The 138848-nt window shown below is 39.3% G+C and overlaps 13 protein-coding genes, 2 long non-coding RNA genes, 1 other non-coding gene and 1 pseudogene across 23 annotated transcripts; 8 read left to right on the top strand and 9 right to left on the bottom strand.

Annotated features, from left to right (window-relative positions):
• The first annotated feature begins 4719 nt into the window (after positions 1-4719).
• Positions 4720-6990, top strand: LOC148933687 (cinnamoyl-CoA reductase 1-like). Its single transcript, XM_089068518.1, has 6 exons — positions 4720-4879; positions 5358-5527; positions 5618-5803; positions 5881-6043; positions 6449-6638; positions 6719-6990. Exons 1-6 carry the CDS (start codon positions 4762-4764, stop codon positions 6852-6854), a joined length of 963 nt encoding a protein of 320 aa, XP_088924644.1. The 5' UTR covers positions 4720-4761; the 3' UTR covers positions 6855-6990.
• A 29795-nt stretch (positions 6991-36785) lies between these two features.
• On the bottom strand, positions 36786-36892 carry LOC148933686 (small nucleolar RNA R71). Its single transcript, XR_016134819.1, has one exon. It is a non-coding gene; the product is annotated as a small nucleolar RNA R71 (small nucleolar RNA).
• A 13934-nt stretch (positions 36893-50826) lies between these two features.
• On the top strand, positions 50827-54291 carry LOC125185208 (AT-hook motif nuclear-localized protein 10-like). Of its 2 annotated transcripts, none has more exons than XM_048081708.2 (6): positions 50827-50968; positions 51446-52014; positions 52679-52731; positions 52927-53058; positions 53580-53741; positions 53813-54291. In XM_048081708.2, the coding sequence occupies exons 2-6, from the start codon at positions 51471-51473 to the stop codon at positions 54038-54040; spliced, it is 1119 nt and encodes a 372-aa protein (XP_047937665.2). In that variant the 5' UTR covers positions 50827-50968; positions 51446-51470; the 3' UTR covers positions 54041-54291. The 2 variants fall into 2 exon arrangements, with proteins under 2 accessions (XP_047937665.2, XP_088919651.1); XM_089063525.1 differs by lacking the exon at positions 50827-50968 and adding an exon at positions 51175-51357.
• Positions 54292-54924: 633 nt separating this feature from the next.
• Positions 54925-56413, bottom strand: LOC125218737 (cysteine protease XCP1-like). Its single transcript, XM_048120474.2, has 4 exons — positions 55917-56413; positions 55588-55823; positions 55367-55507; positions 54925-55256 (listed from the first exon to the last, which is right to left on the bottom strand). The coding sequence occupies exons 1-4, from the start codon at positions 56383-56385 to the stop codon at positions 55041-55043; spliced, it is 1062 nt and encodes a 353-aa protein (XP_047976431.2). The 5' UTR covers positions 56386-56413; the 3' UTR covers positions 54925-55040.
• A 1696-nt stretch (positions 56414-58109) lies between these two features.
• On the top strand, positions 58110-60907 carry PMI1 (plastid movement impaired1). Its single transcript, XM_048127386.2, has one exon. It carries the CDS (start codon positions 58212-58214, stop codon positions 60759-60761), a length of 2550 nt encoding a protein of 849 aa, XP_047983343.2. The 5' UTR covers positions 58110-58211; the 3' UTR covers positions 60762-60907.
• A 2838-nt stretch (positions 60908-63745) lies between these two features.
• Positions 63746-67867, top strand: LOC125221834 (monosaccharide-sensing protein 2-like). Of its 7 annotated transcripts, none has more exons than XM_048124117.2 (7): positions 63746-64033; positions 64150-64193; positions 64466-64585; positions 64830-65390; positions 65943-66874; positions 66960-67147; positions 67227-67867. In XM_048124117.2, exons 3-7 carry the CDS (start codon positions 64507-64509, stop codon positions 67666-67668), a joined length of 2202 nt encoding a protein of 733 aa, XP_047980074.2. In that variant the 5' UTR covers positions 63746-64033; positions 64150-64193; positions 64466-64506; the 3' UTR covers positions 67669-67867. The 7 variants fall into 7 exon arrangements, with proteins under 7 accessions (XP_047980074.2, XP_047980076.2, XP_047980075.2 ...); XM_048124119.2 differs by having other exon boundaries at positions 64150-64220; XM_048124118.2 differs by having other exon boundaries at positions 64150-64223.
• A 5264-nt stretch (positions 67868-73131) lies between these two features.
• On the bottom strand, positions 73132-74078 carry LOC125219993 (RING-H2 finger protein ATL80-like). Its single transcript, XM_048122093.2, has one exon. The coding sequence runs from the start codon at positions 73942-73944 to the stop codon at positions 73417-73419; it is 528 nt and encodes a 175-aa protein (XP_047978050.1). The 5' UTR covers positions 73945-74078; the 3' UTR covers positions 73132-73416.
• A 15633-nt stretch (positions 74079-89711) lies between these two features.
• On the bottom strand, positions 89712-91617 carry LOC125223151 (outer envelope pore protein 21B, chloroplastic-like). The gene is made up of 5 exons (XM_048126156.2): positions 91296-91617; positions 90725-90799; positions 90280-90432; positions 90093-90191; positions 89712-89985 (listed from the first exon to the last, which is right to left on the bottom strand). Exons 1-5 carry the CDS (start codon positions 91386-91388, stop codon positions 89902-89904), a joined length of 504 nt encoding a protein of 167 aa, XP_047982113.1. The 5' UTR covers positions 91389-91617; the 3' UTR covers positions 89712-89901.
• Positions 91618-91751: 134 nt separating this feature from the next.
• Positions 91752-95685, bottom strand: LOC125223150 (dolichyl-diphosphooligosaccharide--protein glycosyltransferase subunit 1A-like). Its single transcript, XM_048126154.2, has 10 exons — positions 95514-95685; positions 94984-95028; positions 94256-94890; positions 93994-94141; positions 93746-93922; positions 93464-93532; positions 93287-93376; positions 92629-92787; positions 92310-92534; positions 91752-92143 (listed from the first exon to the last, which is right to left on the bottom strand). The coding sequence occupies exons 1-10, from the start codon at positions 95607-95609 to the stop codon at positions 91952-91954; spliced, it is 1836 nt and encodes a 611-aa protein (XP_047982111.1). The 5' UTR covers positions 95610-95685; the 3' UTR covers positions 91752-91951.
• A 1416-nt stretch (positions 95686-97101) lies between these two features.
• Positions 97102-105086, bottom strand: LOC148933685 (uncharacterized). Its single transcript, XR_016134570.1, has 2 exons — positions 104857-105086; positions 97102-97463 (listed from the first exon to the last, which is right to left on the bottom strand). It is a non-coding gene; the product is annotated as an uncharacterized LOC148933685 (long non-coding RNA).
• On the top strand, positions 97738-100010 carry LOC125220804 (uncharacterized; annotated as a pseudogene).
• Positions 100997-104417, top strand: LOC125220805 (putative inactive disease susceptibility protein LOV1). The gene has a single exon (XM_048122938.2). It carries the CDS (start codon positions 101093-101095, stop codon positions 104213-104215), a length of 3123 nt encoding a protein of 1040 aa, XP_047978895.1. The 5' UTR covers positions 100997-101092; the 3' UTR covers positions 104216-104417.
• Positions 105087-111319: 6233 nt separating the features above from the next.
• On the bottom strand, positions 111320-115738 carry LOC125221637 (spliceosome-associated protein 130 A-like). The gene is made up of 3 exons (XM_048123816.2): positions 112610-115738; positions 111890-112381; positions 111320-111641 (listed from the first exon to the last, which is right to left on the bottom strand). Exons 1-3 carry the CDS (start codon positions 115613-115615, stop codon positions 111504-111506), a joined length of 3636 nt encoding a protein of 1211 aa, XP_047979773.1. The 5' UTR covers positions 115616-115738; the 3' UTR covers positions 111320-111503.
• A 981-nt stretch (positions 115739-116719) lies between these two features.
• On the bottom strand, positions 116720-119901 carry MLO9 (Seven transmembrane MLO family protein). Its single transcript, XM_048127928.2, has 15 exons — positions 119779-119901; positions 119532-119589; positions 119222-119466; positions 119015-119131; positions 118889-118946; positions 118701-118792; positions 118546-118620; positions 118369-118457; positions 118230-118279; positions 118113-118153; positions 117858-118031; positions 117741-117776; positions 117607-117674; positions 117462-117522; positions 116720-117139 (listed from the first exon to the last, which is right to left on the bottom strand). Exons 1-15 carry the CDS (start codon positions 119899-119901, stop codon positions 116843-116845), a joined length of 1584 nt encoding a protein of 527 aa, XP_047983885.1. The 3' UTR covers positions 116720-116842.
• Positions 119902-120880: 979 nt separating this feature from the next.
• On the bottom strand, positions 120881-124753 carry LOC125220051 (protein S-acyltransferase 21-like). The gene is made up of 11 exons (XM_089056765.1): positions 124582-124753; positions 124442-124503; positions 123817-123930; positions 123610-123736; positions 123294-123502; positions 123096-123164; positions 122893-122964; positions 122683-122811; positions 122503-122583; positions 122178-122384; positions 120881-121782 (listed from the first exon to the last, which is right to left on the bottom strand). Exons 2-11 carry the CDS (start codon positions 124484-124486, stop codon positions 120997-120999), a joined length of 1839 nt encoding a protein of 612 aa, XP_088912891.1. The 5' UTR covers positions 124487-124503; positions 124582-124753; the 3' UTR covers positions 120881-120996.
• A 2010-nt stretch (positions 124754-126763) lies between these two features.
• On the top strand, positions 126764-127343 carry LOC148933684 (uncharacterized). The gene is made up of 2 exons (XR_016136323.1): positions 126764-126820; positions 127056-127343. It is a non-coding gene; the product is annotated as an uncharacterized LOC148933684 (long non-coding RNA).
• Positions 127344-129918: 2575 nt separating this feature from the next.
• On the top strand, positions 129919-132121 carry LOC125220807 (protein FAR1-RELATED SEQUENCE 5-like). Its single transcript, XM_048122941.2, has 3 exons — positions 129919-130550; positions 130667-131541; positions 131586-132121. Exons 1-3 carry the CDS (start codon positions 129919-129921, stop codon positions 132119-132121), a joined length of 2043 nt encoding a protein of 680 aa, XP_047978898.2.
• Positions 132122-138848: the final 6727 nt, after the last annotated feature.

The raw sequence follows: 138848 nt of genomic DNA, 5'->3' as shown, positions 1-138848 counted from the left end.
TTTTCTTTCTTAATATATTTATAAATTCAAAACACTTATAAACTTCAGCTTAGAATCCAAAGTTTATTTATTACTATTATTCAAAATTTGTATAATTGATTTTTTAACTCAGATGAATCTCAAACAGTATGTAGTAAATATTAAATATCAGAAAAAGAAAATCTCAACAAATAATTTCGATTGTCGCAATATGATATTTTGAATGAAGGTAGTCATAAAATTTTATAATTGATTTATGATATCTATATTAAACATAAAATATAATTATATAAAAAATAAAGGCATTATAGCAAAGACTTATGCCAAAAAAGATTCTCGATAATTAAATCGTAGTACTATATATCATCCAATCCAAAACTTCAAGTTCAGCTTCATCAACTTCAATTACTACATATATTATCAAAGCTTCAATTTCAATATATACATATTTATAGTATATAGCTAAAAAGCCTAAAATAAATACGCTCAATATAACATCATCATCGTCATGTTTAGGTACCTACTGGTGGTCCAATTTCAAAAAAATTACTACTATAGTTTTGAACAAATCATAAAACTATAGTAATATATACTCAATAATGTGGTCCAACTTTAATTAGTACATAAAACACACATATTTTACCTTATACGAGCATATATAATCCAAAGAGCGATGTTACCAATTTATATATTTTTTGCAATAATGTTGTACTAAATGTATCATTGACACCATAACATTGTACTATTATATGCATACTTCTATAGTTCTATCCATGATTTAGCAAATTAATTTTATTTAATTATAGATAAATGTTTTCTTCCAATACACAATTCTCTATAGTTTTATTTTTGTTTTGGATAATAATGCATATTTTTAGTACATACTGTCATGTTCTTTTTATTGTCCTTATGTAAATAGATTATGGTGGTAGGTAAGATGTCACAATCATATCCTTAAGTAAATAATTTTACTCATTACTACTCGTATTTACTACTCTTACTACTAATATACTACAACCCACGTATCCTATTTATAATGGACTCGTTTTAGATTTTATTTTGTCGAAAAACAATTATTAGATTCCAATTATATTTGAATATGTAATATTCCTAGTAAGCTATGTTCGACGAAGAATACAAGCAATATTCCATTGTAAATTTGGATTATATAAAATTATTAACCTTGTTATACCGACGATGAATTCAATACTAATTTTCTAATTATTTTATTTTTTTGACATATGAAATACATGCAATCACCTTTTAATTATAATGCAACAAAAGTATAGTGCAGCAAAAGTTTACCTCCAAAAGACTACCATCTTAAAGAAAATCGAGACCATATATCGAAATTAAATTTCTAGTAGACACACAAGGGAATTGGGAAATTACTATTAATTAAATAACAAAATGATAGTGTGTGTGACCAAAAATAAAGTTTGTTTGATAACTAATTTATAGACACAGATTTGCATATTAATTGGACAGTTGGAGGCTTCTCGAGTTTTCTTAGCACCATAGATAAAGTGCTTGCAAGACAGTTGGAATGTAATTAATAAAACAAAACATTATTTAATAATTTAATCATGGAAAGTTGATGCAATTATTACATAAGAGTATAATTATTTTCAATAGTTTAGGGCCACCTAAATTTTAATTAACTATTTATAGGTTTTCCTGTGTCGTTCCATCATTGATACTCGACAAATAAATTATCTTTATTGTTTGTCTAAAATTAGTAAATTATCTTTGTTTTTTTTGTTCCATATTCAAGGTATTTATGCCCAAAATTTATAAATTAATGATTACACACATTTATATGACTAGTTAATACCGTGTGAGTTTTTGTACTTGAGACGTATTTACATAAAATTGTCGAAAATTGTGGAAATCATAGATTATGATTAATAGAGGAAAAAAACATATTATCGGAAAGGCATAAAATTCCTAAAAAGTTTAGCGTTAAATGTAGCAATTATTGGGCTTCAAAACAGTCACTAATGGGCCCAATACATTTTAATCCATGTGGGCCAAATAGCCCAACCGTAGGAAAAAATATATTCCAAAAAATATTGCCAATATTCATAACTTAGTTTTTTTTTTCCCATTCACGATAACTAGTCCATTTATATCTTGATAAATGCTCCAACACAATTCTCCATTCTTACATTTTTTTTTCTATTTTTTGTTGTAAATAGCAAGAATATTCACAGGGGGTCAAATGAGTAATCCTGTGTTAATTTGTATGCACCTCAATGGAATAGGATAATTGGTCTACAGATTTAAAGTTGTTTCATACCCAAAGACAGAGATCGATAATAATAAAATAAAAACTCATTTCCTAAAAAAATGTTCCATTTCTTAACGACACAAAAATAATTTTGATAAACATATTAAAATGAAAAAAATTCTACTGTTCATATTTTTGGCAGACTAAATACATTAATTATAATAGAATAACTATGATAGAAACAAAATTAAAGATGGATAGAGATACGGTATTTTCAATTTTGTTAGCTGAAATCTCCTTTTCAATAATAAATATTCCCTCCGTAAGTAAATAGAAGTTCCATTTTTATATTTTAGTTCATCGACAAATAGAAGTCTCAATTTATTTTTAATATAAATAATAATATGATCATACTAAATATATTTCATTTAAAACTAATATACTATACAAATGAAATTTATATTTCATTAAATTCCTTTCCATTCCTTTTTAGTAACATTTCTAAAAACATGTGATGCTTAAGAGCATCCACAATGGCGGCTAGTGCACCGGCTAGCCGATTCGTGTCGCTAGCCGGTCGACTAGCCGAACCATTGTAATCGGCCAGTGGCTTTTCGGCGAAAAAATCGGCGAGCGCTATTTTTTATTTTTTGAATTTTTTTGAAACACTATATATACACGATTTTAGTTTCATTTTCATTTGCACCACTTATTTTAACAAGTTTTCTCTCTCTCTAACTTTATGTACAAGAGCAACATCGAGCGATGGACAACAACAACGAGTCCAGTCCGGCGACGAGCGGGTTTCAGACTCCCACAGTACCTGTGGGATTTGGATGGGGGCAGATGGGCGGTGGGCCGGTGGGCAGCGGGCAGATGGGCGGCGGCCAGATGGGTGGGGGGTACAACATGTACCCTTGTCAACAATTAATGGGATTGATGGCGGACGGGCAGGCGATGTTGGGTGGGGGGCAGGCCAGCGGCGGGCAGGCAATGCCGGGGTGGGGAGGTATGACGCAGATGATACCGCAGATGATACAACAGATGATGGGGATGATGTCGGTATGGTAGGGGGGATACATCCCGAGGTGCATGGGTCACTGGGGGGGGGGGGGGGGGAACACGATCTATCGTCCCACACTTGACTTTTTGACGGCTTCGTCTCACACATCGACCCCAGTGGAGACGCAGTTCACTGGGGATGACTGTTTCTCATTACATAAGCTGGGGATCGATATCGAGGAGGCGGACATTGCCGTTCCAGTGGGGGGAGGGGGGGGGGGGAGGGCCGCGCCGAAGAAGAAGAAGAGCAGGGGGAAGAGCAAGGTGGTCAGCGAGTCGTCGCAGCCGGCTGTTGACGACACCGCAACACGGAGTAAGTGGACGGAAGAGGAGTACGTCGCCCTCAAGGCGTGGTTGTCGGTTTGCGACGGTCCGCTGGTTGCGAACAACCAGCGGATCGTTAACATGTGGGCTAAGATTAGAGCAGCCTACAAGAGGAACTACTCGCACGGAAAGGACTACACCGGGGAGGAGTGTCGGAAGGGGGTGGGAACGCATCAGGGCCGCGGTCGGCCGATTTTCGGGGTTGTACGCCAACGCCCTCGCATGAGGAGTAGTGGGCAGACTGAGGAGGACTGCCGGAGGATAGCGGAGAGTCTGTTCCCCAAGCCGGGGGTTTATAAGGAGTTCACCTACTGGAACTGCTATTTGGTGCTGAAGGACTGCGAGAAGTTCTGGGCGGGAGTCGACGCTGGTTGGCCGAAGAAACAGAAGCTGAACTATTCCGGCGATTACAGCGGCAGCAACGGCGGTTCCCACGACCTCCCCCGGATGCTGAGGAGTTTCTGTCCCCTCCATCGTTTGCTCGCCGCACTCGCCCGGTTGGCTAAAACTGGGCGCAACGGGCAGCGAGGGGATCCTCCCCCTATCGCCCCAGGAGGTCCAGTCGGCACCCCCCACCCGCGTATACCTTATTCTCGCGTCAAAAAATGCGGGAATAGATGTACAAGGTCTTCCAAGATTGGAGGGCCGCAACTGACCCACGGAGAAGAGGTTTCTTCACTCGATGCTCGAGAGCATGCGGGTCGATTTGGATGCCGCGAGGGCACAGATAGGGGGCTCAGACGTGGGCTCAGATGCCACCGATGTGGAGGTCCCGGGTGGCAGCGGCAACGGCGGCGAGGACGGCGGCGACGGCGATGAGGAGTAGAGAGAGGCGGGGCTCGTGTGTGGAAGCCCGATTTTTTTTATTTTTTTATTATGTACTTTTTTTTATTTTTTTATTTTTATCTATGTACCTTTTTTTATTTAAATGAAATGAATGAATTTTCCCATATATATCTTGTAAATTTAATTTCGTAAATGTAGTTGTTTTTGAATTATTTTTATTGCGGTTACGCTATTTGCTTGAAATGATGATGTGGTAGGTGAAATTTTAGTGCTAATGACGCAGGCATAAGAAATGGGATTTAAATATTACAGTAATTATTCAGCGGCGGTGCTACTATATATAAATCCTGCATAAATATCACCGGCGACCGACAACAAAAATGGCAGAGAAAGATAAGACTGTTTGTGTCACCGGCGCCGGCGGCTTCGTAGGTTCATGGCTCGTTAATCTCCTTCTCTCCAAAGGCTACACTGTTCATGGCACCCTCCGAAATCCCGGTACTTCTCTCTCTATATGCATATATATGCATTTCTCTTTGTTGCTAACTTGATTCAATGATTTATTCTGTTAATCGATTATTATTATAATTATTATTCGGTTCAGTGAAGTTACAGATTGAATTCTGAAATTTAGGATATATTTAGCTGAGCGAATTTCAATTATTATGCACCGTAGTCCGCAGATATAGCCAAATGAAATAATTTGATGATTGAAACATAAAAAGGTTGAATCAGTCCTGATTTGCTAGTTGTGTATGAAATTTATCACTTTGATTAGATAAACCCCCAAAATTGACATGTTTGACTCAGAGGAATTTGTTTTATTTAGTGATTTATGTGATAGCTTTGATAAAACTAGGATATTTCAGTGTTTACTTTGATGTATTTGATAATCTTGAGTTGGTGTGATCTTTTGATCCTTCAAATGCTCAATCATTCTTGTATTAACAGTGGCTTTCTTCGTGTAACGTTGCAGGGGATGAGAAATACGCGTATTTGAGGAAACTCGACAATGCAACTGAAAAGCTGAAGCTCTTTAAGGCAGATTTGCTTGATTTCGACTCCATTCTTGCAGCGGTTAAAGGATGTGTCGGGGTTTTCCACGTTGCCTGCCCCGTCCCACCGAGCTCCGTTCCAAATCCAGAGGTCCCTCACTCGATAGGACAGATAGATAGAAATAATTCAGGCTAATGTATTATTTGTAGAAATGCATGATGTGTTGCATATTTTATGTAGGTGGAACTAGTTCAGCCTGCGCTCAGTGGCACTCTCAATGTCCTAAAAGCATGCACCGAAGCAAAAATCGGGCGTGTTGTGGTTGTATCTTCGGTTTCTGCAGTTTTAATGATCCCAGATTGGCCCCAGGATCGGGTGATGGACGAGAATTGCTGGTCGGATAAGGAGCACTGCATGAAGACTAATGTAATCCTAACGTCAGCCTTGTAGTATGATTTTGTTGAAATATCACTGACTGGATTTCTTGATGATCTCTGTGACAGAATTGGTATTGTTATTCGAAAACAGTGGCTGAAGCCGAGGCTTGGGAATACGCGAAGAAGAGCGGGCTTAGTGTTGTCACAGTGTGTCCAAGCCTCGTGCTGGGGCCGTTGCTGCAGGAGACTGCAAATGCCAGCAGTTTAGTTCTTATTAAGCTTCTGAAAGGTGCTGTTTCAATTCTGTCTACTTGTTTTTCCTAAAGCATCACCACTTTTGCACCTTATATATAATTATAGGCTTTGCTCTTCTAATAAATGGATTGATATTACTATATGCCATGACCTAGAAATTGGTACTCTTTTCGTCATTTTCTCGTTTCACAACACTCATAGCCACATTTTTCTTAGTCACACTTACATTAACTCTGTTAAATTTTTACTGCGTCTGTGCACATGAATATTTTCACTTGATTGTGATGGAACGGCCCAAATTGGAAATTCGGATGGAGGGAGTATGATATTGTATTTGATCTTGGTTCTATATTAGGAAAGCACACTTACACCACCGATATACCACGAGTTTAGGTCTCATTACCCGATCATAACATGAAGTGCCTTCTCCTTGTTTCAGAATGCTATAAAGAAATTGAAAACAACCTTCGGAAGATAGTAGATGTGCGGGATGTGGCCGAGTCCTTAATACTAGTCTACGAGAAGCCCGAAGCTGAGGGCAGATACATATGCTTGGGTCACTTGATCACGAATTTGGAATTAGTGGATATGCTCAAGACATATTATCCCAACTACGACTTTCCACGAGGGTAATTATCTTTCTTCGACTTCAATATCTTCGTGTAACAACAAGGTTCTTATTTTACCGTCTCCCGTATATACACTGCAGCTTTAAAGATGGGAAAGATCAGCTGAAAATCAGTTCAGAGAAGCTGCAAAAACTGGGTTGGAAACCTAGGCCATTGAAAGAAACTATTGTGGACTCTGTCGAGAGTTACAAAAAGTTTGGCATCCTTTGGGCATGAAGTGCACCTTATGCTTCAATCGTTGTACCTAAGAACCTTTGCATGTCTTGTTTTACCTGTCTTTAAAAGTTTAGAATTAAATAATGCACATCCAATGTTTGTTATTTTGATCAAGAATGTGACATTTTACCGCTAACCTTTCTTTTAACTTGTTTTTTGCAACACTTATAATATGGCATATGAAATGATGATGTATTACTAAATGAAATAGGAGCAATTATTTATTGAATTATGATTTAATTGAAAAATAATTAAATTGAGACTATAAAAAGAATTAAATTATGAGCCTTGTTTGGTTGCCCACCCGTATTGCCCCTCGGGGGCATCTTGCTCGTTCACCGGGTACGGCCGGTAGCCACCCGTAATTTGCGAATCTTGTGTAGGAGGAGGGGTTGAGAAATTCGTATCCGGCGAAGGGAATGACGATGCGCTGAACCATTCGTGGTTCTATCCGTGGGAGTCGGAGGGTGATCACCGGAGCCGGACATTTTTGCAAGAGAGAGTGAGAATTTAGTGAGAACTAGTGTTAACCCACGTGCATCGCACGACAGAATATATTTTTGTTAAATATTTTTAAATTGTTAATTGATTAATTAAATAATGAAAATATAACTATATAAAATTTAAAAATAGAAAAATATAGTATATAATAACAATTCAATAAATATATGCTCCTCGATTCATTTTACGCCTAAAGACATAAAGTTAAACATATTTGAAATGGAATCAAGGCAAACACAATTATTTGGACAACGATGAAGAGACTATATCAAGTATTAGACACATTTAAAAAATATGTTTAAATCAATCCTTCATATTTCTCAACTAAAAATAATGTAAATCACACTTTTAACAAAATAATAAATCGATAACTCATAATATTCAAAACGTCAAAATTATAACCATAAAAAAAATTCGAATGATAAACTACACAAAAAATATAATATTAATTGGTTGAATTAACATAATATATATTATTATATTAATGAATAATGATAGCCCTTTTAAAATGTTTATCTTTATTTATTGTACTTAGGGTTTAGAAAACGTGGCTTGTTGGAATATGAAACATTTATATAGAGTAGTTTTTATGCTACTTTACAATTCTCAATACTTTTTGTAAAACATATTTAATATAAATATATATTTTAATTGAAATTAAAACGAAAATTATAAAATGAATCGAACTATAAGTTTAGTCGAGAAAAACTCTCTTTCCGCAAGACAAAGTACATCACGGTTAGTACTCTCGAATTGACGTATTATCCCCAAAGATGAAACGACTTCCTCCTAACGTGTATAACTTCTCAAACCTGCTGGCACCGATGAACTTTATGGAGTTCCAAAAATTGAGCAATACAATGTTTCTAAAATATACAATAAAATGTTGAGAATGCTTTTGTTGGTGTGTAATCCATCTACAACTCTATGCTTTTTATAGGCACAAAATTAGGATATGATAGATCATGGAATTAAAACATCATAAATTATAAAATTAAGAGAATAGAGGTTACAAAATTTGTTAAATGCTCATTATCTTATTCAAAGATTAGTCAAAGTGCACATTAAAATATTTAAATAAATATTCATGAGAGTTACATATTTTATAATAATTCAAATTCACCCCATAACTTTTAAATATATCAAAATATGGTCAAAACTCGCCTTTTATATATGTATAGATTATATTGATGAGAGAATTGTTTGGTGTATTGTGGTGTTAATTTTTGTGTTGAAATGAATGTATTTATAGATAAAAATGTGAATTTTGGGGTAAAAATAATGAAAAATAAATTACAAGTGGAGAAAAAATGGATATATTTTATTGAGAAGTGGAAAAATATTATTTTTTTATCCAAATCTAATTTTTTAATATATTTAACTTTTTTTTTGAAAAAGAAAAAGAAAATAGCCAACGACATTGTCGTTGGCGAATCACAGTGCGACACATAAGCCTGCTCTTTCGGGCGCGCACCATGCGGATGCTCTTAGTATGTAATTATCTTTTTAAAATTAGTATATATGATTGAAAGGGGGTGCGTTATATTGCTAACTCTGTTAACTCATCAATATAGTATATTAAAAATGTCAACACGACGATGACATTAAAATGTCAACACATAATTTTGTTGAAGTTCAACAAAATTATGTGTTGACATTTTAATGTCATCGTGTTGACATTTTTAATACACTGCATTGATGAGTTAGCAAGTTAGCAATTTAAAAAAGTTAGTAATTGATCACACCCTTGATTGAAAGAATACATATTTAAAATAAAAATAGTGTAATTTAAATAAAATAATTATTAGCATTTTATATCCACAAATTAAAAATCAAAGTTTTTATTAATATTTGAAAAGTTTAAACCTAATTTTGAAATAATAGTTTTTAAAGTTTTAACTGTAAAGAGAAAATTAGTAGTGCTATACAGTAACTTGGATTCGAATATTATGTGTTGGCCGTTAGGTCGGTTGAAAATGAAAATACTTGTTTTTATGAGGATTGCAAAATGATGGACGTAGTTTTAACCCTAGCGATAAGTAACACTTGCTTGATCCTTGGTTTTTTTTGGGCTAGAAAATAGAGAAGGGTGGGAGTTTGTATTATGCGAGATGCTAATTGATCTTCAGGTGACAATTCACTCATAGGAGTCACTTGAACAATAGCATAAAAACGGTTTTCGTCGATGCGATGTCTTGCTCTTACGGGATCTGATAAAAAATGTGGGGGCACCCTTCCCATTTAGTGGTAAGAGTTGGAGTCTTTGGTGAACCAACGAGGTTTCCATCAAACAGTTCGTAGTTAGAAATTAAGTCAGTGTTCACAAGCTGAGCTGCAATGCTTGGAAATTCAAGCACGGAATTTTTTACCTGTTTTGGGATATACTCGATCGGGTCTCAGTCTTGAATCTATTGGAGGCAACTTTTCCTACAAACACCGGACATTGCACCGGACAGATTCAAGCATAATATTTGGGGCTCCAACAAAATAGTTTCAGTTAAATTCACTTCCATGTTCAAGTCCACACAAAAAAACTTAAAAAGTTACCTTCAGTCCTAGGATTAGCTCATTAGAGCGAGGGATCTTATGATGAATCTGTTGGGGTTTGTATACTAAAAGATGCTTCGAGCGTACATGCCTTTGTACAGTCAGCTTGTGCATGTATACAAGAAACGCCACGTCCACTTGTTTACCTAATAATGAGAATAAATAATATAATATAATGGTTTATTATTGAAATATGATAAACAAGTCTAAGGCTTTTTACTAAGAAGGTCAAGTAGGGAAATTCGATGAATCTCCTCATGAGTTTTCCAGTAGGGGACTTGGCCAGATCTAGTAAGAAGAAAAACGTATTCACAACCTAGATAGGCTTTGGCTACCTATTGGTACGGTTGCGGTGTTTGTGATAATTCTCTCTTACCTAATAAGAGATTAGTAACACCGGTGTGGTAAAGCACTGAAAGGATATAATCCGAAATGTATTCTTTATTGCTATCTACTGAAAGAATATATTTCAGAAAGTTTAGTATTTTCTAGTCTATGATATTAATATCAATATTGTTTATTCAATCAAACGCCACTTTGACTTATCAATATGTGAGAGTTTGTACGTAACTCAAGTTCATGATATCTTGGGTGGTAGTAATTGAATAACATGAAGGTATTGGAATATTATTTCATAGAATTCGCGTGCCCAGTGTGGTATGATTAAATCCCTAAAAGGGTGATCCCCAATGAGGTGTTTGAAAGAGAAATTTATTATTCAGAAAACTGCGCAGTTGGAATTTATTCCACGAATAATAAATAAAGTTTCAAACTAGAAAAACTCTTTGGAGAATTAATTTAATTCTAGTCACATAGCAGACAAAAGAATTAAATTGATGGATCAAGATAATCTTAAACGCGGGAAATATTATAAAACAAAAATGGACACAAGTTATTTGTAATTTGGTGATTTAAGTGGGAGTGCAATATTATTCTTTAGTGGAATAAAATAATATTCCATTGATAATATATTAAATCATGGGTCATTTGATTTAATTAGTAATTTATCTAATGGGTGAGCCCAACACTTAAGTCATTCCATGGATCCCCTTACTAGCCCAATAAGGTCCACTATAAATAATGAATGAAAGGGAAACCCTAGAACACAATCTAAGACAACACAAAACCCTAACCCTAGCCTTGAAATCGGCGCCTCCTTCCTTCTCTCTCTTGGTCTCGATTTTCGAGCCATAGTTGTGGGAGAATTAGGGTTTTGATTATTGTTCTTGATCTATCCTAATTCATAGGATTAGATCTAGACAATTTGGTGTTTGTATTGGGTTTCCCTAGATCCATTCAAAGTTATTTAATTGGTTTTCTAAGATCCGCCCACACGGATGGAGAATCAAGGACGAGGGAATAGTACGGAAGATTCGTGGTCGATAAACCAAGGATCTCCGGGTGGTGCAGCTAGCAACGTCAATCCAATGATGGATTATGAGGTAACAATCGAATCTACATCAAATTGCATGATTATGTGTTTATTTGATGTTATATCTATAGATCTATGTTTATTGCATGAAATTGGAGTCGAATGCATAATCATCTAAATAGATCCGTTCTAGGACCTGTTTGGTTTCCGTGTCTTCCGCTGCGGTAGTCCCAACAACTGGTATCAGAGCCAATTTTTAGGCTCTGATTATGTATTTGATTAATTGAATTTTTCGAAAATTGTAGTGTAAAAACTTGGGATTTTCGAAAATAATGCAATATGTGTTGGATCTATGTTTTTCTTGATTTTAATTTTGGATCTATGATATGATGTTCTAGATCGATGAAAGAATATTATGAAGCTTGAATTTTATTCAAGTTTTTCACAAAAATATTCTAGATCTATGATGAACATCATTAGATCTATATATTCTAAGTAATATGTACTAGATTATATGTTTGTTGATTACATATATGTATGTGTTTAAGTGAATATATGTTTTTGAATCAAGAAATAAAGTGGTCCATGATTGAATACTTGGATCGATGAAAGAATATTATGAATCTTGGATTTTATTCAAGTTTTTCACAAGAATATTCTAGATCTAAGCAAGTATTTATAGATCTATAGTTTTATGTTCTTAATATGCAAGAATAATTTAAATTGCTAAATGCTAGGTATTTAAATATGCATATTTGATATGAACATAAAAGAATGTTACAAATTAAGAAACGATTAATTAAGATTTAAGATCGCGGTCAAGCGAAGCGACCGCGATAAATCAAGTTAATTAAAATTGAAAACGAACAAAGGAATACAAGGGGTAAACCCTAGGTGTGTTCGATCACCGGGCTGCGGATCTTGCTCATTCGGGGATCGTCGATCCAGATCCGGCTGAGCGAGGCAGCGGCGCTGGCCAAGAGGCAGCGGCGATTTCGTCGTCTTCGGGCAGCCCTTGCGGTTGCAGATCCGATCAGTCGCTGCGTCGACTGGCGACGGCGGAGGGGCTGTCCTCATCAGACAGCAGCGCTGCATTCAAAGCAGCCACTTCTCCGGACAGCAGCGAGCAGCTCCGTTGGACAGTGGCAGCCTTGACTTCGGTTGGGGCAGCAGCCGCGGTGTTCCAGGCGACGGAGGGCGACGGCGGAGAAGCTTTCCTCTTCGGACAGCGGCTGAACGAAGGCTCCCTCGCAAGTGAAGGCAGCAGTTGCTGCTGGAGGAGACAGCAGCCGTGGATCTATGTTGATCCAGCTATGGCAGCAAGGTCTTCGAGGAAACAGCGGTGGAGAACAGCTCCGATTGAGTGGGAGCGACTGCCGGCGGATGTGGAAGTAAGGGCTGCACTGGCGGCGCTGGAGTGAGGGCAGCAGCGGTGGCGCTGCAGTGGGAGCAGCGCCAGCAGCCTCGTGAGGCGGCGGAGATCGGGCGCGGCAGCAGCGGCTGCCGCGAGGCCCGTTGTAACAGCCCGCCCTCCTAGGGTACAATAAATGCGGCGAACTGCTACCCAACCGACTCCAAAGAAGTAAATATAGACCAGGGTTACATTTAGAGAGAAATATCAGAGTAATTAATAGTAAAGACTTGACCTAGAAATTTCAAAGAAAGAAATATGTCTTAAATGGTTCAAAGGTCTTAAAGGTACGACATGGTATCCCAGACAAAATCATAAGAAAAAGGGCTAAGGCCACAAACAAAAGTAAGACGTAAATATCCCAAAAGAAATTCCAAAGAGTATCAAAAATTCAGCGGAAAACGACCAAGAGAGGAGCATAGCTATGTATGGTGACACAACTACACTTAGAGTTCAACACATCCATGGTTATTAATTAAGCTGCTCAACACCCGCCACCGCTCGTCATCATTCAACCTGCACATAAGGAAAAACACATGCAGGGCTGAGTATTTTGAAATACTCAGTGAGCTCATTGCCAAAACATTTTATTTAATAAGTTATGCCACCCTTACCAAGTGAACTCGAGTTTTAAGCAGTTAAGAGAAATATCACGAGTATCACAAATTATTTTCCATAGACTGGCCAGTCAAAATAACTCCCCGTTTTCTCATCAAATTCCACAATCACATATCACAATTTTTCCATGGTGCGACGAAAGCGTGGCCACGCTTTTCGCCCACGAGACCGGCCGACTAGCTAGGACGGCTCACGATCCCCTCGTGTACACAGCCTGGTAGGGTTTGCGGCCCATACTCAGACCCGAATTCGTATATCATATCCATAGCCCTATAGCCCAATGGAGCGAACTCACAAACTAGGCATCAGGCACACAATCTCACAATAAAACAAACATAGGCATGGCATAACAGTTAAACCACCCTTATAGCTCCGATAATTATCTTTGACAAAATAAAAGAGAGTTTTTGAGAGTAAAGCCCACCTTGACTGCTTAGATTTCAAGTAGTTTCGCTTTTTCCGATATCTGGCTTCGCAACCGAGGTTTCACCTTTAAATTCACATAGGCACGTATTCACAAATTAGGTTCAATTATAAATTCTTAACTTATGCATGTCTCGTTACTTCTCTCTTTCCCAACGATTCACCTAACTCTTCATAACCTATAGATTTCAAGTCACACTCACCAAGAATTACTAACTTCAAGTCATGCTTAACATGCATATATTTCTTAGCGTCTCAACCCTAGATCTATCATCATACGTCATGCAAAAGTATTTAGCCATCAAGCACATACTACACAACACACACCACACGCATAACACACACACACACGGCACACACACACCTCACCCTCTCGGCACACACACACACACACATGTTCCATATCCCTTCTTATCCCGTTTTCTCTCAATAATATGCATGAAGGTTCAAGAACACCGATTAAATCGGTTGGAAGAAAAAGAAAAGGAGAGGTATAAGAAGAACAACACAACTCTTAAACGAAAATACCTTTTTAGAGAAAATCAATCGGTAGAAACAAAGTATAGGCTTGGTTCTTCAATATCCACGGATTAAACTTCGATTTCTTCTCAAAAGATGAAGGAATTATGGAGTAAAGTGGAAGAAAATTGAGAGAGCATATGGGGGTGAAGTTTTCGAAACTATGGGGGCTAGGGTTGGGGCTTTGGTTCTTATTTATAGAGTCCAATGAGATCTTTAGGTAATAAGAATAGAATATTTGGTAAGATCTTTTGCCTTATAATTAAATAGAATAAAATAATAGGATGAAGTAGAGAAGGAAAATTAACAAAAATAGGAGATGGCAATATCTCCCTATTTTCGAAAATTAGGCTAGTTTAATTAGCCATGGTTTTGTTTTGGTATTTTTCCATATAGAATAAGATATTATGGAGCAAAATAAAAATAAGGAAAATCCTCCATGAAACAAGGTAGTAGGCGATTTCTAGCCTATTTAAATAAGGTATGGATTTTGACTATTAATTAGAATAAGGTATGGTAAGGTTCTCTTGAAATATGGAAAGATTTGGTAGAATAATTAAATTCTAGGTATGGAAGGAAATTAAGTAAGGGATCAAATAAAATCAATTAAATACATTCCTTCCCAACTATAGTGATTTTTTCGAAAATCACTAGGAAATAAGGGGGCTCGATTTTTGTGTTTCTAAACAAGGAAATAATTGGCTCTTAGAACTTAATTTAAATAAATATCCCAAGGATTAAATTAAATCCGGAAAAAAAATAGAAATCCTCCACAAAAGGGGCTAGGGTTCGAAAATTTACAAGAATTAGGGTGACAAGTATTTATGGAAATTTTCTCCAACATTCTCACTCACCCTTAAACAATTAAATTGCCACATAAACAATAAATAAAACGCATGCCACATCATCAAATCAACAAGGTTGACTTTTCAAACTTTCAACATAGATTCATCTCACGAAATTAAAGCATTCTCGATTCCACGTCATCAACAATTAATTCTAGGGCTCTAAGATTAGGGTTTTAAATTCCGGGGCGTTACACCCGTGGTGGCCCAAACCCTAATTAGGGTTTTGGCTTGTCTTTTGTCGTCTCGTCGTTTTGTTTTCATTTCGTTTCTTAACACGCAAGCTATTTATAATTATGGTTTAAAATCCTAAACCTAGAATAATTAAAATATCTTGTGGGAATTAGAATGATTTTGTAATTAAATCAAGATTCTAATTTAAAAGAGAATGATTTCCTTCTTTAAAATTTTGCCAATTGGAATAATTAGGTCAAATAAATTGATTTAATTTGTTAATTAGTTGATTTTGATGGATTCTTTCCATCTAGATAATATCATGATAATTAACATAAGGAAATTCAATATTTGTTTGATCTAATTTTTGGCTTTTCCATAATAGAATGGAATTTTAAAGAATATTCTCCTAATATGCTTTCATGTTTTAATTTTAAGGTTTAATTGAAAATTGTCTATATTTTAATTGGTGTGTTATGGAATTATTTCCTAGATATATACCTAAGGAAAAGACATAAGTTTTTCAATTGTTTAAAGCCTTAAAATTTTCGAAAATTACATATATATAATAATTGGATGGATTTTATTTGGAATCCTATTCCTAGTTTGAATTTTGTCTTTAATATGATGTAGGTGAATTTTATTTCATCTAGATAACATCGGTTTAATTAAAGAAGTGAAAAATTCATTTGGCATTAACATGCTACTTAAATTCTAAATTATTAAAGTGTTAAATGATTAATTGGATTTTAATTGGAATTCAATTCCTAGTTTAATTTGAATTTTATCTTTAATTTTGATGAAGGTGAATTTGTTTCATCTAGATAACATCAAATGTGATTTAAAGGTATGGAAATTCATAGAGCATTAATTTTGCTATTAAAATCCTTAATTATTTATTAAGTTGAATTTTGTCTTTAATTTTGATGAAGGTGAATTTTATTTCATCTAGAAAACATCACTTTGAATTAAAGGTGTAATAAGATTCTTCTTGTCATGTGATTTTATGAAAGCTAAGAGAAATTTTAATTCTCGAATTTAATTGGTGTGTTTTAAATGGATTTAGTCTTAATTGGATAAATGCGGATTTATATATCCAAGTGGGCATTTTAAATTGAGATTTAGCTAATCTTTTATGATATACACCTAGACATTAATTTTAGGATAATGATGGATTAATTCTATCTAAGTAAATCCTAATAGTATTAAAAGGTGATTCTAATAATCAAGATACGTTATTTTAACTAATAATGTATGATTGTTTAAGATTGGACTTAATGTCTATGTGAAGATGGAATTTTAATTCTATCTATTTATTTTAGATGCTTAATTAAATGATCAAGTTTCATCATTATGTTTATGTGAACCTTATGTAAATGTGTTTACATGTTTTATTGATGAATGATGGATATTTAATTTGAGTTATGATTTTATTTGTTAAAATCTAGTTTAACTCGTGCATCGCCTATGTACTTATTGCCTTACATGCATAGCTAGTACATGTTTAATTATTCTTTGAATGTGGATATCTGCCTTATCTGCTTAAGTGATAATTAAACTATTAAAACCACCAACAAGAAAATATGAAGCGATAATTACAACACGTTTGTATATGGCCTCCATAAAATTGGTCTTAGTGCGAAGTAGTGACCGGCCTATCTTTACGGGAGGAACATTACCAGTTCGTAAGTTTTGACTTCTCTAGATAAAGGTTATTAAAATCGTAAAATTAGTTTTTCAGTAATATCGCGACTGGTCTTTACTGGAGCAATATTGCTGCGAAATTATAAGGATTGTATTTTAATAATGCTTAGAGGGAGCTATAGGAGGAGGTGCTTGTCCGGTTCGACCTTTATTTAGAGGAGTTCACGCACAAGTAAAGAATCCTTAGTGCTTAATTTTATGGTTATACGCTTTAGCAGTGTTAGTCAGCCATGCCATTCTTATGGTCTCTGGACTATCTGTCGACATTGTGGCCAGTAAAAATAATGAATTTCTTGCATGAATAAGACTCGGCTTCCTCGTAGAAGAACGTTTGTGCTTGATTTTTGTGGATGTAAAATTGATGAATTGTTTTGTGGTTATTTGCAATTCCTTAAAATTTTACATGTTTATATTATTGGTATTTATTCTCAGCTTGAACGAAACATGATTGATACTTGGGATATTTATTATGCCATACTTAGTTCGAGGAAGCATGACTCTGAATTGTTTAAGGAATGGAAAAGTAAACTTGATGTTGATCGTTTGATCAATGACTTGAGATTGATCCTCAGCAAGGATCGTCCACCCACATACCATCTACAAGGAGAGGACAAGGAGTTTCGTGATCAGTGGCATACCGTGGAATGTCATCTCAAGGGCTTCATTTTGGCCAGTGTTGGCAATGCCCTTGAGAGGTTTGACAAACCCAATAGGCCGTTGGTCAACAAGCCCACGTGGTTTGAAGAAAAGTCCTCTAAGGTAAGAGCTGGTATCGCTGTGAAGCATTTAAGGCATGATGTATTTGAAGAGGGCCAAGACGTGGGGGTATATGCCCTAGTCATGCTTGGCTACTTCAATAAACTTCACTTGTCGGGGGGGAAAGTTGACCCAGAAACCCAACAGATAATGATCCTTGATGGGCTTCCAGATAGCTTTAATGAAGTCAGAAATGAAATTTTGTTTAGCGACAAAAAGTTTTCGTTTTTGGAGCTTTATAACAAGCTTGTGATTGCTCAAACAAAGATGAAAAGAAGGGGTGGACTTTTGAGATGATCATGTTCAAGTCAGAAGAGTTTATTTTTGCTTTATTTACATTGTTGAATTTTAAGAGTTTTTGATATTGTTTGGTTTTGATATCATATGGATTATTGATATGGAGTTTTATTCCTAGTTTATCAATTGCGTTTTTGGATTATCGATGTCATTTTATAATGCTTGCATTATTAGATAAATGAAGTTTTGATTATCCAATTATTTATGACATCAAATGTAGCATGGTTAATATCAAAATGTTTACTTGTGATTAAACTTGTTGATTCAATTATTATGAAGTTTTCTTCTAGAAATATTGATTATTAAGTTTCTTTAATCCTTAAGTCTTTTGAACCATTATTTTGTTGATGAGTCAATAGAACATTAATGTTCGACATGGATTCAATACAAAATAAAATGATCTTATGATCGCGTTTGTTCAAATAAAGGTGTAAGAAAAATAATCACAATAATTGATTACAAGACAAGTAAATTAAATTCAACTAGAAACAAGATAAGTATTTATTATAAATACTAGAAATTCTTGTATAGTAAATATAGTGTGCACATTAAATTTATTTTAATGTTCCAAGCCTAGAGTTGACTATTTGATTAGTTATTGTTTTATTTATTTTGTTGTGAAAGTGATAATTAAAATAGTGGGAGCTTTTCTTAATGAATGATTAAATTCTAAGTGTTTAATAAGAGCTTCATAGCTCGTTTTATTAAACTAGGATGAATTTAACTCCAAGCACTATTTAAATTGTTTTAATGGCCTTAAAGAATATTGAGACTAGTATTTTTCTACTTTTAAAAGTGGGAGCTAAATTTTATCTCATAGAATATTCATAAATGGAATTAAGGTAATGTTTGATAGAGTTAAAAATGGTTCACACCCTAGAATGAAAGAAGTGATGAATTGCACACTTTCTAAGACTCTAATAACATTAAAAGATATTTCCAAGTTAGCTATTAAAAATTAGAATTACTTTTGGATTTCCAAAGAAAGTATTTCTAAAGATCACAACAAATGGTTAAATAAATGAACTCTTGGAATTTATGACTATAAAACAAAGAATGCAATCATTCGGTTTTATTTTGTCATAAGGACTAATTTCCAATTAGTCATTGTGATGAGGTAATTATGTTCATGCATAAATTTACATCACAAATTATATAGCAAGGTTAATACCAAGTTAAGTTGGTATTATATAATTAAAGTTTTGGGAATCATATTCGACATGATTAAAACTTTATATTTGCTATAAGTATTCTACTTTAATTAGTAGAAATTCAGAAGGATCAAAATAGTGGATTTTGATAGAGGAATATGTGTAAGTGCGCTTGAGAAAGGCACATAAAATTATTCCACTGGATCAAAGGGCCTAGAAATATTTTGATCAAATAATCGTGCTCCTTAGCAAGAATTAAGGTTATAAATTACAAGTATATTTTCGTTTTATGTACGCTAGCAAACTATGTTGGTAGATTCTTTTTAAAGAATTATAGTTTTGAGTACATAGTGGCCAAAGCCTGCTTTGAGTATAAGTGGGAGAAAATGTGTTGTGAATGTGTAGCACAAGGCCAATAAAGCGGTTGGTATACTCGAAAGCATTCTTTGAGTATAAGTGGGAGATTGTTGGGGTTTGTATACTAAAAGATGCTTCGAGCGTACATGCCTTTGTACAGTCAGCTTGTGCATGTATACAAGAAACGCCACGTCCACTTGTTTACCTAATAATGAGAATAAATAATATAATATAACGGTTTATTATTGAAATATGATAAACAAGTCTAAGGCTTTTTACTAAGAAGGTCAAGTAGGGAAATTCGATGAATCTCCTCATGAGTTTTCCAGTAGGGGACTTGGCCAGATCTAGTAAGAAGAAAAACGTATTCACAACCTAGATAGGCTTTGGCTACCTATTGGTACGGTTGCGGTGTTTGTGATAATTCTCTCTTACCTAAGAAGAGATTAGTAACACCGGTGTGGTAAAGCACTGAAAGGATCTAATCCGAAATGTATTCTTTATTGCTATCTACTGAAAGAATATATTTCAGAAAGTTTAGTATTTTCTAGTCTATGATATTAATATCAATATTGTTTATTCAATCAAACGCCACTTTGACTTATCAATATGTGAGAGTTTGTACGTAACTCAAGTTCATGATATCTTGGGTGGTAGTAATTGAATAACATGAAGGTATTGGAATATTATTTCATAGAATTCGCGTGCCCAGTGTGGTATGATTAAATCCCTAAAAGGGTGATCCCCAATGAGGTGTTTGAAAGAGAAATTTATTATTCAGAAAACTGCGCAGTTGGAATTTATTCCACGAATAATAAATAAAGTTTCAAACTAGAAAAACTCTTTGGAGAATTAATTTAATTCTAGTCACATAGCAGACAAAAGAATTAAATTGATGGATCAAGATAATCTTAAACGCGGGAAATATTATAAAATAAAATGGACCCAAGTTATTTGTAATTTGGTGATTTAAGTGGGAGTGCAATATTATTCTTTAGTGGAATAAAATAATATTCCATTGATAATATATTAAATCATGGGTCATTTGATTTAATTAGTAATTTATCTAATGGGTGAGCCCAACACTTAAGTCATTCCATGGATCCCCTTACTAGCCCAATAAGGTCCACTATAAATAATGAATGAAAGGGAAACCCTAGAACACAATCTAAGACAACACAAAACCCTAACCCTAGCCTTGAAATCGGCGCCTCCTTCCTTCTCTCTCTTGGTCTCGATTTTCGAGCCATAGTTGTGGGAGAATTAGGGTTTTGATTATTGTTCTTGATCTATCCTAATTCATAGGATTAGATCTAGACAATTTGGTGTTTGTATTGGGTTTCCCTAGATCCATTCAAAGTTATTTAATTGGTTTTCTAAGATCTGCCCACACGGATGGAGAATCAAGGACGAGGGAATAGTACGGAAGATTCGTGGTCGATAAACCAAGGATCTCCGGGTGGTGCAGCTAGCAACGTCAATCCAATGATGGATTATGAGGTAACAATCGAATCTACATCAAATTGCATGATTATGTGTTTATTTGATGTTATATCTATAGATCTATGTTTATTGCATGAAATTGGAGTCGAATGCATAATCATCTAAATAGATCCGTTCTAGGACCTGTTTGGTTTCCGTGTCTTCCACTGCGGTAGTCCCAACAGAATCATCGCCTTTCCCTTTGTTATCAACAACGACATAATGCATGCTCATGTCCCACCTCTCATTCAAAGTTGTTGCAGTCTTTCCTTTCTTATCTTTTGGTTAACCCTTTAGTTGCTATCCTAGTATTGTTTACTAACCACATGTTTCAAACTAGTAAAACAATAATAGGCAAACTCTTCAAGTTAGTTACATAATTTACCTTTGGGGTTTTGTACCGAATAAACACTTCTCCTTAAAATTTAAGGTGCATGAGTAACCACGGTTTCCTTGTATCTGCATAATATCTCTTACCTCTTTACCCCAGTCATTTGCTCGATCCAATAGATATGAATACTCCAGGTCTTCAAAACACCTTTGCAGATATGAGATATGCTCATTGAAGTGGATTGAGAGACACATTTGTGTAAGATCCTTCCCAATGTTGTCTTTAATCAAATACCACAAGCTTACTCTCTTCTCTACCTTAACAACGTCTGGAAATATCTTCCGACGTCCTTGGCCAATCTAGGATCATTTCCTAAAATTTCGATGAGCTAGTGCAAAGTCACTACCTACCATTGTTGAGGTGCTATTGGTTCAATATCCTAAATTTAGGGTGAAGATGAAGTGTATGAAGGAGTAGGGCTAGGTAAATATACCGAAAAAATAATATATCGATTGTATCGTATTGAAAAATATCAAATTTTCGGTATACCAAAATCTCGGTATGATACAATACCGTATCGTAAGTTTTCGATACGATAACCATAGATTTTCATTATTGATATTTTTGATACGATAACGATACAAAATTTTTGGTACAATATACCGTATCGACCCAGCCCTATGAAGGTGGTTATGACATAAATGTTATCCAATATTGCTTTTTGTCAAGATGCATTGTCACATCATATCATCTATATTAGAGTTGGATGTTTATCAATTGTGTTGGGTTTGAGACAACGTTCGAATGTCAAATTGCTATTAGTGGCTACTTGATGTGAATCAAATAATGCTTTTTCTACTCCATGATTTCTCCTATTTTGTACCTTAAAATCATCTATCAATTAATCATTAAAGCTTGATTATTATATATTAGTTGATAGATGTACATGTGGAGTGGGGTCTGATTGTAACTGTTCGTTGCCTATCAAGATAGTGTGCAAATTCTTTTATCTTACCACCATTATCTTCGTCTTTGAAATATCTTCGCTTGGGTATATTGTACGCCTCAATCGGAGCTCGGATGAAGAAGTTATGACCATTTGACGAAGGTTGCGCGAAGCAGTCAAAACCGGCAAAAAGCCCGGGTCGGGCGTTTTCGGCATAAAAAACGCCCGGGTCCAGTGGAAACGCCCGGGTTGGCATACAAAATGCCCGGGTTGTCATCATTTCGCCTGGGCCGTGCATTTTTCTCGATAACTGCCGAATTTCATAGTTCAAATTGGTTTATGGGCGGTTTTTGGAGGAGGCGAGACTTCCTTGGACGAAAAGTGAGAGGGGAAAAGAGAGAAAGAGAGGAGGAAGAAGAAAAGGAAAAGATTTCGGCTAATATTCCGACGATCCGTCTCTATATCCCAATTCCACTCAACGAGAGCATGTTTCCTATGGTTTTTGTTGCAAATCCCACCATGTGTTTAGGCTAAACTCTCTACGTTGCTCCAAATTGTAATCTAGGCTTTGTATGAATGTTTCTACACCTTTGAACTCATGTGTTTGTTACCAACAATGTGCTCAATGTTTATACACTATGTTTTTGGCTAATAATGTAGTGTTGTTCTTTCTTTTGTTATTGTCTCTTTAACGTAGTTTAGGAGTGAATTGATTGTTGGTATGCTATCGAATTAGAATTGTTCAGAGGATAATTTGATAGTGGATTAAGTAGGTGATCATAGTAGATGTTTATTTCTCCAGCGCTTCCGCAGGAGTTTATAAACATTGAAAATTGGTTCATAGGTTATGTGTTCAGCTAATTGTGAACTACTCATTGTGTACATGTTCAGTGTATGTGATTAGGTTGATGTGTTAATCCCTTCATATGTTTCGTTGTATAGGTGTAGAACAATACAAGCCTAGTGAGCAACTTGGAGTGGCATATTTTCTCATTTGAATAGTCTTTCTTTAGTTAACTTGTTGTTTTATTTTGTCATTAACTTTCAGAAATCAAGAATCAAATCTTTGTATGCTTTTATATGCTCTTAAGTGTAAACAATCTTTACCTCTCTGTGGATCGACACGTGAAATACTACTACGACACTGTAATCTAGCAGTATTGTAGTATTATTAGAGTTAATTAATTAAACTTGATAATTTCTGTGAACTAGTTTAGATACTCTAAAATACGCATCAAGTTTTGGCGCCGTTGCCGGGGAGGCAATAGGTTGTTTAATACTTAGTAGTTTTATTTTTGTTTTATTTTATTTGATCTTTTGTTTTGTTTTGTTTAGGTACACACTTCGTGTTCTTGGGGGTGATAGCCATCTACCACGTCGGGACTTGAAGACGAAGGAGAGTTTATATTAGGTGATATCTTTCTAATTCTTAGTTTAGTGATTAGGATTTTTTTTTAGTTTGCACTAAAGCACACACGTTTTATAAGACTAACCCCGAAGTTGTCGAGATGTCTCGCTTTCGGTAGGATTAGTATATTTGTGTTGTGTTTGGTTTCTTTTCTGTTGTGTAGGTGTTCTAGAAAATCGAAAACAGAAAAACAAAAATCAGTGGATGCAAACTAGATCTAAGGGTACACCGCAATCTGGGTTATTGATATATCATAGAAGAGGACATAATTTAGCTGTGATTGGTACACATCAGGACTATCAGAGTCCAGTGAGAGAAAATCCTCTATTCGAGACAAATTTTGAGGGTAGTAGCAGTGATTCAGGAGCTGAGTCTATGGCTGAAGACGACAATAATGCTCCACCACCTATGGGAAGGTTTGGCGACATCCTTAGATCGGGAGTTGATCACCCGGGGGAGTTTGCCTATGCACATGACAATGTCAACATCCAACCTCACTATATTAGTTTGGTGAATGGTGGAAATCTTTTCCATGGACGAGATGACGAAGATCCGATGAGTCATTTGAATGCCTTTTATGAATTGACGAACTCTCATAGACCTCCAAATGTAGAGCATCATCGGATTAAGAGGGCCTTATTTCCTTTCTCATTGAGAGAGAAAGCAAGAGAATGGTACGACTTACTACCGGGCTACAACATAGCAACATTTGAGGAGTTGAAGTTGAAATTTCTTTTGGAATATAACTCTCCTGTAACACCCCGACTTTTTACCCTAAGGCTTAGAACATGGATCTATATATATATATATATATATATATATATAAGTTTCGCGTCTAAATTTTCTTATTATTACTTCTTGTTATGATTAATCGTTGTGAAGTATATTTTGAGTAGTGAACAAAAATAGTAATATTCAATATAAATGTTTGCTCTAATAAAAGTCCGTACACGAGTTCAACGTTTAAGTAAAGATTAATTAAAAATAAAATACTCTCCATGCCCTTCAGATCTTGCTCAATAGTCACGCCTTGAATCCCGATACCTACACGAATGGATAAGAAGCGTGTTAAATCAAGACGAGACGATCGACGAAATCAAATCACATCAAACACGCAAATCAAACGGCGGCTCACGTTTTCCAATTGACGGCTCACGTCTTTTTAAGTGACGAGACATAATATTCTTGCCATTTTAGGAAAAAGAGATGTTTGACAAGACAACTTGCCTCATTTGGCAAAAAGTCTCTACCCTTTGGACAATACATTTCCTCCTTGAATCAAGTTTATGACCAAGCATTTGCATGCACCCATTTTCTCTATAAATACCACTCCATCTCCCCTCTTGATCCTTTTGTTCAACCATAAACATTCTCTAAACAAAATTCTATCAAAATGAGGATGCACATAAGTGTTTGAAGAAGAGGAGTCCATTTTCCTACTCACTATCATTCTTCTCTTCCTTTTCTCAAGGTAATTCTACTAATAACTATTTTTGCTACATAGCCATTTTCATAATCATCCAAAGCATGAACACCATATTATTATTTTTCCTCTATGCCTTTTCCCTTAATAGTTTTCATATCAATTATGCATATGACTTTTTTAAAATAGCTTTTGCCTTAACTAAAGAAAACTTAGACAAGGAAATCAAATAAGCAATGCCTAAGCCCTTAGAAAACTTCATCGCACATTAATAACGATCTTGGAAAGCTTACCTCGTGACTGAGGGAGCTGCCGGACCCCGGAGATGCTGCCCGGCAGTGGCCCACCGGCGGCGACGGCAGTCCGGCAACTTTCCGGCGGCTGCCCGATTTTCCACAACGAAATTAATCTCTTTTGACCTCGTTTTCACGATCTATCCAAATCTTCACATTTCAAGACTTAATTGTTAGTCCTAAGCCTTCAATTTAAGAAAATAAAGAAGAAGAGAAAGAAGGAGAAATGGGGGAAATCCTTACCTCTCGGTCAACGGCGGTGAGACCGCCGTGTACCCAGCGGCGACGGCGGCAGCGGCCCACCAGCGACAGCAGCGGCGGCCCGGCGGCGACGGTGGAGGTGGTGGTTCGTGGCCGGCAGAGAGAAGACCGAGGGAGAGAGGAGGGACGAGACCGGCGGCCGGCGTCTCTCACCGGCGACGCCAAGACCGCCGGCAGAGAGAAGACCGAGAGAGAGAGGTTGGGAGAAGGAGGCGCCCCTTTTCTTTTTTCTTTTCCTCTGGATTGGTGGAGTGTATAGGGTTTTTTCTAATTTATTTGGGTATTGGGCCTCTCCTTTGGGCCAAGTAATTAATTTAGTAAGATGGTCTCTTATTTATTCTATTATGGGCCGAGAATTTAGAGGGAATGAGAATTTTGGGCTTTGAAGCTTAAGTAATAAAATGAACCTTATCTCTTAATTTTGGATTAATATTTCTTGAAATGTTTGAAGCTTTTAAATAATTAATCTTATGATTAATTAATATCTTACCCTCCTTACTTAAATAAATTCCTTGAAGTTAAGAATGTAGGAGCTAAATAAACCATCTCCCAAGTAATAAATTTTAAGGTCTCTTATGAAATAGAGATCCACTTTTTAAGTGGAATGAAGTTATCTTGATCGAACCCCGAACGTAGGACGCATACTACATGTAGGATCATTTCATGCCATGCACCTTATGTATGTTCATAAAAAAAACTAATTTAAATCATTATACTCTTTCAAGAAGGGCGTGCTCGCGGAGTTTGATTACCCAAGGTCGAGCTTTTGTAGAGCTTTACTTGGAAGCTTTGAGGTGGGCTTTATATCCAACACATTAAGTGTGGATAAAATTGTCAAATATATGAAATGATTTTTGTTTGATAAAATTTGCACTTACTTTTTTTTAAAATGTTATCGTGCCATAAATTATTTGTTTTATGATGCCTATCTGCTTGGCGATGCCAAATGAATGAATGAATGGAACGAATTCGGCTCCAATAGGACCAAGATCCTATTCGAGTTAGTGTACACAAAGGAATGGACCGTGAGTCATCGTAAGGGTTGGCCGGTCAATGTGATCGTGGAAGGTGGCCACCTTCCCGACACACAAGGAACTATCAGATATGGCGGATTACTGGAATGAACTTAGTCTGATCAGACGAACTTTATGAAAATGAACTTAGTAAGCTCGGGCCTTTAAGAAAACCCCGTGTGTTACTGTGATGGCATGATAATAACTTTTTCTTATATGTGTATCTTTCGGCAATGTGTTCACTGAGTACCCCGTACTCAGCCCTGCATGTATTTCTAAATGTGCAGGTTGAGCAAGTGATGAAATGGTGGCTGAGTGGAGTTGGAGGTCGTCTCATCTCTTTTGTAGGATTTTCGTGGCATGTGTCTTCATACACATGACCATGTGGTTACAACTCCTTCCGCTGTGCTTTTATCGTAGTATTTTGTAGTAGATGGGTCATAGGAAAAACGATCAGTAACGAGTGATCTGTGATAAACACTCTTTCAAATTCCCATGATCTTTGTTGTCTCGTGAACATCTCTCATCTTATGAAGAAATATTTGTGTCTTATCATAAATTCTTTCATCCCCTTTCTATCCCCTCTTCTTAATTCCCTCCCCTGGTCATGATTAACTGAGCAATGCTATCCTTAGCAAGGCGCGGTCGTGACAGAGTGGTATCAGAGCCTAGGTTTTCTGCTCTGTAACCGTGAGTCCTTCTTTGAAAAGAAAAGTCTAGACTTGATTCGCTAGACTAAGTTAGCGAGATCGACCACAACTCAGCACCAATTTCATCGTCCTCAACCTGAATGAAGGTAATTTATCCTTCTTATAAGATGCCTTTTAAGAATTTTAATCAAGCTGATAAAATGAGCACCCCTGAAATGAGAACTTAGAAGAAATAAGTATATGTGTGATTCTCGCTTTCCCGAGCGATGTAATCTTTGTGCCAATGTTATGGGATTCATGTTGGAAGTACAAAGAGATACGTAAAATTTCCTATGCCTCGATGAACGAATTTGAAGTACCTCCATTCTAACAAAGCATTTCCCGATGCTTACCTTATGACAAATTGATCTTACGCTTTCAAACCCGGCACACAAAGTCCTTTAATAATGAACGCCTATCCCGATGCGTGCGGCTGTGGCCAAGTACACCCTTTACGTTTCACCAAAAGAAGTATCGCACGAATGCTTACCCCATTATCTCTCTCTTGCTAATGGTTACAATGAAAATCCTTTTGTAGATGAACGGTAAAACCACCTCACACGATCAGAACACCCCGCAGATGGTGGCGGACAACGCCATCCTTGCTTATCGGTCTTATCGGCCACGCCCAACGGACAGGGTGATACGGATCCTCTACGAGTTCTTTGAGTTGTGGGAGGCAGCTCACGAGCATGGCATTTCAGGACTGGATGGCATACATCACCTGATTTCCCTACTACCTATGGATTGGGTGCCATGGGCCATATGGTTGTCGAGCAGCTACATTTACCGTGTGTTCAATAATCCAGAGTTGGAGGGAGACTTTCGAGGTTTCATTACTTTCATATTCCTTCAGTATGTGCACTATCGGTACACACCGACATTCTGTCTGGGCGACCTGCCGCCCCCTCCGCTCCAATGGTGTGGATCGATTATCCCCGATGACGCGCCTCAGGGCCAGTACGATCATGAGGCTAGACCCTCACACGGACATGAGAGGGACCTACTCCCGGGCTATGACATACCCCAGGGGATGCACCAGTTTCCCCACCCAGAGCATGACCCGACATGGTGGGGCGAGGCCCCCATGATTGCTGCCCCTGACAACGATGAGTACCCGATCGAGTATCAGGCAGATGATGAGGCAGCTCCGCTGATGAGGAGTCCGTTTGAGCACAGACAGTTCTTGGGGTTGCCTGGTGGACTACCCCCACCCGATGAGTTGGACACTGAATGGGATCGATGGGCAGCTGACATGAGACGATGGTTGGCATACTTTGAGGACGGCCTCACTATCGTTAGGGATGGGATACACCGTGAGGTTTGGGCAGTTCCGGATGCTGCGATACCTCATCCCGTGCCGGAGGTGTTACCAGGAGGCGCCGCAGATGACCCGATTGAGATCAGTAGCGACGATGGCTTTGAGGGGAGCTCGGGGCTGAGCTCTCTAGACTCGGATGGCGACTGGTAGAGTAGTGTTAGTTATGTACCATCAGCAACGGACCCTTTATGAGGCCGTCCTGATGCTAGTTGTTTTATCTTATTTCTAGTCCCCTTGTGACGTGAAAACTATTTCTTCCTACGGTTTCACGATCTTTTGCTGTTGGTCGCTTAGATTTGGGACTTTCGTATGTTTTGTAGAAGGATCAGTTATGTACAAAAAAGTCCTCTCTAGAGGCAATTTTGGCTTGATATATATATGTATGCAGATGTTCTATGCTTACGATCGTATCTTGTTTTTATGCGATGTTAATGTTCCTCTTATTATTTACCTTCAATTAAGAGTATGTACAAAAGACCAGCACGTGTTTGCGAAATTTTTATTTTTAGTTGTCTCAATAATAATTTATTTTATAGAATGCCACCTAGGAGGGTAGGACGTCCTAGAGGATGGGGAAGGGGACGCGGTGGAAGAATGCCCCGAATTGACGAAGGAAATCATGAAGATTGGCGCGAATTTACGCCACCACCTCCATCACCACCTCCGCCTCCACCTTCACCTCCCCCGCCACCACTTATGCAGATTCCGAGGATTGAACGCAGGATTGAAGAAGTCTTTCTCCGACAGAATCCACCAACCTTTAACGGACTAGGCGACCCAGTCGAGGCTGAGACTTGGGTGCGTGCAATGGAACGGATATTCAACTTCTTGCAATGCACAGATGGAGAACGTATGACGTGTGTGACCTTCCAATTGACTGGATCGGCCGATTTCTGGTGGGAGGCACGTAAGAAGACCATGACCCCAGGCCAGATTGCAAGCTTAACTTGGGAACAGTTCAAGGCAGAGATGTATGATAAGTACATCCCTAAGAGTTACCGAAAGAAAAAGGAAGTGGAATTCTATCACCTTCAGCAGGGAAGGATGTCAGTGACAGAGTATGATAGGGTTTTCTGCGAGATGTCCCGATATGCTCCAGAACAAGTCGACACTGATGAAAGAATGGCGGAGAAATTTTGTGCCGGTCTGAGGTACGAGATTAGGATGGCACTAGCTAGCCACGGGGGATTGACCTATTTGGAGTCCCTGAGCCGAGCTTTGGATATAGAGGCGGCAATGCCCACTGAACGGAGCACTCAGACTGTAGCTCCAGTACCTCCTCAGAACCACCCCCAAGGATCCAAAGAAAAACGCAAATGGGAAGGTACCCGAGGTCCTCAACAACAGAAACGGCCATGGCAACCACAACCTCACCACCATGACGTTGGAAGACAAAATGCCCCAAATCCAACTGGGGGCTATCAATCAAATCTGAGACCGTGCCCCAAATGCAACAAGGTGCACACGGTAATCTGCAGAGCAGGGACAGACATTTGCTTCGTGTGTGGAAAGAATGGCCACTTTGCTAGGAACTGTCCGAACAAGACTTCTGGAGTAGGGGCAAGGTCGAACCAGCCAGTACATCGCACACAGTTGCAAGCAGTCCAGATGCAACCTTGGCAACCACCACAATTACCTCCTCCACCAAAGCAGCAACATCCTCGGAGGCCGAGTCTTCCATCACAGGCACGTGCCTATGCTCTCAGACAGAAGAAGCCAGAAGGGGACCAAGGAAATCTAGCAGGTATGGCTATGCTCCTCGGTGTACCTGTCATTCTCTTATTTGATACTGGTGCATCGCACTCCTTCATATCAGCATCTTGCGTAGATACCTTAGACATCCCAACGAATCAAGTTGAACATAGACTTAGGATGTCTTCGCCTGTCGGAGGAATAATTGAAATTAAGTGCTTCTGCTCAAACCTAGAGGTTTCTTTTGGAGGACATCAGTTATTAGTCAACAACTTGAGTGTTATGCCCATGTCCGACGTCGACATAATCCTTGGGATGGATTGGCTAGCTGAAAACTATGCCACCATCCTGTGCAACCAACGACAAATCTCTTTTCACCCTCCCGGAAGGGACGCCACTAACTTTCATGGGGTTACCTTGGGTAAGCGGAAATCCATAATCTCCGCGCTACAAGCTGCAACGCTTGTACGAAAAGGCCACCCGGCCTATCTTGTCTACCTGAACGAAGAGAGAAAAGAAGAGAGGAAAATTGAAGATGTAGAAATAGTGCGAGAGTTCCCAGATGTGTTTCCCGGCAATCTACCTGGCTTACCCCCGGATAGGCAATTGGAATTCACCATCGATCTCGAACCCGGGTCTGCGCCAGTATCGAAAGCCCCATATCGGATGGCCCCGAAGGAATTGGAGGAATTGAAGATGCAACTTCAAGAACTGATGGACTTGGGTTTCATCAGACCCAGTGTCTCACCATGGGGAGCACCAGTACTTTTTGTGAAGAAGAAAGATGGGACGCTAAGAATGTGCATTGACTACCGAAAGTTGAACAAACTAACTTTGAAGAACAAATATCCGCTGCCAAGAATTGATGATTTGTTCGACCAGCTCCGAGGAGCTAGTGTCTTCTCAAAGATGGATTTAAAGTCAGGCTACCACCAACTGAAGATTCGACAAGATGACATTCCAAAGACGGCTTTTCGAATGCGGTATGGCCACTACGAGTTTGTGGTGATGCCCTTCGGCTTGACAAATGCACCTGCGGTATTCATGGATCTCATGAACCGAGTCTTCCACCCCTATCTTGACAAGTTCGTATTGGTATTCATAGACGATGTGCTCATCTACTCAAAGGACAAGAAAGAACACGAAGAACACCTACGGATCACTCTGGAAACACTAAGGGCCGAGAAGCTATACGCCAAATTCAGCAAGTGTGAATTTTGGCTCAACGAGGTGAATTTCCTCGGTCATGTGGTGACTGCCGAAGGAATTCAAGTAGATCCAGCAAAGGTGGAGGCCGTGCAAAATTGGAAACCTCCTGGAACACCCAACGAGATACGAAGCTTCTTAGGATTGGCAGGTTATTATAGGAGATTCATCGAGGGCTTCTCAAAGATTGCAAGACCGATGACGCAACAACTCAAGAAGGGCACCAAAGTTTCGTGGACCCCAGAATGTGCTGAAAGTTTTGAATTATTAAAGAAGAAATTGACCACCGCGCCAGTTCTGGCCGTTCCAGATCCAACGGTAGACTATGTGGTTTACACTGACGCATCAAAAAGTGGATTGGGCTGCGTCCTCATGCAAAATGGCAGGGTGATAGCATATGCATCACGACAGCTCAGGCCGCACGAGCTTAATTACCCTACCCATGATTTGGAGTTAGCCGCGGTAGTGCACGCACTAAAGATTTGGAGGCACCACCTCTACGGAGTTCGGTGTGAGATTTTCACGGACCATAAAAGCCTCAAGTATTTCTTCGAACAGAAGGACTTGAACATGAGACAGAGGAGATGGTTGGAGCTAGTGAAAGATTATGATTGCGGCATCAACTACCATCCCGGCAAGGCCAATGTGGTGGCCGATGCCCTAAGCCGAAAGACTCAGCACTTGACAGCCATGTTCACCCACGAGGAGAAACTACTACGAGAATTTGGCAAGCTCAACATGGAAATGATAAGTGCCCCAGAAACGGTAGAAGCAAGGGTAGCTACTCTAGTGGTGGGGCCAGATTTGAGGGAGCGTATCATCGCTGCACAGAGACAGGACGATGGTCTGGAAAAGATACGAACAAAGGTGAGGACTGACGGACATGAGACCTATCACGAGGAGGCGGACAACGCCCTCACTTTCGGAGGGAGGCTGTGTGTGCCCCATGATGAGAAACTGAGAGATGAGATCTTGAGCGAAGCTCATGACACACCTTACACCGCACACCCTGGAAGTACCAAGATGTATCAAGACTTAAAGCGGAAATTTTGGTGGGATGGCATGAAAAGAAGTATAGTATCATTCGTGGAAAAATGTTTGGCGTGTCAACAAGTCAAGGCTCTACATCAGCGACCGTACGGGAAATTGCAACCCTTAGAAATTCCTGAATGAAAATGGGAACACATAACCATGGATTTTGTGACGGGCTTGCCAAAGACCAAGCGAGGAAACACTGCCATCTGGGTGATCGTGGATCGCCTCACTAAAAGTGCCCACTTCCTGCCAATTCCAATCACTTATGGATCTGAAAAGCCGTCTCAACTTTATGTGCGAGAAATCGTACGCTTACATGGTATCCCAGCCTCAATCACGTCAGATCGAGATGCAAAATTCACTTCAAATTTCTGGAAGAGCCTGCAAGCAGAACTTGGTACGAAATTAAATTTCAGTACCGCGTTCCACCCACAGTCTGATGGGCAATCGGAAAGAACGATCCAAACGCTGGAGGATATGCTCCGAGCCGTCATACTTGACAGAGGAGGAAGTTGGGAGACAATTCTACCCTTGATAGAATTCGCCTACAACAACAGCTACCAGGCGACCATTGATATGGCACCCTACGAAGCGCTATATGGGAGGAAGTGCAGATCACCACTATACTGGGACGAGGTTGGCGAAAGGAAGATGCTGGGCCCCGAAGTAGTCAACGAAATGGTTGAAATCGTGCGGCAGATCAAAGGAAGAATCAAGGAAGCACAAGACAGACAAAAGTCCTATGCAGATGCTCGACGGACCGACCTGCAGTTCAAGGTAGGAGACAAAGTCTTCTTGAAGGTGTCTCCTTCTAAAGGGATACTACGTTTTGGAGTGAAGGGGAAGCTTAGACCTCGTTTCATTGGCCCCTACGAAATCCTGGAGGAAATTGGACCCGTCGCATATCGTTTGGCGCTGCCACCAAGTTTCGGAAGCGTGCACAACGTCTTCCATGTTTCGCAGTTGCGGAAATATGTGTACGACCCGAAACATGTGATCCACCATGAAGAGATGATGTTAAACCCGGACTTGAGTTACGAGGAGAAGCCAGAAGCAATCTTAGACCGGAAGGTGCAACAACTAAGGACAAAATCCATCACTTCGGTGAAGGTCTTGTGGAAGCATCATGGATACGAAGAAGCTACATGGGAGCTGGAAGACGAGATGAAAGAAAAATACCCGGAACTGTTTGAATAGACCCTTACAAATTTCGGGACGAAATTTTTGTAAGGGGGAAAGAATGTAACACCCCGACTTTTTACCCTAAGGCTTAGAACATCGATCTATATATATATATATATATATATATATATATATATAAGTTTCGCGTCTAAATTTTCTTATTATTACTTCTTGTTATGATTAATCGTTGTGAAGTATATTTTGAGTAGTGAACAAAAATAGTAATATTCAATATAAATGTTTGCTCTAATAAAAGTCCGTACACGAGTTCAACGTTTAAGTAAAGATTAATTAAAAATAAAATACTCTCCATGCCCTTCGGATCTTGCTCAATAGTCACGCCTTGAATCCCGATACCTACACGAATGGATAAGAAGCGTGTTAAATCAAGACGAGACGATCGACGAAATCAAATCACATCAAACACGCAAATCAAACGGCGGCTCACGTTTTCCAATTGACGGCTCATGTCTTTTTAAGTGACGAGACATAATATTCTTGCCATTTTAGGAAAAAGAGATGTTTGACAAGACAACTTGCCTCATTTGGCAAAAAGTCTCTACCCTTTGGACAATACATTTCCTCCTTGAATCAAGTTTATGACCAAGCATTTGCATGCACCCATTTTCTCTATAAATACCACTCCATCTCCCCTCTTGATCCTTTTGTTCAACCATAAACATTCTCTAAACAAAATTCTATCAAAATGAGGATGTACATAAGTGTTTGAAGAAGAGGAGTCCATTTTCCTACTCACTATCATTCTTCTCTTCCTTTTCTCAAGGTAATTCTACTAATAACTATTTTTGCTACATAGCCATTTTCATAATCATCCAAAGCATGAACACCATATTATTATTTTTCCTCTATGCCTTTTCCCTTAATAGTTTTCATATCAATTATGCATATGACTTTTTTAAAATAGCTTTTGCCTTAACTAAAGAAAACTTAGACAAGGAAATCAAATAAGCAATGCCTAAGCCCTTAGACAACTTCATCGCATATTAATAACGATCTTGGAAAGCTTACCTCATGACTGAGGGAGCTGCCGGACCCCGGAGATGCTGCCCGGCAGTGGCCCACCGGCGGCGACGGCAGTCCGGCAACTTTCCGGCGGCTGCCCGATTTTCCACAACGAAATTAATCTCTTTTGACCTCGTTTTCACGATCTATCCAAATCTTCACATTTCAAGACTTAATTGTTAGTCCTAAGCCTTCAATTTAAGAAAATAAAGAAGAAGAGAAAGAAGGAGAAATGGGGGAAATCCTTACCTCTCGGTCAACGGCGGTGAGACCGCCGTGTACCCAGCGGCGACGGCGGCAGCGGCCCACCAGCGACGGCAGCGGCGGCCCGGCGGCGACGGCGGAGGTGGTGGTTCGTGGCCGGCAGAGAGAAGACCGAGGGAGAGAGGAGGGACGAGACCGGCGGCCGGCGTCTCTCACCGGCGACGCCAAGACCGCCGGCAGAGAGAAGACCGAGAGAGAGAGGTTGGGAGAAGGAGGCGCCCCTTTTCTTTTTTCTTTTCCTCTGGATTGGTGGAGTGTATAGGGTTTTTTCTAATTTATTTGGGTATTGGGCCTCTCCTTTGGGCCAAGTAATTAATTTAGTAAGATGGTCTCTTATTTATTCTATTATGGGCCGAGAATTTAGAGGGAATGCGAATTTTGGGCTTTGAAGCTTAAGTAATAAAATGAACCTTATCTCTTAATTTTGGATTAATATTTCTTGAAATGTTTGAAGCTTTTAAATAATTAATCTTATGATTAATTAATATCTTACCCTCCTTACTTAAATAAATTCCTTGAAGTTAAGAATGTAGGAGCTAAATAAACCATCTCCCAAGTAATAAATTTTAAGGTCTCTTATGAAATAGAGATCCACTTTTTAAGTGGAATGAAGTTATCTTGATCGAACCCCGAACGTAGGACGCATACTACATGTAGGATCATTTCATGCCATGCACCTTATGTATGTTCATAAAAAAAACTAATTTAAATCATTATACTCTTTCAAGAAGGGCGTGCTCGCGGAGTTTGATTACCCAAGGTCGAGCTTTTGTAGAGCTTTATTTGGAAGCTTTGAGGTGGGCTTTATATCCAACACATTAAGTGTGGATAAAATTGTCAAATATATGAAATGATTTTTGTTTGATAAAATTTGCACTTACTTTTTTTTAAAATGTTATCGTGCCATAAATTATTTGTTTTATGATGCCTATCTGCTTGGCGATGCCAAATGAATGAATGAATGGAACGAATTCGGCTCCAATAGGACCAAGATCCTATGCGAGTTAGTGTACACAAAGGAATGGACCGTGAGTCATCGTAAGGGTTGGCCGGTCAATGTGATCGTGGAAGGTGGCCACCTTCCCGACACACAAGGAACTATCAGATATGGCGGATTACTGGAATGAACTTAGTCTGATCAGACGAACTTTATGAAAATGAACTTAGTAAGCTCGGGCCTTTAAGAAAACCCCGTGTGTTACTGTGATGGCATGATAATAACTTTTTCTTATATGTGTATCTTTCGGCAATGTGTTCACTGAGTACCCCGTACTCAGCCCTGCATGTATTTCTAAATGTGCAGGTTGAGCAAGTGATGAAATGGTGGCTGAGTGGAGTTGGAGGTCGTCTCATCTCTTTTGTAGGATTTTCGTGGCATGTGTCTTCATACACATGACCATGTGGTTACAACTCCTTCCGCTGTGCTTTTATCGTAGTATTTTGTAGTAGATGGGTCATAGGAAAAACGATCAGTAACGAGTGATCTGTGATAAACACTCTTTCAAATTCCCATGATCTTTGTTGTCTCGTGAACATCTCTCATCTTATGAAGAAATATTTGTGTCTTATCATAAATTCTTTCATCCCCTTTCTATCCCTTCTTCTTAATTCCCTCCCCTGGTCATGATTAACTGAGCAATGCTATCCTTAGCAAGGCGCGGTCGTGACATCTCCAATGAAGATCGAGAAGTTGAGAGAGGAGATCACTTCATTCTGACAAAAGTATGATGAGTCATTTGCCGAAGCTTGGAAGAGATTTACATACTTGCTAAGGAAATGCCCAAGTCGTGGTCTAGCTCCAAGGCATGATCTCTTAAAATTCTACAAAGGGCTCAACAATGAAAGTACATGATTGGTTACCGCAGGTTCGAGTGGAAATTTAGATGATTTGACTCATGATGAGGTGAGAGCGTTGTTTCAAAGACTAGCGAACAATCAAAGGGACTGGCATAATCCAAGGAAGGCCGCGGGAGACACATTTGGTGCTACTAAGGAGTCGGAAAGAGTATTAGCTATAGAGGCTCAAATGGCTGACTTTAGTACCCAAATTTCTTCAATGACGAAAGTTGTCAAATCCTTCCAATTGACTCCCCAACCCCAAGCTGTGCATGTGATGAAGTGTGGAGTATGCCACAAAGGACATTATACAGATCAATGTCCAAGTTTGCAAGGAGCACCAGTGGAGGATGTGAACTACATTGGCAACAATCGTCAAGGTTTCAACCAAGGAGCTCAATATACCAATCAACAAAACTGGAGGCCACTGGAGGCCTCAACAAGAAAACTGGAATCAAGCTGGTCCTAGTAACGCTTCTGGCAACCAATGGAGAAACAACACTCAACCTCCGAGTTTTGAGACGAAGCCATCTAGTGATGATCAAGTTGCGCAGATCTACTCCTTCATGATCAAGAATCAAAAGGAGAATGATCAATTCAAGGAAAAAGAGAATGAGAAGTTTGGCCACATTGATGCCACGATGAAGAATTTGGAGATGATGATAGGTCAACTTGCAACGACGGCTCAAACCAGACCCCAAGGAACTATTCCAAGCACCACGATAACGAACCCAAAGGTTAATGAGCAATGCAAAACAGTCACATTGAGAAGTGGGAAAGAGCTAGAGAGACTTGGAGAGCAAGTGGTACATAGTGGCCCAAACATCTTGCACGCAGGGGCGGACAAGTTGTTAGGCTCACAAACCTCGCACGCAGGGGCGGACGAGGGGAGTGAGTGGGCCACTACAGATGCTAGAGATGGTCTACAAGATAAAGAAGATGCAAGTCGGCGTGATACAAAGAAGAAGCCGTTGAGTCTGGTAATGGATCCGAAGAGTCCATTTAATTTTCCAGATTTTATATCGCCGCCTCCTTTTCCAATCGAGAAGAAGAGAAAGAAAATAATTCAAGAGAAGGGACTCGATTGGATGATGAATATTATTAGGAAAGTTAATGTAGATGTGTCCTTGGTGGATTTGTTCCTACATTTTCCAAAATTCTCCAAGTTATTCAAGGACCTTATTGCGAAAAAAGAGAAGATACAAGATGATGGTGTGGTGATATTGAGCGCATTTTGCTCACAGTTTGTGAAGGGAAAGATGCCGGCTAAGAGAAGAGATCCCGGAAGTTGTGTGATCCCGTGTGAGATGGGAGATAAGAAGTTCCCAAAGTGCCTACTTGATGAATCATCGGGAATATCATTGATGGCTTTGAAAACTGCGAGGTCAATCGGTCTTGAAGCAAGGATTGAACCAATCGACATTGACCTTCAGTTGGCAGATCATTCAATTGTTAAGCCTAAAGGAATCATCGAGGATGTCTTGGTGAAGGTGAACAAATTTATACTCCCGGTTGACTTCATTGTCATAGAGATGGAAGAGGACAAGGACATGTCTATTCTCTTTGGTAGACCATTTTTAGCAATCGGTGATGTTGTGATTGAGACCAAGAAAAAACGGTCATGTTTCGAGTTGATGGGGAGAATGTTGTGATTGAGAAGGAGAAGGCGAAGAGGCACCTATTGGAGTTTGGATAGGAAAGCTGCAAAGAAGAAGGTCGAGCCAATGACTATAAACAAAGGCGCTGATTGGGAGGCAACCCAAGTTTTTTATATTTTTTTAATTTTTTTTCTTTTATTTTTATTTTTATATGTTGGAGGTTTTGTTTGCTCAATTCTTTCCTCTAGCATTTATTTTGAATTGAGTGTTTCTTTATGTTTTGTTTTTTGCTATTTTGTTATGTTTTGTAGGAGCACGTTGTATGAGCACATTGGGAACCAATCCAACTGATCCGGAAGGAATCAAGAGGGACAAAGAAACTGGAATCAAGAGGGACAGGGAAACTGGAATCAAGGAGGTCAAGGAAATCAACCCAGATGGAACAATAGGAATCAAAATAACCAGGGAAGCTCATATGTACCCCCACACCAGAGGAACAACAACTATCAGGGACCAGGGAATCAGTACAACCATAACCAAGGAGGTCAAGGAAACTTTCGCCCGCATCCAGGGGGTGGACCAAATCATGGTCAAGGGCCAAGTGGCAGTCAACCAAACTCCAGGACCCAGAGGAATCTGGATGATATGGTCCATGACCTAGTGAGTTCTCAGCAGCACATGCAGAACAACTTACTGGCAAATAATGACGTGGTCCACAAGCTCCAGGATGCTCAGCAGGAACACAAAGCCGTGATGGATCTGATGTCAAAGCAATTATGTCAGATCGCGACGTCCCTAAGCGACATGCGAGGAAATGAAGGGAGGATTCCAGCCTCAGTAAAGCCACCAGAAAGGGAAAATATCAGCCAGGTTACCCTGAGATCCGGGAAAGCATATGAAGGGCCCAAACTGAAGGTAAATGGTGAAATGCCAGTTCCGATGAGAGAGGATGTTATCCACCCGGACCAGCAAAAAGAAGATGTTAGGCCAGAGGATGATATCCAAGCCGGTGATTTGAGAGGACCGTTACCTCGGATGGCTGAACCATTTTTCTTAGACCCGGAGCCTGAGGTAGAAACTGAAAAAGAGAAAGGAGAGGCGGAAGAGCCTTCTAAGGAAGATCCGACCAACGCAACAAAGAGGATTAAACCTTTTCCCTATCGAGGGGATGCCAAGAAGAAAAAGGACAACCCCGTGGATTTCATGGAGATCTTTGGAAAGCTGGAGATCAATCTCCCATTCCTGGAGGCTATGAAGCTGCCCCCGTTCAGCAAATTCATTAAGGAGTTCATTGCGGGCAAGGCAAAATTCGATGGAAAGATCGTGATCGGGGAGAATGTATCTGCAGTGATTCAGAAGAGGATAATGCCGTCGAAGCAGACTGACCCAGGTATGTTTACCTTACCTATCACTATAGGAGGTGTTAGAGTCGAGCATGCTATGTGTGATCTTGGTGCGTCTATTAACGTGTTACCGCTTTCCATATATAAAAAACTGGTAGGAGCAAGAAGGACTGATACGAAAGTGGTAATCCAGTTAGCTGATAGATCATGCATTAGCCTTGAAGGAGTATTAGAAAATGTGATAATGAAAGTTCATGATTTTCTATACCCTGCCAATTTCCATGTGATAAAAATGAGTGACAACGAAACTGCTGAGTATAGTGGCGTTCTTTTAGGAAGACCATTTTTGAGGACCGCTAAGACTATAATTGATGTTTTTGATGGCACCATTTGTTTAGATTACAATGGGGAAAAATTCACTTTTAGCATTGATGAAGCTATGAGGAAACTACTTGACGTGGAAAACCTCCATTTTGTTGATGTCATTAACCCCCTGGTCCAGGAGTTTCTTGAGACCGAACTATTGCAGGAACAGGCTGATACCTCGGGATGATAGAATCTATGAGGAAAGAAGTTGCAGGATGGTGTGAAGCAGTTATTAAACAAGAGCTATCTGATGAAGAAATCACAAAGGCAATAATGGACTTCTGTGGCGAGGCAGGATCCCCTGGGTCCAAGGGATCAGTCCAACTGGCCAGTGTGGAAAAGTTGTCAGAGTTGGACGAGTTGGTCAATAAAGGTATGGAGAAGAATCCGTTGCCACCTGAAGTACCCCCTCCAAAGAAAGAGTTGAAGAACCTTCCTCCGGGTCTGAAGTATGCCTACCTAGGCGAAGGCGAATCCCTGCCTGTCATAATCAACAACCTTCTGACCCAGGAGCAGGAAGTCAAGCTATTGGAAGTGCTGGGGAGGAACCAGAAAGCAATAGGGTGGACTCTATCTGACCTAGTGGGGGTCAGCCCCGATCTATGTATGCACCACATCCGTTTGGAAGAAGGAGCCAAGGCACACCGGGATCTCCAGAGGAAACTCAACCCCAACATGAGAGAGGAAGTCTTAAAGGAAGTATTGAAGCTACTGGCCTTGGGAATCATATACTCCATTCCCGATAGTGAGTGGGTGAGTCCTGTCCACATGGTGCCGAAGAAATCAGGAATACAAGTAGTCAAGAATGACCGCAACGAGCTTGTGCCCACAAGGTTAGTCACGGGGTGGAGAATGTGCATAGACTACCGAAAACTCAATGCGGCCACACGTAAGGATCATTTCCCGCTACCCTTCATCGACCAAATGCTGGAAAGGTTGGCGGGAAAGCAATACTTCTGCTTTCTAGATGGCTACAATGGATACTTCCAAATCTATGTCAATCCGGAGGATCAGGAGAAGACCACATTTACCTGCCCCTTTGGGACATACGCCTACCGGAGAATGCCTTTTGGTTTGTGCAACGCACCTGGGACATTTCAGCGATGCATGATGAGCATTTTCTCGGATCTACTGGAGGACTGCATAGAAATTTTTATGAATGATTTCACCGTTTATGGAGATTCTTTCGAAACTTTCCTGGGGCACCTGGATGTCGTTTTGGAGAGATGAAGGAAGAAGAACCTAGTGCTAAACTATGAGAAATGCCACTTTATGGTCAAGGAGGGGATAGTACTGGGACATGTTGTATCTGAGAGGGGCATCGAGGTAGATCAAGCAAAGGTGGAGGTAATCTCTAAGCTTCCACACCCAACGAATCAGAAGGAAATTCGAGGATTCTTGGGGCATGCAGGGTTCTACCGAAGGTTCATTAAAGACTTCGCAAAAATCGCCCAGCCCCTGACAAGACTTTTCCAGAATGATGTGGAGTTTGAGTTTGATGATAAGTGTAAAAAATCCTTCCAGCTACTCAAGGATCGTCTGGTCACAGCTCCGATAATCCGCTCGCCCAACTGGAATTACCCCTTCGAGGTAATGTGCGACGCAAGTGACTTTGCAATAGGAGCGGTGTTGGGCCAGAGGATCGAAGGAAAAATTTATGTCATATTTTATGCCTCGAAGACGCTCAACCAGGCCCAGAAGAACTATGACACCACCGAGAAGGAGATGCTGGCTGTGGTGTACTCATTTGAAAAATACCGACCATATCTACTGGGGTCGAGGGCAAGTTCACTGACCATGCAACCATTAAATATCTCCTAGCCAAGAAGGAAGCCAAGCCAAGGCTAATCAGATGGGTGTTTCTATTGCAAGAGTTCGACTGGGAAGTCAGAAATAAGAGAGGGACCGAGAATAGAGTGGCTGACCATTTAAGCAGGATTACCCAAGGAGAAGATGAAGAAGCCGTACCCGATGCTTTTCCAGAAGAGCACTTGTATTACTTAGGGGAATCCACTAGACCAATCAGATGGGTAGCAGTGTTAGCATTAACTGGGCCTGAGGAGTCAGAGAAACAGAAAGGCAAGCCGAATGACGAGCCTTGGTTCGCGGACCTGGCGAATTATTTAGTTACTGGAGAACAACCGGCCGCACAAGAAATCACTACGGCCCAGAGGATGAAAATTAAAAGTGAATCCAAGTACTACTTTTGGGATGACCCATACCTCTGGAAGATGGGTTCAGATCAAGTGATAAGAAGGTGTATTCCAGAGTGGTAGCAAAGAGACGTGCTAAACCATTGCCATGCACTAGCGTGTGGTGGCCACTTCGGCCCAAGGAAAACGACAAGGAAAGTTCTGGATAGCGGTTTCTACTGGCCCTCGCTGAATAGGGATGCTTATGAGTTCTGCCAGAATTGTAATAGGTGCCAACTGACCGGAGGGATTCCTATGAGAGATGAGATGCCACAGACTCCGATAATAGTCTGCGAGATCTTTGATGTTTGGGACATGGACTTCATGGGCGGCCCATTTCCATCTTCATATGGAAATACGTATATATTGGTTGCTGTGGATTACATGTCTAAATGGATAGAGGCCAAGGCTACAAGTTCAAGTGACGCAAAGGAAGTTTCAAAGTTCCTAAAGGCCAATATATTCAACCGATATGGCGTGCCCCGAGCGATCATCTCAGACCAAGGGACTCACTTCTGTAATAGGACAATTGAAGCACTGATGAGAAAATATGGAGTCCACCATCGGTTATCTACTCCGTATCATCCCCAGTCAAATAGGCAGGCTGAAATCTCAAATCGAGAGATCAAGGGCATCCTAGAGAAGACGGTGAATACCTCAAGGAAGGACTGGAGCAAGCGTCTGGGTGATGCTCTCTGGGCCTACAGAACCGCTTACAAGACACCAATAGGAATGTCACCCTACAGATTGGTATTTGGAAAAATGTGCCACCTGCCCATGGAGATAGAGCACAAGGCTTATTGGCAGTCAAGGAAATGAATATGAAGGCTCATGCCTGTGAGAAAGAGAGAAAGATGCAACTGCAGGAGCTAGAGGAATTGAGGCTGGAGTCGTATGATTCGGCCATGTGGTATAAGGAGAGGACCAAATTCTGGCACGACAAAAACCTTCGGGTCAAGGAGCTGCAGGTCGGGCAGAAAGTACTCCTTTTTCAGTCAAAGCTCAAGCTCATGCCTGGGAAGCTGAAGTCCAAGTGGATAGGGCCTTACACAATCGTTGGCATTCGAGCGCATGGAGCAGTGGAAATTCAGGGAGTCAATGCTAACTATGTTCCTTTCCTTGTTAATGGTCATAGAGTGAAAGTGTTTAGGGATAGTTTGGAGTTGTGTGAAGTGGAAGAAATTCCACTTCACACACCTTCCACTATTGCCTAGTAAGCCATGTTTAAATATTCTTCGGGAATTACTGGGTCAGGTAGATAGGGTAAAATTTTCGATCAGCTGACTGGACCAGTTAATTCCCAAGAATATTTAAACATTTAGGTGTAAATAACATGAATAAGTTTTTTTTATGAAAATACAAAAAAAATATATATATATACTTCTAAAACCCAAAAAGATTTTTGAAATTCTGATCGTCTGTGGAAATGCACAAAATTGAAAAGCTTATCTCTTTGATCCAGACGTTCAGCAAATTTCATTTTTTTTACTAAGTGTTTAAGATTACCCGGTCAGAGGGAAGTGAGAAAAATCAGGGGGAAGTTTGAATTTTGAAATTCAAAATGCTGGCGAGGCGTACGGTTGCTTGCGTCAGAGACGCGACCGTTCGCCTGCAGCCAATCATGATATTCCTTTTTTTATTTTTTATTTTTATTTCTTTTCCTTTTAGTTCTTTTATTTTCCTTTTATTTTCTTTTTTCTAAAATAACTTCCCTAAAAACTAATTAACTTCTCTCACCTAAAATTATTTTCTCACAACTCCTAATTCACAAACTTGTTTTCTCTCTCTGCAGATCCGTAAACCACAGCCGTACACAAAGATGCAGAGAAATCCGGTGTCACGCTCAGCCCGCGGGAAGAACCCGCCGAAAGAAAAGACCAAAAAGAAGGTAACGGAGGCGACGAGTTCAACTCCCGCGGCCGAGAAAACCCCCACGCCGCCACCAGAAGAAAACCCCCCACTCCGCCAGAAGTTCCACCGCAGCCCATACCGACCGAAGTGCAACCACAGCCGGACATCGGCCAAGAAATCACAGCTGAGGCGAAATCCGACGAAGCAGAACCGGACCCCGAGGAAATCATACAAGAATTCATGAGGAAGTACGGAAAGGGGCCGAAGGCGAGTAAATTTTTTGCCCAGATGTCGGAGGCATGCCGGAAATAAGAAGAGGTAATTCCTGCCCTAACCCCACTTACAATTCCACCACGGCCCAAAACCTTAATCGAAACACCCACCGCACAAGCCTTACCCATACACCCAGAAAACCCCCAAATTTTACCCGAAACTCTAACCCAAGAGACGAACCCCCCACACACTATTCCTCAAACAGAAACTGAGCCCCATGCCGAACCCTCTGTAAATATAGAAGAAACTGATGCTGAGGAGGGTGATAGGATGGATACGGAGGAATCAGAGAGAGAGAGGAGGGAGGGGGTAGTCTAGGTGAGCAAGAAGAAACACCGGATGTAGAGGCCGCTGGGTCAGGGGACGAAAGGGAAAATGAGGAGGGCATAGATGGTGGGGAGAATGATGGAGCAGAGGAAGTGAATCAAGAAGAAACTGGGGATGTGGAAGAGACTTAGGAACAGAGTGTAGAGGAAACTGTGGATGGCGAGAAGGGTAGCGAGGGTAGAGAGGGTGAAGAAGGTGAGGCTAGTGTTGATAAAGAGGCTGAAAAAGATGGTGGGGAAGTCGATGAGGAAGTTGCTGAGAAGGATACAGAGGAAGGAGAGGAAGTTTATGAGGAGAATGTTGAGAAGGAAGAGGAAAGAAACGGCAGTGGACAAGATGCCGAGAAAGAATGTGAAGAGATAGAGACTGACATCGTCGTGGTAGACGATATAACTACTGATGACCAAGGGACCCCAACTGATGAGAGGCTGACGAGGAGGCACTCCCGTCGTAATAGGAAGCAAGTGGATGAGGCAGAGGCAGGCAGGCCCAAGTGCCTGAGGCTGGAGGACACAGAGGAGACACGGGATGATATCCCCCTGGTCCAGGAAACTGTGGCAGCCGAGAAGGAAATCTCTCCGGAGGCTATGTAGACGAGATATGAAGCAGAAAGGAAAAGGAAGGGGAAGCATAATGCTAAGCCCCAACATAAGAAATCTCGCCCCGCGAACACCACTTTGGTGATTAGCGAGCCGGAGGGGATCCGTGTGCCATTTTCCCATCCAACTAAAGAAGAGGAGGCTGAGATACCAGCCGTGGAGGAGAGCCCTTTCGAAAAAATGGAGGTCCTTGTGACCAAGAGGTTGTTGGAAGCGATGGTCCAGTTTGAGGACCCAAAGTTGCAGAAGGCATGTGATGGTCGCGCCACGAATGGGAAGTCGGCGAAATCCGGAAAGAAGTTGTGCCTCTCGGACTTGAGGGATCTGGGAGTGGAGAAGAAGTTCATCTCCTACTTCACAAGCATCGGGTTCGAGTGGCTTCTCAACCACAGCAAAGGAGGTACCGGTGGCTCTGGCGAAGGAGTTCTTCACGTCCTTCAAATTCAAGCAGTCTACAGATCTCGACGCAGACACAATCTCTTTCAGGCTGTTCAATGAGGAGATGGAGATGAGTATAAGGGAGTGGTCGTTGAGAATGGGGCTACTCACACCCGAGGAGGAGGAAGAAGGAACGTGGAATGAGAGAGAGATCGGCGCACCCAAGTATACAGCACGCTTCGATGCTGAGGAGGCCTGGAGGATGGTTGCCCACAAGAAGGTGGCCAATTCAAGACAAGCACATCGAAGGGGGTACACATCACTGACCCTGTACTCCGATTGGCACAAGTATATATCGAGTACAATCTCTTGGGTCAAGTGGGTACAACTCTCACTACTCCAGAGCTGTATTTCATGTGGTGTATGCTGAACAACGTGAAGGTCCACCTCGGGTACTGGACTGCCTATGCATGCCAGAGAGTCAGAACTCACTCCGACCGCCATCTCTACACGTGCAACTTGCTGGGAGCATACCTCCAGAGGAATGTGTCAATGAAGATAGTTGACTCGGTTTGGATGTTTTAAGAACGATAGAATATGCCTCGACTGATCTAGTTGTGAAGCCCTCCATAAAAGTGAGTTATAAGCCTTAAATACTTCATACTAACACAAAATGAGAGGGCTGTCACTTGATGCTTAGGGAGAGAACTTAGAAGGAGAAAAGTTTTTGGTGATAGAAATAACCTCTCGGGCCTAGGGAAAGGGTACTGGAGGTATAAGCTGGACGAAGTCCAGGGTCTAAAAAGGAGGAATAAACTGGACAAAGTCCAGAGAGTCTGAAAAACAAAAAAAAAAAAAAAAAAAAAAAAAAAAAAAAAAAAACTGGAGGTATAAGCTGGACGAAGTCCAGGGAGGAATAAGCTGGACGAAGTCCAGAGAGGAAAGGAGAAAAAAATTATGCTCCCTCCGTCCCGGCTAAGATGACACATTCCTTAGCCGACACGGGGTTTTAGGAGTAATTGGTTAATGTGTTTAATTGGAGAGAGAAAAGGTGGGTGGAAGTATTAAAATAGAGAGAGAAAAAAAGGTGAATATTTTAATAGGGGTGAGAAAAAGTGGTTGAGTGTATTAATTGGAGAGAGAAAGTTTTCAAAAAAGGAAATGTGTCATCTTGGTTGGGACAAACTAAAAAGGAAAACGTGTCATCTTAAGCAGGACGGAGGGAGTAATAAGAGCAAAGACATGGGAACTCTCTGACCCGAGGCATTAGTGGTATAGCAATATAAGAGCGAACGATCCTAACATCCCTGGTGAGGAATGAGTGATCGAGCGAATCCAACAGTTAGAGGCTATCTTGACAAACTGACAAGCCGATTAGATAGAAGAAGGGAAGGGGAAGATTCGGAGACTGTAGGTTCTTGGATTGACCTTAATCTTGTGGGGATGGCTGCTAGAAAATAAACCAGTTTATGCATTTATGTGTCAATATGTTTTATTATGTGTCTTTATCTGTTTTCTTTGTCTAAGTCCTTTAGCGTCTAGGTCTAGTAGTTTGAGTCTTTTTCTTTTTAGTAGAGTCGGTTAAGGGGAAACCATGCATTGAAACTTGCCTTATTCCTTTTTCTTGTCTTTATACTTGAGGACAAGTATGGTTTAAGTGTGAGCAGTTTGATAAGGTTCGTTTCATGCATTGGTTTAGGGTTAAAATTATGTGCATTTGGGACGCTAATGTGCGTTTGTGAGTTCAGGTGTGTAGTAAATCTGCTGGACCTAGGAAGTTGCTGTTACCTGATCTGGCAGATGCAAAAGAGATGAAATTGAAGCAAAAATCAGAAGTCGTCGTTCGGACCTGGGAGAATCAAAAGTTGGCGACAGGAGCAGAATGGAGCGAGAGCAGATTATTTTAAAGAGTCTTACTCAAGGGCAAGAGCGTCAAATCACCAGAGGGATACCCTAGGGATCAGAGCCTCACATATATAAGGAGCTCAACCTTGAAGAACAAGACAACCACTTCTACACTTTCCTAGCTCAAGCTTTCGTTCCATGCCTTAGTTCCACACTTAAAAACTTCTCATTTCGTTTCACTGCGCACTTGGAGATGGAGGATTCTGGCCACCGTGGTTCTCATCATCGTCGTTATTTTGCTGTGTAACACCGCCTTGTGAAGGTGAAGAAACAATCTTTACTTGCTTTCGTTAGAACTTGTTGGTTTTAAGTTTCATAACTCTAGTTCTTGCTTTGATCTACTGGATTCAGACCTATTTCTAGTTATTATGGAAGTTTATGTTTGCTTTTGTTGGATCTTGCTGAGTTGATCTTTATTTCTTGTTTTTACTTTCGCTCTTGTTTATTGTTGGATGTTTGTAGCTGAGATCTGTTGGTTTGTTGATGGAGGTTGGGGATTTGCGTATGGAGATGTTTGGATTTATTGAATCGTGGTGTTTTTGAGTTGGAGTTTCGCGTATTTGGTGTTTGTTGTTTACGTTGTGCATGATCATGGCTGTTTACTTTCTGTTTCTGCATCCTTTAGGTCCAGTAGCGTAGATCTGTTAGTTTAGGCTTTAATTTCTCGTTTTAAGTCTAGATCTAAAGTTTGCTCTGTTTTCATGGTGTTTAATACTCTGTTTTATCTGCTATTCTCGTTTGATTTCCGAAGAAGATGAAGTTGTTGGTAGTTAGAACCAGATCTGCTTTATGTCAGTACTTTTCAGCATGTACTTTGCTTTTTCTGCATGTCCTCCAGACCCTGTCAGTACGATCTGCTTTGTCTTTTTACTTTTCTGCATGCTTTTCCAGACCCTGGTAGTTTAAGGAAACTTGTCTTTACTTTTCGCTTTATGCTTGTCTATCCAAATTAGGAAAGTCCGTCTAGTTAAGTTTACTCCAGTTGTCTTAGAACTTTAAAATATCTCAGTTTCTCTAAGTCATGTATGTTCCGTACGTTTTCAGTTTTCAGACCCAGTAGGTAGAGTAAAGTTTTTCTTATCGCTCAGAGCCAATAGTTTTAAGTTCTCGACCCACAAAATTGCGTGGCAGCAGCCAACCCCTTTTCCCAAAACATCCTCAAATGCAGTTTCGTAACACCTTCGTCCTCGTGGGATCGATCCTTTACTTCCCTGTGCTAAATTGTAGTATAGTGGGTTGAGGTTTTTGAAGGAATAGAGTGCACCCAACGATCCCTTTCTGATAGTTTCATGATCTTCTAGCCTCTGAAGACTAGTCGAATCCTCTGGACCTGTTAGATCGAGTGACACATATATAACATACACCGCACTGCACGTCTTCTCTAATCCAGTCAATATACCTTTCCATGTTCTTCTCGTGGATATTACCAGTTTCTTGTTTTATTTATCTTTAAATGTTTAGAATTATATGATTGGATTTTGATAAAGAATGTGATATTTTATGGCTAACATTTCTTTAACTTATTTTTAGCAACACTTGGAAATTTTATAATACGGCATTTGAAATGAAGTTGTATTACTAAATGAAAGAATTATTTATTGAATTGTGATTTAATTGAAAAAGAATTAAATTGAGAACTAGAAAATGACCATGAAAAGTGAGATGAAATCTTTCTTTTGGTCGAAAGTGAGAAGAGAAGAATGTTGTTTCTAGGGGTGTCGGAACGGGTTCCCACAGGTATTCAAATCCGATTTTGCGGGTACCCGTACCCGAAAACTTCAATATTACCCAATCTCGACCCGTATAGTTAAAAAGGTAACCCCATACCCGCATCGGGTATCCCAAACCCTCAGTTGCGGGTACCCAAACCTGCACACATAATTTGCATTGTGTATTATATTATTCAACGGTATTATGCTTTTAGTTTTCGCTTATCATCAATGCTAGTCATCTAATACAATAATTTTTTGTACATGTTTGAAATTACAGAATGAATTTTGGGATTGTTGTTAGTTGCTACACTACGATTTTAGATTTATATTTTTTTTACTTTGTTGTATTTACATAATTTCCAACTATTAACTATGCACAAGTATGCACAAGTATGATGATTTCTCATCTCTTAAATATAATATGACTATGTATTAAATATAATACAAATCCAAATTTCAAATAAGCAAATATGATAGAAACATCAAGCACGTCTAAAATTAAATCACCATTCAAAAGTCTAATATAATATAAAAAATAATTCACTTTCATCAAAAGTCTAAATATATATAACTTCAACTAAAAGTCTATATATTTTAAATCTTTAATATAAAGACACTAAACTAATAAAAGTTTCACTTTCACCAATCTTGCAATCCTTCATTTGGTAGCGGATAAATAATTAGAAATAAAGTGTATCATCGGGGAGTATATATTGATTTGAAACTAATTAACTAAAATAAAATATTTGAAATTCCTATAAATAACGGGTATTATCGGTTTAACGGGTATACCCATACCCGCAAAAATTTTAAACAAACTACCCGATCCCGCCCTGTTTCACATTGTCGTCGGGTAGCGGATCGGGTTGAGGGTTTCCCAATACCCGCTACCCGTTTCGACACCCCTAGTTGTTTCACTGCTATGCCTACTCAAAATGATTAAAATAATTATCCAAATAATATTTAAATACTTTAAATTAAATTGTATAAGTGCCTAAATTTACTGGAAAATTTATACATACAATATAGTAAGTCCCCTTAAAAAAATATAATGTAAGCTTGTTATGTAATTGGGCTGGATTATTCGGTTTAAACTTTCTTTAATAGTTTAATCCAACTCAAATTCCACAAAATTAGCCCATTAAAAAAGGAAATAATATACTTAACCACACGCGCGAGAGAGTAGGAATCCGGACTTACTTGCTAGGCCCAGTTGCCAGCTGTCAAGTTGGCGCACTGCTCCTGGCGCGTTAGATTCAAACAAAATGTTAGGTGTAGGGTAAAAGGTTAAAACGACACCGTAATGATGATTTTCCTTTCCTTTATTTTTTTCGAAGAAAATATTATTTAAGCGCATTTATTTACGAAAAGCTTTTCTCTGCAAAAACCCTAATTTATTTCTCTACTTACAATTTCTGGGAAATTCGTTGCAGCCTTGTTTCAGCTCTTGTTATTTTTCCGTTGCCGCTGAAAAATTTCAAAATTTCCTGGTAAGATATTGGTGATTTTTCTCTAATTTTCTTGATTTTTTCTGAATTTTGTCTCATTTTCTAGGTGCTATTTTATTCGTCGAAAATTTCGAAATTTGAGGAAGTGTTTCTGTTTGCCGAGGTGTAATTTTGATAGTTTTTTGGTATTTTTGCTCGATCCGTTTGTGAGTTTGGTGAATTCTGCTGAATTTCGGAGGTTTTATATCTAAAAAGCTGTTTCCGTTTTTTCTCAACTTGTTTCACTGTGTTTCTTTTTTCAAATTTCAGTTTCGCGTTTCTAAATTTGACCTTTTTTTCTTGTTTTTCCCAACAAATTGCTTTATTGATTTGAAAATTTACTGCTCCTGTGCTTTAATTTCAATTGAATGTAATTGCTGGAAATGGCAATGGTTAGGGTTTCGAGCTTTAATTTAAAGCAGTTTCCTTCAACATCTACTTCAGCATCTAATAATGATGATTTGCAATTGTATTCCTCAGTTAATTTTGGGAATTAGGGCTAAAAATGTCTGCATCATTTGAACCGACGCCGCCGGCGATGGCAAATCGGGAGCCGTTCAGCATGAGCTCGCCGCCGTCGATGGCCAATCGGGAGCAATTCAGCATGAGCTCGCCGCCGTCGCTGGTGATGAACCCGGCGACTTCGCAGCCGCAGCTGGACCAGCAAATGCACATGTCGTTTATGAACTCCGACGGCGGCGCATTCAGGCAAGTGGTGGGCTCTTCGCCACCGCCGTTTCAGTCTAATCCCGCTGGCGCCGCATTGATAAGTCAATCCTCCACCGAACAGAAGAGGAAGAGGGGCCGGCCAAGGAAGTACGGTCCTGATGGCAGCATGAACGCTCCATTGGGTTCGCCTAATGCGGTTATTCCGCAGCACGAGCAGCAGCAGCAGCAGCAGCAGAATTTTTCGTCTCCAGTGGTTGCTCCTCAATCTACAGAGATCGTGCCGCTGGGGATTGACGGGTCGGGCTCGCCCACGGCCAAGAAGTCCAGAGGCAGGCCCCGTGGTTCGAGGAATAAAGTAAAGCAGCACGGCCAAGCTTTAGGTAATTTGGACCTAGTTTCTGTTATTTATAAATGTTGTTAGTGAAAAAGTTATCATCTTTTCAATAAAATATTTATTTTGTATAGAAAAATTCTTGGGTATGACTGTCACCATGTGGGAGCATGTTTTCTATATGTGTGTATATATTATTTATATTTACCAATTATATTATATGATAGATTCTGATTACATGCTTGGACCACATCCTAACTTATTTGTGGCTCTGATATTTATTGTGTTTTTCTTCTTTCAGTTTATATTTGGTAGAATACATAGATTATAGTAGTAATCACTCTCGATTTGCTGAATCTAAAACTGCAACCAAAATCCAGGATCTAAGATTTTAAGTTTAGGGAATTTTACCAGCATGCCCCTGTGTTCCAGCTAGAATCTTTCTTTCAATCTTATAATTATTCTGTTGTGTCTGTATTGAATTATTCTAGCTTTCTGTATTGTTGCCGAATCGTTCTGCATTTTTACTTATCAGACATGCTTAGTGAAGATCTTATTGTAACTGGGAACAGGCAATGTAGTTCTGTTGTCTTATTGGGGGTGATGTTTCCATTTGTTTTCTATTGGAGCATTATTTATTATTTTCCTATTTGCGTTGTAGTTCTTATTCATATTGTCACTTTGTTAACTGCTGACTGAAGTTCTGCTTACAGGATCAACCGGTATCAGTTTCGTACCACATGTTCTCAATGTGACTGCTGGAGAGGTTAAATATTTTCTTTCTGATTTATTGATTTGTTTTCTTGAGAATCCTTTCCCTCTTTATAGCTTCATTGTTTCCAATCAAAGTTGGTCAATTAAACTAAACTGTTATATCCCTTTGTGGTTCTGGAAGTCGAGCAGAATGGATTGAAATAGATCATTTCAAAATAGTACTGAACTTGAGCATTACTTGTTACAGGACATTGCTTCGAAGATAATGGCCATTTGCCAGAATGGACCAAGGGGAGTTTGTGTTCTCTCTGCCAACGGGACCGTATCTATGGTAACACTTGTTCAGCAAACATCATCTGGTGGAACTGCCACCTTCGAGGTATTACTTTTCTTTCTTTTCCATATTTATGTGATCTGCATTCCATATTCTTCTGGATGTTTCATTTTAAGGATTTCGGTCCTTGAATTTCTATTTCAAATTCAAAATATATCCACTGCTTCCTAAAGGTATCTTTAATCATGTGAAATGAATGACTTAAATTTCTTCGCATGGATTTACTTTTTAGCATCTATAATTGGTTTATAAAACACCAACATTATCTGAATGAGTCTCTGATGCTTCATCCGGTTGTGCAAATCTAGATTAGACTCTCACTACTTTTTAGACGTTTTTTTAAATAAATGTTCTTATTGAGGTATATTATCTAATTTCCTGGTTTATAATCAAATCAGGGGGAAAAGTTGTCCAAATTAGTTCACACTTCATTTAGACGCCATCATAACCGTTCTGCTTGAACTTTTTCCATGGCTGTTACATTTACATCATTATGTAACTCCTCATCTTGAATAAGCATTTGCTGTTCTGTTCTTGGTTTAATTTTTCTTACTCAATCTTCGTAGGGTCGGTTTGAGATTTTATCCCTCTCTGGATCATTCATACTGACTGAAGTTGCCGGTCAGAAAAGTAGAACTGGTGGGTTGAGTGTTACTTTAGCTCATCCTGACGGAAGCATTATGGGTGGCTGTGTCGCTGGTTTACTGGTTGCAGCATCCCCTGCTCAGGTCAGTCTGCTTACCCGGAAAAAGTGCTTCCATTACTATACTTTATAAATTTAAAGAAACTTGGTCTCCAGATTATAGTGGGAAGCTTCATGCCCGACACTCAGAGGCAAGCCCCGACAAACTACGTGGAGCCTTCATCAGCTCCAAGACTGAACCAAGGCCAAGTCGGTGCTGGTGGTAGCAGCTCGCCATCACGAGGGACTCCCAGCGAATCCTCAGGTGGAGCGGCAAGTCCGCTGAATTTGAGCTCGGGCGCGTACAACATCACACAGGGCATGTCAGGTATTCCATGGAAATAAGTAGTTGCAAAATGCTTCTTCCATAAAGAGTCTGGAGATTATGTGACATTAGATTTGGTGTAATATTATTTCCTGATAGAGACTGAAACATGGGATTCCTTATTTAGTTTTTCGCAATGCATTGCAGTAGAGCAGCTAGGTTCTTACTTCTTAGTTCTTACCCAACTGATGATTCTTGATTTTCATTTGTTGTTGTAAAAACGCTTCTTAGTCGGCTCCTAGTTTAATCTTCTTCTTAATTTGGTCACAAATACGTGCTCGTCTTTCGTTGAAATACACAAACTTTCATCGATTTTTCACGTAGTTGAAGTTTAGTTCTGTAAATATTTAAGACATCCATCTAAACATTAATTTTGAAGGTAATTGCTTTTTGTGAGAAAGGAAGTTGGTATATTTAGAAGTAAATTTCCAATTCAAGTGCAGAGCCAAAATTAATTGGTGATTCATTGTCGACTCTCCTTGAAATTGTCACACTTAATTGTTATCTGGATTTAACTATAAAATAACAATCCATAGTAAATATACATACTGGTGTAATATTATGATTATATATGAAAGGGCAATTCGCCAAAAATTTTATTAAAAATTGTGAAAATTTTAGTACAAAAACGTGTAATATTGTTTAACTCACTAGTGATGAAATTCATTATGATTTTCCTGCTATCGTATAACATATAATTTCAACAAAAAAATTTCATCATGAGATAATTAAGAAAAAATTCGATCATGAATATTGTGAGATAAACTAGAATTTAATTGAATTTTTTTTTTAATAAATTTATCCTATATAAAAGGCGATATTGCTAAAAGCAATCATTTCATCATCGTAGCTAATTACGCAGTTTTCTCTTGTAATATGTCACGTAAAACTAAAAAACAAACACTTTTCCAATCAACTAGTTTTATTCATTGAACATCACAACAACAATAACATCAATGATAATGAGAAAAGGAAGAAAACAACAACAACAATACTCGGAAAAAAATTTCAATCGATATATCACTTGCTTTTGGTTGGGAATGAGGCCATTTTATTGATTCCACACATCCCTTCTGGCTTCCCATTGTTTCTCTTCATCCTTATAAATCCTTTCTCACCCCATTTCTCCCCCCAAGAATTCTTCACTATCACATAGTCCAATCCTTTGCTCGTGCCATATCCAACGGCCGCGACTCCGTGATCGAGATCTGTCCCACAATGCCCGTCAAACACGCCCTGCAAAAAATCGAGGCACCCCGTTTACTTTGATCAACTGATTACTAAGCATATCAATCTTTTTTTTTTTTTTTTCTTAATAACGACTTATACAATTGAAAAATACTTACCCCGTGGTAGAACTGGAAATCTCTCCCAGAAGCATCGATGGCCACGCTTAGGGGTTGGTTTGCAAGAGCTTTCAAGAAGCTAGTTTCGTCATTTCTTGGCACGTCATGGTAGCCATCGATCGTCACAACTTCCGCCTCATCCTAAATTGAAATGTAACTAGGTAGCTTAGGAATGGGTCCAAAATAACATTCTAACTGTTGATAAATAGGTCAAAACTTACTCTGCTTTCTTGGCAAGTGCCTTCCTCCATGAGGTAAGGGTAGTCGTCTTCCTTATGTAGGCCGTTGTTGGAGACAATGAAAGCAAACGCATAGTCCATTAGGCCTCCGTTGCAACCATTGTTGTAAGCCGTGTCACAGTCGATGAGCTCTTGCTCAGACAACTCGGTTAAGTTTCCCGTCACAATTTGGTTGATCCCTTCTACTGCAGCCACAGTCGAAAACGCCCAACAACTTCCTGCATTGCATTATGATTGAGTATTTGAATTATTACGAAATAAATCAAATTTAAATTATCACACAAAGTAATTAATAAATGTTATGAACTTACCACATTGACCCTGGTTCTTGACCCGTGTGACGGCTCCTTTCTTCCTCCAATCCACGGATTTAGGCAAATCCACGAAATCCCTATACTTAAAATTCTCAAGAGACGTGTCCCTCTTGGGAATTTGGTCGGATTTGAGACCTAAAAACATTTTCTTGAACTCATCATGGCTCAAATCCGAAAACTCGTTCAACCCTAGCCAATAGTTGCTAACAACCTTATTCCTCTCATCAATGTGGTGCAAATTATCCTTAAATATCTCGAACCTATGCAACTTCTCTTCAATGCTTTTGTAAATCTTGCCATGCTTATCGAGCCAAGATTCGAAAAGATTGATGAGTTTGTCGATGCACGTGAGATCTTCAGGCTCATAGCCCACGATCGAGAGCTCACGTGCACAGGCTGTGGTGCCGGCATAGAATAGCACGAAAGCGGCTAGAATAAATAGCTTGGAACTTAGAGAAATAGCCATGTTTTGTATGCTAGAATTGGAATGAGAAGATGATGAGAAACAATGGAGATTCTTGAGATATTTATACATGTAAAATAAGTATATTTTATTACATATTGCTTTTGATTGAAGTAAGAAAGTATAAAAAAAATGTTGGCTGACTATACCGAGACTTTAAGGTTAATTCTATATGAACAGGCTTTCAATCAAAGCATGTGTGAAATTCTATGCTTTGATCAATAATCATCTGATGAAACACCTGATGCTATGATTTGGTAAGCAAAGTTAATTTTAATTAGTAATTTTAGGTATTTTGAGATTTCGTAGAGGTTGGACGGAATCTTCTTCCCGGAGAGACAATGTGACGAGAGGGAAGAAAAGTGATAAAGCTGCAATTTAGGTACTGCGCTACGTAATTGTGTCATTTTAATAGTAAAATCAATAAAGCTGCAATTTAGGTACTGCGCTACGTAATTGTGTCATTTTAATAGTAAAATCAATACATGTAAACCATTTTATTTTATTCTCTATCCGATTTTACTTTCGCTCTAATTTTTTTTTCTCTTTCTTTACTTTTTTTCTTCCAATGATCTTTTTTGTTTTGTCTCTTATTTTATTCTCCGTGTATTTATTTTTGTCTCCGCTTAATTCACTAAACACTCATCCATTAATCCTCTTACTAAAAATAACTTAATTATGATGGAACAGAGAAAGTATATCATTACTACTCTGAAAAATATTACTCTATATATCAGTATTATAATAAAACATCAAGCATCAATAATATATACAAAAAAATCATACATAAATATAAATTAAGCATACATCAATAAGTTTTTTTTTTTATCAATCACTTCATTTTCCTTTCAATAGCATCAGCTTCTATTTGTGAAATATGGCTTCCGCCACCATCGCCGGTGGAGGCGGCGCCATCTTCTTGGTGGGAGAGTTGGCCTTGGGCCACCGCGGCGGCAGTGGTGTAACCTAACATCATTTTGTAGTTCTCCAAATCTGTACACTTTAGGTGAGGGCTGCTTTCTAATGGCAAATCCTTCATTTCGATCACTCTTTCATGCTCGTGATCATGTTCATGTTCATGTTCGTGATTTTCTCTCCTCAGCTGAACTTGTCCTTCCATTTTCTTGACTTTGAAATTTAATTTGAGGTCTTATATTTTTTTTTTGGTAAAATTAATGAAGTCTGGAGATTATATATTTACAAGTTGGCCGCATTTATAGATCCTATAAATCCGTGTGTTTCTACCTTTAGAATTGGAAAGTGTTCCATATAATTATAAATAGGGTTTCATTCATTTGGAGATAAAAGTATATGAATTATGAGCAAAATATCACAAATTTTCTTTTGTAATAATGCCAATCTAATTTCCAATAATCTCACAAGGATAAATTTAGAGGTCTGGATATATTGTCACGCGCCAATTACAATTAAAGAAATATTCTTCCTATGTCTAATGCTCCTCTTTTCCTACTAAAATTCACAATCCTAGTATCATTATTGGTTTTGCCAGAAGTAGATAGCAAAATAAAACTAACTAAAGAAAGAAATGAAATACAATAAATTCTGTCTATTCTTTCCACTTCCAAATTCTGTCATCTAGTAAATTCCAAAGCATGTGAGAAACACAACATGTCAACGTTGAACCCTTATCCTTCACACAAACAACCAAAGCCAATTTCTGGCTCACAAACAACCATCAACTTATCATCACACCTCCACACATCTTTTCCAACCCAAAAAACAAAACACAAAGCCATAAATTCTCACAAACAAACCAACCATTTTTCCTTTTAGAAAAAGCAGAAGAACAAGAAATCTCAGATCGAATCATGGCAGCAAACTATCCAACTTCGAGAAAGTCCAACACTCAGATCCTCCAGGAACTGGAGGACCTGAGCGACTCCCTATACCAATCCCACATGTCATCCACAACAACACGGAGAACCGCCTCCCTAGTCCTCCCCAGGGAGTCCGTCGTCCCTCCAATCTCGTCTGGCGAGACTGGACCGGACAAAGAAGACCTCAACCCCAAACCCCGGTCGAGGCGGATGTCCCTGTCCCCGTGGCGGTCTCGGTCAAAGATGGACACGGAGGACATCCGCCCCAAAGACCCCATCAAGTCCCAAAAGAGCCTATTTAGCGACGAAACTCCCACTGCAACTGCTGCCACTACTACTCCCGAGAAAAAAGGCATTTGGAAGTGGAAGCCTATAAGAGCACTAACTCACATAGGCATGCAGAAGCTGAGCTGCCTATTCTCCGTCGAGGTCGTGGCGGCCCAGGGCCTCCCGGCCTCGATGAACGGGCTCCGCCTCTGCGTCTGCGTCCGCAAAAAGGACAGCAGAGAGGGTGGGGTCCAGACCATGCCCTCCAGAGTGTCCCAGGGCGCCGCGGATTTCGAGGAGACCCTCTTCATCCGCAGCCACGTCTACTACAGCCCGGCGGGAAGCGGGGCTCACATGAAGTTCGAGCCGCGGCCGTTCTTGATCTACATGGCCGCGGTCGACGCCGGCGAGCTGGACTTCGGCAGGAAAACAGTTGACCTGAGTGGCTTGATTCAAGAATCCATTGAAAAAAGCTTCCAAGGGACAAGAATCCGGCAATGGGACACCAACTTCAGCCTTTCAGGAAAGGCTAAAGGTGGTGAGCTAGTTTTGAAGCTAGGCTTCCAAATCATGGAAAAAGATGGAGGCGTTGGTATTTACTCCCAGGCAGAAGGCCAGAAGTCCGGGAAAGCCCGGACCCACTCGCCTTCTTTTGCCCGGAAGCAGTCCAAGTCATCCTTCAGCGTGCCTAGCCCAAGGATGACTAGTCGAGGACTCTCCCAATTAGGAGCCGGCTCGGAAGACCTCCCTATGGACGACCTGAATCTTGACGAGCCGGCTCCTCAAGCCACACCCCTGCTGGAGGCAGCTACTAAAACAGACAACAATGACAACAACAACGATATCGAAATCATTGATTTTGAGGTGGAGGATAAGGGAGTTGAGATCCAAGATGAGGAAGAGCAGAGTGAGAGTTCAGACAAAAGATCAGTTTCAAGTGAGGTTGTTAAGGAAGTTGTTGTCCAGGATCAATCCCATCTCACAAGATTGAATGAGCTTGACTCCATAGCTCAGCAGATCAAGGCGCTTGAATCATTGATGGGAGATGAGAAAGCACTCAAATTGGATGAGGAGACAGGATCACAATCCCTGGATGCAGATGAGGATAAAGTGACAAGAGAGTTTCTCTCAATGCTTGAAGGTGGTGGTGGTGATGACAATGACGACGACGACAACGAGTCCAAATACGAGGATGCTCGGATGCAGGCTCTGCAGCTGGAAGACGCGTACGAGGACGAGGAGGGAAAAGAGGCAGAGGTTTTCTTGCCGGATTTAGGCAAGGGGCTCGGCTGCGTTGTGCAGACGCGAAACGGGGGGTATCTCGCGTCTGCGAATCCGTTCAACGTGGTTGTCGGGAGGAAGGAGACGCCGAAGCTAGCAATGCAGGTGTCTAAGCCAGTGGTGATTCAGTCAGAGAAGGGAGGATTTGAGGTGTTTCAGAAGATGGCTGCATTAGGCCTTGAGGGGCTGTGTAGTAGGCTGCTGTCGTCGATGGCGCTGGACGAGCTGTGTGGGAAGACGGCCGAGCAGGTGGCGTTTGAGGGGATCGCGAGCGCGATCATACAGGGGAGGAGCAAGGAGGGCGCCTCGTCCAGCGCTGCGCGGACCATCGCGGCCGTGAAGTCCATGGCCGCGATGGCGAGCAGCGGGAGGAGGGAGAGGGTGTCGAGCGGCATTTGGAATGTGAGCGAGGAAGGGGTGACGGTCGATTATCTTCTCGGGTTTTGTTTGCAGAAGATCGAGGATATGGCCGTGGAGGCGCTTAAAATCCAAGCGGAGGTCGTTAAGGACGAGGCGCCTTTTGAGGTTTCGCCGCTTAGTGATGGTGGTGTTTTTGATTCGGCCGTCGCGGTGGAGGAGTGGATTGGGGGGGGTATGGAGTCCGAGGCGATCACGGTGGCGGTTTTGGTGCAGCTCCGCGACCCCATCAGGCAGTTTGAGGGGGTCGGGGGGCCTATGGTGGTGTTGGTGCACGCTGAGGCGTGCACCAACGACACCAACGAGGATGGGGAGAGGAAGTATAAGGTGTCGAGTTTGCAAGTTGGGGGGATGAAGGTGAGGAGCGGAGGGGCGAGGGTGGGGTGGGATACGGAGAAGCAGAGGCTCACGGCGCTGCAGTGGCTCGTGGCGTATGGGATGGGGAAGGCCGGGAAGAAGGGGAGACGAGGGGGTGCAAAGGGGCCGGACGCGCTGTGGAGCGTGTCGTCGCGGATCATGGCTGATATGTGGCTCAAGGCTATTAGGAATCCTGATGTGAAGTTCAACACAAAGTGAGGGATGTGAGTTTGTTGTATTTTGTTTGTGTTAGGTTGGATTTCAATTTATATAGTGTTTGGTCTTATAGTAACTTTTACTACTATTTTTTTGGAAATTTGGAATAATTTGCTTCTGTATACAAGAAGGATTGCTGGTTCTGTTTTTATAGTATAGTTTTGTTATAAGTTGCATTTCTATAGGAAGATAATTTTGCTACTACTATGTTTTTTTGTTTTAGGTTTTTGAAAGTGGATAAGATTGCTAATGTTATGTTTTTGCTCAATAACTTATTCACAATTTGCATGCAAACTGTGAATTCTGCTGCACATTTTGCTGAGGGATTGTGGATGAATGATTTCTAATTTATTATAGCATTTTATAGAGAATATTATATTGGAAAGGCATTAAAAGTATGATAATGCAACAAGATATTAGTTTGATGTTGTGCATTATATTGACTATTGCATTGTTATCATGTTTCGATCTCGTATTTTTATTTCAATTGATCCATTTCTCCTATCATTAATTAATTTTAGAGGATTGAACCTTTTTAAACGAAGAGAATATCACTAGGGTTTTATCGATCCCTTGTTCTCGTTTCAGTTACTCAATAAAACATTTTAAAATTGTTCTAATGAATACATATCTCCCTTAGACTTAAAAATTACAATCTAACGCAATTTATTTATTAAATTTAATGAATGTTAATTCTATTATAGGCAAGACAAATCGAATCTACTCCATTCAAACAATATTGTCGTTGTAGGGTTTTTATCAGGCCCAATTGTTATATTTTTATGAGATTAGGCCCATGGGCTTGTACAGTGACAACAGTCCATTGATCACATCTCTCTTTGATACACTCAACGAAAAAAATTAACAAAGTCGTGTTTGACGAGGCAGCGATTGAGACGATGAATTTTTTGCTGAATGATCAGATGGGGATTACCCACGGTCGTATATGCCCAATATAAGAACTGTGTTTGAACTTTAGGGCGACGCCCGGTTCTTGTTATTAAAAAAAAAAATATTAACATAGTAGTATTTGTCTTATACTAATAGAAATTTAAAAAATATACAGTACATTTTAATACAGCAATATGGCATTTTAATAATGAAATAAATAAAAATATGTATTTAGACTATCAAAGTTGTCAAATCAGTTGTGGACTAAAATGCAAGCTTGAAGACTTATCTAAAAAAAACAAAGTTTACCATGTGACAATGACAGGTTTTTTAATGCAAACGATATCCTTTTTATATTTTATTAAGTATTTTATCTATACATTACTTTAAATTATACTCCAATGTATTCTCCTATAATATAGTACATGTCACTACCAACTTAAATAATTTTTATATTCGACTTTAGAAAAAGACACAATTGTTTATGTATACACTCGATTTGAAGTGGCAATGAAGCATATTCTTTCTTTACTGGATAGTATTTTTTAAAACAGTATATAATAGTAATAATTAGATATTGAAATTTGAAATTTGAAATGTCATAATTTATAGTGGACCGTAACAGATCGGACAAAGAAGTCAAAGCGGCAAAAAATTAAAAAAGAATAAAACTTAGTACAATTTACAATAATATATTGATATTTAATAGTATATCCACAAATATCGTCGAGTGCATTAATATTTTCTTTGTGCTCATCAACAAAATATTGAAAACATTCGAAGATTGGTGTGAAAAAGTGACCAATTTCATATATAAATGATGTTAAACTCTATTAATTTCATTTAATTAAACCCTCTATTTCGTACAAGCAGAATTATTCAAGCTACTTATGATGAGTGGTGTTGATTAAATCACACCATCGTAGTTTAATAATTATATATCAAGATCATTATGATTTATGACTGAACTAATACTTTTATATCGGTATTGCATAATGATGTCTTCTAACAGAAATCCACTATTTTCCACTTTGTATACAATAATACTTTGTCCATTCCATATATTTGATTGATGGATATACAAAATAATTACTATTTGCCTGTTATAATTTTACAATGATGGAGTATTTTTTTATTATGTGCCAGACTGCCACTGATTAATTTTTCTCCATGAGTTTATATTATTTCATACTCAATCTACATTTCTACATATAGTAACTTGTTTTTTCCTATATTCAGTAATGGCATACTAAGCAAAATACTTATAAAATATTTTTAAGTCGAACTTATCAATAAATGATGGAAGTCAAAGTAAAGTTCTGTCATTATTTGTTAATCAAAACAATATGTTTATGCATATTCCACAATCATCAAAAATATAATCTTAATTATTTTCTTGAACCGCGTAGAGTATAGAAAAGAATATGAAGAAAAAGAAACATTGTCCCTATCCCCAAATTAAATCAAATATCACTACAATAGAAAAAAAATCAATCATAAGATAAGGCACAAGATCTCACAAAACAATCAGGAACCACTAAATTATTAAACAAAACCACTAAATTTGGTCAATTTTTTTTACCAATCTTAGAACTTTTAAAATGAATGATTATATCAAACTTGCTACTTTTAAAAATACTTGATCTTATAATAATTTTTTTTTCAATTTTCGCACAATCTTATATTATAGGCAAATCAATATAATGTGGTAGACGACAAATATAATACGAACAAAATGTTTAACTAATAGAACGACTTCATGTAAAACACATATCCAATCGCGCATTTAATTATTTACATGTACGCATCACATCAATAAATTCAGACATAACACACTGTAATTTCGACATGTTACGATTAAAAAATATATCAAAATTATTATACCACTTAGATCATTTTTGAAATTGATCAAATTTGGTATTTTTCCCAAACAATTTACCCAAAATTGAAGTGGAAATGAAAGAGACTAGTTTCTACATTTATCCAGAAACGACTAAGAAAATCAATCAAAACAGTAATACTAAAAAAAACAACAGAGTTAATAAAAAACATTAAACAAAAAGGAATAATCATCAGTCACAATACAACTCGTGATTGCTTGATATTGAAAATTGATGGATCCAAGAATTCACAGTATCTAATATTTTCTGTCATATTCTTCATCAAACTCAATTCCCTCTATCTAGCTTCTGCTGTCTAAAAAAGATCCAATTTTTCCTTCCCAAAGATTCGATCTTTTTCCAAGATTCCGAATTTGAGCTCATGGGCTTTCTTGAATTCGCGTGTTAAGTTTTGGGCTCTGTAGTTTTGAGGAATCCTTTCATAAAGGAGCAGTCTTTACTCTTTAATCGAATGATTGTCTTTCCACATGGATGCTGATGAAGCTAACCTCGTTTTGCTTTCAGTTTAGTCTCACTTTTACATTAAAAGATGCTCTTTTGAGACATTAGTTTGTCAAATTCCGCCCACAAATTTCATCCCATGTTTGCTGATATTTCAGATTCTTACATAGCTGTCCTCGAACGGTTGTCTCTCACTATCTAGGTTCTCTCTCTATTTAAAGCTAGTGAGGTAGTAGTAAATATCTATTTCACACTTTGCTAGTAGGCGTAGTGAGTTGAGCAGCTTATTTCAATTTTTCCCCTTTTAGCTTTTCTCAATAGGTAATAATACCATCTCTCTCTCTGCCCTTTTCTTGATGTTGATGGCTAATTTTGAATCTGATTTTTGAGCCTAGGTTTATGAGGATCTGTGTTTTGCATTCTTCTTTCTTGAATTGATACTGTTTTATTGATCTTTGTGTTTGGTTTGGACAGAGATTTGAGGGTTGAAGTTTGCTGATTTCGATTTTGAGAAGATGAACGGAGCTGCATTGGTGGCTATTGCTGCCACAATTGGCAACTTCTTGCAGGGATGGGATAATGCAACCATTGCTGGTTATTTCTCAACTTTGATTATGTTTTAGTAGTTTTTTTTATGATAGATTGATTGATTTACATATGTTTGAAGTGTTGTAGAGAGTTATATTGTGGATAATCAAGCTCTGTGTTGTTGATTCATATTGTTTTGTGTCTAATCTTGAAAAAAATCATGCTTGTATTGCTGATTCTTGGCATCAATTAGTAGCATTTGGTTAAAGTTTTCGTTTTTATGCTTATCTGGTTAATCCTTGTGTGATAGGTGCTGTTGTTTACATTAAAAAAGAGCTTGAGTTGTCGGCCGCCATTGAAGGGCTTATCGTGGCAATGTCCCTCATTGGTGCCACGCTCATCACTACTTGCTCGGGGACGATTTCAGACTGGGTTGGTCGACGTCCTATGCTAATTTGTTCGTCCATGTTCTATTTCCTAAGTGGGATTATAATGCTGTGGTCGCCTAACGTCTATGTCCTGCTCCTAGCAAGGCTGTTGAATGGGTTTGGTATTGGACTTGCTGTTACTCTCGTCCCCCTTTATATATCCGAGACTGCACCCTCTGAGATACGAGGCCTGCTGAATACACTCCCTCAGTTCACGGGCTCAGGTGGGATGTTTCTGGCGTATTGTATGATTTTTGGGATGTCGTTGCTGGCCTCGCCTAGCTGGCGGTTGATGCTGGGAGTTCTTTCTGTCCCGGCTCTTCTGTATTTTGCTTTGACTGTCTTCTATTTGCCTGAATCTCCTCGATGGCTCGTGAGTAAAGGGAAGATGCTCGAGGCCAAACGAGTGCTGCAGAGACTACGTGGCAGGGAGGACGTTTCTGGTATGTTTGCTCAATTTAGAAACTTTTAAATGTCACTTTGTGTATTGAATGGCATGACTTAACGTTGCTTATCACGCCGTTTTAACTTGTGGTGTAGCTGATCTTGCTTGATAGCAACTGTTTAATTACTAGTCTTATCGACGTGATGCCTGATTTTTGCAATTTGGACACGACAACCTTCTTACCATCTTATACATTTAATTTTGTTTGTACTGAGTTGTCTATGGTTGTTGAAAATATTTCCTTTTGCCCTCTCTTGAAATTCATGTCGAAAATCACGTGCTCGATGTTTCTAATTGGTATGTTAGTCTAGCAAGTGTTACAACGAGCTAAAAATCTATAGAACTTCGGTTACCATTGTCGAAATAGCATTTTCTTTCGTACTTTCTGCAATGTCTGGTTCGGCATCGATTGAAAATTTTAGAAGGTCGTAATATCGAATGCTAGAATGTTCTTACGATGGGCGTAGTTGTACGGATATGAATAACAGCGTTGTTGAAATACTTTTGAACGAGGTGTAAATTAGACTAATCGGGCTTCTTTCATCCCCAGGTGAAATGGCTTTATTGGTCGAAGGCCTCGCTGTCGGTGGCGATGCATCGATAGAAGAGTACATCATCGGTCCAGCAGATGAGTTAGACGAAGACCAGGAGCCGACCGCAGACAGAGGCGCAATCAAACTCTACGGACCTGAGGAGGGGCTCTCGTGGATTGCGAAGCCCGTCACTGGGCAGAGCCGTCTCAGCATCGTCTCTCGCCAAGGAAGCTTGGTAACTCCGAGCGTGCCTCTTATGGACCCTCTAGTGACGCTCTTCGGCAGCGTCCACGAGAAGCTTCCGGAGACGGGGAGCATGCGAAGCATGCTGTTCCCAAACTTCGGCAGCATGTTCAGCACCGCCGAGCCTAATATGAAGAACGACGAAGAGTGGGACGAAGAGAGCTTGCAGAGAGAAGAAGGCGAGGGTTACAGATCGGATGATGTAGAGTCCGACGATAACTTGCATAGTCCGCTGATTTCACGCCAAACAACGAGTCTAGAGAAGGACGGAATGGGGCCTCAATCCCACGGCAGCGTCCTGGCTATGCAGGGGAATGCCGGAGATGCGAGTAGCATGGGCATCGGCGGTGGCTGGCAGTTGGCGTGGAAATGGTCCGAACGAGAAGGGGAAGACGGGACGAAAGAGGGAGGTTTTAAGAGGATATATTTGCACCAGGAGGGTGGTCTCCCTGGCTCGAGACGAGGCTCTCTCGTTTCAATCCCCGGAGATCACGCTGCTAATGTCGACGGAGACTATATCCAGGCGGCGGCTTTAGTGAGCCAACCGGCCCTTTTCTCGAAAGATCTTATGAATCAGCGCCCAGCCGGACCTGCAATGGCGCACCCTTCGCAATCTGCTGGAGAAGTCTCGATTTTGGCGGCCCTTCTCGAGCCAGGGGTGAAAAGGGCTTTGATTGTCGGGATCGGGATCCAAATACTGCAGCAGGTACGAATACTTATTAAAACTAACCTCGTGTTTTAAACGGACGCCTCTCGTGTTTACTAGCTGATGAATCCTTTCTTCGGTGCAGTTTTCCGGTATCAACGGCGTTCTCTACTACACGCCTCAAATCCTTCAGCAGGCGGGGGTGGACGTTCTTCTCTCGAACCTTGGCCTCGGCTCCAACTCTGCGTCTTTCCTCATCAGCGCCGTCACAAATCTCTTGATGCTTCCGAGCATCGCCATTGCTATGAGGTTCATGGATGTGGCCGGTCGAAGGTATGACTTTCGTATCCAAATTTCATATATTCATCAAATGCGTAGTCGAAGCTAAGCCGGCTTCGGTTGCTATTTTCAGGTCACTGCTGCTGACAACAATACCAGTTCTAGTGATATCCCTCGTCGCTCTCGTTATCGGGAATGTCTTCGATTTCGGAGAGGTCGTCCACGCCGTCGTCTCGACCGTCTGCGTCGTTATCTACTTCTGCACGTTTGTGATGGGGTACGGGCCGATCCCGAACATCTTATGCTCGGAGATCTTCCCAACCAGGGTGCGCGGAATCTGCATTGCCATATGCGCGTTGGTCTTCTGGATATGCGACGTGATCGTCACATACACGCTCCCGGTGATGCTGACCTCGATCGGTTTAGCCGGCGTGTTCGGGATCTACGCTGTAGTCTGCGTCGTCTCGTGGATATTCATCTTCTTGAGGGTGCCGGAGACGAAGGGGATGCCGTTGGAGGTCATCACGGAGTTCTTCGCCGTCGGGGCCAAGCAAGGGGCCGCCAAGACCGAATAGACCGCGGGACGGAGCTCGAACCGTCGGCCGTGCTGACGTGGATGGTGGTGCCATCCCAAGCAGTTTGGTGCAGTGTGCAGTAGCATTGCTCTTTGAATTTTACAGTTGCTTAAGCATTTTGTTACAATGAGAGGTCCCAGATTTGAATTTTTGGGTGCATTTTAATTTTATTTTAATGGTATTTTTTCATTAAATGTTATTACATGTTACATGAGATATATGCCATACATGTAAAAAAAATTAATTTAAATAACAGATAGAATTTGTATAAAAATAGGATTCTCATAATAGGGGTACAATTTTGGGCTAGATTTCTGAAATTGAGCCCTTTAAAATGGTTCATTTTTGAAAGCCTATCGCTTCATCAGCCATTCAGATCTCAGTATTATTTTTTTGAAAAAAACTACAACTACGATTTAAATTTATATATCATGAGGTTTTATCAAATGAAAATTAATAAATTCTAGAATTGGAATCAAATTTATGTGGACTTAAAAAAAAATATTTGTAAACTAGTAACAATATTTCAAGTAACTCAGAGCTCCAAGTATACCAAACTAATTCTGTATTTTAAATTGAAGATTCAATACTTCTCATTTCCACAATAATTGGCTTAGTTTCTTCTTTTATATATTTAAAACAATAAACGGTTTAATTTGTTTAGTTTTATAATCCTAATATACATATTCTTTAAAGGAGAGCCAGTCGTTAATTTTTAATTATGTTTTGCAAATTTCAGTTAATGCATTGAACACCATCTAGAATACAAGGAAAAAACATGTTTCCTCAAAACTACCAAAAATAGACAAAGAAACCTAAGTAATGCCTTGTTCCAATGAAAACTACTAAGTTAAAAGCTCACACTCTTTTCCAATGTAACGTTTAACTTAAAACAAATAAATATAAGAAGCCAAAATCACATATTATGCCTGATTTATCAAAAAATATGAGGTTGGAGCATGTTCTTTGCATGAGGTTGAAGATAGAGGATATTAGGGGTGGCAAATCGTGCGTGTCGGGTTGTTATCGTGTCGACACGATAACGACACGAACACAATAACAACAAACACGAACACGACCCGTTAAGAAAACCTCACACACGAACACGAACACGACCCGCTACCCTCAGACACGAACACGACACCAACCCATTAACGACACGAACCGTTTCGGGTCAACACGACACGAACACGGCACGAACCCATTAATGACACGAAAATAAGTATTGAAAAATGAAAATAATAAGAATAATAATATTAAAATATTATGTGTTAATAAGAATAATAATATTAAAAATTATATGTTAATAAGAATAATACTCCCTCCGTCCCATTTTAGGAGTCCCGGTTGAGTTCGGCACGGGTATTAAGAAATATAAAGAAAAGTTGGTGAAAAGAGATACTGGAATGTGGGTCCTACTTTTATATATTAGTTTTATAATAAAATGTGAGTGAAAAAAGGTGAGTGGAATGTGGGGCCTATTACCAATTATGGAATATTCCAACCGGGACTCCTAAAGTGGGACACCTAAAAGTAGTAAACCGGGACTCCTAAAGTGGGACGGAGGGAGTAATATTAAAATATTATGTGTTAACGGATAACACGAACACGACACGAACACGGATAACACGAACCCGACACGAACACGACACGGAATTTTCGTGTCCTTAATGGGTCGACCCGATAAGGACACGAACACGATAAGCTCTGACCCAAACCCATTAATTTCGTATCGGTTCGTGTCGTGTTATCGTGTCGTGTTAAAAATTGCCAGCCCTAGAGGATATACTCTACTAACCATAGTGAACATGATAACACGTGTCTTGCTCCAGCTGACATTATTAGAACGTTTATTTATTTATCTGACTACTTGTACATTCAATGACTCACACATCGGGCGGGTGAGGAGGGCCCCACTAAGCCATTTTTAGAAACTTTTTTTAGAATCTGATTTTTTTTAATTATATAACCATCACCTACCAGTGAACTGAATCGCTCGAGAATGTACTCTCAGAGAAATTTAAAAAATATGACCAATACAAACCATTTTTTTGGCGTTTGTGAACGTTGCGTGTGCGATTAGGTCTAAAATGATTAACTTGTGACTTAAGATTTTAGTCATAATAGTAGTATTCATATACTACGGAGTACTAAATAAAAACTTCAACTATTTTTTCAATTTCGTGCAAATTGCTATACAACAATCACCTACTAGTGAACCGAATCACTTGAAAAAGCATTCTCAAGAGAAGATAAAAATATAACAATTGGGACAAAATAATTTTCCGGCATTCATGCCTGTAGACGTTGCGTTTATGATTAGGTCTGACGGAATTTGCGCATATAAACGTTGCGTTTGTGATGAGTCTAACAGAGTAAACTCGTAACTCTAGATTTTGGTCATACTAGTAGAATTCACTATTCATGAACGAAGAAGACTCGGTCTACGTCAACTTATACAAAAAGTCTATTTCTTTCACAACAATATTCGATATTTTATGTTTATTCCAACTATATAATTATGGCGCTCATCCTGAAAATGATATTAAATTACTAATCAATTATTTAGATAGTAACACTAGCATTAAGTGGCATGAATTTTTGGGTGTAATAACTATCTACAATCTTATCTTTTTCCTTTATCTTCGCCTAACTTTTACACTTTGAAATAATTACATCCACTAAGTAATTAAGCTATTTATTAGCTAAGTCCACTGTAAATAGTACTCCAGTAATTTATTTTGGCATGCTTCCACTCCCTCTATATATACAAAAATATGATATTATAGTTGCAATATTTTTAAAATGATAGGAGTACAAAAATAATACTAAATTTTGTATGTTTTTTTTTCCGAAAATTAATCCATTTATTAATTAATATAAGTTCACTATTATTACAACCTAATGTTGAGTAAGGTTTGGATGATTAATGTAATGAAAAATGGATAGTAGTTGGAGTGGAAGTTTATTGGTATGATCAAAATTTCAACACGTATTCAATGATCCCTTCAATAATTCTACATTTTGCTTATTAGTTTGTTTACCAAACTCTTCGGGCATCACAACTTATAGTATAATAAAACGAAAAAGATAAATGATTTTTTATTGATTATTTAAATTAATTTTTTTTTTAAAATTTTCAATATAGCTACTCTTATTTAAGATGGGAAATTGGGTTATTCAAACCTTCGATCTATTGATGGGATGAAACGTTTTTACCAACTAGGATACAATTTATCTTCCGATTTGTTCAGTGTTTAAGTATGCACATTTCACTTTTTTCTCTCCTCGATCTACTTAGGAGCCTACAGAAGATAAGAAATGAGAAAAAGCACATTAAATTAATACTAAAATTCATTCTCATGCTATTTTGAAAATTCTATGAAAAATTATGTTCTCTTTGTCCGAATTTAATTCAGACATTTAATTTTGGGACAATTTTTATTTAAATAAATGGTGTTTGGATCATTGAAACGTTTAGGAAAAGAATATAAATTAATTAAATTAAAACGAATCGAATGGATATTACTTAATTTCTTTCATATGTTTGAAACATCATCCAACACATGTAAAATTCGACAAGAAATAGGACATAAAGTATATTGTAAAACAAAGCATGTGATTTCATCAACATTGTCATATTGATGTCTTTAATTAGGTTGTACTACTATTTGGCTACCGACTTAAAAACTTAAGTGTCACTAATTGATTTGACTAATATCTAATGAATAAACAATCGATCAAGTCTATAAATAAATAATTAAAACAATCATGGGAGTAAAATTAGTAACTTGTGTGATTAAAATATTAAACTTTTTTATTCACAATAAATACATACCTCTCGTTTCCTTACATTTATCAAATATAGATACCATTAAAACCTCCATCAAACCTGATACGACAAGTGTATATATATGTGTAAGAAAATTCGACCACTATCTAACCAACTCATCACTATTTTATTGGTTGTGTTTAAGAAGACAATTTTTTTAATAAATAGCTCCGGTCACTCTTTTTCTTGTTATAGTTATTTTTTATTATAAATATACTTACCTATTTAGAGCCAAAATTGGCTAGCAGTGGAATAGTAGTGCAGAAAAGACATGAAAAAATTGGGAATGATTTTTAGTTAAAAAAAAAAAACAAAAAACAAAGTAATACTCCCTACGTTTCAGTTTTGGAGTCACATTTTGCCATAAAAGTCCATCCCAATTTTAGAGTCACATTTAGAATTTTTCATATTTGATCATACAATTTTACCCATTGTTCATCAAAATTACATCAAAATGTCATTATCTACATTAAAATAAACTAAAATAAAAATAAAACACCAAAAAGTCAAAAAGGGACTCATCTTCAACCAACTCACTTCAATTATTACACACTTTACCATTTCACTTCATTTATTATACCATCCACTAATTCCTTAAAATCTATGCCGTAACTAAATGTGACTCCAAATATGGAACGGAGCGAGTAGTAATTAGAAGCTACTCTATTTCACCTGCATGATTAAGTGATATTTCACCGGGTTTGGATCCCCTGCTGTGGCTGTTAGCACAGCAGGAGGTGCTGTTCCATACAAATATTTTTTAATTGTTAAAGTATAAATATTAAAATATTAGTTTTATTTATTATAAAACAATTGAATGTGTGTGTATTTGCCACAGCAGGGGCTGTGCACACAGCAGGGGATCTTGGCCCTATTTCACCTCCATTTTAAGTTTAATTGATTGGACATAAAGCCTGCCTGATTAATTGATGATAAAAAAGTTTGTATCTTTACTTATGGAATCTCATTCTCAAGTTCTCAATGATGACAAAATTATCATGTTTTTTTAATTGATTTATTGATTTATCCTAGTCATTTGTTGAACTTATTCATGAAAGATTATTCATTTTTTTTTTCTGTAATTACTACTCGTCCTACTATTTAGTAAAAATATTAGAAATAAGTATGTAGTGAATTTTCAAAAGTGTATAATAAAAGATTTTATTTTAATATTTGTATTGTATATTACCATTTCGGTCCGTCCCTGAAAATTTGATACATATTACCATTTCGGTCCGTCCCTGAAAATTTGATACACTTCACTTTTTACCATTTTTGGTAGTGGATCCTATATTCCACTAACTTATTCCTACTCACATTTTATTATAAAATTAATACTTTAAAAGTAGGACCCACATCCTACCAACTTTTTCAACTCACTTTCCATTACATTTCTTAAAACCCGTGTCAGGTCAAAGTGTAGCAAATTTTGAGGGACGGAGGTAGTAATTTATATTTACAACATAAATATTTAAATTACATAGGCCCCAGTGTATACATTCATACTAGAATTCAGATAGATCAAATAAAAGGGAAGTTTAAGAGCACATTCTATTTTCACTTTTTTCAATCACTAACAATTAATTCTGGATTATGACAAAATTATTGAAAATAAATTGTAGAAAACGGTATAAATAAGTATTTAAAAATATAATATAATTTTTCACCGCTAATAAATTACAAAAACATTGAATAAATAACTTCATACTATCCATAAAAATAAAATCTTCCTAAAAACCTAACTTACCAAATTTTGTGATTGCGAGCTTCCAAACAATGCCACTCAAACCACAAATTTCAATCTATACAAAATAAAAAAAAAAAAATCGATTGCTTTCGTAATCCTTCCATTTCGCAATCCCTATTCCCTAATTTCAAGCAGCTGAGACTGAGAGAGATTTCAAAAAAAAATTCAATCAAGGCAAAAACCTATTCACGCGATTCTCCTCGTCGCCGCCGCCCTCCGCCGCGGGCAAATTGCCGCATTTCCGGCAGCGCGCCGCCACCAGTATCTGGCGGCAGGACGGGCACGACGAGTGCGATCCGAGCCACGTGTCGATGCATCCGACGTGGAATCCGTGGCCGCACTGCGGCAGCACGCGGATCTCCTCGCCGGCGGCGAACTCCGCCAGGCAAATGGCGCAGTCCGACAGCTTCGCCGCCTGCTCCGCGTCCTCGCCGTACGTCGCCCTCGGCAGCGACTTCAGCACCTTCTTCTTCACGCCTCTGTTCGCCGCCGACCGCCGCGGCTGCGACGGCGGCGCCGATCTCCCGGCGAGGCGCCGGATCCAGGCGCAGCGCGCGACGGCGACGAGGCCGAGCACGCAGATTAGGGCGCAGAGGAGCGCCGCGAGGATGACGACGAAATCGGAGTCGAGCGCGTCGGCCGGCGGGGAGGGGGTTTCGGAAGGCGAGCCGCCGAGCTGCCGTGAACGGGCGGTCATGTAGAGAGAGAAAGTTCGGTAGAGAGAGAGAGTGTGTGTGGTTGATTTGAGCAGAAAGCTTAAGCTGAAGTTTATTTTCGATTTGATTTTAAACTAACATTTTGATTTGGGAAATACCGTTAATGCAGGGGCGTTTACGCAATTTAGAAGAAAATCTACTATCCCTGCTACTTTGGGAACATTTTTAGTTCATTTATTTGTGCAAAATATTTAAGAAATTCTATGATTTCAATCAACTAGAGTTGGACCTAATTGATCAGATAATTAATTGAGTTTTATTTTGGTACGTGAAATGTGATTGGACTACATACAATTATAAATACATGTGGCTGAAAATAAGCTAAGTTGCGATTAAATCAAAACTAGTATATGTGTGAAGCATGTTAATCTGTTGTTAGTTGTTACCAAACTAGGCTTTTATCGGTCTAAATCATTGAATTAATAATCATGTTACCAAGGAAGCATTTCTATCTCCAAACCGACAAAGTAAATCTATTTTGGGACTCATTTTTTCTTATTTGTAATGTTTTATTTATTATTTACCTTATTCTAATCAGAAGTAAAAAGATCAAAATTTCCACTTTCTTGATAGTTACTATTTTTTTTCATATATTTGTTTGACTATAAAAGTACTCCACTTTATTACGTTGGTATATGATATATTCAGTAACTATAATTGTAAAAATTATTATTCTTTTCTTTTTTAATTATAGTTGATTTACCTCTGACAATTATGTATGGACTACTAAATTTTTACTTGTTAGCTAAGATCATGTTAGTAGCGTCCGTGTGAGTAAGAGTATATTTTACTGAATAAAATAATGCTATTATATTGTGAATAGCTCTTCCACCCCCTATTTTAAGGCCACGCGAAAAAGATACCTAAGTTCTTATAGCATTATTTAATTTTCTTCCAAGACTTTTGCTGAGTGAATAGGAATAATAGTATATTAAAAATTCAAGAAATTATTGAATAAAATTCCATTACTTGTGGACTAGCCTTAATTAGTACTACTACTTTAAGTTTTGAGGCGTAGTTGGGCATAAAATCACATGATTAGTGGTCAAGAAAAATATGCTTCCTACAAGATTATTGTTTTTTAAAGCAAAAGGAGTTAGCTTTGATATGCACTTTTGTTAAACTCAAGTATGTGAAAGAATTTGAGACCACACATCATTTAGCAATTATATTTGCTAGTTATATCCTCATTCAAATAAAAGAGATATGAACCATATTATATACCTAAATCAGTCACAAAAATCAAATCTCATTGGAGTTTAGTTTGTCTCCTCTCATATATGAACCATATATGCTTCAATGAATAAGCAATCGAACGTGATGAGACATGAGTACAGATATTAACTAATTAATGACTCACATATAATGACGCATCGCAATATCCATATATAAGTTATCTTACATAAAAAGTGTGACGTAAAAAAATTACTAAGACACTACTCCTACCACACTGATTGGTTTGGAAACGAAATCACAGTAGAATTGGTTAATATCCCTTTACGTGTAAGATTTGCTTCAGTGAACGAGATCATACTTAGTACCCATAAAATCTAAAAGAAACTTATATCAAACCAATTGCAAAATTGTGATCAATCCAAATGACAACTTTGCGATTTCAAATCATTAAATCATTACTTGGCCCATGATATTCATAGTCCAAACCATTTGACTTGAGTGGAAATGGATCCGATCCACACGTAATCTCGAAGCACTTTGTGTGTCTACAAATGAAAGCCTCAATTAAAACCATTTTTTGGGTGCAATAATAATGCACTTTTCAACTCAAATTTGTCGCATTAATATATAAATATATTAGTGGAAAGAGAGTGGACCGACCCACCCAAAATTAATTTGAATCCAGAGGTTGACAGTAAAGCAATCCGACCCGATCCTAACCCACTTTCTTGGGTCGAATTTTTGACCCTACCCAGATTTAGGAACTGATATTAGTAGTAACCTAATCTATTAAGAAACATATGCTATGCAATTAATTAAACCCAATTTCTAAAGCGTGACATGAACTTTCGATTTTTTAATTAAAATTTAGAGCATTGCATAAAGTTACAATTTTGGCTTGTGACCTAGAATCCGACATCGGAAAGTTGAATTAAATTGTTGAACTCTGATAAGGCTAATTTCATGCATTGGTTATATAGTGAAAAGCATCACATTTCTGCTGGGTCTAACATGTTTGATTAAGCCAGGTGTGTGATAAAGCGCTAGATCCAGGAGATACTGGAGGAAACAGTCTAGCGAGGAACAGAGCAGAAATTGATCAAAACTGAAGGAAAAGAAGGCTAGAGGAAGGGAGTTAATAGCTGAGGGCAACAAGGTCTATCTATACCTCGCTGGGCCCCACCTCAACGCCTATAAATGGAGGAGTATGCAGCACGAAATAGGGACTTTTTCTCGCTCTTAGCTCACACACACACACTTGGAAATGGAAATTCTGGTTGGTTAAGGGGGTCGTTTTTGAGTTCAGTAGTTCCGACGTAACACCGTCCGCGTGAGGGCGAAGATACAATCATTTTAATTTCAGTTTGTTGTTTCTTGTTTTTTCGAACTTCACTTTCGGGAGTCGAATCTGCTGTTGATGTTGCTTAATTTCCTATGCATTTCTGTTTGGTTCATTTACCTTTGTTGGAGTTGATTTATGTTGAGCTATTTTCTCTGTCGACATGGTGTTTGATCTGGGAGTTCGATTGTTGATCTGTAATTGTTGTTGTTGATCTGTGGAGAATCCAAATCTGTTGTTATGGAGCTGTTTTTGGTTGGAGTTTTGTGTCGGATGCTTGGATCCGGAGTGGATTTAGCATCCGAGTTTTGGATCTGAGTAGGGGAGATAGATTTGTGCATGAATTTCAAGTGTTATGCTCTGTTTCTGTTTGGTTTCGTCTAGTAGCGTAGATTTTTCTGTTATCTTTTCGTATGTCACCTACCTGTTTTGAATCTGATTGTTTGTTTCCGACTCGCGTCCGATTAAATTTACCGAGTTTTCTTGCGAGTCCATCGGAGAAGATGAAGTCATTTTTCAGTTGATGCTTTAGTTAGTTATTCTGCAGCTTTTCTTTTCGTCCGTGTCTACCTTTTCAGCTTTTGGGTCCCACTTGCATTTTAAATTCCCTGGTCTAGGTAAATTAGTTACGAGTCTTTAGATCTAGTGATTGCCTGGACTTAGTTTTCATGCAATATCCATTTCTGCCTAGATCTAGCTGTTAGCATAGCAGAGTTCATTTCCAAACCTAGTTTAATTTCCTCAACCCAAAAAATGCGTGGCAGCAGCCAAACCAAAAAAATAGTTTCCAGATCTCTATGCATAATCATTACGCATCCATCTCTGTGGGATCGATCCCTACTTCCCTGTGCTAAATTTTAGTATTCGTGGTTGAGGGTTTTGAAGGAGTGTTCTGTGTATCCAACGACCGAGATTCTCCAGTTCCGCGAGTTCCTAGACCCTGCGATCTAGACGATTCGCTGGATCTAGGAGGCTTGATAATTTTACAAGCACTAGGAAGAGACAGAGCAATCACTACACACTGCACGCTCTTCAAATGGCGCCGTTGCCGGGGATGGATGGCGTAGTTTTTTTTTATATATGTTTAGAGATTTGGTGTATATAGTTTTAATTTTTGTGTTTCTTTTTGTTGACAGTTTATGAGCAAAAGCTCACGGTCAGGAGTCTGGAGCAACCCGTCTTGGTCAAGGAACGTCCAATTGAGGTGGCAAGTCAAGGAATCAACATCCGCCGTTACTACCAGATCAGGGTTGTCAACAGTAGATCCGTTTCCGTTTGAATCAGGAAGCGAAGAAGAGTGGAATTCATCGGGGAAGGAGGATCCACAGTCGTCATCAGAAACTGAACATTCGGAAGAGGAATCTGTAATGGCAAACGTAGTGGACACAGACCCAGAAATTGGTTCACTCACTGCACATCTGGATGGAGAGCCAGCCCATGCCATAGTGTCGAATCAGCGCCAGCGATCTATTGAGATTAAAACAAATGTGCTTGGCGTTTTACCTACATTCTCAGGGCGGAGAAACGAGTGTCCTTACGAATTTTTGAACGAGTTCAGCAAGCTATGCAGCATCCAGAAGAGGCCCAACGAAACTACTGAGGAGGACTACCGCTTGCGTGTGATTCCATTTGCCTTAAAGGGAGAGGCCAACACATGGTTGCTGAGGCTTCCGCCTGACTCAATCACCACGTGGAGGGATTTCAAACTGGAATTCCTGGACTATTTTTTCCCGTCCAACAAAACAAATGCTCTCAAAAAGGAGATTCAAGAATGCAAGCAGGACTACGATGAGTCTTTAAGCCAATATTGGTCTCGGTTTAAGGGACTGCTTGATGCTTGTCCTAATCATAGAATGATGGAGGCTGAAACATTTTATTTGTTCTATGAAGGAGCAAATCCTGAGTCCAAGGACTTAATGAATTCCTCGAGCGGGGGGGATTTTACCAAGAACAGGGCAAGTGAAGCGCGCGAAATTCTGGGAAGATTAATTGACGCGAAGAAAGCGTATGACAATCCGCGTGCCATCATGAGGAGAAGTTCAGCGAATGCAGTTAAGGAATAAGAAGGAGAAGGGGTTAGAGATAGGATTGATCGATTGGAGAAGGCACTGCTAAATGCCATTGAAAGGAAGAATACCCCTAGTCAGGAGGAACATCAAATCCAATGCTATAGCAGCCCATCACCCGATGGAGAGTTTCAAGCTCAAGCAAATGCGATGGGGAATTGGAACCAAAACAATCAAAATATAAGCTGGAACCAGTGGAAGATTAAGGATGCACCATGGAGGGATAACCCTTGTTTTAGGTGGGCTGAAGGAAACCAACAACTGCAATTGCAATACCCAGGTCCAGCGGAGAACCAGCAGAATTGGCCCAACCGGAATCAGGAAGGACCGCAGCATAATTCTAACGGGTCAGGGAAGAATCAAGAAGGGCCGAACAACTGGAGCTACCGTAATCAAGGGGATCAGCATAACTGGAGCAGGAACCAGAATAACCAAGAGAATTCCTATGTGCCACCACATCAAAGGAATACTTCGGGGAACAATCAAAATTTCCAACAAAATCACCAAGGTCCAGCAAATCAGTTCAACAACAATCAGGGAGGTCAGGGAAATTATCGCCAGAACCAGATTGTTGGAACAAGTCAGAATCAAGGTTCCAGTTCAAATCAAACAAATTACCGGCCTCAGAGGAATCTAGATGATATGGTGCATGACCTGGTCAGCTCTCAGCAACACATGCAGAATAACATGCAGGCTAACAATGACGTGGTGCACAAAATTCAGGATGCTCAAAAGGAGCAGAAGTCTGCCATGGACATGCTGGCAAAGCAAATGTCACAGTTAGCCACATCGTTGAATGAAATGCGGGGAAATGAAGGAAGACTGCCTGCCACGGTCAAGCCACCAGACCGAGCAAACATTAGTCAAATCACTTTGAGATCCGGACGAGGCTATGAAGGACCGACGCTGGAGAGTGATGAAAAGATACCTTCACAGGTGATCAAAGGAAAAGAAAGCCGAGAGTCTCAAGGGGATAACCCTAGACCCAGAGAAGTCCTTGTTCAGGATGATCTCCAGGAGGGAGATTTAGGGGGATCTCTACCTCGACCAAGTGACCCATTTTTCCTTGATCCAGAACCTGAATTAAAGAGTAAAGAAGGCAGCGGGGAGGTTAGTGAGACCCCCGCAGGGAGTTCCACAAATGCAGTGAAGCGACCAAAGCCATTTCCATACCGAGGGGAAGCCAAGAAAAAGAAGGATGATCCAGAGGATTTTGTGGAAATATTTAGCAAGCTGGAGATTAACCTGCCTTTTTTACAAGCTCTGAAGATACCCACTTTCAGCAAGTTCATCAAAGAGTTCATAGCTGGGAAAACCAAACCTGATGGGAAGATTGTCATAGGAGAAAGTGTGTCCGCAGTGATACAGAAAAGAAGGATGCCATCAAAATGCACAGACCCAGGTATGTTCACTCTCCCTATTTCTCTAGGTGATATTAAAATTGAGCATGCCATGTGTGATCTAGGTGCATCGATAAATGTTTTACCTCTTTCAATATATAAAAAATTGGTGGGAGTTAGCATGGTAAATACGAAAGTGGTAATTCAGTTAGCCGATAGAACATGCATCTCTCCTGAGGGAGTGTTGGAAAATGTCATAGTTAGAGTGCATGATTTCCTGTACCCGGCTGATTTTCATGTGATAAAAATGAGTGATAATGAATCTGCTGAGTCTAGCGGGGTGCTGTTGGGAAGACCTTTCCTTTGCACCGCAAAGACTATTATTGATGTGTTTGATGGAACAATATGCCTAGACTATCATGGGGAGAAGTACACCTTCAGCATTGATGAAGCGATGAAAAAACCACTCGATGTTGAGAATTTGCATGCTGTGGATGTGATTAACCCCCTGGTCCAAGAATATCTTGAGACTGAGTTAATGCAGGAACAGATTAACAATTCTGAGCTAAGCCAAGCTGTAGAGAAGGAGGTGACAGGATGGTGTGAAACCCTTTTTACTCGGAACATGACGGACGACCAAATCAATGAAGCGATCATGGCATTCTGCCAACAACCACTGTCATTCCAATCAGCAGGGTCAGTTCAAGGGAAGAGCCCAGACGAAGGAACAAGTCTAGAGGGAATAGCGACAAGAAGTATGGAGAAAAACCCCCTGCCTCAGGAAGCCGTCACACCGAAGAAAGAGTTGAAAACCTTACCTGAGAATCTCAAGTATGCGTACCTAGAGGAAGGGAAAATTTGTCCAGTGATAATCAGCAGCCGCTTGACTGAGGAACAAGAGAGTATGTTGCTGGACGTAATTAGGAGGAACAAGAAGGTCATAGGGTGGACACTTTCGGACCTAGTTGGCATCAGCCCCGATCTTTGCATGCACCACATCAGATTAGAGGAAGGGGCAAAGGCTCGACGAGATCCACAAAGGAAGCTGAATCCGAATATGAGGGAGGAGGTACTCAAGGAAGTTTTGAAACTATTGTCCCTGGGAATCATATACTCCATCCCTGATAGCGAGTGGGTCAGTCCGGTTCACATGGTACCTAAGAAATCAGGAATACAAGTGGTAGAAAATGACAAAAACGAGTTGGTGCCTACTCGACTGGTTACTGGATGGAGGATGTGTATTGACTACAGGAAACTGAATGAGGCCACCAAAAAGGATCATTTTCCTTTACCATTTATTGACCAGATGCTAGAGAGGTTGGCTGGCAAACAGTATTTCTGTTTCCTTGACGGTTACAGCGGTTATTTCCAGATTTACGTCAACCCAGAGGATCAGGAAAAGACCACATTCACATGCCCTTTTGGCACTTATGCCTACCGAAGGATGCCATTTGGTCTATGCAATGCACCGGGAACGTTCCAGCGTTGTATGATGAGTATTTTTTCGGATCTGCTGGAGGTATGTATCGATATATTCATGGATGACTTCACCGTATACGGAGACTCGTTTGATACTTGTTTGGCCAGCCTTGACCTAGTGCTGCAAAGATGCCAAGAGAAGCACCTGGTTTTGAATTTCGAAAAGTGTCACTTCATGGTGACTGAGGGCATTGTCCTAGGTCATGTAGTTTCTGATAGAGGAATTCAAGTAGACAAGGCAAAGGTGGAAGTGATTTCAAAGCTACCTTACCCCACAAGTCAAAAAGAAATTAGAGGATTCCTGGGTCACGCAGGTTTCTATAGGAGGTTTATCAAGGACTTCGCAAAAATTGCGCAACCACTCACTCATTTGTTGCACAACGATGTGGAGTTCGTGTTTGATGAAGAATGCAAAAAGACATTTCAGTTGCTCAAGGATAGACTCGTGACTGCACCAATTATCAGGGCGCCAGACTGGAATTACCCTTTTGAGATAATGAGCGACGCGAGCGATTTCGCTGTGGGAGCCGTCCTAGGGCAGAAGATAGACGGGAAAAGTTATGTGATCTTCTACGCGTCCAAAACACTGAATCAAGATCAAAAAAATTACGATACCACGGAGAAGGAAATGTTGGCTGTCGTGTACTCATTTGAAAAATTCCGACCCTATCTACTTGGGTCAAGGGTTATTGTTTTCACGGATCATGCAGCAATAAAGTACTTACTGGCTAAGAAGGAGTCGAAACCAAGGTTGATCCGATGGGTATTGCTTCTGCAGGAGTTTGATTGGGAAGTAAGGGACAAAAGAGGAACGGAGAACAAGGTGGCCGATCACTTGAGTAGAATTCATCAAGGGGAAACAGAAGAGGCCATCCCTGATGCTTTCCCCGAAGAGCATTTGTACTGTCTGGATGAACTCCCTAGACCGATAAGCTGGGAAGCTGTGTTGGCATTAACCGGTCTTGGAGAATCTGATAAAGGAAAGCGCACACTTAACGCAGAATCATGGTTCGCCGATCTAGCAAATTACTTGGTCACGGGAGAAGTGCCAAGCTCAGAAGAAGCTTCCCGAGCCCAGAGGATGAAGCTTAAAAGCGAAGCTAAATACTATTTTTGGGATGATCCGTACCTGTGGAAAATGTGTTCAGACCAAGTGATTAGGCGCTGCATTCCCGAATGGGAACAAAAGGACGTGCTAATTCATTGCCATACTTTGGCATGTGGAGGTCATTTCGGACCAAGGAAGACATCAAGGAAGGTCCTGGATAGTGGTTTTTACTGGCTAACATTGAATAAAGATGCATTTGAATTTTGCCAGTGCTGCGAGAGATGCCAACGAACGGGGGGAATTTCTAGGAGGGATGAGATGCCTCAGGTCCCGGTGGTTGTTTGTGAAGTTTTTGATGTATGGGGAATGGACTTCATGGGACCATTTCCGTCATCTTGTGGGAATACTTACATATTGGTTGCAGTAGATTATGTGTCTAAGTGGATAGAAGCCAAGGCCACAACGACATGTGAATCAAAAGAAGTGACAAAATTTCTGCAGACCAATATTTTCAACAGATATGGAGTTCCTAGAGCAATCGTTTCGGATCAAGGGACGCATTTCTGTAATCGCACCATCGAGGCTCTGATGAAGAAATACGGTGTTCACCATAGAATATCCACCCCGTACCACCCTCAGTCTAACGGTCAAGCGGAGATATCTAATCGCGAGATCAAGGCGATATTGGAGAAAACGGTTAACCTGTCAAGGAAGGACTGGAGTAAGAGGCTCGGTGACGCACTATGGGCTTACAGGACTGCCTTTAAGACACCTATTGGAATGTCGCCTTATAGGCTTGTGTTTGGCAAGATGTGCCATTTGCCCGTGGGTATTGAGCACAAGGCGTACTGGGCAGTAAAAGAGTTGAACATGAAGCCTATGGCTTGCGAAGAAGAAAGGAAATTGCAGTTACAAGAACTGGAGGAAATGAGGCTGGAGTCGTATGAGTCTGCCATGTGGTACAAAGAAAAGACGAAGCTATGGCATGATAGGAATCTCCGGGTCAAGGAACTCCATGTTGGACAGAAGGTGCTCCTTTTCCAATCCCGGCTCAAGCTGATGCCAGGGAAGTTGAAGTCTAAGTGGATTGGCCCATATACCATCGTTAGCCTCCGCGCAAACGGAGCAGTAGAAATCCAGGGAAGTGCCTCTAACTCTGTTCCTTTTCTTGTTAATGGTCATAGATTAAAAGTCTATAGGGATAATTCTGAGTTGTGCGTAGTGGAGGAAATGCCACTACGTGCACTCTCGGTTGTCGCCTAGTCAGGCAAGGAAGTATTCTCGATAAACTCCTGGGTCAAGGAAAATGTTTATGTTTTTACATACTGAACCAGGGGATTTCGAGAATACTCAAGGATAATTTGTAAATAGTTTAATTACTTTCGGAAACCTTAAGAAAATCCAAACAAAGTAAAAAATTTAATCTCCCAAAAACATTTTCGAAGCACCAGACTCCAAGGGGAATCTATATCTTGTACTCTAATCTTGACCAAGGAGTTTGGCGTCTTCATTCTTTTCTTAGTGTAGGGTTACGGTCAGGGAAATCAATGAGGGAAGGAAAGCATGAAGGAAAAGATCAAGGAGGGAAAATAATAATTTGAAATTCGAATCACCGATATTTATGGAAGATGTACGGCTGCTGACGTCACGCCTGCAACCGCACCACCTTTTCGTGTAAAGGAGGCGAATTGTCGTTTCTCTCTCCACATACTCAACCTGAATTTGCTCTCCCTTCTCTCTACTGTCATCCTCTCTCTCTCTAAAAAATACAAACCCTAACCCAAAATCGACCAAATTCTTGTCTAATTTCAGATCTACAGCGATGGAATCAGCCAAGCCCACCGGAAGTTCGCAGCAAGCGGAGTACGACCCAACTTTGTTAGCCTAATTGACGCAAAAATTGGGGAGCGTCGAGAAAGCAAAAGAAGTATATGCCCTCTTTTCTGCTAATTTGATGACATCCGCGGCGGCCACTCCACCAACGTCGATTCCAGAGGATTTGGCGGCCGAACCCTCAGTTTTTCAAGAAGAATTGCCTCAAGAAGAAGCGAGAGAGCCGAACTCTGAACCACAAAATGCAGAGACCGCTTCGCAGGAGGCGGGCGACGAAGAGGGTGGACCGACGAACGGCGGGAAGGTGGATGAAACAGAGTTGCATGGTGACGGAAACCCTAAATCTGAGGGTGATGACGATGTGGAGGGGGGAAACCTTGCTGTGGCTAGTCCGGCTGAATTCAGAGTCTCAACCTCTGAAGCCATGGAAGAGGGGGCAACCCCGAGTGATGTCAGGGGGAAGAACCCCGTTTATATTGAGGGGACAACCCCGATTGTGGATGGTGAGGGGGAAATCCCTGAAAAACTTTTTGCAGATGCAGATCTGCAGATGACTGAAGTACCAGAGGACGTGGATGCAGGAATGAAGTTGATTGTGGACCTGGTGGACGACCAGGATGCAGACGAACCCCGAGAGGACAGAAGGGCAGAAAGGAGACGGGCCAGGAGAAGTCTACTTGATGAAGTAGACGACTTAGTCGATACGGGAAAAAATGAGTCCCCTGGGCAAGGGACGGAAGCGGAAGAGCGTCGCCTGGCGAAAGAAAGGGCAAGAAAAGGGAAGGGCACGGCGACTATGTCTACACGGTCTAGGAAAGCTCCCTCTGTCAAGGAGGTTGAGGATACCCTTTCCTCAGAGGCTGACGTTCCCTCAACCGAGGAACAAGACGAGCCTGCCCCTGAATCCGACTATGAATCAGAAGAAGCTGAAGGAGTACCTATTCCTGGACGTCCGGAAGTCTGGCTGACGAAGAAACTACTGGAAGCGATGAGACAGTTCGACGATCAAAAAAGGACTGCGGTGTACAAGGAGAGGTGTGGTACCGGGAAGATGACCAAATCCGGGAAGCAGTATAGCTCGAGGGAGCTTAAGATGATCGCATGTAACAAGGAGTTTCGCGCCTGCATCTCCTCGATAGGATTCGAGTGGCTATTGCGACACAGCCAAGAAAGGGTGCCGGTGGATCTGGCAAGGGAGTTTTTCTCCACTTTTCGATTGAAAAATACTACTGATCTGGACGCTGACTCCATAACGTTCCGGCTTTTCAACGAAGAGTATGAGATGAGCATCCGGGAGTGGTCACTGCGGATTGGATTGTTCACCCAGGCAGAGGACGATGAAGGGGAATGGAATGAGAGGATGATCGGCGCACCCAAAAACACGCCGGGCTTTAAGGTGCAAACGGCATGGGACCTGATCACCCACCCCAAGGCTGGAGCGTTCAAATCCAGCTATTCCAAGGCATCCCACATCGAAAACCGCATCCTCCGTTTTGCTCAGACCTTCATAAGCTACAATTTGATGGGAACAGCAAATGCCGCTCTTACAACCACCGATCTATACTTCACATGGTGCATGGCAAAGGGCATAAAGGTGCATCTTGGATATTGGCTGGCTCAGGCTTGCCACCAAATGACAAGCAACCCTGCGCGCCATATGTACACATGCCACCTTCTCGGCGCCTACCTCCAGCGGAATATTGATATGAAAATCGCCAAATCCGCTCCTCTGATAGTTATGTGCGACCCCCCGGAGGTTTTCAGTGTTGATTATTTTTTCAACAAGGGGTTGTTACAAACTCGAGGTGCCGAGACCCTTTTCTACTCATTAGGAGATAAGGGGACTGCAGAGCCTGAGGAAGCTGAGGAGACCATGCCCAGTGAAGAGATCGAGGAGCTACGGAAGGAAGTCCAGGAAGTGAGAAAGGAGATGCAGTTGCTGAGGAAGGAGATGGTAAAGGAACTCGGCGGGATCAGGAAGGAATTGAACGGGAATCGGGAGGAAGTGAAGGTCCTGAGGGACAATGTGGAGGATTTGGCCGTGAAATGCGCCAAACAAAGTGAACGAGTGGCGGAGGCAGTGGAGCTCTCCATGAGGATGTTGAAGTGGATGCAGCAAACACTCCCCTTGACCCAGACGAAGGCAACTCCTGGGTCAAGCAGTGAGGTCAAGAAGCCCATCCAGAGCAGTCCCTCCGTCAAGTCACTCCAGCAGATGACCACCCCGACCGTTCCAAAGCAAGTTCCAGTCCCACCCAAATCAAAGCCCCAAGTGATAAAGTCGGTACCCACCCAGACAGGACAAGCAGAGGAAGAGCTGGATCAGCCAGCAAAGAAGAAGGTGAAAATGACCCGTCCCGGAATCCCACCACATTCTGGCTCCCGAGGGAGCCAGCCCCTGAAGTGAACACCACCCCATGACCAAGTAACATTTACTTTTTTCCTTTTACATTTTGTTTGTCTGTTTTCTGTTCTGTTTTCTTTTCTCCCACTTAGCCCGATGCTCGGTCTAAGTGTGAAGAGTTGTTTTGTTTTTTCTGTGTTGTTTTATCTTCTCCCACTTAGCCCGATGCTCGGTCTAAGTGTGAGAAGTTCTGTCTGCTTGTTTTGCATTGATCTCTCTATTTCCCCTTCACGACGACGGCTTGAGGCCAAACTTGAGTGAAGTGGGAGGGGGAGAGGAGTCAATGCAATTTTGATATAAGAGTCGTTAGGTCTAGTTGTTTGAGTCGCATGAACCGGTGAATATAATATGGCAGGATTCCCTTAGTGAGAGTAATTGAAAATAGGAGGTATTCCAAATTAGAAGCCTTTTTCTTTAATAAGCCGAGCCAATCTGAGTGAAGCGAGAACGATAGAGAACGCCTTTACTTACTCAGTTGTGAAGCCCTACCTTAAAAGCGAGTTATAAGCCTTCAATAACTTCGAGCTAACACATGTAAATGGGCTGCCACTGAATGCTGAAGGAGAAGAATTTAGGGAGGAGATAATGAAATAAATGATAATCTGGAGGGATAAGCTGGACGAAGTCCAGAGGAGGGAAATCAAAAAGTATAATTAAGGAGGTATAAGCTGGACGAAGTCCAGGAAATTAAGGAGGTATAAGCTGGACGAAGTCCAAGAAATTAAGGAGGTATAAGCTGGACGAAGTCCAGGAAAAAAAAAAAAAAAAAAAAAGGGAAGGTTAGAAGGAGAAAATTCTCATAACCTGACGCTTCAGTGGTATGGCGATGACTTAAGAGAGAGTTGGTCCTAACATCCCTGGTGAGGAATGAGTGATCGAGTGAATCCAACAATTGGGGAAGTAAAAGGCCATCTTGACGAACTGACAGATTGGCTAGGTAGAGGAAGGGAAAGGGCCTATTTGGAGGAGTGCAGCCTGTTGGATTGACCTTAATCTTGTGGGGACGGTTGCCTAAAAGTTGAAGCCAGTTCATGCATATGTGTTTATGTGTTTTCATTTTAGTGTCTAAAAATTGTGCCAGTTGTGTCTAGGTCTAGGAGTCTGTTTAGAGTCTGTAGAGTCGGTCAAGGGATAACCATGCTTTGAAATTCGCCTTATTCTTTTCTCTTGTCTTTATACTTGAGGACAAGTATGGTTTAAGTGTGAGCAGTTTGATAAGGCTAATTTCATGCATTGGTTATATAGTGAAAAGCATCACATTTCTGCTGGGTCTAACATGTTTGATTAAGCCAGGTGTGTGATAAAGCGCTAGATCCAGGAGATACTGGAGGAAACAGTCTAGCGAGGAACAGAGCAGAAATTGATCAAAACTGAAGGAAAAGAAGGCTAGAGGAAGGGAGTTAATAGCTGAGGGCAACAAGGTCTATCTATACCTCGCTGGGCCCCACCTCAACGCCTATAAATGGAGGAGTATGCAGCACGAAATAGGGACTTTTTCTCGCTCTTAGCTCACACACACACACTTGGAAATGGAAATTCTGGTTGGTTAAGGGGGTCGTTTTTGAGTTCAGTAGTTCCGACGTAACACCGTCCGCGTGAGGGCGAAGATACAATCATTTTAATTTCAGTTTGTTGTTTCTTGTTTTTTCGAACTTCACTTTCGGGAGTCGAATCTGCTGTTGATGTTGCTTAATTTCCTATGCATTTCTGTTTGGTTCATTTACCTTTGTTGGAGTTGATTTATGTTGAGCTATTTTCTCTGTCGACATGGTGTTTGATCTGGGAGTTCGATTGTTGATCTGTAATTGTTGTTGTTGATCTGTGGAGAATCCAAATCTGTTGTTATGGAGCTGTTTTTGGTTGGAGTTTTGTGTCGGATGCTTGGATCCGGAGTGGATTTAGCATCCGAGTTTTGGATCTGAGTAGGGGAGATAGATTTGTGCATGAATTTCAAGTGTTATGCTCTGTTTCTGTTTGGCTTCGTCTAGTAGCGTAGATTTTTCTGTTATCTTTTCGTATGTCACCTACCTGTTTTGAATCTGATTGTTTGTTTCCGACTCGCGTCCGATTAAATTTACCGAGTTTTCTTGCGAGTCCATCGGAGAAGATGAAGTCATTTTTCAGTTGATGCTTTAGTTAGTTATTCTGCAGCTTTTCTTTTCGTCCGTGTCTACCTTTTCAGCTTTTGGGTCCCACTTGCATTTTAAATTCCCTGGTCTAGGTAAATTAGTTACGAGTCTTTAGATCTAGTGATTGCCTGGACTTAGTTTTCATGCAATATCCATTTCTGCCTAGATCTAGCTGTTAGCATAGCAGAGTTCATTTCCAAACCTAGTTTAATTTCCTCAACCCAAAAAATGCGTGGCAGCAGCCAAACCAAAAAAATAGTTTCCAGATCTCTATGCATAATCATTACGCATCCATCTCTGTGGGATCGATCCCTACTTCCCTGTGCTAAATTTTAGTATTCGTGGTTGAGGGTTTTGAAGGAGTGTTCTGTGTATCCAACGACCGAGATTCTCCAGTTCCGCGAGTTCCTAGACCCTCGATCTAGACGATTCGCTGGATCTAGGAGGCTTGATAATTTTACAAGCACTAGGAAGAGACAGAGCAATCACTACACACTGCACGCTCTTCAAACTCCGATTTAGAAAGTGGAACCATAATTCGATGTGAGGTATCATACATTTACTACCTTCGTCCCCGTTAATAGTATTGATAGTAGACAACACACATTTTAATGCAAAATTAGTAAGTAGATGAGAGATAGAAAAAAATAATTAAAATATTATTAGTGAAAATTAATACAAATAGAATGTAAGTAATTTTATGGATAACCCAAAACAGAAAATAGTAAATTAGTAACATCGTTTAGTAAATATCACTCCCAGTTTTATAGCTAAAACATCCATAAAGGGAGATTAAATCTGTTGATTTTTGTCATAAAAGAGAAACTACTTAACGGGACGACCAAAAAATGAATACAGCTCAACTACGCGAACAAAGAGTATGGAAATATTGAAAAATTCAAATAAAATAACGACTGTAACTGCACAACCTTCATAGAAAGAAAAAGCATTATAACGCCTGTGACAACACATTCAAAATGCATTTGCATAAATTTTTCAATAGGTATACAAAAATGAATTCTGGTTTCAACATCGACAACTCCTAAGGATTTACAGTTAAAAGCATCATGATTACAGTCAATCCGAATGATAGATCATCACAGGCACAGGATCGGGCCATGTGTTTAGAGGTCGTACCTCACATTCCATCTCCGGTTCTGATCAAGATTGAATGTCCAATTGTTCTCCCGAACCTGCAAATATGAAGTCTGCAGACATGACCATATAAGGCGAGTGTTAGGATGATCGAGATTTCATTTCATTTGGGACAAACAGTGAGGTAGAGTAAAGAACTCCCCTAGGAGAGCAAATGTACCTTATCGATAACATCGTATCCCAACTTGATGCGTACATCCTGGCTCTTTTTAACATCAAAGATGTTCCAAACAAACTCAGTAGCAGCAGAGTAATCAAACTGCGTCCAACATAGCGTTAAGGTTGATGGTTGGCCCGGAAAAAAAATCAAGAAAATAGCATGCTAGGGCAATGAGAATAAGAGTAACCTGCTTCAAGTCCTCATCGATATTACAACGACCCTTAACATGGAAGTTAAACAATTTATCTGCAGTCACTGGAAATGCCTTCTTCCCACGTACGTGGTAGTGCAATTTATCCCGCTTATTGTATCGAAGTCCCACACCAAGGCTAGCCGATGACTAAAAAAGGCCGGGAAACATGTCAAACTCTGGATACTACATTTTATATCTATGGAAAGCAAATCAAATACTACGATGGATGAAAAAGAAAAATGTGCAATCACTCATCTCATAATAAAAGAAACAATCCCATGATTTTCGTACTTATATTTCCAAATTTTAGTATACATGATAAGGAGCTACCTTCTTTTGTCTAAATGATGACACATCAAAAGCTGTTGGGATAAATTGAGCTGAAGATGTGATAAATTGAAATCAATTTAACCAATTGAAAAACACGAAAAAAATACACCTCGGGATGGAAGTATCTAATCAAGCCGTGCACGAAAGTAGGAGCTCCAAGCTTCGTGTCGAGCTCTCCTTGAATCTTCCAATCAAAAGACACAAACAAGTTAACAATTAAGCACGAATAAAAAAAAGCACGAGAATCTAATAAAAAAAGTGACATCGAACAACCTCTTGAACGTCGTTCTAAACAACTTGCGAGAAAACAAGAAACCAAGGATTCTCAGCATATCTAACGTTGTATGATTAGGAGATGAGCTAAAGAGCTACTAATCGAAAACCAGAATAATCCAATTAAACAGGTAAAGGAGCTACCTTGAGAAAACTCATCAATCAACACAAAAAAATAGCAATCGCTTCCAAATCATAACTAGAAACAACATTTCTTAACAACATAGTTCAGTTTCACACCGTATCTCTAACTAGAAACAACACATCATTTTACACTCAAATTTGAGCTACTAAATACAAGTAAAAGCAAGTACCAAATACAGTCTGGAGTCTGGTAACTGCGTAAGCAAACACGATTGTAGAAGAGATTAATCAGCAAAAAAAAGAAAAAGAGAAGAATTTTCAACCTGGCAGATGGAATTGGGGGAAATGGGGATTTTTTCCTTGGCGTGAATTCGCAGAGTTTTGGAATCTCCACCATACCTAAGCGAAGTTTCCATTTGTGAATCAAACAAAGAAATGTTGAATCTTTCTAGGGTTTGGTTGTAGACTTGTAGCTACCAAAGCTCAAAAATGGTACAGTACTAACTACTAATGGATATGGCGGAAATCGCAATTTGAAGGTTTTGGATTTAAGCGTCACTAAATAGCTATACCGCCAAAACTCGTGTCTCCAAATATAGTTAAATTTAACGTTTTCAATTAATTAACAGTTATACTAGAAAAACAACTCAAGTCATAAATTAAAATGGGATACATGGTCAATTTTGCTCAAAAACTATTTACATAATAATCAATCAGGGTCTTATTTTGGAAAATACATGTTTTATTTTATGTTTTATTGAAATTGAGAATGATAGGAATAATCTAAATAGTGCAACATTCTATAAAATTTGCAATGCCGCACAAATTCCTGTGTTATACTCCTAGACCCTAGTCCTATATAAGTTTAACTTCAAATAAATGCAGATAGTTTCTAAGTCGCAACAAAATTGGAGCAGAAATTGAGAATGAAATGTCTACCACCTATTTTGTTAAAATCTCATCTCATTTCCAACCTACATTATATCTCGTCGATTACTTCAAGAAGATCATCAACTTCCTGTCTCAAGAGTGTGATTTTCTGCTGAACCGCTGCGACGCGCTTGTCGATGTCCCGACCACCGGACTTCTTCTCGTAAGAATCCACGACCGTGGAGTGTTTCAGCATCACCTTCTCTTGCAGTTCCTTCTCCTTCACCACCAATTCGTCCACCTGTGTATGTACATATCAGAGAAAGTCAAGCCCATCGGGATCTGTTGCACGTTCATTTGCTTATAATTCCGGAAAGTTAAGAGATGGACCACATGAATACGCAATGAGCAGGTATATAATATATATAAGCTCTAAAATATAAAATAACAGAATGGCAGAATGTTACCTTGGGCACTATATGAAGCGCCTGCGGAGAAGATTGCAAGAACGACAACAAAGGTTTCAATTCCTTCGTTAGTTCCTTAAGAATAGAGTCTGCAGTTTTGCGTGCTGCTTTGCAAGCCTGCACGTCGCCTGTCCTTGAAAGGTCACGCAGAGAGGCATCTAGCTTGTCGTGAATGACCAATACACAGCTCATGATGTTCTGGAACTGCTGGGTTGCAGTTTGGACCTGTAAAATTTAATCAATCAATAATCTGAGTATGAGAATTGGCAATATCGATTTATTTACCAACCGAAGATAGAGGAGGAGAATATCAACATACCTCGTCCCATTGAAGTTTTGCTATATAAGAAGATGAAGACTTGGAGATTGTGAAGTCTGCATGCACATATGCTATGCATGCGACAAAAAAGAGGAAAAATCCAAAAACCAGCATCAATGGCTCTCGGAGGAGAGATAAACTGCTGAACCTGTAGTAAACCTTTCCCCACAAAAAAAAAAAAAAAGATCCAGATAATGAGAAACTGAGGGAGAGAATTATTCTCATTTGGTAGACACTGAATTAGCAAAAGAGAGCAAACTAAGTGTGATACGGTAGTTATTGTCCACATCGAGATAGTATTCTCCACAAACAAGTATTTTCCTATATGTCTAATGAGATGTGAAATATTACATCTAACAAACACACTCGAACATATCCCCTATGCCGTCTACAGTTGCTCCAAAGAGTGTTTAAGGTGTTCTCAGAATCATGGAAAAGTATTAACAACTTTAGATAACATGTATGTATTGCCAACCACCTTTTCCTTAATTCAATTTCCCAAACGATGCCAAGCTTCTGGAAAAGAACATGTGTAGATTATGATGATCATTACTGACTTCTCCAATGGAAGTTGGTCTTTTATGCCATTTGAAGAGAAATTTAGTTTCTCAATTACTGGTATATTTTTCTCATATGGTAAAATATTTCAGCAAATTACCTGGAAATTTTGATTATGTTCCGGGACAACATTCTTTTTTTCCAATACAACGACTGGTCTTCCAGCAATGTCGAGGTGTGAAAGTTTTATCTGCATCAGATCAAGAAACAGTAAAAGAACAGATGTACAGTTAATTGCTTGGAAAGAAGTATGGATTCAAATGCAATTTAGTCGCACCTCTCGAGTCTCTTTGCTAGGAAATGGAGCCACAACAGAAATATCCTTTGACCCCTCTGGCAAAACGACCTGAAATTGCAGAATAGCTATATCAACAACTAATCATAACCAAAAGAAGGAAATAAAGAAAGAAATCAAGCACATGGGTGTTAATACACCAGGAATATAGAAGCAAGCAAATCTCTAGTTATGCCAGCACCGTACCATTAACTTCATATTCATACTTCTTAGTTCAATTAAGATCCAGAATAGTTATGTTGCATCCTAAGAATCAAAGAATACCTTCACGTAGATATTTTCAATGACCATATCATTCATTGGACAACCAAACGTGATATCTAGGAAACGTTTTCCCTCTGACTTGAACAAGAAATCTTGAAGTGGCAACCCATATCCAATTGTGAAAGTTGTTCTCCAACCACCAAACATTGGGTACCGCGGCTCAATTTCAAGAAGCGTCTGCACATCACTAGAATGGTTATACAACAAGGAAATCAAATCAGAGCATTTCAGAGGGGATCAAGACCCACCTTTACTGAATCACTATATACATTGGAAGTAGAAATGTTCCCAATCTCATCCCTGTAGTAAATAGAATGGGCTCTTGCTGGTAGTCTAGCGACAAGACTTCTTAGTGCTGATGCCCCTCTAACATGGGGTCGTTCCTCATAGTCCAGTCTGAAATCACCGACAGGAAAGATAAATACACTTAATATCCCAAAATGAAGGCTATCTTAAACATGTTGGGTCAATCATGAAAAGAGATTCTCCTGATAGAGGGTATTACTGTACCTTGAGAACTCTCCCTTAAGCTCAGCACCAGCATGAATGAGATTATAGTTTTCTGTGACTTGCACATTTCCCCAATGGGAAACCTCTATCTCACGCACCAACTCTTGAGCAACCGAAAATGGTTTATTGTTTGCAAAGTGCACCATAATTGTTGGAAGTGAGAAAGGAGGGATATTCTCATAAGGACCGTATTTTATTTCTGAACCAGAAAACTTGGTATTCTCCAATTTTGTATACGACTCAACTTTTGGCTCGGGTAATTTTACAGTGAGTGACTGGACCTTCACTGCATAAGGAGAGAGATAATGTGCACTATCTTGGAAGGCAACTAGCTGAGCATCAGCCTGAGTTATCTTCTCAGGGAACGGCGTCAGTAGATGAGTGAATACAGCTTTAACCTCCAAAGTCAAGCTTCCTCCTTTACTCAGTTCCTTAGGCAAAGAGACAGCATACCAAGTCAATGATGGGGGCATTCCTTCAGGATGTATAACATCAACAGGCAACCTGTCAGAAGAAGTCTTTGTTTTTCCTTTCCCTTCAGTAATTGTCACCAAAAGGAAAGCCAAGTTCTCTGCTTGATTTTCAGGGTAGGGCAACAAAACCTTTGATACTGCTTTGGCGCCATTATTTTCTAGCTGGACCAGGATAACACCAATAGTAAGTACCACAACAATGCAAAGCAAACAACTCTAACACAGAACCACAAGCAACACCAGCGTAAAAAGTACCTTGAGCGATGTAGTGAATCGAACTATCTGTGATGATAAATCGATCTGCACCAAAATCATCAAAAATTAGCAAGCCGACATCAATAAGTTTCAGATATTCAAGCTAACAAAGATCACAGTGAGCTCCACAAAAAATAAAGCAAGCATACCTAAACTTCATTTCACAGTCAAAATTCAACATGATTCTTTCTACATCCAGCTCACATTGCAAGTCATCAATTCATATTTATATCCTAGCAACAACACTGCATTCTCCATTTTATATCCTCCTTCAATTCTCATTAATCACGCCAATCTCAAGAGGGAAAAACTAGCAATAGCTAAAACCCTAGCCACGAAAGCATTATTAATCCTAGCTCATTAATTTACACAATAACAAATCTTTCCATCCAGCTTCTTAAACCCTAACCATCCCACACACAAAAAAACTATCAAAATCACTGAATTTCCAAAATGAGAATCCAAAACAGAAATATGAAAAAAAAAACACAGCTAATCTGCAAACTGAAAAGAAGAGCAACGGTTATTACCTGGCGATCCAATTTGGAAATCACGAGATCGGAGCAGACATTGGAGAAAAGCGAGAAAAATCCGAAAATGAAGAGTAGAGAGAGATCGCGATTCATTTCTGTAAAAAGCGTCGCCGGAATTAGCACTGCGGTTGGAGTTGAAGTGTGAACAAGAAAATGAAAGTGGAAACTGATAACAGACTCTTAATCGCGTTTTGCGGTACACGCTTTCAATATATCGGCTGATTTCACAAACGTTTTCCCTTTTGCAATTATTTTGTAACTGAATTTAAATCGTGTAGTACTAATATTTTACATTTTGATGTATGCTTGGCGTGATTCGTTTTTATTTATATATTTAGTTGATTTCTAATACATAAAAAAAATGTTATTTGATATTTTTAATTTTACAAAATTTAAAACTGAATTTGTTCGTTTTCTCTATAATTTCAAATAAATTAATAAAGTAACAAATCATGCTTTATTTTTTTATGAATTTTGTGAAATTGAAAATTTCAATAACATTTTTTTACGTATTAGAATCAAACTAAATATATAAATTGAAACGAACAATGTTAAACGTGCTTCAAACAAGAGTGGTGCTCACATAAGAAGTTCACATAAGGTATATAGCATATCATTCCTTTTCGTTTGAAACCTTTTATTTTAAATTGAACTTTGCATAGATGCAAATTGATATTAGGCCAATGTACCTTTTTCTAGGTAATTTTACAAAGTTTTAACTTGAAATTTAAAATTATAGTTCTCTATTATTTAGTATAGCTAGTACGTAGTATTAATAGCTAGCTGCTAGCATGCAACTTAATTGCCAAAATATACAAATTGATTTCATAAAAGTGATCAATATTATACAAACTAACTCAATTCAATACAAACTTAGTGAAAAACATAATACGCCATATAAGAACTTTATAGAGTTTAATTTTTGAAGTTTCATTGATAGAGTTGAGAAGATGGGGCAGGATCCTTTTTCACCTATCAATGTCAGTTTCTGCTTTCTCTTTCAGTTCATCTTCTCCAATGTTTCTTCATCAATTTGTTGCTCCATTTTCAACACAGAATGTGCAGGCAAACTATTCGACAAAAGTCATCAACCACTGAATTGCTTTCTTGGCCGAAAAGGGAAGTCTTTCAGCTGCAAATTTCCACAAATCAAGAAATTTTTTTATTGTTGAGTAATTTCCATATATGATAATACTCACTTTTTCTTTTCTATTTCATTCTCTCTACTTTTTTTCTTTCTCTTACTCTATATAGATGGTTACTTTTTGCTAAAAATAAAAATAATCAATTAACTTTAAACTTCCTGAAATAGAAAAATGACTCGATTAACGTGAAACGAAGGGAGCACTTTTTTACCTATCAGCTTATTATTAAATAGTACTCCCTCCGTCCCAAGGAAGATGACCCCTTTCTTGGGCGGCACAGGATTTTATGCAAATTTATTTTGTGTGTTGAGAGAAGAGAGTAAAGTAAGAGAGAGGAAATAAAGTAGAGATAAATGTGTTTCCATTTTAAGTAATGAGTCATCTTAGTTGGAACAAACTAAAAAGAAAAGTGGATCATCTTAATGGGACGGAGGGAGTAGTTATTTGAACTATGGAATTTAATGTAACTGTCCTTGTAGTAAGATAAACATAGCAGTACTAGTTCTACTCTTGGGTCCAATAATTTTGAAGGTACGAAAAAACAAAAAAAGACTGCTTTTTGTTCATTTTGAATTGGAAAAGAGACTATTTTCAGCTTTTAAAGATCCTGTTTTTATCTCAACTCTAGCAGATGGGTAAAATAGTAGAGAAATTTTTTGCAGTTTCTGTATAGTTTTGTAGAAAGATCATCAATGGTGATGCAAATTCCAAGTTGCTTTTTGGCCGAAACAGTTTGATTATGCTCTCATCAGGTACATCTCCCTTGTTTCTTCTTTACTTCCTTTGTTGAGCTTGATTTCATCTGTGTGTGTGTTATTGACAAGAAACAAGAGAAATATTAGAATGTTGATGAGTAGGTATTACAAAGGAATGTGAGACAAATCCCCAAAAGGGGTTAAATAGGGCTAATGTAAGATGTTTGGTCTTGTCTAGTAAAATGCTACTTTTGATGAAATACATGAGTTAACATTGTTTGATTTGAGTTGTAGTACTATTTTTTTCATTTTACTTGCTTGTGTTGTGAAGCTATGAACTAACTTGATGCTGTCTATGTAGTAGTTTTTGTGATAAACCGACTAGTGTTTGGTGCTTGATTCTTATGGAGAAGATGAGAAGCTTTATGGAAGTGCTTCCACTAAGTTTGATGACATTCTTCGACGAATGGGAAGTCAGGGTGTCCATCATCCTCAGCCTCGTCTTGCAGATTTTGCTGATCACTCTGGGTGGTCGCAGGAAATATATATGCAGACTTTGGATCCGATTCATTCTCTGGTCTGCTTACTTATTGGCAGATTGGGTGGCTGTCGTCTCGCTTGGCATTATCTCGAAGAACACCCTTGATAAGTGCCACAACAAGATTAATGATGAACCCGGGATTGAACTGAGGTGGTTCTGGGCTCAGTTCTTTCTGCTGCATTTAGGCGGCCCCGACACCATCACAGCGTACTCTCTTGAAGACAATGAGCTGTGGCTGAGACATTTGGTGGGGATGGTGATTCAAACTGGCCTTGCTTTCTATGTACTACTTGTTGCTTCCCCCGGCTCGGATTTGCTTCCCTCTTTGAGTGCCCTCATCTTTATAGCGGGTGGAATTAAGTACGGAGAGCGTTTGTCCACGCTCTGTGCAGCCAATAGTGAGAATTTCCGTGACTCTATGCTCCCAGAGCCTGATCCGGGGCCCAACTACGCGAAATTCATGGGGGAATACGCGTTGAAGGAGGCTGAAGGGTTCAGTGTTAGTGTGGATGAGGTTGAAGAAAGACATGTTCCTGCTCAGCACAATTTCCCCAATGAACCAGGTGTACGAGAAGCTTATGACCTATTCTTGACGTTTAAGCGCCTCTTTGCTGACACAATCTTGAGCTTTCAAGATCGTGACAGAAGCACATCCTACTTCATGACGCTGTCGGGGGAGAAAGCTTTTGAGGTTGTTGAGATTGAGCTTGGATTCATGTTTGATGAGCTCTACACGAAAGCATCCACAGTCTACAATCTCACGGGATGTTTCCTTAAGATGATTACTTTCTCGCTCATGCTCATTGCATGGATGGTGTTCATCTTCGTGTGCGATAAAGCCAAGTACAAGGTGTTGGACTTGGTGATCACTCACTTGTTGCTTGGGGTGGCTGTCTTCTTAGAGATATACGCTGTTAGTGCTCTCGTGAACTCAGATTGGACGCGTAGGCTCAGGGTAAGTGACAGAAGTCGCAGAACAACTAGTTTTGCTCGCGCAATTCTATGGTTTCAGAAGCCAGTCAAGAAGAGATGGTCGGAGAAAGCTGCTCAACACAATCTACTTGATCTTTGTGTCGGAAACAAATTTGCAGTGTGCCTAGAAGTATCCGAAAGGTTACTAGAATCTATCACTACTTCGAAAAGCAGTGGCACAAGTCGTTTGTCGACGTCTCCATAGATCTGAAAAAGCTAATATTCGAGGAGTTGAAGAGCTACACAAATTGCTCTGCTGCTGCTATGTGGAATAGAAGGGGAAGTTTCACTCTTAAAAAGTATCCCTCCCTCCGTCTTGGTGAGATGAAAGAGATAGAATTTGACCAGAGGATCCTCCTCTGGCACATCGCTACGGACCTCTGCTATTCGCTGGAACCACCCGACAACGAAAGCAGGGAGGCTGAACTTGCAGGCCACAGCAAGCACATATCTGAATACATGCTGTATCTCCTCATTGTCTACCCTTTCATGCTGCCAATGGGGATCGGGATGATAAGGTTCCGGGACACGTGTGCTGAGGCAAGAGTGTTTTTTAGAGAGAGGGGCGCGATGATATCCAAGAAAGACAAGGCGTGCAAGAAGCTGCTGGAGGTGACCACCCAAGTGCCACCGGCTAAAGTGAAGGGCGACCGGAGCAAAACCGTGCTGTTCGATGCTTGTGAACTGGCTAAGTCTCTCTTAGATGTGAAGATACAGTCGCAGAGGTGGGAGATTATAAGCAAAGTGTGGGTGGAGATGCTGGCTCATGCCGCCACAAATTGCAGCGCCAACCACCACGCCCACCAGCTGCGGAAGGGGGGAGAACTGCTAAGCCATGTATGGCTTCTCATGGCACATTTAGGCATCACTGAGCAGTTCCAGATATCTCAAGGTCATGCTAGAGCTAAAATGAGGGCACGTTAGACCTAAAATCGTACTCCTTCAGTCCCATTCAAATTGGCTACTGATTTCTAAATAACCATGTCGAAAATAAACGTACCAAGTCAAGAGAGACGGATGTAGGGGGAGTATTACTATATAGATTCTAGCAACCTTATTGAGAAATACATTTTTTTCTCAATCAATATTCTAGTGGTTTTTATATGATGTAGTTTTAATGTAATGGTAATTTAACTTTCAAGAGTTTAGGGTGGTTGTAATTTTGCTGATTTTTTTCCATCTAAAACTTGTACTACCTGCTTAGAATTTGTGCATGTTTTAACACTCCATAAGATATGAGTTTGAATTTGACTATTAAATAATGTCCATCGGTAACTCTGTTCACACGATGCCTCCTAATTAATTTTTGCTTTCTTTAACCAAACAATAGGCAAATACAAAAATCAGGAAGTCTTAATTTTTAATTTTATTTTCTTGAATGGGACAAAATAAAAAAAGTCTTGGTAGATGAAAGGACTCTCTCTCGTTAATTCAATCCCATAGGTAATGTTTGGTAGGGGTGATAACTCATCTAGGGATGTAATTTTATGAATTCATAAAATTACATCCCTAGATCATAAAATTACATCCCTAGATGAGTTATCACCCCCACCAAACATGCCATAATTGTACATGGAATAATGAATGCCCTACCCTCCTTTTATCTTTAAGTACTAACTTTTTTCACTTCTCTCACACACAAAGCATTTATCACAAAGCATTTATCAAGTACTCCCTTGGTTCCGCAGTAATGAAATCATTTTGTCATTTTAGTAGCTTTCATAATAGTGAAGTCATCATTTACTTAAAGTCAATACATTTTTTTTTTATTCTTTCTTACTTTATTCCTTCTTTACCTTTTTCATTTCTTACTTTACTTAACTCTCTTAACAAAGTTTTTTTGAATTGCGTGCCGAAAAGAAACGCTTCCATTATTATGGAATGGAGGGAGGACGTGTTTTCGCTTCTTGAACTTGCTCAAGATCATACAAGTTTTAATTTTAATTTTATTTTCATGAATGGGACCAATCAGAAAAGTCTTGGTCGATGGAAGGATTTCCCTTGTTAATTCAATCCATTTATTGTACTGTGTACATGAAATAATGAATGCCCCACCTTCCTCTCCTCTTTAACCTTTTTAACTACTCTCTCTCATACACACAACATTTACTGCATTCATCTAAAAATCAAGCAATAACAATTCCAAACCAGCATCCATAAAAGCAAGAAGGCATAGGTTGGGAATACTAACCTTCACTTTGTTCAAACACATTGTGATCATCAATGGGTGAGAACATGGCTGTAGATGCAGTTGCATCTGTGGTGCTCCAGAAGCTAAGGGAGTTGATCAAGGACAAGTCCTTTGCGAGCAACAAGATCATCGGCTATCACCTCAGGGAGATGGAGCGGATCCTCAAGAATACGAGCTGGCTCTCCTTGGTTGGTGCTGCAGATGAGGAACCAAATGCTGAAGAAATCAAGAACCTGAGGAAGGAGTACCTCGACCAGATCTACTCAATCGAGGACATCATTGAGTCCTTTGCTCTTCGCTTCACCCGCCAGAGGAAGAAGCACAGATTCCTCGTGAATCATGCTCGCTTCCTCAAGAAACTCCCAGCTCTCCCAATGCTCGACTACAAACTCCGCAATATTAAGACGAAAGTTAAGAAGCTCAACAAGCAAACAAACAGCCTTGAAGGAAACAGCACAGTGGAAAGACAGGAAATCAGACAGACTCCTCCACTTTCTTTCATTCATGAAGAAAGTCAAGGTCAGAGCTCAAGCATGAATAGCGTGGAGAGCAGAACAAACAGCCTTGAAAGCAGCAACATAGAGGGAAGACTCGAGATCAAACAGATTCATGAAGAAACTCAAGGTCAGAGCTCAAGCATGAATAGCGTGGAGAGCATAACAAACAGCCTTGAAAGCAGTGACATAGATGGAAGACTGGAGATCAAACAGGCTCCTACACTTTCTTCCATTTGTGAAGAAACTCAAGGCCTGAGCCCAAGCATGAAGCGCATCAAGAGAAGTCCCGCTTTAGGAAACATACAAGAAAGGCCACCAAATCTATGCAGCAACCACTCCTTCAAAGTGCTCTCACGCAGTGATGCCTCAATTATTCGAGAAAGGTGTGAGCATTCAAAGCTCATGTGTAGTCACTCCTATGACAGGGGAGGACCATCCATGGTCGGAAACCAAGGCAAGGTAGAAGATCTCCTGCATAGGCTGGAGAATTCGGATGACTGGATAATCCCAATCTTAGGGGAACTAGGCTCAGGCAAGACGATGCTGGCTCATACCGTCTATGGAAACAGAAGCATGAAGAACAAGTTCAAGCGTGCTGCTTTGGTGAACATTTTCAAGGAATCTACGATAAAGGACATCCTGCTCGCCTTGCTGAACCAGGCGAAGAAGAAATCGGAAGTGCAAGATGGGAGCGATGAGAAGTTCCTCAAAGACAGTCTCAAGGAGGAACTCAATGATCGGACATACTTGGTCATGCTGGATGGAGTTCAGTCATTGAATCAATGGAAAAGACTTAAAGATGCCTTCCCAGATCGACAAAATGGGAGCAAGATCATCATTACCACCCGCGATGAGCAAGTAGTGATGGATGCTGATCCAATGGGGAGGCGGATATATAATTTGGAGAAACTCAGCCCTGAAGAGAGCTGGACTTTGTTCATGAAAAAGGTGGGCTCACCAACAGATCCAGAAAATTCTCTGAAAGAGGAAATTAATAAAGTATGCAGGGGGCTGCCTTTGAACATTGTTCTGCTCGGGAGTCTGTTGTCAATGAAGCAGAGAGGGCAGTGGTCGGAAATAGTCGAGAAGATCGCCAGAAATTGGCAAGCCTCAGACATTATGAACTTGAGCTACAATGATCTGGATCACCATTTGAAACTGTGTCTCATCTATATGACACTGTTTCCCAAAGAACTCGACATTCCAGTGAGGAGGCTGAAACGGTTGTGGCTTGCTGAGGGATTCATAGAACAACGACAGAATGGAGAGTTCCAAGAAGATGGGGCGCAAGAGTATTTCAAAAATCTGGTGAAACGAAGCTTGATAATGGTGTCGAAACAAAGGTCAGATGGAAGTGCTAGAAGGTGCCGGTTGCAAGGAGCCCTCCACGACCTCTTGTTGGAACAGGGACGGGATATCCGCCTTTTTCATGTTCATCCTGGATCAGATGGTTCTTTCGAAATGAGGAGACTTGTTGAATATGCTGATGCCAGGAATGATCCACTTGACCCTTGTCACACTAGACATGTCAGGTCTTACATATCTTTCAACCCGCAGAAAAAGGATACTCCAGCAAAGCATGTAAATTCTCTTGTTAGTAACATGGGCAAAGGGCTTGGCTTGCTGAGGGTACTTGATCTGGAGGGAGTCTACAATCCTAATTTGCCCGACAACCTAGGTGACTTGTTCAATTTGAGGTATTTGGGATTGAGATGGACTTTCTTGGATAAGCTTCCTAAATCAGTTGGTGAACTCCCTTATCTCCAAACGTTAGACTTGAAGCATACACGCATAGACAAGATCCCGACCACCATTTGGAAATTGAAGAATCTCCAGCACCTCAATCTCGATGAAGTTCATCTAGACAAGGATGCGCCTCTGCATTGCCGCGAGTCCTTGCCCGATCTCCAGACACTCTGGGGATTATCAGTCAGCCACGAGAGCCCGATCAAAAATGGTTTGAGCAAGATGAAACACCTAAGAGAATTAGGAATTTCTTTCTGTTTCATCAACCACAGTGATGATCGTGATCCTTTCCAAGACAGAGGTAAAGGCCAATCTACAGAAGCTTTGGTGAAGTGGATTTCTGAGCTAAAGGATCTTCAGTCATTGAGGTTGCGATCTAAAGATGATTGTGGGAAACCTTCAGATCTTAGTTTAAGGCCGTTTTCAGGCTTGACAAAACTTTCCCACATGAAGTTACTTGGGAAGTTGCAACAACTTCCTCCCTCGGATCAGTTTCCACCTCATATTAAGGTTCTCACATTATCATTGTCGTTTCTATCCAAAGATCCCATGCCAATTCTTGGACGGCTCCCGGATTTAACAGTTTTGAGGCTGCTCGGTAACTCATTCCTCGGGGAGAAAATGGTCTGCCACAGTGAAAGCTTTAAGAAACTTGAGGTTCTAAAACTCTGGGTGCTCCAAGATCTCAAGGAATGGAAAGTCGAAGACGGTGCAATGAAGAAACTCAAAGAGGTCAACATTAGAAGGTGTTCCAAGCTCGACAACTTCCCAACCAGCTTGTTGGAGCAGGAAACTTTCAAAGATTTGACCTTGAACAACATGCCCCCTGGATTCAAGAATAATATTGAAGAAAAGTATCACTGCAAGGTCTACATCAAAGATTTCGAAGAACACCTTATTGCTCAAGTTTAGGGAGGCTCTTTGAAGAATGTCTTAAATATTAGTACTATTATTATTATTAATATCATGTTCAGCTGAATGTATATTTTTCTCCAAAAAGAATTAAATGGATTCTACAGCTTGTTTAAACTGAACTCAGAAACACATTTCTGCATCTTTTGTATTAATAACTCTTTGCATCTAATTTGAAATGCACGCATCTAATTCAGTGTCACTCTCTTAACCCCTGTATTCACATTTTTCTGGTAGGAATATGTGTGTCTAAAGATTAAAGGTTAGATATTCACCATAATTAGATTGTATCAAACAGCTGGTGTGTACAAGTTTTATATCAATAGATTTTAGATGATCCCAATTCGAGTATCAATATCTTTAGACAAACTAATTTTTCAACATATTTTCTGCAATCGACAATAGATATAATGGAAATGAGCAAGGAACATTAAATGCATCTGTTGATTTCAGCTTATAAGAAACAGAAATTCTCAACAAAAACACGCAATCGATTTACCCACCCCTCACCTGTATATCTTAGATCACGAAGAACAACACCAAATATACGAAATTAATCACCTCAGAAATAGGAAATATGAAAAATCAATTTCCGAACACAAAAAAACACCTAAATTGAAAAGAAGAGCAACGATTAATACCTGGCGATCCAATTTGGAAATCACGAGATCGGAGCAGACATTGGAGAAAAGCGTGAAAAATCCGAAAATGAAGAGTAGAGAGAGATCGCGATTCATTTCTGTAAAAAGCGTCGCTGGAATTAGCACTGCGATTGGAGTGGAAGTAAACCGGAAAATGAAGGTGGAAACTGGAAACTGATAACAGACTCTTGTCGCGTTTTTGGAATAACGCTTTCAACGTTACATCGGCTGATCTCGCAAAACGTTTTCCCTTTTGTAATTATTTTGTAATTGAATTTAAATTATGTAGTAGTACTACTAATATCTGGATTCAATTTATATCTTTTGATATGAAATTATTAAAAAGGAGAAATGTTATAGTTTGTGTTAATGGGTCACCATTTTATGGAAGTTAGTTATATATTTTATTTTATATCTGTTTAGTTTGAAACCTTTTATTTTAAATTAGATTCTGCGTGATATTAGGCCAACGTAGCTACTTGATCTTCAACAAAAAGGCGACTTATCATAAAATCACGAAATAGTACTTATATTTGAGTTTTAACTTGAAATTTAAGTATTATAGTTTTAGCAAACTCATTTTTACATATCGTATTAGTTTAGACTTTAGATGATATAATTAAGGTTCTGCAGAATTTCGTATGATTTCGTTGAATAGGTAGCTGCTAGCCTGCAACTTAATTGCCAAAATATACAAATTAATTTCATAAAAATGATCAATACAAACTAATTCGATTGCCACAATATTCAAATTGATTGCACAAAAATCTTTAACATAAACTGACTTAGTCAAAAACATGTTAACCCATTTAAGAACTTAATAGAGTTTATTTGTTTGAATCTATTACAACTACTAGTACCTAAATTTTTATTCAATGATACAATTCTTTTGAAGTTAGTTGAGAAGAAAAGTAGGATTATGAACATAGTGTTCTGGAGAATGAGCATGCTAAGGAGCAGGTATTGGAGCATGACCATGACCATGATGTTTCGGAGAATGAGCATGACCATGATGTTTTGGAGAATGTGCATGACCATGGTATTTCGGAGAATGAGCATGGCCATAGTGTCTTGGAGGATGAGCATGTTGAGGAGTAGGTGCAGGAGCATGACCATGGTGTGTAGGAGAATGAGCATGTTGAGGAGTAGGTGCAGGAGCATGACCATGGTGTCTCGGAGAATGAGCATGTTGAGGAGTAGGGGCAGGAGCATGACCACGATGACTCGGAGAATGAGCATGTTGGGGAGTAGGTACAGGAGCGTGACCATAGTGTTTTGGAGAATGAGCATGACCATGATGTTTTGGCGAATGAGCATGACCATGTTGTTTTGGAGAATGATCATTTTGAGGAGTAGGGACAGGAGCATGATTGTGGTGACTTGGAGAATGAGCATATTGAGGAGTAGGGGCAGGAGCATGACCATGTTGTCTTGGAGAATGAGCATGTTGAGGAGTGGGTGCAGAAGCATGACCATAGTATTTTGGAGAATGAGCACGACCATGATGTTTTGGCGAATGAGCATGACCATAGTGTTCTGGAGAATGAGCATGTTGAGGAGTAGGAGCAGGAGCATGACCATGTTGTCTTGGAGAATGAGTATGTTGAGGAGTAGGGGCAGGAGCATGACCATGATGACTTGGAGAATGAGCATGTTGGGGAGTGGGTGCAGGAGCGTGACCATAGTGTTTTGGAGAATGAGCATGACCATGATGTTTTGGCAAATGAGCATGACCATGGTGTTTTAGAGAATGAGCATGTTGGGGAGTAGGAACAGGAGCATGACCATCGTGTCTTGGGGAATGAGCATATTGAGGAGTAGGAACAGGAGCATAATCGTGGTGACTTGGAGAACGAGCATATTGAGGAGTAGGAGCAGGAGCATGGCCATGGTGTCTTGGAGGATGAGCATGAGGAGATGGAGCGTGGTGATGGTGGTGGGAAGGAGGGCAATCATGCTTATGTTCATGGTGATGGTGGTGGTGATGCTTGATTTGTGAACCGATATTCCACATCACATCATCTTCTAGTTCATGACCAAGAGAAGGGGTATTGGTAATAGCCAAGAGCCCAAGAAGCAATATGAGAACATAAACATTTGACATTTTTATTGTTATTTTGCACTGTTGCTTGAGAAATTAGTAATACCTTCGTTGCTTTATATAGGAGTTAAATTCCAATTTTTCGACTATTATCTCCCATTTCTTTTAATCTCTTTCCGTGTTTGGAAGATTGAATCATATAATAACATTTATTTTTTCATAATTTAAATTTCTAAATCGATAAAATGAGATCAATGCATTTGGATTGCTAGTAATAGGGTTTTAAATTATATAGAAAAGGATACATAATGTCTATTAATTAGTTTGTTGGTCAATGATTTTGTATTATTACTTAATGGCAATGACATAAATTTAATTTTCCTAAACAAATTTATTTCCCTATTATAATATAGAAAAACATTAAATCCATGATTGAACATTATTATTTAGATCTTTCCTATAAACATGATAAAATTAATTGATAAAAATGTTAGTATTATTTTAAATAACAAAAAGGTATATTATTTTTATAAAAAAAAAATATTATTGTTCTAATGAGGAAAAGTTATTATTTTAATAAATAAAGGTTATTGTTTTAATGTACAAAAGTTTTTGTTCTAATGATTAATGTTACTATTTTTGTAGGAAAAAGTTACTGTTTTTTTCCGGATCAAACTAATGATTAAAAGTTATTATTCGAATAAAACTTATTGTTCTAATGAAAAATGTTGTATTATTTTAATAAAAAGAAGTTATTGTTTTAGTGTACAAAAATTATTGGTCTAATAATTTAAATTACTGTTCTTGTAAATAAAAGTTAACTAAAGTTATTGTTCTCATAAATAAAATTTACTATTTTTGAATAAAACTTATTATCATTGTGTATAAATATTAGTATTATTTTAATGAATGGAAGTCATTACTCATTATTCAAATGAATAAGTTATTATTTTAATAAATAAATGTTACTACTTGTTTTATGTATAACAATTATTGTTCTAATGAATATAGTTACTATTATTGTAGTAAATGTTATTGTCCTAATGAAAAAAAGTTATTATTCTTATAAACAAAATTTATGGTTATTAGATATAAAAATTATTGTTCATATAAGTAGAAGTTATTACTTATGTGAATAAAATTTATAATTTTTATATATAAAAGTGACATTTATCTTTTAAAAATACTCAGTATATATATTATAAATATATACGCTTGTACTATATATCTAAGTTAATTGGTGGAAAATAAGCAAGAAAAATAAACAAAATAACAAGAAAGTTCATAAAAGTGGATTTGGTCAGTAGTTATTTAGGGCCCAAAGACAAAGAGTGGTATTTGATCCAACACGAACAAATGATAAATCGCTTACATTATGTTAATTGATTGTCTTATTTAAAAATGATAGCACTCACAAGAATCTACCTGAATTAATTTGGTTAGTTTATTAACACATATTCATAATGAATATTTCACTGATATAATTCATTAAAAACAGCGCAAAAAATATATAATTAGGGTTCGGCAGTTTATGCTTTTCGTTTTATTAATGTACATATAATATTGAGTTTCGGGTAATTTCACTGATTAGCTAGCCTGCAATATAATTGCCAAAACATTCAGATTGATTTAATAAAAATCAACACAAACTAAATAAATTACCATGATATTCAAATTGATTTCACAAATATCTTTAATACCCTATTTGTCCTAAAAAAAATTAGACAAACCTATAAATTTTAATGTACAATGGGTAAAGTAAGAAGAGATTGAAAAAAGTAAGAGAGAAAGAGAAAGTGAGAGAAAATGTAGTAGAAAAATGTTAGTGGATCGTAGGATCCACGTTTTAAATGATGTGTAGGATTATTATTCCTTGACAACTTTTCATATTTAGACTTGGTCTAAAATATTTTTGGGGAGAGAGGTAGTATTATTTATATGAACAAAATTGTTACTTTTATAAATTAAAATGACATTTATCCTTTGAAAATACTCAGTACATTATAAAATAAATATGCTTGTAACGTGTAAGGAAGGCCAGTGGAGTAAAAAAAATGCGAATATCTAAGTTTAAATTTTTAATCAAATGTGATGCCAGAGTAATCAAATGTGACATATAATTTCATTGATTAGCTAGCCTACGGACTAATTGCCAAAATATTCAAATTGATTTCATAAAAATTGTTGAACACAAACTAACATCAAACACTAGGTCGAAGAATACCGCGCCATATAAAAAAGTAATAAAAGCATTTAATTTGATGCTATTACAATGAAAAGCAACTAAATTTTTGTTCAACGATACTATGCTATTGAATTTTCATTAATAGAGTCGAGGAGAAGGGGCAGGATGACGACCATGGTGTTTTGGAGAATGAGCATGTCCATGATGTTTCGGAGAGTGGGCATGACCATGGTGCTTTGGAGAATAACCATGGTCTCTTTGAGAATGAGCATGTTGAGGAGCAGGAGTAGGAGCATGGTCATGATGTTTTGGAGAATGATCATGATGTTTTGGAGAGTAAGCTTGGCCATGGTGTTTTGGAGAATGAGCATGACTATGGTGTTTTGGAGAATGAGCATGTTGGAGAGTAGAGGCAGGAGCATGACCATGACCATAACCATGAACTTTTGGAGGATGAGCGTAGTGGGCATGTGGAGATGGAGTATGGTGCCTTGGAGGATGAGCATGTTGATCGTGGTTGTGGTGGTGAGGAGGATGCATGTGGTGAGCATGTGGAGACAGAGCATGTTGATGAGGAGGATGGGCTTGGTGGGCTTGAGGAGATGGAGGATAGTAATGAGGAGGATGAGTAGGAGCATGACCATGGTGTCTGGGAGGATGAGCATGTTGACCTTGGTCGTGGTGGTGAGGAGGATGAGCACGGTGGGCTTGACAGAGCATGGTTATGAGGAGGATGAGCGTGGTGATGGTGGTAGCCGTGGTGGGAAGGAGGGAAAGCATGTTCGTGTTCGTGGTGGTGGTGGTGGCGCTTGATTTGTGAACCAATGATATTCCACGTCACATCATCTTCTAGTTCATGAGCGAGAGAAAGAGTATTGGTAATAGCCAAGACTCCAAAGAGCAAGAGAACGTAGACATTTGACATTTTTGTTTGTCAATTTGCAACTTGAGAAATTAGTAATGCATGCACTACTTTATATAGGAGCTAAATGTCCTACTTCTTCATTATTGTTGCCCCTTAATTTTAATTTTTTGTTTCCTTGTTTGGAAAATTGAATCATAGAATAATATTTTTAAAATGAGATTAACACATTTGGATTGCTTAGAGCAACTCCAAGGGAAGAAGGTAAATGAAAAGGGTATATCATGCTTATACCTTCTCAAAAAGTGCAATATGCCTTTCTAAAAAGCAATCAACTCCAAGGATAAAAGGTATATAGAAAGATATATCATTTAAAAAAAATAATAGTACAAGATGCATTAAAAAACATAAAGTGTAATACCTTCTCAAATACCTACCCCCTTGGAGAATGATTTTTTATGAAAAGAAGGTAAATATGGTGGTTATATGATTTTACCTCTCCATTGATGGAGAGGTAAAGATACCTCTTCAAAATGGGAAAAGGTATAATACCTTCTCAAATATCTCTCCTCTTGGAGAATGATTTTTCATGAATAAAAGGTAAATATGGTAGTTATATGACTATACCCCTTCATTTACCTCTCCCCTTGGAGATGCTCTTAGTAATAGAATCTTGACTGATTTAGAAAAAAACATATAATGCTAATAATTAGTTTGTTGTATTCGTCGAATAAATTTGTTGGTCAATGATAACCTATTATTATTATCACTTAATGACAATGCCATAAATTAAATTTCCCTAAACAAATGTATTACCCTATTATATTGTTGATAAACATTTAATTCATAATAGAACATAATTATAAAGATCTTTCCTATGAAAAGGATAAATTAATTGACAATCTGCTAGAGCAGGAGCATGGCCTCAATCCCGGTTGATTATTATATTATTTTAATGGTTTTAATTCCATTCAATTCGACATAATGGATTATGTTGTCCTTGCATTTAATAATACTATCTATGGGTAATAAGACACATTATATTTCATTATTGCTAAAACTTTTTTACTAAACTAAATTATTTCAAATTAAAATTATTATTTTTGTGAAATATAATACTATTATTTTTTTGAGTAAAAGTTAATATTATGTTTTGAAAAAGTGTTATTGAATGAAATTATTATTCTAATGAATAAAAGATCTACATTATTTTTTTATAAATAAATATAATTTCTATTATTTTACTACATTTTCTTTTTCGATTTCTCACTCCTTTAACCACTTCATCTCTCCTACTTAACTTACTTCGCATTAAAACTTACATCGTCTGAGATTATTTTTTTTAGATATGAGATGTTTATTTTGAAAAAGAATATGTATATAAAAAAAAGTTAATATTACGGCAAATGTCACACAAACAAGATATAGAAACTGCAAAAAACTCAACTATATGAACAAGATGATGCCTTAAAATCTAAATACTTAGTAACAAGGAAAACAACAGGCCTGCAAATACAAATAATGTAAAAGATAAGGAGTCATCAAAGTGAAGATCAATCTCAGATGATTTTGTTTCTTATCTCTTCCAGTTTCTTCATAATCTCCCCTGGAGTTCTGTCGAGCTCGTCCGCAATTTTGCGTTGCATATCCATAGGCAGAGTTGGGAACTGTTCGCACAAATCTCCATCAATCACATCCTGCAGTCACACAGGAGTTGAGTTAACAAGCAAGATAGACTAATACAAAGGAAGTGGGGTGCCAATGCATCGAGCCACGTGGAGTGAAACCGAAACATTGTGAGTTCATCAAGGAAAACTGATCAATGTAACATAAGCTAGGCAGAATCCCTGTCTAGTTCCCTCCCTATTCAGTAAGCAATATACCGTGCACAAAACAAATCGCATGCAATTATGACACACGGAGATGGAAGAATCATGCAACTCACCTTCACCGGGAAGTAGGAAGATCTATAGGCCATGTGGTCTCTGCCACACAAAGGTGGGTACTCCTGTCGAAGGTGCATCTCCAAATGAGAGAAGAAATCAACATCATCGCGGGATGTGAATGGGAGGAACGCCCCCAAACTCCCCATTACAGTCCCATAAATGAGGCACTCCCCACCTCCTGGAATCAAAGATGCCTTCTGCAAGCAAGTGACCACATCACCAACGTGGAATTGAACTATTTCCTCCACTTTGTTTGGTGCCCCATTCAGCTTCCCCTGCTCCCATTTTATCTTACCACCAGTTGGATCTTCTTCGATCTCATCAGAGACATCTTGTGGCAACCGCACAAAGTAAACGTTTCCAAATTTGTCTGCCCCTGCCATGGTGTCGAAATCTACATGCTGTGCGGCAGTAAGCCATCTGGGGACTGTGTCATCAGCGAATATGTACAGCTGGTTTTCATCACGTCTATACTTGCAGTAGTGGAATGACTGCAAAACAAACAATTACAGTATTGAGAAAAAGTTGGAAGAAACTGCACCTAGATCTATATAGTACTAACATTCTAATATTATACATCTAGGGATATGGTAAATCTGCACCCTCTGTATCGATATGTAAAATAAGGAACATAACTTGCAACCTCCATACTGAAGGATAAAACTTTATAATTTTGTCAAACATGCCAATTAATATATAAAGATGTTCAGATGACATACCTCTTGCATATCACCAACATAAATCCGATCCCGGTATGTCTGGATAGATGTAATTGAATTAGGGAACAACTTATTCTCACACTTCCTAAGCAATCTTCTTTTCCCCAAATCATACAATCTAAGCACAGGTCCTATTCCAGCCAGCAGTCTTCCCTGAAATTGGGCCAAAGCAAGAGGGACACCTTCCACTTGTGTTTTATGCAGAAGTTCAAGAACCTTCCCATCTTCCTTGAACCTATATATGTGGATATATCCAGCCTCGAAGGATCTTTTGGGCCAAAACTGTAGGCCCTTTGCTGTTCCTACAGCCAAAAGAGTTCCGTACTCTTTGTCATGAAAATTGACAGTGCACATGCTAAATGCTGCTTCACCATCCTGAAGCTCAAGTAAACAGGTCGTCTGTGTTGTCTTCGGGTCTAAAACTCTGATACAAGAAACCCACCTTCCAGACTCTGCCTTGGGATAACCATATTGTTCGTCTGTAAGAGGATTATTGTTCTCCTCATCGTCACCGTTCTCCATCTGCTCTGCGTTTCCGTTCTCACCCATCCCAGCAGCCTCAAATGATTCCTTTTTTGCAGCTTCACGTTCTTCAGCAGTGAATGCTCCCTGATCGCTCTCGATTATAAGCAAAAGCTTTCGCTTGGGATGAACAACAAACTTCCTTGGTGTATACCTCAAAGGTATAGCAGTTTCATTAAATGATTCTCCCAGTCTCTCGATGGTGAAAACCCTCAAAGCATCCCCAGCCACAGCTACAACACCTTCTGCACACTGGTCCGACGAAAAGGAGGCAGCATATTCAAGTGTCTCATATGACAGAGGGGTAAGAAGGAAGTGACCTTGGTGTATATATCCAAGCCAGGGTCTACTTGACAAGCAAAGCATAGCTTGTCTCCCTCTCACAAAAATAGAAAACAGCTTAGGTGCTCTGAGACCTAAGAATCGAGAACGAGCATCTGAGAGTGTGCCAGTCACCATATCCACAACCGTCCTGTATAGAACTCCATTTTGCAAACCAGCATTTAGAAAGAGGTTAGCGGGGTGGTCTGCTCCATCCTCACCTCCTAATGAAGCCTGAACTTCAAGAAAGAGTAGGGACTCCGGAGGAGATGAAACACTTTGGAGACTCAAAATGTCCATCGTGTCATCGGGGTCCAAAGACAAGATGCGGATCGTGTTGTCATAAGATCCAACAGCCAGAAAGCGAGATCTCTGTCGTCCTTCTGGGACAGGAGCAATATCTAAACAGGCAATGTCTCCGGACATTTCATGTTTTGCAAGCTCCATCAGCTGCCCTGTCATATCAACTTCAAAATATATTAGCTCCCCTCCACTCAGAGCAATGACAACCTGATTTCTGTTAGACCCAACCTTAACAATTGTTCTCTTTCCTGGAGTCCTCCATTCATTGATACGCCCATCTTCTCTGATATGCCTGATACCACCCGGGTGGACTTGCATCAAGGAGTCATCACCAATCAGAGAAACAGCAAGAGATGGCGTAGTGTCAAGAAATCCACTATCACTAACTTCTTCAACAGTTTCACCAATGGAAAGTACAAGAGTGGCATTTGCAAAAGAGACAACAATATAGGCATCAAATTCATCATTCACATTCTTTTTGACGGTCCATACAGCACTTGGAACACCAGGTAATTGTGAAACTGCCATTTCACTAATAGCCAAACCTGGTCTCAGTATCCGCAGAGAAGAACGAGGTCCCCGCCCACAAAGTGAAAAGATTTGAGGGGTTTCTTCCTCAAATAGATTGGACACTTTCATATCCATAATAGGCATTAAGCTCTCAATTTGATCGATCCGAACAAGATTCTTCAGCTTTCTAGGCTGGAAGAACACTGGCTGGAAACCTTCCTCAGTTTCCATCAGTGTAGCAGAAGAAGCCTCCACGTCAGGATCATCACCAATCGCCTGAAACTGATACAAGGCATGGTTTCCAAACTCTGATGCAGCAAACAGAAACCCAGATTTCAAGACACACAAGGAAGATGTGACTGGAATAGTATCAAAATACTTGATCTTCAACTCTTTAACTCTATCATTGTCATGGTCCAGTGTCACTTTGAATACATCACCATATTCAGTTTGCAACAAGAAGAAAAACATGGATTTCTGCTTATGCATAGCAGCCGAGACAATCAGAACACCACGCTCTGCAGGCAAGTCCTCACGCCTTGGTATGACTGCCCTTACATCAGGATGCCCCTGATTCTTGTATATTACGAAATTCTCCGCACAAACAAGCACACCACTCGGCCCATCCCCGCCACCGGGAACGGTCACAAGCATATTAGCACCATTGTCAACCTGCTCAGACCATTTCCTAGACACATGGTTAAGCCCCAAATCCAATTCATAAAAGGTCAAATGCTTCTGCGCCTCATTAGCAGCTTGCCCGGTGGGGTCCTGGTCCGCCTCCGAGTAATCCAGCTCTATAGCCGCAAAAATAGGATTGTCGAACCCACAATCCACCCCACAAATCGAGTAAACTATAGTGTGGCTCTTGTGCGCCTCCAACGGAGACGAAATAGTTAACCTAGCTACACTATCCCTATTCAAAACATAAACAAGCTTCTGCTTCTCGCAGGCACCAATCATTACAGCTCTACCCTTAGGGTCAATTGCCAAGTACTGGCCGGGTACTATCCTACGGCATCCCGACTTCCCAAACGTCTCCTGATGAACTTTTTCGAGCGTATTCTTCTCTTTATTGTACTCGAGGATTACAATGCGGCCCGAATCCGATCCGACCACTATGTAATCCTTTTGCGCACCAGTGAGGCGAAATTGAGCTAACGAGCGAATAGCGCCGAAGATTTCAACAGAGAGGAGAGACTGGAGCTTACCGTTGTCGTCGGGGCGCAGAAGTTCCAGGACCTTGCCGCGCGCGACCGCGATCTCCTGTGATTTGCCGCCGGAGAAGCTGCCATTTATGGCGCAAAGGATTCCGGTGGATTGTTGAAGGGTTAGACTGTAGAGGTACATGGTGATTGGCGGAGAAGGAGGTCAGATTTGAGGGTAGAGAGAGAGAGAGAGTGAGGGTTTAGAGAAACCCTAGAATTTGGGGAAGTAAAATAGGAGGGATGATTTGGCTCCTTGTTTTGTTGATTTAAGACCGCGTTTGGCTAATGAATTTAATGCACCAAAATTTGAGATCTTCAACATTATTTATAAGGGAAGATAATTCTAATTTATCAAATACTCCAAAATAAATAATGCTAATTTATCTATGTTGATCTCGATTTGTTAGTACTAGGATTTTTCATTGTCTCCTATTAAATATTTGATGTCATTTTTATATTATTTAGTATGTCGATAGTTTTTAATTCAATTCCTTTTTTTTTTCATTCTGTCACATTCTATGCCACATTTTTCACATTATTAGCAATGCAGATTGATTGTTCTAAATAAACAAATCATTTCTGTTACTCCACACAACAGCTAAAGCTATTGAATCTCAACATCATGATCAAGAAAATAGCTAATACAGTAAATAAAGAAAAAAAAATAAACCTTGAATCAAGAAAATGCAGAATAATAGCACAGATCCATAAAACAGTGCCACAATATCCAAGATTATTTTTAATAGATGGAGAGAATATGAATAAAGCTCATTTTCTCTCTTTTTCAACTTTTGGATAGAAAGTTAATTATGTAACTAGACCTCTCATATTTATTTACTTTTAATTTAATATTTTAATTATGTTTTTGGTTACCACTTTTATGTCATGTTTGGTAGTGGTGATAACTCATCTAGGGATGAAAATGACACAATATCTAAGATCATTTGTAATAGACAAAGAGAATATTAATAAGAGATAAAATGCAATTTTACTGATTTATCAGATGTCACACTTACTAAATTGGCAATCTTCAACTCATAAAAATCCCATCTTGAAACAGCTCACAGTTATTTTCAGAATCATCACTAACAAATTAAATAGATGCTAATAAAATTAGGCAAAGATATGAAGCAGGATTTGTCTGTGCTCAAAAGATGAAAGAGGTGTAGAAGAATGATAAGAATGCAACTGATTCAATCACAACAGATTCTTGGATTATCACTTAGGAATGTGTGATTTCCCAAACCTTAAAAGAATTGTAACAAAAATTGAACTTAAACAACTACTACTAAGTACTAACTACATTTGCAAGCCTATTCTAACCTTCTTGTGCTATGACTTCTACCTCCTACATGAACAGCGTCGGGGATCAAGGCCCCGTTAGCAGATCTATCTCGGTCATCCGTTCCTTAGGCGAGTCCTGATCGGACATCTCAATGCTCGACTCAGCAACAACAAAGGCAGCCTCACCTGCAGCCAGGCCGACGCTTGGGTGCTTTGGAGAGTGGTCGGGTGATGAGTCGCTCTCTCCTAGCTTCTTTGTGCGGACGGGGACATGGTCGTTATCGTGCTCGTGCTCGTGCTTCTTCTTCACCTTGTTGTGCCAGCTCATGAGCGCCTTCGAAGTTTGCTCATCGAAGATGGACTTCTTCATGTGTGATCCCATCTGTAAAGGTGCAAGTTTGAAGTAAATTAGGCCATATTTTTTGTTTGGATTCTTGATTTTTTTGGGGGGGTACTTATGTGTGATCACACCTAAAGATTTCATCTTTTTGCATGTTTGAATCAAATTAGACCATGATTTTGGTGAGATTTTTGAAATTTTGCATTTTGCATTTTTCTGTTTTTTTTTTTTTTTTTGAACTAATATGTGATCCCATGATTCCCATCTTCATGTTTGGAGAATATTAGGCCAAGATTTTGGTGGGATTCTTGAATTCTTGAAAAAAATTCTTTCTTGACTGTGAATGGAGAGTTTCTTGTGTTACCTGTGTGACGAGGGCGTAGAGGGGGAGAGTGATGTAGCTGCAGACGATCTGCACGCCTACCCTGAGGCGAAGATTTTGAGGTCCGTTTATCAGAATAAAAGCTCGTTCAAGCACGTTTGGTGTGACACGGAAACGAGGGACTTACCCTATGCAAACTCTGATGACAGCAAGAAGGAAGTATTTGTGAAAACATGAATGCAGCCCAAATTCATACTGCATCAGAAGAGGCTGTTTTAGGCCATTTCATGAGAGAGTGAGGAGGGGAGAGAGGGTGTATACCGTTATCCAAATGAAGAATGTGATCTCAAATGCGTTCTGCAAGAAACAGAAAACGCAGTCAGCCTCAAGAAGATCAAGAAAACGTGCCTCAAGAGAACGAGGAACGAGTCTGGAAACCTGAAAGAGGGTGAGATGGATCAAGTGAAGGACTAATTTGGGGTTGCTGAACCAGAAATGCCTATCAGAGACTTGCACAAGCGGGATGCCCTGCACTACCGCGTGCTTTTCTTGGATCTCGATTGCCATCTGTGTTATGATCGACTGCAGCTTCGTGCCAACTGCTAAGATTACCTTAATCAACCAACTAGTCAGCTTCTGTCACATTTGGTAAAATGATCAAGAAACCATGCTTTTCTAAGGCCATTGCCTTACCAGTAGGGGGAAAATCGACATTATGAACATAACCTGCCCTCCTGCAAAACATTGCAGATGAACGTGTGACGAAAAATCAATGTTGAGTTTGAAATAGAATAGGAACAGCGTACATACCCTTGACGTTCAACAGCAGATACACAACTGATATCATCCACAGATACGGGCTGAAACAGGCAACACGAACGTTTACTCATGTAACTTTACTATGAAATTTTCTGATCTTAAATGGTATTTGTAGAAAAAACGACCATACGGAATTCCCACAATCACTTTGAAGTCATCTTCCAACGACCTCTTGATGTATTTCTGAAAGTCGAACTTCGTCCCAGGAGACAGATGGACCTATATATATAGATATGCAGACTTTATTCATTCAAGAATAATTCTAAAATGTTCACAAGCTCATCACATTTCCATCATAAAAACTCACTGATACGAATCCATGGCGAAGAGTGGAGTAGTCCGGCTTCTGAACTGAATACAGCATGTGTCGAAAAAAGCAGACCTAAAAACAAGGCTTCCACACTCATCAATGGAGCTGATGCAAAAAGGGCCTTAGAAATCTTGCAAAAAATTTATCCTTACTACGTAAAATATGATGGGATTTTCCATCCATGCGTTCGAATGGCTTCTGACAAAAGATGTTTCATGTGTAAGCCGGAATCTAGCAGCATCAGCTTAAGACAACAAGGAAAACATAGTTCAAACACATGTTTATGAACTGGTTTGATCACTTCTCTTTCCTTTTTGTCGTAAAACAAGAATTGAAATACCAGAAGCTCCATCAGTTTCCTCTGCAATCTGTCTCTCCCATTCCTTCCATCCTCGAATCTAGACCAAAGGAGACATGAGTGAGACATTCACAAGAGTGAGATTTGTGCAGATTCAGTTAGGCGTACCTTGAGCCTCCCGAGCATCATGGTTATAGCGCTGTAGAAGACGTGAAACACGGCCAAGAAGAAGATGAAGATGTGGAGCTGATGAAGTGCAGTTACAGAGATGAGAGGCACATATCCCTACCAAATTCAAAACATGAACTTTATTTTTACTGTTTTGATCAATTAATCTGTCACATATATATATGAGAAAGAAGATGGCGTTGTTACATCATGGCAGCCTTTGCCTGAGTCACCACCTCCTCCTAACATCCTTCGTGTGTTCGAGAGGAGCCTCCTCCGATGGGCCGCCTCCTGACTTGGAGCCTTTGCGTCCGCACCACCCTCCTCATAATTCTTCTCCTTGAACTCACATGGCAGCATTGTTTCTGAGATTTTCTCGGGGATGCAGACTTGCGTGATGTAAGTTTGCCCGAACGTGAGAAGTAGGGATATGAACCCGAGCACCATAAGCTCTGCAGATTGCACATGAGAAACGGAAGTAGAGTAACTCAAAGAGAGAAAGAGAGAGAGGTCTTGCCTCCTTTGATTTTCTCAAGAGCTTCAACCAATGCAACTCTCTTCTTCTTTTCAAAAGCCTGCAAATTCCAAAAAAAAATAATCAGGGAAAACAAACATTTCAATAGAAGATTTTGATGTGGAAGGAAAATGGAATAATGATTCATAATTTTCTTGCAAAAACATCAAAAATGTTATGATCATGGCCAATGAAAACTAGACCATATCACAAAAAAAAATCTCTAAGAGGAAAAAGGATTCAAAAATACATGTGATGTTTTATGAATAGTTTTCTCCAATATGATGGAGATCACAATAATCACTAAACAGACGAGCGCCACTGCCCATGTGGGGGTGGCGTCGAGCTCCCTCCCTCCTCCGCCTCCGCCCATAGTCAACATCCACCAACAAAAGGAAAGAAAAAAAGAAAGAAAGAAAAAGAGTCAAATTTGTTGATTTCTCAAGTAAAAATCCATGTGAAAGAATCATTTTTTGGCATGTTATCTTATAATAGTAAATTGAAAGAGTTTTTTGAAGGGAAGAGCAAGGCCGGTTCAAGGGGGTTGTAACAGAACTGAACCGGGTGAGTCAACTGTTGGGGCGTGGAGTTGGGGTTTACTTACGAGAATGCCACTGTGAGAAAGGAAAAATGTGACTACAAAAAACATAAATATAATGAGAGGGGAGTCGGCGATTTTAATTGCTAACTCATCATTTAATTGCTAACTACAACTAATTTAAGACTATAGGATTTTAGAAAATGTGTGGTCTACAATTTGCCACGTGTAATTTTTCGTTTTTATTAATTAAATAAAAAAAGAAAAAAAAACTTCTAGAGTTTTGGATGAAAATGTCAATATAATGTTCCAAAAATATCAATACAATGCTTTGAGAATGTCAATACAATGCTTTAAGAATGTTAACTCATTGCTTATATTGACATTCTACATGTATTATATTGACATATTTTATATAGTATGTTGACATTTCTGTTGTACGAAAAAATTAAAAATTTTCGAATTTTTTTTGAAATTGGAATCCTTATAAAATTATCTTTAATTTGACATATGTTATATGAATTTAAAGTTTTGGGATTTCTTTTAAAAGTTAGTTATAACTAATTTTGCAGTTAATTGACATTAATACCCCTATTGATATTTTTTGGAATTAATTCTATGACCTTATTAATGTTTTTTGTTGATCATATTGACATTTCAGGGTTGATGATCTAGACCTTTAATTTGAATATCTAATGGCTATTATTTAGTTGTAATTAGCAATTAAGTATTGAGTTATTAAGTATTGAGTTAGTAGTATAACATAATTTTGTAATTTTAACATGATTTTTGAAACATTGTACTAGTAATAATACTATTTCTCCTTTTGCTGCAAAATTAAGTTGACGTGACATGTGAAAGGGATTATGATAAATGTAACTATCTAACTCTACTGCTGAATATTAGTAACAGAAAACATTAATCAAAATGCTAATCTAAATTAGAAGAATATTGGTTTTGCTGTTGCTGTGAATCACTCGGCACAAACACAGGAAGCTGCCCTCCACGCTGCGATCTCCCTTGCTGGTAGTAACTCGCCGTCGAGCTCCGTTGTGGTGCCCCGGCCGAGCGCCGGCTCCTGTTCATCTGCTCATTCACGAGCGGCCCTCCGAAGAATATCGACTGGCCCGAGTACGTGAGCTCCGTCGTCGCAGACGAAGAAGAACCACCGACGCCTCTCGACGCGGACGAGACGAACCTCCCTGCCCCTGGATCCCAGAACACCGAGGACTTTGCCCCGTCTGCGGGTCCCGCATTATTGTTGCTGCTGTTGTTGTTCCTCGTCTGGTTGAAGTTCGACGAGTGCTGCCCCATCGGCGAAGGCGTAAGGTTCGCGGGGAGAGGGCTGCTCCGGTTGCTGGCACTTCGGCTGGGCGGGTACGAGCTCTTCGCCGGCGACAACCGGGACGTGCCCGCTCGAGCATTGGTCTCATAGTATCCGTGTCTCGTGCTAGCAGGGCTGCTCATGGTCGTGCTCGACAAGTGGTCGCCGTCGTACGGATGAGGTCGGGAACCGATGGGGCGTAGGACGGAGGACGACGCTCGGGCCTTTGCACCGGCTTTGATCGCCTCGTGGGAGTCCAGTTTCGCCAGCTTCCACGCGCTGATTCTGATGGGTCGCTGTGACGGTTTTTTTCCCCTGTCGGGTTGGACGACGTGATCCGGATCGACAGTCGATGGTACCTGACCCGGCTCAAGGTGAGACACGATTTCGTCCTGCAAACCAACAAGGCAACAACAAACTTCAAAAACAACAAGCTTTCTGACTCCACAATCAACACGACAAATGATCGGATGGCGAACAACCGACTCAACATTCAACGCGATAAATGATCCGACGACAAACAACAAATCACACTTCGAGTATTCATTTAAGAATCACAGATTCTCAAGTATTTCGAAAGAGACGAACAAATTCGCTTAGTACTCTCTAATCGGATTTCACACGAAGGTAGCGTCCCTAATAACCGAACAAATCATAAAACGCAAACAAGCAAAGTATTAAGACGAGTTTTCAAGTCCGGTATGTGACACACCTCATTTTCACCAAAAATCGGCAATGTCTAGATGGAACGCACGAAAACGAGGTCAAAATTCAGCATCGTTGTTACCTGATGATCCATAAATATCCTCGGTGGAGTGCACCAAGCGCCTTTACGTTGCAGACCCATTCCAATGGAGCTTTTACCGCTAATGGCGGTCACAGCAGAGCTTGTTGGCGAAGATGGTAAGCTTTCCAGATCTCCTCCGTCTACAGAAGGTCCGGGGGGTTCACTTTGGCTCCTCATGGCAACGACATACTCATACGTCGTTATACCCTGCAAAAAAGGCAAAAGAACATACCATAACTACACAGCCACCTTCAATTTGACACACGAGCGAGTCTCGTTAGGCCAAGAAAAGAAGCACAAATAAGGATCAAATCTCACGGCCCACCTTTCGGATAAGAATGATGTGGAAAAAGAATAACTCTGCCAAAGGAACAGTCGCGAGTAAGGAAACAGCTATACACAGAGCCTGGAAAGGAAGCAAACATGACGACAATTGAATCTTTGCAAAATAAATGAAGCAAATTACATAAACGAAGATAAAATATAAAAGGTTGTAATAATATACCACCACAGTAGCGAATGGAGGGCGAGAAAATCCATCTCCGAGCCTGTCAGCGATTGCGACCTCAGTAGCTTTCCTATCAACAAAACAACGAACAAGCACGGCAATCCCCACTGTGATTTCGAATACGAGCTGGAACCAAAAATGCATATGTTAATTGGACGAGTGGTGAAACAGGATCGGCTATACAAGCAGGAGTAGCGAAGATCATACCCAGGCAAGGCTTGCAGCCATTAAGCAAACGAACGATATGTAGTTTTTCCTGCCCACACAATTATTCAGCCACTGCAAGCATCGGAAACATCAATCACGACAGTTAAGATCCATCATACATTACTTTGATAATCTATAGGAGCATAGTAGAGTAGTAGACGACATGATTATCTATCAAATGAATTCGAACCTCTTTTACTCACCCGGCAGTGATGATCGAATCCATCGACACATTTGTCACAACTTCTGCAATGTTTGCTTAACACGCGAACCTAAGAATTGGAAACTAAATCAGCAATTGTTACCGCCATTTTAGAAATCAATCGTATAAATTACTCCCAAAATTTTGTGTTACTAATGCAAACTGCCAAACCCCTTAAATAGGCCTTCAACTGGCATACCTCGGCATTGCACAATGTGCAGAACAAAGCCTCCTCCTCGTCATTTAGTTCCTCTAGATGATTTTCATACTTGCGACAATCCTCCTTCACAAGGCAATAGCAAAGGCAACATCCGACATTCGAACAACAACCTGAATCATGTTCATAAGATGCTCCACCATTCTTCGACCCTACGAATTTACCGGGCTCTTCAGCTGCAGAAAACGTACCTAATCACGACAGTCAAGGCTGTTACTAGAAGATTAGGCTAAACTAGCAACATGGTCATTGTAAAGAGACCCTTCACTCCGTATATTCATCTCTTCAAGTTACTTACCAGTCAACTCCGTGCCCCCATGAGATGTGCACGGAGACATCTTGTCACTGTCTGCTTCAATGAGAATTCCAGGATCAGCGGGATCTATAGCCGTGCAACGCACATAAAGTATAAATACGGAGAGTGCCTGGACAAATGTTGAACCGAGATTAAGAGTTGAGATTCAAACGAACATAAAGAAGAAAACTGAGCTTCAATCACACTTACCAGAAAAGAATAGATGCCTATAGCAATGTACTCATAGATTTCCTTCCCCAAAAAAGGAGCGAAAAACGCATAGAAAGCAACGGATAATAGGAAAAAAACCATTATTGCCACAACCTGCATAGGGAAGGAAAAGATTTAACAAGATACATATCCAAATCATTTTTACATTAAATGCCACTAAAATTCATCAAAATCACTAATTTTGCAGCTTCAGCCAATAAGCACTGGAAAATTAATCAATATACATCAATCAAACCAGATTTCAGCTAAGTTTCATTTCCCACAATATAAATAGGCAAAAAATAGAAAAATCTTCAAGCATCATTTTCAAAACTTGCTCAAAAAGGCATTATCCAAAATCCCAAATAAGGAGTATATCAATAAAAATTTCTGCAAAATCATAAATCACAGTTCTGTAAGTGCAACAAGGAAACTACTAAAATCAACACAACAATCCCAAAAAATGGAAGCATGTCACAGTAAATATCAGCACCAAACAAAAGTACAGATGGAAATTCAAACTCTCACCAAACAAAAGATTAAACCTACATTAAAAAATCTCAACCAATCACAGTGTAGAAAAAGGACTCAAACAAAACGAAAGAGAAAAACTAAAAACTCAAACCTGAAAGGAGTGAGCAGGGAGTTGCCACCCATGACGCCTCGCCATGATTTCAAAAGCAGTGTCTAGAAAAATTCAAACTTTAACAATGCCAGATTCAAAGAGATATGAAGAAATGGGACATAATTCAAAATAGCAGTAACCTTGTATTTCCTCTCAAGCAAATTGTACTAATAACTGAACCCACAAACTCCAATATCCCTCACCAGATTCTAATGCTGACCCATATGCAAAAATGTCATTTTGACACGACCCATTCAGTTATTTTTTCACTCAGAAATCTAGGGCTATGCATTTCGAATTATCGAGCAATCAAGCCTGCATTAAGATGAGGAAAATAAAAGAATATATAAATACAAATATTGACTGTTTTCTTCATTTAAAATTTTCAACAACTCTATATTTATTTTTCACATTTACTATATTCTCGAGAAAGAATGGTCAATGAGTAACATTTTATTTTTCACCCCAAAATGTAGCACCAAATAGAGAAATAAACTAATTAACTTATTTTTCTGGTGTAAATAGTAAAGCAAATTTTACTTATTTACTTAATGTGTCGTCAACTTATAAGTTGTTAAGAATGATGACAACAAACAAATTAAAAGCATCATAATTAGTTATTACTTTAATTATTTAATCTTTTATTAAACTTAGATATGTTTGTTTGGTAAATAATCTATATTAAATTTGGGTATTATAATAAAAGATTCTACTTTTAAAAAGTCAAAGCCCATAAAGCTAAAAGCTTATTTTAAAGGATTGCGATTCATAATTTGCGTATGAAAATATTGACAAAGTTAGAATAAACTTTTTGTCTCTTACTAGGTCCATGTCTACATATTTTTTCGAAGTAATTCGACTTGAAATAATTTATTGTAACTGCCCTCAAAATAACCATTGTGGATGGCATAAACTCCACACCAATAACTCTATCTGTCGACTAATATCAGTCTCATTTTCCTATTTTGATCCGTCCGCGAATAGAAGTCTCAATTCATAATTACTATAAATGATAAAGAGGTTACATTTTACTAACTCATTTCACTCACATATAATTTTTAACTAATATATACAAATAATACTCCTATTCCAATAACTTTCTTTCACTCACTTTTATTAATATTTCTTAACATCCGTGTAAAAAAGAAATATGACTGATATTCACGGACGGAGGGAGTATCACCTCAAAACCGACATGAGACATTAGAGTATGTAGTATTCGATCAATTCTTACCGGTTCATTATTCTGTGGACCACCACACTGAATTCTCATTGGTCACAATTACCTCTTTGTGAAACCAATACTTTTAATCCACGTTCATTGGAAATATATCAAGTACCATAAATCATAATCATCCTGGTAGAAGGTTTTCGCCTCCTCTTGCTACCAATAGTGGATCCAGAATTTTAGATTCGATGGTACGAAAAATAGTTATAGGAATTTGAAAATTCGAACAAACTTTTTCGTTCTTTTAATTATAAATGTCTTGCATTGACGCGAATATATGGCTTAACAAGAAATCATATAATTCAGATATAAATCTTTTGACATAAACTATAAGTTAATCTTTAGAATATAATATTTGAGCGAAGTTTTATTTACTTAACCTTGTGAACAAATAATTAAAGTAAAAGTTCAATTATCTAAAAAAAGTAACTGATAAATATTTTATTAATTATAAATGTCACATATAGATGTGAATATAATTAAGATAAAATAATATAAAAGTAATTTTTTTATTAAGACTTTCCACAAGAAGAATATAAATTTATTCTTTCAATTGTTTTTAAAAACAAAAAAGATAATACATCTATTTTTAATTATTAGATTAAAACAGAACAAATAGAATAAGAAGTAATGCTATAGAAATTTAATTGTATAAATAAAATGATGCATGAAAAAAGTTAAAGAAATTATTTTAATAACACAAAATGGAAATAATTCAAAATAAGTAAAATGATATAAAACTTTTTATTTTTAGAATAAAACAAAACAAGGATAAGAGGTAATGAAATCAACACAAAAGTAAATTTTGAAACTAGCGTGTAAAACCACCATACCAACATCACTACATTATATCATATCTCAATAAATTTGTTAGGATGATGTTTTGGGGTATAAAAATTAATGGGATTATATAAATATTTATAATTACTTTATTGCCAGTGATAACTCTCATTTAATATTTATTTCCTTTTCAAATTTAAAGGCCAAATCATTAAATTTGCTGCTATCCTCTCCACATAAACTAAAAAGAAAGCAAGTTGGCACTCATCTATAAATAAGTATTCATCAACTTATTATTCAATTTAAGACTCAAACCATGAACAACTTTGCAAGAGCTGTTATACTTCTATCGCTAGTTCTATTTTGTAGAGGTAATTTTCAATACTATATTAATATTTCATGTGAATTATTCTCTTAGAAAGAGTGTTTTGCGCCAATAAATTTAAAATTATAGGAAAATTCTAATAACAAAAATAAATTTTTGGAGATTAGTTAAATTTTTGCAAGTTAGTAGTAGTATTTAAATGTTGTTTTGATTTGAAAAGCAAACTTACTAGGAAAGTTGTAAAATGTTGTTTAGCTTTTAACAATGGCAATTTTTTTTAGGTGACAATGATAATGAAATAATTAATGCTGGAGTTTGCATACAACAAATTTCTTGTGGCTGTGGAGTGTGTAATGATGATATATGCAATTCACTCTGCAAACAAAAGGTTAAAGGAGGAATTAAAGGCCATTGCAATGTTGCTACCGATATTTGTAATTGTACTTATCCTTGTGCTAATTAGTAATTAGTGGAGTGGAGTAGTACTAATTAATAATGATGATATATAACAGCAAAGAGGCATATTTATCTGATTAAAAAATAAAATTAGAAGCCTGTTATTTATTTCATTATTATAGTATTATTATATATTGTTGTTTCGACTTATTTACTTTCATATATTTGTTTAAGGTTTTTGATTTTATCTTATTGAAGATGAATCCATGTTTTATTTATTCATAAATATTATAGTTGCGTCTAAAATATTGAGTCCCGATTGAAAAAAATTTATATTCATGAATATATTTGTAAACAATTCCATTTGTTAGATTAGTTTGTTTTATTACATTAATTAAATAAATCGAAGTTACGTTTATTTTATTTTGTTAATATTAAGAATGTGAATATAAGTTTTTCTTGAACAAAATTATTGTTATACTTCTTATTGGGCTAGCTAATAATATTTATATGAGTTGTATTCAACATTTGGGCCTCATGCAATCACTTCAATTCCATCTAATATAAGGTTTTAATTTGTAAATAATTAATTTCACATATAAAAATTTAAGTAATTTCTATGAAAATACAGATTACATTTTATAAATTAAGGATATACTCGTTTGTACCATATACGAAACTTAGAAAGTTAGAATTATGTATACCATGGAATAAAATTCTTATGAAACAATTTTCCAATATAGTAGTACGTATATAAATTTATTATTGTATTTTAGACCAGCAAATTTTATGTATTATAGTATCTACATATTATTTAAAATCCATAAACTTTAATGTGACTGTTACATCTATTTTAATGTTAATTGACTATTTTAAAACTGAAACCACAAGTCGTTATAATCTTTTGTTTTTATGCAACCGTTATGCATCAATATAGTATTCAACTTATATACAACCTTCCCAAAGAATAAAGAAAGTAACAACAAACAAGCACTATATTTTAGTCTCACACCATGAACAAATTTGCAATGATCTTTGTTATGCTTTTGTCACATCATCATTGTAAACTCTCCTTTTCATGTTCAAATACAGTGTCGAAATATGTGACCTGATCGTCGAGGCGAGCCTCGAACAACATGTATCCATTATGGCATCGATCATTTACAAATTTATCAACATTGAAAACTAGAAGTTGAATATGACATTAACTAAAATTAACATTTTGTAGTACTATAAGATTGTTCAACCCCATCGACCCCACCTGAATTCGATCTTGCCCGTAAATCTAATTTCTCTTATTTTATTTTGCAGGTCGTCTTGATAATGAATCAATTGAGTTTGGATATTGCACGTATCCTATTCCTTGCAATTGTGATGTGTGTAATAACATCAAAAGCAATGTTTACTACTAATATATCAAATCAATAAATTATTTTTAGTTTATGTTTTAATTGCATTCCTTTAAAATAATCTTGCAGTTACTTTCTCATCTTAGAATCTAGGAAAATAAAAAAAGTTAAATATAAATCGAACTAGTATTAATTTAAAGTTATAAAAATAATTAAAGTATATCTACACCGTACAAAACAGATATATATAGGGATGTATTCATATACTTTTCCTATCTTTTATGCTTTTTCCTTTTTAATCTCCACCATCCATTTTTAAGATCTAATGGCCGAAAATTGTGGCTGATCAAGTACTTTTTATTAATTAAAAAAATAGAAAAGGGCGTTTAGGGGATTAGCATTAACATTGGTTATGGAAAGTCCATGATTCTCTCCCTCACAAAATCTTGCAGCGGTTTTTTTCATCACTTTACAGAATTGTTTCTTCTCTTTCATCATTCTCCATTCTCCATTCTCTTTCATCTTGCAGCGATTAATCTTTCATCGTTCTTCATTCTCGAAAATTCTTGTTTTAACAAATCGTGCGATCGTGCGAAACTTGCATTGGTTGTAATTATCGTCTATAGAATTGTTTTTTGGAGAGTTCCGGGAAGATTATCTTTACTACAATGGAAGAAGGTGGTTCTTCAACAATGGACGAAGCTTATGCTTCAACTATGGAAGAAGGTAAATTTTTTCGAAAAGTATTTGATTATTGTATCAACGTTTCATTAATTCCCAAATCACACATATTAACGCAACCCTTTTCGATTTTCTTTATCTGTTAATTGGTACTAGTTCCATAACTGACGTTAACAAGGAGCATGAGTTTGCTTATGGGGTCGGCTAGGGTTTAGAATTGAGGCCGGCAAGGAATTTTTTTTTGTTAAAATTAATGTACAATTTTTAAGGTTATAATGTAAAGTATTAAATTAATAATGCACGTTTTCTTTTGCATGGGCTAGGGTTTAGAAACGTGACGGCTAGGGTGTTGTATTATTTGATAATCTTAATGTTCATTCATTAATAGATAATGTACAGTTGTGAATAAATAATTCAAGTTTTATTTTGTCTTGGTAATGGTTTAGACACGTGGTGGCTAGGGTGTTGTTTTATTAGATACAGATAATGTAGATTTAGTATCATTTAAATTATTAGATAGATAATGCACGTTTTATTGTTCATAATGTTTATGTTAGCTGAGATTTTGTTTTTGTGATTGTGTGCAGTGGTTGTTGTACCTGACTGTTCGAAAGATTTGAAGCCTGTGGTTGGGAAGAAGTTCAAATCACTAGATTTTGGTTTCACGTTCTACGATGTGTATGCCCGTGCTGTTGCTTTTGATACGCGCAAATCACAAATGAGGAAAATCGATGGTATAATTACTTGGTATAACGTGGTATGCAACAGGGAAGACAACAAGAAGTCGAGCGAGGATGACCAAGCAAATGCACGGTCTGGTTTTTCGATAAAACGTCGACGGCTATCCAAGCGGTATGGTTGTAAAGCCAGTATCTCATTCAAGTTCTTCTCCGACAGAGGAGTTTCAGGTTATACTGTCGAGGAGTTCAACGAGGTTCATAACCATTATATGGTTGGGACAGAGCATCAGCAGTTTATGTCAATCAATCGAAAGTTGGACGACGTACATCACCAATTTATTCTTGATTGTTCAAAGGCTAATATAGGCCCCACGCTCACGTTTAATGTGCTGAAGGAAATTCTCGGTGGTTTTCAGCTCGTTGGCTGCAATGTTGGGGATATAAGGAATGCTTCACGAGACATCAAAGCATACGCTCATGGTATTGACGTACAAATGGTGTTGGATGATATGGCTAGGAAGAAGGAGATGTCCGAGGCATTCACATATGAGTACGAGGTTAATGCTAGCAACCAGCTGGTTGCTCTGTTCTGGTGTGATGGTTTAATGAAGAGGAATTACCACATGTTCGGTGATATTGTGGCTTTTGACACCACCTACAACACCAATAGGTATACCTGTCGTGCATTATAATATTTTAATATGTACATTATTGTATGCATTACTATTTACTTTGTAAGCATTATATATGTCCTTTGTTTGAATTATGTTGGCTTATATTATGCAGGTATTGTATGATCTTCGCGCCATTCACGGGAATGGACAATTATGGACGACCAGTAACTTTCGCTGCTGGTTTGGTAAGCAACGAGAAGACATGCGCTTTTGCATGGTTGTTTAGACATTTTGTCCAATGTATGGGGGTTGCTCCGAAGATGATTGTTACAGATCAAGATTTGGGGATGAGATCGGCTATTGAAGAGATTCTTGTCGGGACTCGCCACAGATGGTGTATGTGGCATATCATGCATAAGTTGGCCAATAAAGTTCCTGGTCGGTTATTGAGGGACGAAGATTTCAAGAAGGAGTTCAATGCATGTGTCTGGTCGGACCTGCTTGAACCCGACGAGTTCGAAGAAGAGTGGAATGGAGTAGTTGAGCGTTATGGCCTAGAAGAACACAGTTGGTTCAAGACGTTGTACGAGTATAGGCAATTATGGATACCTGCGTATTTCAGAGATTTCCCAATGGGCTCGATGATTAGGACCACCTCGATATCTGAGTCGAAGAATAGCTTCTATAAAAACTTCCCGAAGCCACGCAACAACATTGCCGAATTCTACTTGAATTTCAACCAAGCTGTGGATTTTCAGCGGAATAGTAGAACAAAGCTGGACTACCAAGACGCTACTGCCCTGCCTATATTGGCCACTACTTTGCCTTTCGAGAAACATGCTTCTACTCTGTACACAGATAGTATGTTCAAGAAAATACAAGAGGAGATTGTTGAGGGAAATGACAGATGCCGCGTTTTGGGGTTCTCATCTACAGACCGTGTTGACACCTACAAACTTGGAGACAACCTTCGCCATTCCTACTTTGTGAGACATGATAGGACGACGACTCATATTCTTGTGATTGCAAACTATTCAGTAGGCAGGGGTATCTGTGCAGCCATGTCTTCTTTTTGTTCCGGAACAATGAAGTGAAAAAGATTCTGGATAACTACTGTGCAAGTAGATGGATGAAGACTCCGCTAGCTAAGGCTATCCATGGACATGTTCATGAGACTTTACCTACACAGTCCGTTGTTGATGAAAGGCAAAAAGTTTCAAAGCAAGGGCTCTCACTGTTCTATGGTTTTCTTCGTCGTTTTGAGACGGACATTGATGTGCTTCGTGCATTCGTAGGTGGATTGGAGGAACTTGGTAATTCACTTCAAGCTGGAACTCCTTTAACATCCGCTTCTGAGAAGAGGCGAATGATTGAACAGTTTTATGGAATAGAAAGGTCGGAAGTCGGTGAGGTCCACCCTCCGGATGTGGTAAAGACGAAGGGGCACGCGAGCAGCTCCGCTAGTCGTCTGATTTCCAAGAGAGAAAAGGCTATCAAGGATGCTACTAGGCCCCTTAGACGGTGTAAGGCGTGCAATGAGTTGTGCCATCACGACTCTGGAAATTGTCCAATGCTTAAAGAGCTTGAAACGGAGAATGAGCTGCGTAAGAGAAAGAGGAAATGTTGATGTATTTTGATTATAACAGCATTATTTGTTTTTGTTTTGCGTTTTATGCTCAGTATTTAAGTCGATTTCTTCCCACTGTGAACAAGGTTTTTGAAATGATTGCTCATTATAAATTGTTTTTTTTGCATTATTGTTATCTATATGTTACATTATTTGTATTTAGTACTTACTACGTTTTCAGAATTATTATAGGAGACTGACATTGTAACAGCCCGACATTTTAGGGTTTAATAAATACGGCGATCGCTACCTAGGCGGACTTAAAAGCGACAAGAACATAGGCTAGGGTTTCATTTAAAGGGATTTGACCAAGGTATTTAATGAACTATTAAAGCAATAAGTCAACGGCTTAATCAAGAAAATCAATGAAGGATAGAATACCACAATTAATGCTCAAAATGACAAAGGTTTGATGAATTCCAAAACACATCATGTCTTGATATTCTAACAATAATGAAATAGTTCAACTCAAACAAAAGAAAAGAAGTTCATGTTTTCAGCGGAAGCAACCAAGAGAAAAGTGAAGTCATGTATGAAGACACAACCCCACTCAATGTTTCAAGACGATCATATTATCATTCAATTTATTTGCTCAACACCGCCAACCGCTCGTCGCTGCTCAACCTGCACATAGGGAAAACACATGCAGGGCTGAGTATTTTAAACATACTCAATGAACTCATGCCAAAACATTTTAAGTAGATATGCCACCCTTACCATAGTGAACTCGAGTTTGCATTTATAAAAGAATATCATCGAGTATCACAAAATAATTTCATAGACTGGCCAGTCAAACAATTCCTCCCATTTTCTCAACAATCAACAATTCCATAGTGCGACGAAAGTGTGGCCACACTATTCGCCCACGAGACCGACCGACTAGCAAGGACGGCTCCTGATCCCAACTGTGTACACTAGCCTGATAGGGTTTGCTGCCCTACTCAGACCCGAATTCGTTTTTATAGCCCTATAGCCTAATGGAGCAGACTCACAAACTAGACATCATGCACACAACATAATCAAAACAATCACAGGCATGACATAACATTTTAATCCACCCTTATAACACCATAATCAATATTTTGGTAATAAAAGAGTTTAGTGAATAAAGCCCACCTCGATTCCTTAGATCACAAGTACGTTCTTCCTCTTGCTATCACACCGAGAGTGCAAGTTATCACCTTTAATTTATGTGTATCACAAGTAAGTCTCAATCATCTACTCAAATTCATGCATGTTCCTAACGTTTCCCTTTTTCCCCTCGATTCGTTTTATATTACCACTCAAAAATCAAGGTATGATTATCATATCACTTTCTATTCACACCACAACAACTCCAGATTTATCATCAAAACGTGTCACGCATGAGTATTTTTCAACACACATCACACGCACACACACAACACACATGCACGTACACCGAGGCACGCACATACCCACACACATGATTCACACACACACACACACATGCATCCCATATTCATCAATTGTTTCCTCTTTCACTCAATCTATATGCATTAGGGTTCAAGAACACCGATTAATCGGTTAGATGAAGAAAGATTAATATAAAAATACATTTTCTTGATAGAACGAACGGTAGAAACAAAGTAATAGCCTTGATTCTTCAAAGATTCTTGAGTTTCAACTTCAGTTCTTCTCAAAAGATGAAGAAATCTTGGAGAAAAGTAGAAGAAAATTTGGGAGAGAGTGGGTGAGAGGGGAGGCGTGAATTCCAAGAGTTGGAGGCGTGTATTTTTGATTTTAGGGTTAGGGTTTCTCATGTATTTATAGAGTGCAAGATATAATATCTTTAATTAAATAAATTAAAGATTTGAGAAGATTTGGTGGGGGAAAATGGCGTTAATTTTGGTGAGAAACAAGGGGATTTCGAATTCTTAGGCTATTTAATTAGCCTATGATTTAATTTAGATATTTCACGGAGTAGAATAAAATATCACGGAGCAGAATAAAATAATAAATCTCCCAATAAAAGTAGGAAAGTGGCGTGATTTTTGAATCTCTCCACAAGGATTCAAATTAAAATTCTAATTAAGACCAACATGCTAGGACATTTAAGACCAACATTTAAGATCTTCTTCATAGTATGTTCACACTACCCATTTCTCTAGGGGACATTAGAGTTGAGCATGCCATGTGTGATCTAGGGGCATCTATAAATGTTTTACCACTTTCAATCTAAAAGAAACTGACAGGAGTTAGGATGGTCGATACCAAGGTAGTAATCCAGTTAGCGGATAGGACTTGCATCTGTCCTGAAGGTGTGTTAGAAAATGTCATAGTTAAGGTGCATGATTTTCTATATCCTGGTGATTTCTATGTTATCAAAATGAATGATAATGAGTCTGCTGAGTCTAGTGGCGTGCTCATAGGGAGACCGTTCTTACGTACAGCTAAGACCATTATCGACGTCTTTGATGGAACGATTTGTCTGGACTATAATGGGGAAAAATATACATTTAGCATAGATGAGGGAATGAAAAGGCCATTAGATGTTGAAAATTTGTATGCTATAGATATTATTAACCCCCTGGTCCAAGAATATCTTGAGACTGAATTGATGCAGGAACAAATTGACAACTCGGAGTTGAGCCATTTAATCGACCGAGAAGTTGTAGGGTGGTGTGCAGCAATGAACACAATGGAATTAACAGATGAGGAGCTAGAAGAAGCCATCATGGAGTTTTGCAAGAATCCCAAGTCAGCTAGATCAAGGGGATCAGCCCATGTGGCCAGTTTGGAAAATTCTCCTAGATCTGGGAAGGAGACATTACCTGATGTTGCAGAGAAAAATCCCTTGCCCCAGGAGACGAATAACACCAAGAAGGAACTGAAGACACTCCCACCAGGACTCAAGTATGCTTACTTGGAAAAGAATGAGACATTCCCAGTGATAGTCAACAGTAACTTGACCGAGGAGCAGGAGAAGGAACTATTGGAAGTAATCAAGCAGAACAAGAAAGCAATAGGATGGACCCTCTCCGATTTAGTAGGAATCAGCCCTGATCTCTGCATGCACCACATCCGGTTAGAGGAGGGTGTGAAGGCTCATCGAGAAGCACAACGGAAGCTGAATCCGAACATGCGGGAGGAAGTTCTGAAGGAGGTGTTGAAATTGCTCTCTCTAGGGATCATCTACTCCATCCCAGATAGTGAGTGGGTCAGTCCAGTCCATATGGTGCCCAAAAAGTCAGGAATACATGTTGTGAAGAATGAAAAGAACGAATTGGTGCCCACTAGGCTTGTGACTGGATGGAGGATGTGCATCGACTATAGGAAGCTGAATGAAGCCACGAAGAAGGATCACTTCCCTCTACCCTTCATTGACCAGATGTTAGAAAGGTTAGCTGGCAAACAGTATTTTTGTTTCCTTGACGGATACAGCGGTTATTTTCAGATTTACGTAGACCCAAAGGATCAGGGGAAGACCACATTCACATGCCCTTTCGGTACGTATGCATACCGAGGAATGCCGTTTGGGTTTTGTAACGCACCAGGAACGTTCCAGCGGTCTATGATGAGTATCTTTTCGGATTTGCTTGAGGTATGCATTGAGATATTCATGGATGACTTTATCGTATATGGGAATTCATTCGACACTTGTTTGGCCAGCCTTGACTTAGTATTGAGAAGATGCCAAGAGAAGCACCTGGTCCTGAATTTCGAAAAATGCCACTTCATGGTTTCTGAAGGTATTGTCCTTGGTCACGTGGTCTCTGAAAGAGGGATACAAGTGGACAAGGCAAAAGTGGATGTGATATCGAAGTTACCTTACCCCACAAACCAAAAAGAAGTTAGAGGCGTCCTGGGTCACGCGAGATTTTATAGAAGGTTTATTAGGGATTTCGCGAAAATCGCGCAACCGTTCACCCATCTGTTGCACAACGATGTGAAATTCGTCTTTGACGAAGGATGCAAGCAGGCTTTTCAATTGCTTAAGGACAAACTCGTGTCAGCACCAATAATCAGGGCACCAGACTGGAATCACCCTTTTGAGATAATGTGCGACGCTAGTGACTTTGCTGTAGGAGCTGTCCTAGGTCAAAAGATAGATGGGAAAAGTTATGTGATCTTTAATGCATCCAAGACTCTGAATCAAGCTCAGAAGAACTATGATACCACGGAGAAGGAAATGTTGGCTGTCGTATACTCATTCGAGAAGTTCCGACCCTATCTGCTTGGGTCGAGGGTTATTGTTTTCACAGATCACGCAGCGATAAAGTACTTACTGGCAAAGAAGGAGTCTAAGCCAAGGTTAATCCGTTGGGTGTTGCTTTTGCAAGAGTTTGATTGGGAAGTGAGAGACAAGAAAGGAACAGAGAATAGAGTTGCCGATCACTTAAGCAGAATCTTTTAAGGGGAGACGGAAGAGGCCATACCCGATGCTTTTCCTGAAGAGCATTTTTATTATCTAGGGGAATTCCCTAGACCGATCAGTTGGAAGGCAGTCTCGGCATTAACCGGTCTAGGAGAATCTGACAAGGGGAAGCGAACACTAAACGCAGAACCATGGTTCGCTGACTTGGCAAATTACTTGGTCACGGGAGAGGTGCCAAGTTCAGAAGAAATTTCCCGGGCCCAGAAGATGAAAATAAAAAGTGAGGCCAAATACTACTTTTGGGATGATCCTTACTTATGGAAGATGTGCTCAGATCAAGTGATTAGACGCTGCATTCCCAAATGGGAACAAAGAGATGTGCTGAATCATTGCCATACCTTGGCGTGTGGAGGTCACTTTGGACCAAGGAAGACAGCGAGAAAAGTATTGGATAGTGGGTTCTACTGGCCGACGCTTAATAGGGATGCCTTCGAGTTTTGTCAGTGTTGCGAAAGGTGCCAACAGACAGGGGGAATTTCAAGGAGGGACGAGATGCCCCAGGTCCCAGTGATTGTCTGCGAAATCTTCGACGTATGGGGGATGGACTTCATGGGACCGTTTCCATCATCCTACGGGAACGCATATATATTGGTCGCAGTGGACTATGTGTCTAAATGGATAGAAGCCAAGGCTACCACGACATGTGAATCGAAGGAGGTAGCGAAGTTTCTGAAGGCCAATATCTTCAACAGATACGGAGTTCCTCGAGCCATCGTCTCGGACCAGGGAACACATTTTTGTAATCGCACCATCAAGGCTCTGATGAGGAAATATGGTGTGCACCATAGGGTATCTACCCCCTACCACCCTCAGTCTAACGGCCAAGCAGAAATTTCTAATCGAGAGATCAAGGCAATACTGGAGAAGACAGTTAATCCCTCGAGGAAAGACTGGAGTAAGAGGTCGGTGATGCATTATGGGCCTATAGAACTGCTTTCAAGACTCCTATTGGAATGGCGCCTTATAGGCTGGTGTTTGGCAAAATGTGCCACCTGCCCGTGGGTATAGAGCACAAGACGTACTGGGCAGTCAAGGAGATGAGTATGAAGCCTTCGGCTTGTGAAGAGGAAAGGAAGTTACAGTTATAAGAGCTGGAGGAACTAAGGCTGGAGTCTTATGAGTCTGTTATGTGGTATAAGGAAAGGTCAAAGTTATGGCATGACAAGAATCTCTGAGTCAAGGAAATCCATGTGGGACAGAAGGTGCTCCTTTTCCAATCCCGGCTCAAACGGATGCCTGGAAAGTTGAAGTCTAAGTGGATCGGTCCATATACCATTGTCGGCCTCCGCGCGAATGGAGCTGTAGAAATCCAGGGAAGTGCCTCTAACTCTACCCTTTTCCTTGTTAATGGTCATAGAGTAAAGGTCTAAAGGGATAATTCTGAGTTGGGTGTAGTGGAGGAAGTGCCACTACATGCACTCCCTATTATCACCTAGTCAGATAAGGAAGTATTCTCGATGAACTCCTGGGTCAGGTAAATTGGTTTACGTTTTTAATATATACACTGAACCAGGGGATCTCGGGAATACTCAAAAGGGATGTGTAAATAGTTTAATTGCGTTGTGAAAATAAGTAAAAAATTCAAAAAAAAAAATCTAAAAATCTTCCAAAAATATTTTCGAAGCACCAGACTCCGTAGGGAAATCGATTTGTCTTGTATTTTATCCTCGACCAAGAGTCTGGCGTTTTCATTTTTTTTATATAAGTGTAAAGTCGTGGTCAGGGAAATTCGCCAGGGGAAGGAAGTCTAGAGAAGGAATTTTAGGGGAGGGATTGAGAAAATTTGAATTTCAAATTATCTGATATTTATGGGAGGTGTACGGTTGCTTACATCACGCTTGCAACCTGACAGGGTCCTAAGAGTGCAGTGCAGGTTTGTACTGTGATATGTGTCACTCGATCTAACAGGTCCAGAGGATTCGACTAGACTTAAGAGGCTAGAAGATCATGAAACTTATCAGAAAGGGGTCGTTGGGTGCACTCTGTCCTTTCAAAAACCTCAACCCACTATACTATAACTTAGCACAGGGAAGTAAAGGATCGATCTCACGAGGAAGTAGGTGTTACGAAACTGCATTTGAGGATGTTTTGGAAAAGAAAGGGGTTGGCTGCTGCCACGCAATTTTTGTGGGTCGAGAACTTAAAACTATTGGGTCTGAGAGATAAGCGAAACTTTACTCTACCTATTGGGTCTAATAGATCAGGAGAACTTTACTCTACCTACTCGGTCTAAAGGATCAGAAGAACTTTACTCTACCTATTGGGCCTAAGAAACGAAAGCGTACGGAACATACATGACTCAGAGAAAGTGAGATATTTTTAAGTTCTAAG

This window comes from Salvia hispanica, chromosome 1 (genome assembly GCF_029641045.1).
Source record: "Salvia hispanica isolate PSC_SH4W2 chromosome 1, Shi_PSC_v1, whole genome shotgun sequence".
Lineage (NCBI taxonomy): Eukaryota > Viridiplantae > Streptophyta > Magnoliopsida > Lamiales > Lamiaceae > Salvia > Salvia hispanica.
Note: the sequence above shows the minus strand (reverse complement) of the source record. Positions and strands in the feature narration are given on the sequence as shown.

Bases quoted from the DNA above. Each gene is read 5' to 3' on its own strand.
- LOC148933687 (XM_089068518.1), top strand. From the start codon at position 4,762: ATGGCAGAGAAAGATAAGACTGTTTGTGTCACCGGCGCCGGCGGCTTC. The intron at 6,044-6,448 runs GTGCTGTTTCAA...TCCTTGTTTCAG, and splicing joins TCTTATTAAGCTTCTGAAAG to AATGCTATAAAGAAATTGAA. The intron at 6,639-6,718 runs GTAATTATCTTT...TATACACTGCAG, and splicing joins AACTACGACTTTCCACGAGG to CTTTAAAGATGGGAAAGATC.
- LOC125185208 (XM_048081708.2), top strand. From the start codon at position 51,471: ATGTCTGCATCATTTGAACCGACGCCGCCGGCGATGGCAAATCGGGAG. The intron at 52,732-52,926 runs GTTAAATATTTT...TACTTGTTACAG, and splicing joins TCAATGTGACTGCTGGAGAG to GACATTGCTTCGAAGATAAT. The intron at 53,742-53,812 runs GTCAGTCTGCTT...CTTGGTCTCCAG, and splicing joins TTGCAGCATCCCCTGCTCAG to ATTATAGTGGGAAGCTTCAT.
- LOC125218737 (XM_048120474.2), bottom strand. From the start codon at position 56,385: ATGGCTATTTCTCTAAGTTCCAAGCTATTTATTCTAGCCGCTTTCGTG. The intron at 55,824-55,916 runs GTAAGTTCATAA...AATGCAATGCAG, and splicing joins CAAGAACCAGGGTCAATGTG to GAAGTTGTTGGGCGTTTTCG. The intron at 55,508-55,587 runs GTAAGTTTTGAC...ATTTCAATTTAG, and splicing joins GCACTTGCCAAGAAAGCAGA to GATGAGGCGGAAGTTGTGAC.
- PMI1 (XM_048127386.2), top strand. From the start codon at position 58,212: ATGGCAGCAAACTATCCAACTTCGAGAAAGTCCAACACTCAGATCCTC.
- LOC125221834 (XM_048124115.2), top strand. From the start codon at position 64,507: ATGAACGGAGCTGCATTGGTGGCTATTGCTGCCACAATTGGCAACTTC. The intron at 65,391-65,942 runs GTATGTTTGCTC...TTTCATCCCCAG, and splicing joins TGGCAGGGAGGACGTTTCTG to GTGAAATGGCTTTATTGGTC. The intron at 67,148-67,226 runs GTATGACTTTCG...TGCTATTTTCAG, and splicing joins ATGGATGTGGCCGGTCGAAG to GTCACTGCTGCTGACAACAA.
- LOC125219993 (XM_048122093.2), bottom strand. From the start codon at position 73,944: ATGACCGCCCGTTCACGGCAGCTCGGCGGCTCGCCTTCCGAAACCCCC.
- LOC125223151 (XM_048126156.2), bottom strand. From the start codon at position 91,388: ATGGAAACTTCGCTTAGGTATGGTGGAGATTCCAAAACTCTGCGAATT. The intron at 90,800-91,295 runs GTTGAAAATTCT...TTTGATTGGAAG, and splicing joins CCCCCAATTCCATCTGCCAG to ATTCAAGGAGAGCTCGACAC. The intron at 90,192-90,279 runs GTTACTCTTATT...TGTTGGACGCAG, and splicing joins TCGATGAGGACTTGAAGCAG to TTTGATTACTCTGCTGCTAC.
- LOC125223150 (XM_048126154.2), bottom strand. From the start codon at position 95,609: ATGAATCGCGATCTCTCTCTACTCTTCATTTTCGGATTTTTCTCGCTT. The intron at 95,029-95,513 runs GTAATAACCGTT...ATTTTGGTGCAG, and splicing joins TTTCCAAATTGGATCGCCAG to ATCGATTTATCATCACAGAT. The intron at 92,788-93,286 runs GTAATTTGCTGA...TTGTGGGGAAAG, and splicing joins AACATAATCAAAATTTCCAG to GTTTACTACAGGTTCAGCAG.
- LOC125220805 (XM_048122938.2), top strand. From the start codon at position 101,093: ATGGGTGAGAACATGGCTGTAGATGCAGTTGCATCTGTGGTGCTCCAG.
- LOC125221637 (XM_048123816.2), bottom strand. From the start codon at position 115,615: ATGTACCTCTACAGTCTAACCCTTCAACAATCCACCGGAATCCTTTGC. The intron at 112,382-112,609 runs GTATGTCATCTG...TTTGTTTTGCAG, and splicing joins ATGTTGGTGATATGCAAGAG to TCATTCCACTACTGCAAGTA. The intron at 111,642-111,889 runs GTGAGTTGCATG...GTGTGACTGCAG, and splicing joins CTTCCTACTTCCCGGTGAAG to GATGTGATTGATGGAGATTT.
- MLO9 (XM_048127928.2), bottom strand. From the start codon at position 119,901: ATGGGCGGAGGCGGAGGAGGGAGGGAGCTCGACGCCACCCCCACATGG. The intron at 119,467-119,531 runs GCAAGACCTCTC...TGCAATCTGCAG, and splicing joins TCTTGAGAAAATCAAAGGAG to AGCTTATGGTGCTCGGGTTC. The intron at 118,458-118,545 runs GTGAGTTTTTAT...CTATATATATAG, and splicing joins TTCGCCATGGATTCGTATCA to GTCCATCTGTCTCCTGGGAC.
- LOC125220051 (XM_089056765.1), bottom strand. From the start codon at position 124,486: ATGGCGAGGCGTCATGGGTGGCAACTCCCTGCTCACTCCTTTCAG. The intron at 122,584-122,682 runs GTATATTATTAC...CTTCCTTTCCAG, and splicing joins CTCCATTCGCTACTGTGGTG to GCTCTGTGTATAGCTGTTTC. The intron at 122,385-122,502 runs GTGGGCCGTGAG...CCTTTTTTGCAG, and splicing joins ACATCATTCTTATCCGAAAG to GGTATAACGACGTATGAGTA.
- LOC125220807 (XM_048122941.2), top strand. From the start codon at position 129,919: ATGAGGAAAATCGATGGTATAATTACTTGGTATAACGTGGTATGCAAC. The intron at 130,551-130,666 runs GTATACCTGTCG...TATATTATGCAG, and splicing joins ACCACCTACAACACCAATAG to GTATTGTATGATCTTCGCGC. The intron at 131,542-131,585 runs GTATCTGTGCAG...GGAACAATGAAG, and splicing joins AAACTATTCAGTAGGCAGGG to TGAAAAAGATTCTGGATAAC.